Source organism: Melopsittacus undulatus, chromosome 5 (assembly GCF_012275295.1).
Source record: "Melopsittacus undulatus isolate bMelUnd1 chromosome 5, bMelUnd1.mat.Z, whole genome shotgun sequence".
Classification (NCBI taxonomy): Eukaryota; Metazoa; Chordata; class Aves; order Psittaciformes; family Psittaculidae; genus Melopsittacus; species Melopsittacus undulatus.
Genome location: NC_047531.1, coordinates 83906289 through 84050467, shown reverse-complemented (window position 1 = coordinate 84050467; position 144179 = coordinate 83906289).

Sequence of the window (144179 nt, the reverse complement as noted above, 5' to 3'; positions counted from 1 at the left end):
AAAACCTTCATCAAAAATAGGAATCAGAATCAGGATAGCAACTCATGTAGTTTTTTTCTTAGGCGCAGATAAAGAATTAACTGTCTTTGGGCTAAATGCTCAGCTGCTTCAAATCTGTGTAGAATCATTAATTCCTTCTAAACTCAGTTAATTTACACCTCGCTGAAAGACTGGTTCTCATCTATAAGTGTCCCAGTGTTGAAACCTTGACAGTAACTAGTCAAAAAGAACTGGAATGAAACTTTGACGCTTTAAATTGAGAGGGGATTTTCTCATTACCACCAGATAAGCCCTTACCTTACCCCAGAACAACCAGCTATTCAATGCAAAAACAGGCGCTGCTGTGTATCTCTGTTCCTGTCCTCAAACTGTACCCCCTTAGAACAGCCAGCATTCCCCACTCCAACTCATTTTATCTTGAAAAGGTAAATAGAAACTGCCAGCTCCTCACAAGGTGTTTTGAGTGTCTTATTAAGCTGATACAAACTGGAATCAGTGAGCTACAGATGCATGGAGCATTTTCACATGGTCCAGACCATAAGAACATTAACCATTATTACTCTAGCACCTTAATAGTCAAGGATGTGGGTTTCCTTGCAATTTCAAATATATAGAGTAGGAAAGATTATATGGAAGTGAGTATTATCTACATGATATCTACCAGTCTGAATAGTGTGATGTTTTCTAATGGTTGAATTCATTTCACTGGCATCTTCTGGGGTAAAATTGCTTCTAAAGAAAATATATTTTCAGTTGGGTACGCCTGGGATCACTGTTACACTGATGGAGATCCAGAATTGTGTTGCTGAAGTTGATGGAGTTATTGCAAAGTTATGCTGTAGTGGGGATTAGTCTGTGGTCTTGTATGTTGAAACATCTGAGTTCATATAAATCTAGTGTTTTCCATTTGATGCAAAATACACTGATAAAGGTATTGCTGGTAATGAAGGAGTTAAAAATACAGCCCTAAAAGGGCTGAGCTCCAACCCAGGCAGTTTCTGTATTTAAAGCTTCCTTTTTTCAGTGTCTCTGCACCTTCAAGTGTTTTTGTTGGGCTTTTATGTTTTTTGCTTTCACAATTCAATCTTTTGCATAATGGGACAGACACAAAGCCGGGGTTGGAAATCCCCCCCCAGCCTGTTGCAATATTTATAAAGCGGTGCTTCTTTAACCATGCTGCAAGATGGGCTTAGTAAAACAAAAGGCATTATAATTTATTGTTGCAAGATTATTGATTCAATAAATTAACAATAATTTCCATGGAGGGTAAGAGCCCTGGCACTATAAAAGTTTATTTATCTGTGCTTTAACCAGCATTGATTAGAGTATTCAAATTGTCCCAGTGCTATATAATTGCTCTTTATAGGTGGAATGCCCTCTGCTGTGCAGGAGACAGTAAAATAAACATTCAGCCAGAAGTGACAATGGCTCTTTTAAAAGCCAGGGTTTAGTTTTTTTAAGAGGGAAGAAAGAGTTTGTGTAATGCTTTAAAAACACAGCCAGCTTTGGCCAAACTACCTTGTAGCATTGCAAGGACAGGCAAGCAAGAGGTTGCTACTGCTATTGTTCTGAGAGGCACAAGACATAAATACGGTAGTTATATCTTTATATTTGACTATATCCAAAGGAGAAAGCCATTTTCTGCTGTTGTTTTAAAGTGCCATTCAGTGTTGCACTGAAGTGCCAGGTGGAGATTTTTGTTGCACATGCTTTTCCTTTGCTCCCTTTTGTTTCTGAAGTGCCCACTGAACCTGTTGAAGGTAACTATGCAGCTATTGTAGATATGTTAATAATTCAAGCAGAACAAGCCGTACTTCCAGATTCACATTCACCAGGCAGGGTTGCTCAAAAAGGAACATTTTGCCACAGTGGAGAACAATAGGTGATTTAGTTCACAAGCAATTCTGTTCCCCTTATATAGAATACTTAGGACGGATATATTTTTCTAGACATAGAGTTATGATAGGTCTGATATATATGATAACACTGCTGCTTGTTTTACAACTCTTCATGTAAAAGATGAACAGTATATTTTCTCTCCTTTGGTTTTAGTAAAACATCCAGCTGCTAGAAATGCCACTTAGAACCATGAGTTCGCAATAATTAAAACAAATTACGCATGTTAGTAACCCAAGGTGGATGATTAATGCAGGCTTTAAATGATTATTTGTGTTAAATTGTTTCTCCAAATGCAATTCAGGAATTTGAAGTTGTCAGATTAACTGCTGTATTTACTGGTCTGTTTGATTAGGTGAGCATAGTTTTATATTCCCTCTTGGAGACCTAAATAGCAACCATTTCCTACCAAAACAGCACACAAAACAAAGGCTCCATTCAGAGGCCTATTCAAAGTGGGCAAGGCTCTATAGCCCTTTGTATCCTGAAACAACATGGTTACTGAAGTGCCTCTAAAAGGTACAACAAATTTTTGGAAGAAAATAATAATAATGGCTATTATAATAGTAGTTGGAATATTATATTTTTATTTAAAAGTAAATACATTTCATCGTTAATTAATAGATTAATTTAGTTACTGAACTTAAAGACATCTCTCAGAGACCTTTATGATTAGTCCTGCAAAATAGGGTTTAATGGATGCTGTTTAAAGGATGGCTAATATTCATTTGAAACTGTAATCCATACTGTCAGAGTTTATCCACTCAGTACTCTTTCCATGAGCATCCATGAAGCTGAATTTTAATAAGCATCCATAGGAAATGAACTCCAGGCTTGGGTCTGTGAATTCTTAACCAAAGTGGATTTTAGTTTCTCCTTCTTTGGGCCTTTTTCACCAGAAACTTGGTCATCTGAGCCAGTCGGGGAATGGAAATAGTGACTTGTCTTCTTTCTCTTTTTCCAGTCAATAAGTGCATAGTAAGACAGCTTGAACTTGGATCCATTAACATTTAGATATCAATATCAAGACAAATAAAGCGTTTGCACTAGATTTTGATGAAAATATTACAGTGCCTATGTCTAGATTAGATACTAAGCCTTTTTCTCTTGGTTTGGTGAGCTTTTTATATATGCACTATTCAAGAGCAGCTAGCTAGCAGCTTTGCTGGGACAGTGGAAAAACACTGAGGAATAATAAATACTATTAATAACCACTTGGTTTTTCTGGGCAAAACCAACCTGATTGCCACATCATTCCTGAGAAGGGAGGGAAACTGGAGGACACAACAGCCTTCATCTTCTCTTGATGCAATTTCTTTCATTCCTGCTGAAGAGTGACTTATGTGCGGAATGACTACAAACAGCAGCAGGGGTGGGAGGGCTCTGGCTTTCAGAATCTCATGCTCATCATCAGTAGTGTGGCTGGAAGGAAGCCAGCTGTATATGGAAAGTCTTTGGTAGGGGCACACTTACATGTAGTCCCACTGTAAGAACTGGAAGGTCTAAACTTAGGCTCAGTGCTGGCTTTGCACTGTGCAGAGAGGACAGAGACTGGGTTTTTGGAAAGGGGACACGATTTCATAGAGCAGGAAGTTTCTGAGTAAGATATTGCTGGAAGCTGAGAGTAGCTTTGAGAATGGTCACTTTTTTGCTCTATTTTTAAACTCTTTCCCAGGCATCCACTTAATGGCCACAGTTGGAGACAGGATAGTAAACCAGATGGTCTCAGACCTACTGCAGGTGGTTTTGTTCATATCTTCATGGGATTACCCTTTCTAGAGAAATGTGGTCCCTTTGTTACTCCTGTGGACATAGGTGGAGTAAAGCAACATGCAACATGAGATTTAGAGAGGTTCTGAAAATATGTATCTTCACAATTAGTTCTTTTGCTGGTTTGAGAGAGTCAAACATATGGGATGAATGCCAGTGAAATTCAGAGAGATTGTTAAGGTTTTCCATCTCAGGAAGCTATGAAGTCTTCAGTAACACTGAATCCAAAGCATCCGTGGTGAGAAGGCTTGGCTATTGCTTTTTCCTCATCCTCATGGAGACATACATGATGCTTTGCCTGGTTAGAAGGGAAAATGTACCCTGGGAAGTTTCTGTGGTTCTGAGCTCTGAATTGCTAAAACCATATTAAAGCAGCAGGCTACTAGAAAATATAATGAAGGTGTTCTCCACTACGAGGACTCATGCTCCTTCTCCATAGATATATGAGTTATAGAGATCTTCAGGTAGTGCCTCTGCAGTCTTCCTTCTAGGATACCAGGTGAAGTGTGATGGATGACTGTCAGAAATGGACATACTATTTCCCAACCTGCCTCCCAGCCATTAGCAATAAAGGGAACAGATTCTGGCTGTATCATTGCATCAGGAGTGAGACAAGGGTGGTATAACTAGGGGTAGCTGTAACAACTGGCAAACTGCTTGTTGGAGAACATCCACAGGGTTCTCAAAGATGTCCTGGACACTGTAGGAAATGAGGTATTCAAAGGTACTGAAATCAGTAATATGATTTGACACAATGCTGCTGTAACCGTCTTGAGGACTAGGTGGTTAATTGCAAAGATATAAGCAAAAGGAGGAGCTGCCTTAATCAAGCAGGAATGTTAGGGCATTGGGGAAACAAACAGGAAATCTATTCATTAGATTTATTAAATTTCAATTAGGAATTTATAGCTCACAAGGGTTCATATTCCTAACGAAGAGATGAGTATATTTCAGCAAGTGATGAACTATTTCTCATCCTTTTATGCAGTGCTCAGGGGAAGCCACTTGTACCAGCCACATAACAGAAAACCTGGGAAACTGGTCTGTGGTTTTAGTTTGAATGAAATATGGATCATGGGGAACTGCTCTGGTAATAACTTCTGTTACTTACATTTAAAGTAAAGTCCTTCAGTTCATGTGTTGCTAGAAGTTTTGGGCTGAGAAGCAGAACATCAGTTTCCAGGAGAGCCTGCCTGTGTCCTGGGTTTGGCCTGTTGGGTGCTCTGAGGGCCCAGATGCTTGCTATACACTCATTCACTCTGATTTGGCTTGTGAAGTCTGCCTGAGATTGTCTATAAAGATGATTCTCACCCCCTTTTTTTTCACTTAGCAGTTTACTGATTAGTACATTTGTTTCACCTACCTTCTGACTGCCAGTAAAAATGTCCTTTTCCTTGACTACATGTAAAACACGGTCCATGAGTGGGGACCAGGTCCTAACTCTCCTCTTTGTTAAGGAACCACTCTGTTGCAAAGCTTCACCTTACTGAGAATGCTTTTTTTCTACTAAAGCAAAACAAATCCATTCACACTGAAGGCACTTAAATAATTCCTGAAGGCTGTTCCACAAGAGCAGCCGCCTAAGAGTAAAGCACTCAAATACAGTGTTCGAAGACTGGCGGAATGAGTCTGAAAATACGAAGCAGAAGTTGCGCAGCCAATGTACATTACAGTATTTTAATTGTATTAGCTGGGTTTTATTTCATATTGAAGCATTCAAAGATGACATAAGGACTCTGACTGAAAATGCAAACTCTAAAGAGACATGTATTATATGATGGAGTTTTCCAGTGGACATTTGTTGTTTCACACTACCACGTATCTCTGACAGGACTAAATGCCACAAAAGGTGTCAGTCTCTAGGTCACAGATGACACGTGTCTTTTCAGTATAAGAGCTTGAGCCTGAATGCTCAGTGAGACCCGATGAAATTAGTCGCTCAGCTTCTGCTGCTGAGCACCATCATATTTTGGAAGCTAATTGCCTTTGAAAATCCCATCACAAGGCAACATCAAAGAGCAATGACTGAACATCGTATTACTGTGAAATAAGAGAATATATAGTGAAGAGGTTTTTGTTGGGTTTTGTTTTTTTTTCCAGACTGCATTAGTGGTAGAAAACATAAGGAAAAGTGGAGACTACCAGAGGTAACCTCAAAATATCTGTGGCTAAAATACTCAAAACCTTTTTGTTTCAACAAAGTTCAGATTCTTTTTAAGGAAAAAGAATCTTTTTTCTTACAAAAAAGATTTTAATGGCTATTAAAATGGGGGGTAGCAAAAAATAAGTTTGTTTTAACAGAAAAAGTCTCAACAGAAACCTTTTGGCTAGCTAAAGATGTAAAATTGTGTTGAAGCAGGGACGGAGTTGTTTCTATCATTAAAACAGAAGACGTGATATCTTTCACTGAGGAGATATTGGCACTGTTTGCTAGAAGAGAATACCTGGATATTATGCCCCTTGCTAAAGATCATAAGTTAAGGCAGTTTATTTGTCCCTTTCACTGTGTTAGTGACAGGGCCTCAATGAGCCCTGCCCAGACTCCCTGCCCTCCACCCATAGCCCAAGACCCCATTTCAACCCCCAGATCCATCACTTGCTGCCCCAGCAATGCTGCAGCACAGCCAGTCTCTAGCTTCAAACAGCTCTGCTGGGCCTGGTCATGTGTCCATACCACACTTGAAAATGCTATTGCTCATTGCTACGTATAGCACACAAATAACTCAGCTACCAGTGCACAGGCTGCTTTTTGTAGGGCTTATACTTAAGAAATAGATTAATGAGAATATATATATTTGCATTATATTTACTTTTCTTCCACTGCCTACGTTGGGAGAGTTTTTTCCCCCTCAATTTTCCTGGGATCAAAGGCAGGTCAGTATTGAACATTTTGAGATCTTTTCCAGTATTGTTGTAAGTTGAAAGCATTTGATACAGCAATCACAAAGGGTTTGTTTTAACTGAAGTGTTACAAGAGTGTTGCCTCTAACATGGATCTTACTGACATAAAAAACCCTTTAACTATCAGTATGGATTGTCTGGCTTCTTGTGGAAAAGAGGGGGGATCTGATATAGTTCACACACCTGATCTGTTGCTAACCCTGCAGCAATCAAGTACTATCTTTCAGGATGGCTATTCTCACTTAAGCTTCCATAGCTTTAGAGGTGAGTAGGCAAGTTGAGCTAATTCTGTAGCAAATGTATAGCATGAGATGGTTAACTTCACTGAACTGTCTTCTGCACAGTGTGCTGAATTATAGCTCATGTTGCATGAATCCAGGTTTATATACATCTACTTAAAATTCTAGAGTTAAGAAGACCCCTCTGCACAGAACTATATTAGAGTTTGTGAGGAACACAGAAGTACCCACAATAAAGAAATGGTGTCTTTAGTTGGTGACTGTATGCCAAAAAGGGCAGAGTTTGCATGGCTACTGGAATTCTTGTAGATAACTATAATCAATGATGGTTGACTGGATTAACATTCTGCCTTGCCCTCTACTGATTTGTTACTCATGACCAAAAATGGTTTGCAATCGTGGAGTGCTTGCCCTATGTAAAGTCCTGGAGCTCAGAAGCATTAGATTCACTGGTAACAACTGAAACAGTTAGTTAATAAGTCTGTGAGATCTGGCATTGGCATCCTTTAGTTCACAGCAGTCAGTAATATATAGACTCTGTGTGTATACACGCCAAAGCTTAATTTGCAATCCTATTTAGAGTGGAAAAAAATGCCACACTTTAAAAAAGAGGGGAAAAAAAAGTGCAAACAGGGTTCTTTTCACAGTGGACAGAGAATACTGTTAAACAGAGGAAGCACAATATCCCTTTTCATAGCAAGAGATCAAATGTCTGCAGAAGAGTTTAATTTATACTTCTTCATGTGCCAGAGCTGTGTCTGAGACATTGCAGCATTTCAGAACTTTCAATCAGGTCATAGTTTCCAGCACAGATGACTTCATCCCTTTTAAAATAGAACAAATAGAATAAATGGAATTCCACATAATCATGGTAGGAGTTTGGATTATAGGAAATTAAAACACATATTTAAAAGCAGAGGTCTGCGTGGTAAATAATCATGACACAGAGCTTGGAAAGTAGTGCTTGGTCTCTTCTTGGTAGTTAATAGGTAATGAAGGTCGTTGGCTCTTTAGCATGGGGGTATGGGTTTATCCTAGAGGAGGATGATGAGGGTGGTGGTGGACAATGTGCAGTGTCACACGTAATGAAATTGCTACTTTTCCAGAAGTAATATTAAAGTAACGCCATTTGATTCACATGCAGCCTAGACGAACGCTGGCCTATGTGACTCAGCCATGGGCTTTATAGTCTGTTCACTGCCATGCAGGTTTGATTGCTTTCCCCAGTTAGGTCCTCTGTTCCCTAGCTGCTGCAGAACATTCCACATCTCCCAGCCACAGCTCTGCGTTGGCAGTTGGAGAAAAGGTGTTGATGAATTCGGTCTCCAATTTCTGCATGTCTGAAGAAAACCCTTGTAAAATACCAGCATATATTATACCGATATCCCCCAAACAGAGAAGTAGCTCACTGCAACCTGGAATGCTTTGAACTAGTACTGTAAGACAAGTGTTTGCAGTATTTATTACACCAGCAGAAACTGAAACTACAAACATGTTGTTCCTTAATTATAGTATTTGCCCAACACTACCCTCATTGTGATCCATTTTTGGCATTGAAAAAAAGATGTATCAGTAACTTATTTGTGACATTACAAGATTCCAACTCACATCAGAGCTATTTCATTTAGCAATATATAAGTATGCAGAGAAGACAGCCCTTGCCCCCAGAGGACCATTTTGTCTACATAAGTGAATGAGAGAGATTACATGTGTTACCTCAAGTCGCAGAAGAATTCAGTAGCAAGGCTGGGAACTGGACTCAGTTTTCCTGAGTAACAATCGTGTGTCATTAAAGATAAGTTCACTCAGGTCATGTGTGTTTTATGTATGTGTATATATGCGTGACTACAATCACATTAGGCTAGTTTGACATGCAGGCTGGACTGTGAGTCTGTAACTTGCATATTTGTATCCTTTTTTTGCATCATGTCTAACTATGGTAAAGATTACACTGACAGACGAATTCTGTTTGCGAAGGTTTCTGTTTAAAAGCAAGTAAAACTCTGGAAGAGAAGGCAAATTCATCACTGGTGAGTTGGCTGAATCCAGTCACATGCTGTATAATTTAACTTATCCTTAGGAATTCATGCCTCCATTGGGTCTGCCTACCAGATAAGCTACACCGAGATGAAAGTGAGTTGCATCAGATTCTGGTGCCCAGAGCACACAGTTCAGGCTCTGTTTCTCCTTTGTTCAACTGGATACCATATAAGAAACAGCATTCTCTCTCTCAGAAACAGAAGTTAATCAAGGGGGAGAGATACAGGTAACAGTTTTATGCATGGCACTCTGCTAATATTTCTGAACACTTCCAAAGCATACGTCAAAGATACTTGCGTTGGCTTGGCTTCTTTAAACGTTTAACCTGGAATGCTTTCATCGCAGAAAACAGAACTCTCTTGCTTGATTTTGGTAAATGCAATTTCCTACTGACATCAAAGATTATAGCAACTGCAAGGCAGTAGTCTGCCTTTGTAGTTCCAAAAACTTTTAATGTATTCTTGTAGGTGTAACCATGTGTCATAAATACACCCGCCAACAAGAGATAAACCCTAACTTGAAAACAACTGTTAATCGATTACTGCATAAAAACTGACAAACTCAAAGTGAATAATGCTAAAAGGTGTTAATTTGTGTATTTCTGTAGGCTTGCAATAGCAAGATTAATTCTATATGGGCTTTAGGATGTGTAACATAAACTGTGGGCCATGTGCCTCACTTATATGAATCACTATCATTGCACTGAAAGCTCTGCTGCACATCAGCTGACTCTGAACACATGTTGATCAACATCAGTTTTTGTTTGGTTCCATTTACCTAGAGAGGAAGGAAAAATAATGTAGTGAGGATTTGATAGACTATTGCTCAAGTCTGAAATATCTTTCCTCTTCTGAATGAATGTTAATGCTACTCACTGGTGCAAACTGGGTATGAAAATATGTTCCATGCTTGCACTGAGCTCTTGACCCCCAAGCCTTGTGGATCCTGGCAACGATACCAGGAGATTATATGATCCATAGCAAAATGATTCTGGGCAGGCAGCAGACAGTAGCCAGCACTGGCAATCAAGAGGGGCAGCACTGGCAGCTCTAAGCATTGTCCTCACTTGCTAAATGGCTCCTCTTTCCATGCAAAAATGCAGGCACACACAAAAACACTTCTTTTCAGAGCTAGGCAGATTTTTCTTGCAATGAAACTTCTTACCAGCTCTGTATATTTATCTCCAGAAGAAACAAATTCACAAATCTGTCAAAAAAAACAAAAAAAAAGGAAAATTTGAATTTCAAAAAGAAATGTTTTGACTTTTTTATTCGAAGTTCTGGGCTTTGTTATCTTAAATTTGACTTACATTTGTAATCTAAAAAATAATTATCTCAACAAAATGAAAGAAGGGCTCGTTCAGGTAGAATAGGATTAGAAGGAATACTGGAATGTAAAATTTGAGGGAAAAATGGTGTTTGGTTTGGTCAGCAAAGTAAAAGATCACTTCTGTCATAAACTTCACTGCTTGTTTTCCTTTGCTTCATCTTGCTCCATATGATTTTGCAATGTGTACAGGAACATTTATTGAGGAACAAATTCAGATGAAAGGCCATTATTTATTGAGATAGACTGGCTCTTGTGTTCTGGAAGACAGGTAAATCATATCTTTGCCTTTGTAGCAGAATTGATTTAGTGAAAGGCAAAGGAGGGAACAAATAAGGGAAAGTAAGAACCAAGTTGTATGTATATATGTACATGTATGTGTATTTTTTTAGTATTTCAAGCTAGAATCAGGAAATCTTCAGCCTGCTTTTGGATTATACTTTCAAAGCTTTATGTAGCTCTTTGCATTGAGTTGGTAGAGAAGCAGAGAAGGTAGAGTTATCATCATAGATCATGATAACCATTGAAGTTAATGCTGGGTATGTAATTTAGCATGCTATAAATGTCAGCTAACCCAAGATTCCCCACTCACTTCTTGGTGCTGTGAAGAGATAATGAAATCAAACAAGTTTAAATATCCTTAAACAACCTTTTGTCCTACAGCATCGTGAGTGAGCCAAGCCTTGGCAGTTCCAGGACTGCAGAGCTCTCATGGATGGTGCTGTGAGGCTGATGGCAGGCTGTGCTGGAAAAGGGTGGCTTCACTGACACGTGCTGGGCTTGGTCCTACAGGACCTCCATAGGGGGGCTGCAGGAAACCCAGCATTGCCACTGCAATTGGCTCACCTTACAATGAGAGAGAGGGAGAAGCTACCCTGGGCATGGAGTAACTTACTCAGCCTTGCTGACTTCCCACTGGCTCAGTTTCATGGAGTGCAGTAGGACTTGGAGCCATCAGGGAAGCATTTTGAGAAACTGTTGTATTTTTAACTTGGTCAGGTTCTGCTGGGTGCAAATAGTTGTACTGCTTTAATTTTAGCCCTGGTAAGGGTTTAGAGTGGTTGGCATTTAGATTAGTGATGTACGGAAAAGTGGAGGTTGGGCATGGAAAGTCTCTGCCTCAGGCACTTCCAACACTATCTATGCTGCTTCAGCCTGCTCTGTGTAGATGGGGACATAAAAAGCACCTCCATTCCAAAGCATTTGTGCATCTGTAAAGGTTGTGGCCATTTCTGGAGTGGGAAAGAACTACTTATTTTGCAGCTGCTATTATTCCACAGTGACACTAAGGTAGCTATCATGGCATGCGCATAGTGCCTGAACCTTGTCTAATTAGTTGGCTTCTCAGAACAAAACCAAACCAAGTACCCCAGCCCCACTCATCCTGCCCTTCTCATTTTGATATTATTTGCCTGGTTTTCAACCCTGCTGATGATGGTATTTTCTTCTCAGCAGGGCCTAAAGTTGTCATAGGAGGGAAAAAAGGCTCCTACTGCAACCTCAAGGTGCACTGCAAATTAAACTGTTGTAACCCAGGGCCTGTTTGGTCCCATTGAACTGAATTTCTCTTTGTCTATACTGACACCAGCAAGAGCAGGACTCAGTGTTGCAAACAGTAAATCTACTTCTCCCAAATTGATGTAAAAGGCAAGGTATGCACAATGCGGCTGAGTTAATTGTGCAGAGAAACATGGGGCCAGATGCACAGTGATTATTGATTGAACTGAAGCCAGAGACTCAGCCCCTTAACTTTTCAAATCTGACTCCCTGATGTTGCCTCTCCCTCTGTCGCACTGCATTAACTCACAGCGTAGCTGGAACGTTCCACAGTTACTGACAAAAAAGGATCTGTGTGGGAAGGTGAAGGAGGATGGTGGGGGCGACAGGCAATTCATGGGGAGGAAAAAAAAGGAGCTGGAAAAACCAAGAAATAGAAAGAACATAAGGGGGGATTGCATCTTTCTCTATATTTGAGTGGGATACTCTTGGCATTTCTGCCACTATGAAGTACTGTGTGAAGTTATATATTGGCTCACCTCTTATTCAAATAATTTAAGATGGCATTGCAGAGCAGTCAAGTGTTTTGTTATCCTGTCCCTAACTATATGTTGCTCCATCAAAAACCAGTAGTGAAATAAGGTCCATTTAACTTCCTTGCACTGTTGTCTGAAGGTCCTGAAGTATTATGGAATGTGAATGGCATAGTTTTTTCATTTAGCATCAGCAAATGTGGTCATTCAAAAATCCTTTGGCCAGTTTGCCTCAGACTTTGCTTTTTCAACAGGAGCTATAAAAACTGAAGGAAACTGCATTTGAACTTCCTAATTCTGGCCATTAAAAACCAGGCTTTTGTAACTTACAGCAAAACTGATTTCCATCCTATTCTCACAGTGTAAAATGTCTAAGCAGAATTTTCCTTAAACATTCTATAATATATTACCTTCCATTGAGACCATGATGCAAAATTTACTTCATAAACCTCACAATGACAAGAGATTAGAGTGAATCTCAGGGTACTTAACTACAGTGCCTGCTCTTCTTCCTCTAACACACATATGTGCACACTCATACACTACTACAACGCAAAAATCACCATTTGCCAACTGACAGGGCAAGTAATTGCATTTATTTCCCATTTAAAGTGATTCATCAGTGGTCTATCAGACTCTGCTTTGTAGTAAATAATGGCTGGTGAACAGAGATCTGATTTCTTAAGTTATGAGTGTATGTGCACCACAGAGGTTGTGTGCAGTTGCATCTGTGGTATGAATTTGGAAGCTGTTGGTGTGCATACACAATACACCCACAGATATAGCCAGGAAGAGGGATAGTTCCAAGAGTGTATGTGTCAGGAGGGAATGCCTTCAGAGAGGACTGTTTTGACATCCACTGTGGATTTGCATAATAGGTGGCCATTGAGAGTGGAAGGGCAGCTGTGAAGACTGCACTGCAATACTGCCCTGCCTCTGTGGTATCTGGTTCCTTGGTTACAAAGGGGGAGTATAAGGAGTAAAGGGGAGAAGAAATGTTTCAGGTTTGCTGCTGAACATGTAGAAAAACCTGGTATTTAGATGGCGGCAGCCTGCTATGCATATCTGCACTGTGACCCTTCTGACTAAGATAAAAATCTAAGCTATATCACAAGGAGCCTGTGTACCAAAACAGATGTGAACAGTTTTGAAAGAGACAGTATTGCAAGTGAGGTATCCAGGGCATGGTATTCTCTATCATCTGGCTGAACAAGTTAAGAGCATTTTCAGCTAAGAGTATTTTCCTGCTGCAAAGAGATGGGAGGATACTGCTGCATCAGACCAGCAATAGTGCCGGTCAGTGGAACAGAGGCCCTCCGCTTTCTTTTGACATTTCCCATCTCATTCTCTACTTAACACAGGCTCTGATGCTGTACGACAGCACCTGAGAACATGGGCCAGCCACGCTCCATTGTGCCAATCTCCTCTGAGCCGCTAGCAGCCAAGGCAGCCATGGCTCCAGCAGAGCTTGCCAACCACAGGCAGCACCGGCTGGCTGCGGGGCATCCGTGCCTGCCAGGGGCAACCTCTTTGAAGTGCAGCCACTCTTCCCGGCCCCGTTCCTTCCCTTCTGCTAGGTGCTAACACAAACATCTCCCCTTCCAAAAGAGTTTCATTATTTATTGGAGGCTGCCTTTCAGCCAGCTGAGTCCCAGACTTCAGTAGCTTTGCAGGAGCCAAACAACTGGATATATGTCTCCAAAGATATCATAAAAACCTGGGCAAAACGGCTGTTGAATGTGCACACGGATCACCTTATGAAAGTAATCTCTTGTGAGTGTCAGAGCGCTGTGTGCCAAGGGAAACAGTGAGGGAGCCCTCTCGGGAAAGAGGTGCTGACAGTGACAGCTATTAGTACACTGATTACAATGGAAACATTTGTATATTAATTGCAAAGCACTCAGACTTTACCCACTCCCTGGATTGCCTTTTTTTTAATAAAAAAGAAAAAAACCCAATGAAAAAAGGTGGAGGAGGGAGAGTTTTATTATTGCTGATCAGGGAGTATTACTTGCATCTCTCGCGGCATATGTTCATACGCCTGTGGGCTCACACACACAGCGTTCCCATTTCAAAGCTGAACAGCTCTCTTAGCTATTTTTCTTTTGCCTTCTTCAGGACTTCAAGGAGTGAGTAGGATGTAATCGCAGAGAGAGGAGGCTTGGTTCAGTGCCAGGCACTACTGACTTACCATGTTGTCCCTGAATAAGTCACCTCACCTCTCTTCTCCTTCATCTTGCCACCTATAAAAAAGAGAGTGTGATATTTTCCTTCCTTTGTTTAATTCACTAGCGGTGCCTTAAAAATTCATAGACTGAAAGCCTTCACATCACTATTTTTTTATTCTTTAATTAAAACCTAATTGACCTCAGGGCATTGTAGAAACCTCCAGAAACATGCAGTTTGAGTCCTACGTGGTTGCTGTAGCCTCATCGCTTTAAATAACTTCCACTGTTTTAAATGCTAGCCTGCCTGTTGCAGGGGATGGAAGAAGGCAGTCCTGACCTAGCAAGGCTCATGAGTGGGGCAATACTTACACAGGCCTTTGCAGAGCACAAGGGGGGAAATCTTGCTTCTCTGAGGGCTATGGGAAAGAGATACCACCCTAAGTAACAAGAAATGGACATCTTCCCACATCAAGGATTAAATTTGTACCATGTTATAAAAGAATCCAAGTTTCAGGGAGTAGGTGAGGGGAAAACCATACATACCACTGTCACCTGACCCAGCTTTTTGCTTGTTGTCTGTCTTATACTTTTTTATGTGTCTGTATTTATATCATAGAAGCTTAAAAATTAGCAATGGAGAAGGAAACCTGGGTCTCCTAAATTGTTCTTGTGCACTGTGAAGTTGCCTCCTACAACTTATCTCCTGTTTTATGTATCAGCACATAGGGCAGAAAGGGGCAGAGGGGTGATCAAAATAAGGGCAATTGCCCACCCCACAGACCCTCAGTTGACATTTCTCCTGTAAGCCCTTCTTTCAGGTGGCAGCTGGGATCTGATTCTGTGGCTCCTGCTAATTTGAATATAAGCCATTTTTGTATGCAAAGGATTGCTGACACCAGCAAGTTTCACTGTAATGATTACTATGGAAACGTTTATCTATAAATATAAAATTCTTTAAAGCTTAGCCTTTTATCTTTATAGAAAAAGGCCTGTTTATGTCACTTCTAAGCTTCCAGCTTTAATGTAGACATGAGCTGTTCTCATGCCAAACAAGATAACCCCAGTGTTAGAACTGCGTGTGCTTTGAAACATGGGAATTTGAGTTAAAACTATTATTTTTTTAATACAATATTAATAGCTGAATGGAAAATGTTTTAAAATGCCTTTCTAAGCCAAAAGCTCATGTTCACTTGCAGTCTTCTTTTCTACAGGTCTTATTGTAATGTTGCTTGGATGGAATAGCTGCTTTCAGCTGCCAGTCGGTCCTTAAACTCTGTGTGTGTGCACATGCACCTGTGTATGTGTGTGTGTATATGTGTGGTGGTGAGGCTTGTGGAAGCAAAGCAAGAAGGGAGAAGTTATTTACTCATTAACCTTTTTCCTTTGGAATGTTTCTAGATTTTGCTTTCCAAAGCCTATGTAAAAATACGGTTTCTAAGTTTAGGCCCCCAAAAGATGGTTTTGTTGCGATAAAAAAGAGCCATGATTTTAAGTTAATAAGATTAAGGCTTTTGATGCTTAAAAAACTACAATGAAAAGGATGTATTAAGACTGATGAGGAGTACTCTTTTTTCCTTGCCTTTCTAAGAATTTTAAACATTTTGCCTTAATTTCAACTTTTACACTTGAGAAATATCTCTATTAACATGCACCAATACATAATACCACAAACACCCACATTTGCAGATACTCTAAAAGCTACTCTATTAAAGTTATTCTCAAATAACATCGAATCATGGGGGTTAAGTAACATGCATTTAGGGTCAGAACTTAAAGAATTCCAAACTGTTTGCAGGATCAGGTCCCCGTTGACTTTGGGAACAGAATTCATGACCTATGCAGAGGAAAATCATAGCTGATGATGATCAGAAGGTTAATTCGTTATTCATTTCCAGGGAGCAATTGATAGCAGCAACCTTGTCTACAAGGGCAGAATTCATATATATGTATTAAACTTTCTCTTTGTGTAGGTTTTGATTATTAATACTGATGATTTTTTTCCTTCCACTTTTGGGTGGAATAAGAAAATGGACAATTAAATGTTTCATTTAAAATTCAGCACTAGCCTGATGAGCTTAATCTAAGAAGTTCAGTTCAAGGATGGAGGGGGCTTTAAGTTGCCTTTTGTTCTTCCAAATTTATAGGCAGAATAAAAAGATCCTTGACATAATTTAGACACTGGAGAGAGTAATTTTTTACATTAAAATGTCCTTCCTGGATTTTTCTAGGGCCTGTGGCCCCATCCGTAGCTCTTACCACAAGGGTGTTTGAGAGACAATCTGATGTTGCAGGACTGAAGAGGCTGCCAACAGTGAGACATGGTCTCATCTTTCTGTTTGATTCTCCCTTTGTTCATTTCCCTTCCTCTTTATTTCTCATTAGTGGACTGTTATTAAAGTTCCCTGAAATCTTAAATGGAAGTGCAGCTGCAGTACAGACAAACCATCCCAGACTTCACTGGTCTGCACCTAGGTTCTGCCTACCCTCACTCTGCTCTTTCAAGTTCACTTACCATTTCATGCTCAGAGAATAGAGGCAGTCAGAGGAGTCAATTGGACACTGCTAGTAATTGAACAGATTGCCTGGAAATAAAGGATCTAAGAGCCAGTGTTAAACCTTTAAATAGGACATACAGTAAAAGCACAACAATATATTGTGGCTCCTATAGGGATGAGGGAAATTCAAATAGTAAAGATCTCATATTGGATACTCCCAAATTTAGAAACTTACTTGAACCCTATCCCAGTAATTCAGACTTGTTAGATGTTTAAAATTAGTCTGTACATTTCATAGGAAAGGCTGTGGGGTATTTCAGCACTTTCATTTGTGCTCCTGGCAGGAGCATGAGTATTAGTATAAAAACATAAAAATGACCATGAAAGTAACTTTTAAAACAGTAGCAGATTTTTATTCTTTTTCAAATCCTACAGAAAAGATTAGAGTTGTGGGAAAAGATTTAGCTTAAATTCTATTCAGTCCTAATTGGCTTGCCCACCCTTGATGTATTAAATCATACATTGTTTATGTCTTTATCACGTCTTTATTTCTTGTCCCATTTCAGGGTTCAGATCATGATCATCAATCCTCACCACAAAACATCTCTTTTCCTAGAGTGTCATATTCTAAACATAGCAGTGGTTAAACTGGGAGGACTAACCAAACTGGTAGGGGCTTAAATGGTAGGAACTTACCAAGATAACTGGTACCTGGAAGAAGGAGCCTACATGAAGTTCCCTGAAGTAAAGACAGGAAGGGACTTGCATCTATGGCATTCTGCTCAGCCTAGTGCTGTGGAATATTCCTCCATTCTCCTTCTCACAAGTTATGCTCTCTGTGGTACTCCAGTAGCACCATAACTTGAACCAATGTGGCAGGGTCTTTGCAATGTGAATTGTTTTATACTGGACGTCTCTATGGCATCTGGGGTGATGGGGCAGACCTCCAGTAGCCAGTGGAGAAATGCATGGTGTGTGGCAGAACTGTAGCAGGAAAATCAGCATTTTTTGCTTTGTCAGAATCAGTTTGAGCTTGCAAGCATTCACTGTGACCCACATAAACACCCTTAATTTGTTTGGCCTGAGGACTGGTTAGCATTTTGGGACATCAAGTAGATTATAGTAATCTCTACTACCTGAGATACACTGGTGCAAGCAGGATGCATTGTCCTTCCTTCAGAAGATAAAGACTCTGTAACTGTGAAGAAAAGTCCAATGGATGTTGCCTTTCCTGGCAGAAATATGTAATATTGCAAGGCAATAGTATTGCAAGAGGTTAAAGTGCAAGGCAGACCTGCCCTGTTTCATCACACTGGGATATTCTTGGTTTGCATTCTGAGAAGGTTCATGTGTTTTCTGTGCACCCTGGAGATGTTCACCGCACCTTTCTGGCACAGCTGTAAATGTTATGTGGAACATGAAACATGCAGAACATGTCCCTGCCCATGGCAGGGGGGTTGGAACCAGATGTTCTCAAGGTCCTTTGCGACCCTAACTTTTCTATGATTCTAACAAGGCATACATGTGTTACATATATACCTACATACATATGAATATTAGGCATGAAGGTCTGGTGGAGAAATAGGTCACAGCTCAACCACTCATTTTAGTCTACAGCTTCTTTGCTGGGTGATATTGCTGTTGAATGGTAGCAAGCATCAGCTTTTCTGATGTGTATGAAGCTGGAGGCTTTAAGCATTCTTAGTCAAGTATACTATGTAAGTGATGATTTAGCTGAGGAGTTAACCCATCAGGACAGCCAGTTTTAACAGCCAAGAGGTAGAAAGTGCTCTTTCCAAATTAAACACGTTGTTGTGTTTCTTTGGGTTCTGTTTTCATATAGTTTGTGATGGAATTACCTGTTTCCAGCCACAAATGGATAAACACAAGTATACATTTACTCTTCTAGCTCTGGGGAAAAAGATGGCTAGCAGGCTGACTTGGAGGGGCCCAATGTACCTGGAATAATATGAAACACCTTTTTTGTGTGTATTAGTTTACATACTGTGCTCAGGAAACAGAGTACAGAAACTTCCTGAAAACTCCAGGAACAATAGCTATTGTTGGTTGTTGATACGGCATGAGCTCATATCCAGGATACCAAGAAAGGAACTCCTGACTACAATAAATACTATATTTCTTAACTCCCAGTGTGAAAAAAATGTATTTATTGTTTTTCCAAAGCAAGATGGAGAAATAGGGCTTTAAAAAGGCAGGGTTTGCATGGCAGGACAAAGGGTCTGGTTTTTTATTTCTTTTTCTTTTTCCCCTTTTATAAATTAAATTAAGGAATTTCTTATGGAAAATAGAAAAAGAGAAGTTTTATAGTTGGGTTCCCAACAGTCCGTGTTGAAATCTCTTTTGAATTTGACTTCATTATATGAAAATGATAAGATTCATGTGACAGGTCTGTAAAGCAACTCTTTCTTTTCTTGCCTACATCTGCAGTGGGGGTGGGAAACTGTTCATTACACAGAGCTCAAAGCTCTTGGTCAAAGTTAGACATGAATATGTCTCTCTGCATTTTACAATCTTGATTAGAGTGGAGGAGCTTCTTTAATGCTACAGTCTGTCTGTCCTCTAGGAGCACAGCTTTATGTTGTTTGAAAAGAAACTTGCAGAACCCTGGCTGTTCTATCTCAAACTGACACTTACACTAGATTTAGTGGATACTCATGACTAAATTGTACACTACAAAAGGAAAGGCCTTGAAGGGAGCTTAATCTTTAAATGGTATGCACCAATTAAAGCACAGGAGTGGGAGTTAGGGGGCTCTGCAGCATTTCTGATACTGTGGCACCAGTCACGTCACGTATAGAGGAAAAGGCTCCTATCTGTCCTGTGGATCCTCCACCTTCTGGGAGTGTTAACTCTTCTCATTCCTTTAATGCTTCCCAAGAGAGACATCTGGAGTACTTTGGTGAAGCAAAACTTCATCACATACATCATTTTGTGGAAACATGAGCCTCTGAAAAGCTTTGTTCGGGTGGCTTTTGTGTTCAGAGGGAGTGCTTGGTGGAGGTCTGGACTGTGTAACACTGAAGCTGAATCCCCATTCGCTATTCAGTTGTTTGGAACAGAAACTCGTACCTCTGTATTCCAAGTCTTGCCATGAGCACCCAGCTAATGCCTGTGAGGTAGACTTCCCTGGAAAATGGAGTTATCTTTCCTTGTGCCTAAGACAAAAGGATTGGACACTCAAAAGTATCATCATGTCTCCTGCCCGGAAGTCTAATTTTTAACTATACAAATGGTTATTTCAGATGTTTTGTGAGTTAATGTTGCACTACAGGTGTCTTGTAAGAGCAAGTATTAAGCTTTGTAGTAACAACACTTACATGAAATAGTACATTATTGAAAGATAAACTCAGCCAATATTAAAAAGCCAATAAATTCTAAGCACTGATGTCCAGCAGCGGGGGATTTTCTAATGCTATCTACAGTCTGACACACCAGTTTCCTGTAGAATTATATGTGTTATTAGTTACTGCACTATAGAGGTGCAACAGAAATAAAAATGCAGTGTTACAGACTCCAATCTAGAGGTGAAAAATGAAGAGTAACCTTTGATGGGTCACTCTTTCTTTATATCTTTTAGTCACTTGTCCCACTAAACTCAATTCTCAGACTATCAAAGTCTTTAGCAAACTTCTTCAGTAAATAATTTTTGGCTAGAGACAACTCAGAATATTTTCTTTTAATATGTGCACTTTGCATGTGCTTCAAAGAGAACATGGCATTCTTCTGGTTCCCTGGTTGCAAGGCTTTAAAAATAAACTCAGCGCAACATTGCAAATGAGATAAGATGCATGCTTTGACATTTACTTTTGTTTCTCCAAATTTTAATGAGAAATTTAAATAACTTACTACGAAACATGCCTAAAAAATGGTAAAGCTGCACTCTGTGAGGCTTCAATGTAAAAAAGGGTCCGTTTCAAGCTGGTCTCTGCAAATAGGCCAGTTCTTGCTCAACCTGGGGTTTCTGACACACTTAGACCTGGCTGCTGATTTTTGAGGTGAAAAGCAAGGAATTTTGTTTTGTGGTTTTTGGACTATCTTGTCTAAAGAGCACATAGGAAAAGATGGAAAAGGAAACTTAAATCCCTGCAGGATAAAGTTCTGTAACTGCTTCATAGCTTTTAGGTCTCAAGGCTGTTATCTTGCAGGGACATTGGGCACGTGCTCTGTACCCCATTCAAAGCCCCCTGCACACACAATGTGGCTGACCTCCACTCTGTCATTAGCAAGGTCAAATCTCACTCATACAAGCCTCATGAAAATTTGGTCCCAAACAAACCCCACCCAACACTCTCCATGTAAAAATTAATGCATATATGGTTAAAGCCATTTACCATAAGGAACATCCTCTCCAAACCTCTCCAAGTGTGCTGGCAGAGATGCATAAACCCTATAATCTATCATGTTCTGACATCTGAAAGACAAGCATTTTAAAATTATCTTGGGTTGAAAGTGAGTGTTATCATATTTAAAGAATGATAATAATTTTCTTCTATTAGTTAATCAGTAGTTCCCTGTGGGATTTTATTCTGGGAAATTAGGACCAGTTTGCCTTTAGGTGCTTAAAAGTCACACCACATAGTGCTGAAATGATGAAGACTTGACACCTAGTCTTATAGCATCCTTCAACCAGTTATACCACGGTATATCATCTCACCATCATACACATAACTGATGTATAGTGGTGAGAAATACTGTCTAGCTCAAAATAAATAAAAGGCATCTCATTTGACAGAATTAAATTAAATTAAATTAAATTAAATTAAATTAAATAATCTTTAAGTATGTGGGTGCTTTGCTTCTATTTGAGAAACCTTTTCTGAATGTTCATACACCAAGGCAGCCAACTGGACAGCTTAGTCAGGATAAATCTGAGCAAGCAGAGAAGCAGGTTTAGGACTAATTTTGTAGGACTATTTTTATTACCTTGGAAAAATACAGGGATGTCAGTTTAGCAAGTTGCAGCTTTGACTAGAAGGTTATATACTGTACACTTTCCACTGTATAATCTAGCTACAGAAGCTGCTGAAAAGGTTACCTTTTAAATGTCCAGGTGCAACCTTGCCAGATTAGAATGACAGCACATTCTTTCCTAATAAGCCTTGTTCTCATACCTTCTGATGTTTCGGTATCTCCTCTGATTGTTTTACAATGAATAATAGATGTTGCTGTACCAAAAGTACTGAAAATACTTAATCCACACATGCCATCTTTTTCCTGTTGATTCTGTTGCCAGTTCTGTATCAATGTTTATAGACATTCTTCTTGCCCTTCTCCTGCTTAGATTACCTTTAAAGAAGCATGGGAAGTGGAGTTCAAATCATAGAATCATAGGATCATAGAATAGTTAGGATTGGTTAAACTTCATGAGGTTGGCATCAGCCCACCTCACAAGTGTGTTAAGGTCCCTCTGGATGGCATTCCTTCCCTCCAGTGTATCAACCAAACCACACAGCTTGGTGTCATCAGCAAACTTGCTGAGGGTGCACTCAATCCCACTGTCCATGTCAGCGACAAAGATATTAAACCAGACCAGTCCCAGCCACTCAAGACCTGGCTGTTGTGAGATGGCACTGAAACAAATAGCTTACAGATTTCATTTTCTTATTAAGCACTTCTGCTAGTACAAAGAATATCACAAGAACTGGGGCTAAAAAGGAAGGACTCCAGTCACCATGCTTCTCTGCAGTGGACAATCAACACCTGGGGCTGTGACTCACTCTCCTCAGTATTAAGAGGAAGGTGTTGTGAAGTGCATTATAAGAAGCTTTTCTCCTCTTCTGATGTACCAAAAAATACCTTTTGTTACAAGCACAACAGTAATGAGAAATGGTATTTATCCATTCTGTGTTTGGAAGCCTTAAAATGTTACCCTCATGATCTAGCAACTGTCACACCAGGGGAAAAAAAGAATTATTGCCTTTACCCTCACCCTTTACCTATGTTTTTGTAAGTTTAAACAAGGAGGTTGGAAATTGGTTCATGCTAATCCTGTAGCAGAAGTAGCAATCTAGGCTTGTGTAATTTCATAACGTTCAGAGGGAAAAGGATAGGAAAGAAATGCATAAAAAGCTAAGTGATGTTTGGTCTTCTGGGTTCTGGTCCAAAGACAGGGCTTAAGGAGTTTTAGTCAGTCGTAAATGGTGCTGTGATGTTAAAATACAAATATAGAGGTTATCCGGAGTTCCTGGTCCCCCTTCACCCTTACATCTATATTAGCACTTGCAGAAAAATGGCTGCATAAAGTCCTTTGTGTTTGTTCCTCTCTGTCTTGTATGATTATGGGCCATATACCACAGCTGTCATGTGAAGGAGCTAGAACCAGTCCCTCTGATTCTGAAGAGCTGCCTTTTTAGGTATGTGCTTAGGATGTATGTTAGAGAAACATGCTTGGTTTTCTAGAGGTCGTTTTGAGAAGTATTCTAAGTGTTCTGGAGTAGTTAAAATATTCCCCTCTACTCACAGGTGGATAGACCGTTTTAAATTCACTTTCTCTTTTGGTCATCTGGTTCCTTTATTCTTGTGACTACCAACACTCTTTCAATAGACCTTGGATCTCTACTTGAATGAGCAGTTTTTATGCAAACATAATTAGGCTTTTCAGTCTATCTGAAGGAAAATGTATCTGTGCTATATTGCAGAACTTGGAAGAGGTTTTGTTTCACCTTACTTTCTTTTTTCAATAAATACAATTGTTAGGTCAGGAAGAATCCCTCTGGTCAACCTGATGTACGCCAGAATAATTCAGTTGCTATGGTTATGAGCTTCAGCCTATGTACAGGCAGAAAGCATATAGTAGGAAGATAAGCATCAACATAAGACATCTCTGTTACACAGTTTACAAGAGCATCATCATTGCGATGGCATAATCATGATGGAATTGCAGGACATTGCAGAAAGTATTCAGAGAGCAGATAATAAGACAACATGTAATCCAAAACTTCTTTGTCACGGTCAATGTAGATAAGGAAATGGAAAACTGATACTAGAGAGGAGGTTTCTTCCAGTTTGTTCTGTTTCTTTTTAGTGTCTAACATTCAGAATCATTACTGAAAGCAATGCAATGGCTTAGCTTTCATCAAAGCATTGCAATTCCTCCACAAGGCTGTTGTAGACAATCCATCCAGCAAGGCAGGGTGGATCCACAGGGCTTCTTAGAGGACACTGTAGCCAGATCCATTTGTGGCAGCTGCCCTTCTCTGAGCTGTCCCCCCAAAACTGTATGATCTTGCTAGGACTGACCTATCCAGTATCCTCTAGTACTCTTTGCTTTTAGCTTTACAGTTGCAAGCAACTTTGAAAGAAATTGTATTTTTGACTTACAGAGAGGAGGGTTTATATTGCTGTGCCATGTGGATTGGTTTTCCTTTTTTTTAATGCCAAGCATTTGGAAGCTTTCCAGTATTTCCAATATTTGCACTCTCTGCATCCCTCTCTACTGCTGCTATTTGGAGCTGCTGAGTTTAAATCCATTAAATTATAACCCATTTTCTCAGAGAGTAATTGACTACATTTCAGCAATTAGGGGCTCTTTAGACATGTGAGACCAAGTCTCCAGTGTTATCAATGACTTTTGAATTATGTGAAAAAAAATGCAACAATTTGATGTATGTCCCTCTCATCAGCTTTGTTCCCACCTGTAGTTCTGCATTCATATGCCACAACAGACATGACCATGGTCTATAAGGTAGCTTTCTAAAATACCATCTAGAATAGGAAAGATCCAAACTAAAGTGCCTGGATTTAATCATATAGAGGAAGGATAAAGAAATCCAGAACTCTTCAAATCCCTGTTGACCACTCAAATTCAGAAGCTACTGGCTCTTTATTCAGAAGCTACAGCTGAGTTTATTTCTGACTTCCAGAAGGAAGTTGGGATTTGGAATTAGTTGAGGACTTTCAAGCTTGTCAAGTGAAGAGGCAGATCCTGTATTCTCTGTGACTTTGCTGTGATATTTAGTTAGGAATTGTGCCTGTTGAACAGATAATCTCCAGCCTTCATTTCCACTTTATATGGTATGGTAGACACCTCTTACAAACCAGGGATTAGACAAGAACAGGGTGGACAATAAAGCATTAATTAAGAGAAGAAGCTCCTTGGTATCTCTTGGTAGATTCTGGCAGGACAGATGGAGGAAGGCAACTGGTTTTTGTAACTGTGGATCATGGCTTAGCTGCATTGTTGAGCACCCAGGAGTTTGTCAAGACCCTTCTTTTCTCAAATGCAACTTGCCCAAATGCAAGTCAAGATATTCAGTAGAGAAATAAAGCACTAACTCATAGGCAGAAACCAGTCTACACTATTTCCTTTATAGTGCTTTGAACTAGCAGCATGTTGAAGCAACGATCTCAAGTCTGGTGAATATGCATGTCCCTGTGAGTGGCTTGTGTGCTGGGTGTGAGACAAAGTCAGCTGTTATAGAGGCAGAAGGATGTTTAAGAAGACTGTAGAATAAAGACTTAAAGGGCAATATCTGGCTTTTTTGCATCCAGCTGGTGTTTTTGTCCATTAAGCTACAAGTGGCTCAGGGAGGGCTGCTCCTTTTAGGATGAACAGTTGGGAGGGGGTAAAAGGTTTCCAGCCTGCATTGATCAGGAGGAAGTAAGGTGAGCATGAGGAGCGGCAGCTTCAGATTGATGTGCACAGGGCAAAGAGATTGCTGTAGAGAGCAGGGTGTAAAGCCCACAGCCAGGTCTATGGTGATAGGAATGAGTGGTTCCTAGGCACCGGAGAGGACTGTAGTACCTGTGTAGTTTGCTGCAAAGCAGAGCCATTAATTTGTTTGAATCCATGCTTAGAAGCAATGACCTACTTGCAAGAATGTAGCTAACAGGGGAAGACTTGGGTATAAACCTTTTTATTTCTGCTCTGCTTTACCTACCCTCATTTGAGTTTTCTCCATTTAGAGCCAGCTAATTAGTTTATAATCTAATTAAATTTGGATTTATATATTTTTTTAGATTGGTCACCTTTAGGGAACTCACTATAAGGAAAAGCTCTGGGAAAATATAGTTTAAAGCTCTGACTGATGAAGAATCCCATCAGACTTTCCCCTGCCTCATACAGGGGAGACCCAACCTGCATGGCTTGCTGCCAGTTAACATTTGATAACGGTGCAGCCCCATCCCTACCCCCATTAAGATAAGGGAAGGTACTGATGGAGGTCAGAAGCTTCAAGCCATGCTCCTGTTTCTACCCCAAGCACACATGGTGGCTCCTGCAGTAAGGTCTGCAGCTCACTTTCATTGTTCTCATGGGTGGAACACTTTCTGTCACTAAACTGAAGAATAAGTCTTGTCTTTTCTGATACACGATTGTTCCATATAATGCCATTAAAGAACTAAATATAACCTTCAGATGAGTTGGTACTTATGAAAGAATAACCAAATCACCTGCAATACAGCTGGGCATAGGGGTGCCTGGCTGACATCTTAGAAAATGAAAAGGGGATTTTTTGGGAACATTTCCTATTAACTCATGCTGCTTCCAGTTGGTCCTGGAATTCCTGTGGATATTACTGGGAGTCAGTCATCTAATTATGAAGGGTCTTCAGTGACCCATTTGATTCTCTTACACAATGATGGTTAGAGTCACAAGAGCACATAAGAGCATTATTTTTAATTCTCCCTCCATAAAAACTTACTGCTGTCCACCCACCTTTTAGAAGGGACCATCTCATATTAAACAAAGACATTCATACAGGTCCTTTTGTTGGGCTTGCTGTTATCTATTTCTTTCTGAAGTAAACTCAAGGTTAGAACTGATTGCAGACATTAAAGTGGTGATTTCTTACAATAACTAGTATCCACGCAAGAAAAATGTCATTTCCATCTGCTTTTGAAAAATCCTGGCCTTCAGATTTTATTGTGAAGCTTATACTAGGTCATCCAATTAATAGATTGATCTATATTTATTTAATTCTCTTGCTACAGGTTAATTCTGACCTCTGGAACTCAGCAGAGGCATAAAGCACAAAATAATGCTGCATCAGATTAAAGAGACTATTACAACATAAGTTGAAAAACCAAAACTTAAGGGCAAAGGTGGCAGGGAAGAAGGCAGAGTATGTAATTTCTGGTGACAATATTCATGGCATCTCACCGTAAGTGCATTCAAATACATTTCTAGCAACTAACAGTTGCTTCTTTTGGATTGGAGGGATTAGCAGTAACAGGAGGTAGGACTTTAAGGTGAAAATATATTAGTCTGCTTTAAAAGAGCATGGCTTCTATAATCTTTTTTCCAAGGCTTGCATCTTCACTGCTCTGTACTGTGTTTGCATCAATATAGCAATTTGTATTTGCACCTTGTAGAAATGCAATTTAGCAACTGCTACCACATTATTTAGATAACTAAATACGTATGTAAGTTTTGTTGTTGATCGGTTGTTTTTTAAAGAGGCATGTACAGTTCTTCAGCATGTTTCCTGTCTAGTCCAGAAATAATACTCTAGATCTTAGGCTGATACCTTACTGAGAGGAACCACCTGCCTTTGCTTAGTTGGGTATGCGGACTAGCTTGTGTTGGAGCTCATATGGGCACCACAGGGTTTAGTGCTGTAGCCGTTCAGAGAGCATTAGCATTTTGAAAGGTTTAACCAACAAAAGCACACTTGTGGCTTGGAGAATACAGAGAAAATGTTTAAATTCATGTAATGATTTGGATCTTCATGACTGCTTGAGTCACCCTTGCAACCTTGTCTCCAGACAGTGCCATAGGCTTAACTCACCTGCCAAGAAGTGTGAGTGTTTCTTCGAGTCTCTGCAACATGCATCTGTGTGCAACTTCGATAGCTTTTACAAGGCACAAAATTACTGTTCAGCATAACTCCCTTCAGCTACTTTTAAGTCAAGTGAAGTAAGAGTATTTCTCAGCAGGTTGGAATCCCAAATGCCACTTCTCTTTCTGTCTTTGGAGTCTCTTTGTATCTTTGTATGCGTATATTTCATGTAGGTTCAAGCTGAGACATTTAGGGGTTAAGGAAAAGGGAGTCTGGAAAGTCATAAAACATTCCTGATAAATATTCACCAGGATGGTAAATTCCTTGAAAGTCTTGTTGGTTTTGTTTTGTTTTTTAAGAAATAGCACATGAAGTGCTAAATCCATATGAAGAACTTAATGTATGATAAGAAAAGGAGACAAACACATTTACCTTGAGATTGTGTTGGTATTCTTAGTATATAAAGCCTCACTTTAGCATATCCATTACTATATTTCTATGTTTCTGAGAAGGTAATGATATGCTGATATAATGGGCATTGCACTAATATGGAATCATCACTCCTATTATGATGAAGGGTGGGGAAGCTATGTATGGTGAAATAAGCCTTGTAGGAACTTGTGTCTCTGGAGTGGAGCTCCTGTTGCATTTCTCAGCAGCAAGGGCTGACTCACAAAGCAAGACAGTCGGTGGTGGAGAGGGCTCCCACTGTGCTGTGCTGCTCCTGACTTTCAAAAGGGCACCCTACAGAGCATTGTGAATGAATGCTTGCCCTGACCAGGAGCAGGTACATCCTTGATCTAAACGGTGCATAGGTTTTGCCATGTGGTATGGGACTCTGTGCTATGCCAACTAGTGCTAAAAGCCTCAGTACCTCTGTGATGAGTACACACCTCAAGTACTTGGGTATTTCTATATATGTCTGCTTTGGCAGAAACTTGGGTCTAAGCCTTATCTACCTTCTGGGTCCAAGCTGTTTGATGTGTAAAAGCTCACACCTCCTTTTCTTGCCTTATCTTTCTCATGTTAGCAGGTTCCATGTTTCTGATAAATAGTCCGCTGTGGTTTTTTTTTTCCACTCCTGTGGATATATAATAGCCACATATAATCCACAGGATATAGAAAATATAAGAGTGGCTAGTCCCATTTATCTCAGTTCTGTGTGTGCATTGGTGCCCTGAGGAGTGCTGCTTTGGTCTGGATCACCTGTGCTCCCACAATAAGTTAGCAAGACTGGCTTCTTCTCTGGTCCAGTGGTATTGGTTCACAGCCCTGAAAGACCGATTAGCTCAAAGGATGACTGTTACTTTTTCAGTCCAAATCTGCCTTCCAGTGATGCAGAAAGGACATTCTGCTCTGAATCTGTTAGTTAGACCATGAAACTTGCTGTTTATTTTCCCATTTTCAGTCCCAGGACTGAATGCTTCTTCCAAGGGACAGGATCAAATGGTTCGGTCTGGGTTCTCCAGACTCTAGACATGCTCTTTTGCAGTGGTTGTGAGCATAGTGCAGGTAAAGTACTTCTCAGGAGAACTTCAGATGACTTAGCATTCTTGCATGTCCCCAGCAAATGCCTTCTCATTTGGAATGATCAAGGTCATGAGAGACGAATTTGTTGTTCTTTGTTCAGGTGTACTGGCTTTGCCTCTTTATCCCTGCCTTAAAAGGAGTCTCATTATCTCATTATGCATGCTCTATTCTGGTTCACATTTCAGATTCTGCTTACTTCCCTACAGTTCCTTAGGTTTTGTTTTCATTTTTTCTGAAGTCATATTATCACCTTGTGTTAACTGATTAACTCAGAAAACGGCTGGATGAATAATTCATTATGTATGATTTAATCAAAGAATTTACGTTTTCTTTTGTTTCATAAAATGCCTGCAAGTATATCTCAGCTTTTTGTTTTTGCAAAGTTATTTTGCCAAATAATTGCAGTAAATATTCCTTTGTACTGAAAGTAAAGCATTCTGTGTGACATGGGTGTCTAATACCACTATAATGCCAGTAGAGGCAAAGGGGGAAGTGGTTATGGGTTGGTTTGGTTGGGTTTTCTGAGCCTCAGCCCCATAATTTTTGACCACATCTCTCTTGAACAGTCAGAGGAGAGATAGGTCTGCTTTGAAAGTAAGTAGACAGCCAGGTTGCTTTCTGTCTGTGTCTAAACATTTAGGCAGATGACCCTGTGCTAATTGCGCTTCAGTTTCTTCTTTAGAGCTAAAAGAACTAGAAACATGACATTGTACACTTTTTCAGTATTTACCTTCCTATATTCTAATGCTCTGAAAGTCAGGTTATTAGGTATGCACCTAATAATGGGTATGGAGCAGCACAGACAGCTTCTCCCCAAGGATACAGTCCTATTACCTGTTTTATCCTGTCATGGGTCTCTTACATTTTGTCTAACAAAGTTAGAGCAGGAAGTGGCATGTGTTATTTTCAATGTTTCAATCACTCTTTGAAACCCACAGACAACTACTTCAGTTGGTAGAAGTAGATTCAAAATGGCAGAGGCTTATTTAGTGGAGGAGAGATTTACTAGCTGTGCAGAAAAGGCCTGGAATCTGGGGGCAGTAGATGGGCTCTGAGCACTCCTTTCTCTGTAAATGGCTACACTGATAAGAACACTCTGGTATCTGGCAGTGCCTGTTAACTGCAGAGCAAAGCATCTTTACCAACAATTTCTCACTGCAGATTTTAGTTCTTACAGGCACTTTTTAACTATTATTATTTTAAAATAGATAAATACATATTTATAGAAATTATTCTTTTTTCCTTTTTGTGTTTCACATATGTAAATGTGTGTGTTTTAGTTTCATAACCATTCCTAAGGAGACAGAGAGAAGATTTGCCCTCTTAAAATAATGGCAAAGATAACAAATCAGATGGTAGTGGGGGGAAGAAACAGCCTTGAGGAGACTGTTTATGAAGGCTTTCATTCCAGCATGTACCTTGGACATAGCTCAAGTGAGGGAGAATCTGCTATGCCAAATCTAAACTTGGCCCTGGTAAAGGCAGATAAGGACCTGTGCCTAATGCAAGCCATGGGAAGAATCATATTTGGAGACAGGCACAGCTGATGGAATCAAAGATAGTGATAACCTGTGGATCAGACTATGCATCTTTCTGACAAGCATCAGCTGTTCATTCCCAGCCTCTGGGTGACTCCTTTATACCAGATGCAGTATTTCAAAAAACAATTGCTAGTGATGTGGATTAAAGGGGAAAAAATGTAAACTGGAAGAGATCCAAGTTCCTGCTGTGCATGGGTGTCCCATGGGTCAGATGAGAGAGACTGTTTCCCAGGAATCACAGGCCAGATGACATTTGCAGTAAATGTGAAGGCAAAGGCTATTACAAATGGAATTGTCCGGATAGGGGGAAGCCACACAAGAGGAATTAAAACTTGCTAATGCAGTAAGGTCACCATTAGCAACAATTAGTATCCCCAGTGTGGGCAGCTGCCCCTAAGGTGATGCTATTATGTGTCTGGAGACATCAACTGATAAAAGGTTACAGTGGACAAAGGACCCAAATTTGGTGATCCCTGGAAATGGTAAGTGTGGAGGACAAGTAGTTTTTTGACTGCAGGAGTGAAATAGGTGGCCACTGCTCATCAGCTACTGCATACAGCAGGGGAAATCCAGCTGTTTATCAGATCATGGCTACTGCACAGCTACATGCTGTTTCAAGCTGGATGAAGCAGAAGTAGAAGCAAATGGTATTACTTACTGTGAGGTGCAGTCAGTGGGAAAATTGGATATCTAGAAAAGGAGTTTCAAAGCCTCTCACAAGAGAAAGAAGATGTCAACAGCTTCAGGTAGGACTTGCTAGAAGCTTCTACTGATGGCAGCTAACAGAAATACATACAGACAGTTGCTTTTACATTTTACCAGGAACAAGGTTTTTGTAAGGTTGTGTCAAATAAGGGAGTGCTCAGACAGCTTTCATGTCATGTTCCTCTGGTACCAGTGAGAGCCCAGGTGTCTACCCTGATTTGCAGGTGGGTTTCACAGCCTCAGATGTGCTCTGTGCTTCTGCATCTGTACTGCCAGCAACACCTGTTTAGTGAGTTCAGCAAAAGCCTGAGTGTATTTCTGTACTTCAGAAAATACATTTACAAGTATATAGTCCATCAGGATTTGCTCTTTCTCCCACTCTCTCCCTCCTGCTCAAACTGACATTCATCTGCCTGTGGCCTTCCCTCCAAATAACTTCTGAGAAGTGTCAGTTCCATGCAAGTCAGTGCAGGGGCAGGGGCAAGAGTCTCCTACTGCCATCTATGAAGGCATATGACAGAGCTGAGGATTGGATCTCAGACCTGAGGGCTCCTTTCTAGAAGGGTGAGGGGAAAAAATACAGTATAAAAAGCAGGAGAATGGTAAGGAAATATGTGTCATGCAAGAGGAGGAGAAAGGACAACAATGACCTGGAGAAAAGGATTTAGAGTATTTGTTCCTTTCTTTTGGGACATGTAAAAACAGGACCTTACATCACAGAGTTTCAGTCATTGGGGAGAGCAAACACTCTGCAAGGAATTGATCAGCTCCTGCAGGTTTCTCCAGCTCATAGTGTAAACTCATCTGTACAGAAGTGTGTATGGTCAGATTTCACTTCTGGCATAAACCCTTGTGGATTTAAGCTCCACCTCAGCCCCAGACAAGCACAGCTCCTACAGTAATGGCATAGGCATAAGACCTCTGTTGCCAGACTTACTCAGAAGTCAGGAATCCTTTCTCTCAGTGTTCAGTCTGGAAGGACAGTAAGCAAGTTGAAGGATGACAGATTCAAAATGATACAAGAAGGTTAACAGGTTACTTGCTTTTTATCCCAAATATTATGAGCAAATCTACGGCATCTTTTCAAATATATTAATAAGGAAAAGAAGAAAGGCTGGGCTTAAAGTCCCAGAGCCAACTAACAGGAGTCATTGCTGTGGGGATAACTGTGAGCCCTGAATTTTAATGGGTTTGAAAAAGAGAAGTGGGCATTTTTAAAGGGATGGGAAGACAAAAAGATTTAAAACAGAACCTTAGAGAGTTCACTCAGCATTGTGAAGGTGAAATCTAAGCACAAATGGACAGAAACAGGTAGATGTTTCTTTTGTCGCCAAACCCTCCTGTAGTTGTCCACAAGGGTTGCCTAGCCCTTTCCTCTGAAGCTTTAAAGTGAGACTGCTGTCAAATACAGCATAAGTACTGCTGTAAGCTCTGTATGAACCTAAAAACCCAGCAAAAATGGCTCAATGCTTGAAAATAGCAGCTTGTAGTGTGAGCATCAAGAAAAAAGAAGAAAAGATCCCAGACATGAAGGGTAAGTAGTGGTAGATGTTTAAAGTAAACTGGTTTTATCCAAAGGGTCTGCTTAGGGCGACCATTAGAAGGATTAGGTCTTTTCTTCTCCATCAGAGCTCATTCTCAGCTTGTACATCAGTCTGCTGTCAACTAAGACTAAAATTGTTGGTCTGAGTCAACTGAATCCACTTTGAAGTGGGAAATGAGGGCTTGCTGTTTGAAGGAATAGTCCCTAGACTCTAGCATCTTAACCCAGTATAATTTAAAGTAATAAGTGCACTATGCTTTAAGAGAGGGATTAGTAAGAACCAGGTAAAGACATAACCTGGGGCATCAAGTGTTTCATGTCAGAACTATGACAAGGCAAAGGAAAAGCTGTAAACTTCCAGCATGTGAGGGTGTGTGTGTACATGTGTATGTATATACATATGTATAAGTGAATTGAAGTGTAGGCACCCTCTGAAGATGCTGGGCCAAGTAACCCCATGAAGTACTAGGTTCGAAGCCATATAATACAAATTCTTTTCTTTCGTTTTGTTTTCTTAGCATAGAAATAGCTGGTTTGAAACCTGCATGTAGTTTTATGTCCGCAAGAGTATTAGTGAGAAGTTTTGATAAGAAATCATCAACTTCCCTCTTCTAAATCCAAATACTAATTTCAACCTTGCTGTAAGCCTACAATATTAAGGCTATCATAGCCATGGCAACTGAAAGCAACATTATAATGGGATATATATCCACTGCACAAGATTGTTGGGTTTGTTTTGTTTGGGCAATAGGCAAGAACTTCATTTCAGCAGCCATTATATACAGGTAAAAAGAACTTCCAGTTCTTCAAACCTTTGAGCTATTTTGCCATATATGCTCTGCTATCACTTAATATTTTGTATATCTGTATAATTAATTTCAGGGCAGGAGGGTTTGTTAATCCACAGACACAAATGAAAACACAAACTAAAACTTCAGCATGGATTTTACAATGGCCCATTTACATTTCAGGATTAAAGCCATAATAAAAACTTTTGTGTAGTTATAATTGGGCTGATTTATTTATTTATTTATTTTTAAATAAGGAGATACAGATCTATGTAAATAGCCACAAAAAGATATTGTGTTAAAGAAAAGAGCACTTCAAATGAGCTGCTTAAAGTCACCTTCTATGCTTTGCATGATAATTGTAATGCAAAATAATAAACAGCACAGGGCACCAAGCACAGCGCTTCAAGGATGATATTGTGCTATCTCTATAAAGATATAATTAGGCATTTAAAAAACAACCAATATCACTTTAAAACCTTCCAATTAAAATTACTTTAAAAAGAAAGAAAGAAGAAAAAAAATGAGGGAACCTTGTGCAAGGTAAGATTATTGAAATAAGCTTCTGTTCACTTGATTTTCCTGAGGGTATATGTCCATAATGATCTGTCTGACTCCAAAGTATCTGAGCACACAGTGAAATTAATTGCTGAGGACACTGAAGTTCACCATAGTTCTGTGGGCCACGGGTTATGTTTCAGACTTGGATGTAGCTTTACCTCTTTGTGGGTATATATGAAGGTTAGTTTTACCTGGAAAAGATGCTGCTGTGCCTACATTGTCATGTAGCATAGAGGAAAACTTATATTAGCAAAACAGCTTATTACTTGGATTGCCTATTCCAGTTTTCAGAGAGAAACTGTGAGAAAGAAAACTGTATCAATACAAGTATCTTTATGCAGGTGTAATTGTATCTATGCTAATGAGATTGCTCTACCAGAAAAAGCTCTAAAACACTGCACCTTAATTCAGTACTACTCTGTCAGCAAAAATGTTTATTCTACAATATAATACTTATGTATGTTCATAAATGATGATGAAAGGGCTAACATAGTCAGACATCATTAGCATGGACAGAAGCTACAGGGAGGTGTCAGAAATTGGCTCCATATGCCCATGATTTACAGCAATTGTCCTCCTGGAACCAGTAATTATCTAGCAATTGATTATTAAAACATCCTTTAGCAAATTATTTACATAAATTGCACCAGAAGTTGTTCAGATGAGAGCTTTATGTCAATAAATAAGTATTTTAATACAGACTACTGAAAAAGAATTTTCACCAAGTCTTGAAATGTTGCCTTTAGTGACAGAAATGTGTTCAGGTAGTTCATATATATAACAAGAAAGATAATGTGGGTCTGTTTCACCTGAAGGAATCACTCATATCCAGCTGCCTTGCGGATGTAGTTGCAGAGGGCAACAGCTGCAGTGGAGAAGGTGCCAGTGGGTTGCAGTGCTCAGCTCTGCACCTTGCACTCCATGCTGCGTGCTGAACCCAGCATCCTCCAGGCACAAATAGGTACTCTTGCAGAGCACCTTCCCCTAGAATGGGATAACTCATGAACTGATCTAGGTTCTGTCCCACAGGCAGCTTGTGTGGTGGTTGGGTGTAAACCACAGTGTCACCTCAAGCCTCCATTGTAGAGAGAAGAAGTATTCCTCTGTACTTCTGGACATTGTGGGGATGAAGGCACTGAGGGTCTCCTGCAGTGACGTAGCATGAATTCCAGTGGCAATTTTAACAGAAGACTATGTGCTACTGGTGAGATAATCTAAACCAGAAAGCTTTGCAGTGCTCAGTCTACCATAGCCATTTGCAAAGGGCTTAGATAGAAGTGAAATAGTATCTGTGAGCTTTGCATGGGTTCTTGTTTCTATGACTCTTTGCAGGGGAGGGAGTATTCATCTTTTTATATCTGCACAGCCATATTTTTGGTGCAAAAATTCAAAGAGGATTCTTGTGATGATCTACACTATGCTGAACAAAAGCTTGTAAAGTACATAGTGGTATTAGGTGGTATAAAAGGACATATTATCTCCTGCCTGTGTGCTTGGACTGTTGTGGCTACAACTACATCATAGCTGTACTACTGTACTGTACTACAGCTGCACTACAACTACATCATAGGGAGAAGTGGTGGCATTTGAATTAACTCCATAAGGGCTCAGAGTAGTGCTCAGCTAAGCTACTACAGGTATTTTCTTTACCTTGGGCATGCTCAGAACCACAATGTGTTCTGTGTAGCTACTCATTGCTCTTTTCAAATAGCTCAGTAGTTTTTTCTCATGATAATATTGTGACACCTGATTTTGTATCATTGTTGTAGGAGGAAGAGTTAAGGTAACCCTCAGAAATTCAAATATGCTTAAGCCATTTTGACACAACTCGTAAAAATTAAAAAGCTGATTGCACTTTTAATAGCAATCTTGTCAGTAATATTCAAAGTGATAACTCTTTAGTATTCGAAAGGCACAGATTACCTTAAGTGACTGAGACTTCAAAGAATCTATAATTAAAATCAGTAAAATGTACTGTACATTTTTAAAATCCTGAACTCTATTTCAGAGATTATTTTCTTTATATAGTACCTAAGAGCATATTCAGATATATTGATACCACTATTGTCTCATTTAGTGGTCATTCCTGCTGAAGACTACCCTCGGCATCTGTAGGCTGAATCCTGTGTGTGGGATGATATGCTATTGTGCTGTCCCAGTAGGCACGTTGACAAAGAAACGTATCTCAGTCACAATACTGTCCCATTCTCCTCTTTCAATACAGACAAAGACATAAAAAAGGTGCAGTTTACTCCTCCCATGCTTCACCTGGCAAGCATGGTATGAGAAAATTCCTTGTAGTCTCCATTCATGTGCAAAGGCACAAAAGGAGAGAACAAAATCTGCATTTTCCACTGGAACCCATACAATATCTGGGTAGGCAGTGCAGCTAGACAGGGATTTGGGGAATTGTTCTCCTGCTTGGGACCGAATGACAGACTGTTCTTGAGAGCAGGGTTTTCTGGTGTCATTATACTGAGCTATCACTGACACACCTGGAGATGCCTGTGGATGAAAGGCACTTCATTAGCTAAAATTTGTGCCCTTCAGAAGGATTTACGAGCTGTTTGTACAACAGTGTAAATTTAACAGTGCTGGTAATAAGCTTTTTGTGATCACTGTGAGCTATATATGCAGAAGAACCAAGGATTAAGCTTTCATTAAAGGTTTTGAGGTTTGGAAAATCGAAAGAGGCAAGGTGTTGGCCTTCTTCAGTTATCTGTGACCCTCTTCTTTCTTCTCACCCTCCACAATCTCTCTGAAGGAGATACTACCATCGTGAGATCCTTAGGTGTGTCATAACAAACTTCACCTGCTCAGCTGACTTAAATACCTCTAACTTACCTACATGTTCTGGAACCCTTTCTTCCTTGATCTGATCTTTAATCTTATTCTACTATTGATTTTGTGGGTGCATCTTGTTGTAGCTAATGCTTTGCATGAAGATGGGAGCAAGAAAAGAAAGCGAATGTGCCAACTTTTGTCACCCACTATTTGTTCTCTTCCCCCATTAAATAATGGAATTAATCTCTTCTTTGCCTTTCTTATTATTTTTACAGATAGTAATTTTTTGTTTTCTAATTTGAAAAAACCAAAACAACCTGATTTTCAGACCCCATCATCATCTGTTCTCAGGGAGCTTTTGGAAGCCCCCCTTTAGTATGGCTTTGAATGTGAAAGGTCTGAAAGCAAAACAGGTTATCTTGAAAACTGTTATCACTGGGTTGTTTGAAATATAGATTAGACTAGAGATAAAATAGTTTTGTTGGCCTGCTAGGCATTTATTTGGAGAATGAAGTCTTCCTTTCTCCTGAGTATTAAAGTCCAGAACTGGAACCAGCAGGTCTGTTAGAAATGAGTAGAGGAGTACAGCTGAATTGTCTCTTTTTCCTTCTTTCATTATGAGCAATGGGAAGATAATTCATTGTTGCTAGAATTGTTAGCTGGAGGTAGAAGGGAAGACTATGTAAAGAGAGCAGTAAGAAAAACGATTTGGATTTAAGTATTCATGTTTTGGGGGCTATTCAATGATATTAGGAATAAATTACCAGCTAAGGACACACTTGATTGATTCTGTCTGAATTTGTTTTATAATATTTTCACATAATTTCATTTATTCTTCCTTTAACATCCATTAGAGGAAAAGAGAAAAAAAATACAGCATATGAAAAGAACACGGGGAAGTTTTTAATATAATGTTAATAATAGTTGATATTTAATTGAGATTGTATCTTTAATCTTTTCTTCTTTTCCCCTGCCAGTGTTTCATCTCTATTCTTATTATCTTGTTTTCAGTACAGAATTATCACCCACTGGTTTTCAATTACAGCGATGCCCATATTGATTCTCCCCTTGATTTTAACTCGAAGCTGAAAAATTACTCACTTAAGCCAATAAAAGTAGATGATGTGGTTAGTTTTGGGTTCCTTTTTAAAAATAATACATGAATAAAGGAGAATGATAAGCTTATAATGATTCTGAGTTACAACGAACTGGTATGGAAATGCATTTTAAATCATTAGAACTCAGAACACTGTTATAAATTTATATTTATTGCTTCACATTGAGGTAAGTGGTCCCTAAGGACACAAAACCTACGTCAATAATTCAAAGCTGTATTTCTCTGCTTGTACTGGGGCGCTGAGACCAACTGGCAGATAATGGATTCTGTCTATGCTTCTCTTAGCTTAAAAAAAACCCCAGGGTGTCTGTATGCAAAGTGCCTATTGGGAATGGTACATGGTCCATGCTAGCTCCCAGTCTGTGGCCAGGAATTGTCTGGGAGAGTGCCAGCTGGCATGGGCCAAAATCACCACTCTTTTGGTTTAATAGCAGAGATGATCACATTCTCAGTCTTGGGAAAGTTCCCAGGCACTGCTGAATTTACTAACACAGATGTAGCCAGAGAACATTGTCCTATCTAGAAGTTGCATTGTTTCTCTAAACACTTCCATGTATACCTGTCTTCTTAACATACAAATAGTCCCATGATGCAGTGATAAAAAATCCAAGCCTAAAACCAAGATTTGGTGTAAGGTTTGACCTCACATATAGGCAAATGTCAAGAGTTTCCATGGTATGGTTTTAGTGGCCATGTACAATTACATATCAGTTTTTATAGGTGCTTAGAAAGTATAATCCAAATTAATTCAGGAGCAGAAGTTGAATGGAAGCTTTCCTGAGTGGTAGATTGAAGGATTTGATTCTGCACCCACTGATATTAATGGAAAACCCTCTTACTAGTTTCTGTTGGAGCAGAATGAGAGCTATATATAGGGAAAAATCACTCAAACCCGTGAATTTCACAGACACAATCCAAAATATAGATAGCAAAGGGTCAAAGTTATCTAGCCACAAAACTTGAGACCTTTCAGATCCTTCATCTTAAGTGTCACAAGTCATCTTAAGTATTTTTGACAGAATGAGTGATTTGTATGGGAGTTCACACAGATACACATGTTAAAGGATTTGTAGGTATGTCTGTGGGTAGGATTTCTCCACAGGAGGAAGGAAAGGTGGTATATCTAACTTCAGGAAGATGTTGAATATCTACAGAAGAAAATTGTGTTAACTGCCTGCAGCCATAGTGATCTGGGTTTGGTGTTCCCAGCTGTATCCAAAACCTATAATTTACAGTATAAAACCCAATGGTTATTAATCTGACCAGGAAACACTGAGAAGCCAAGTCATGTACGCTTTTACACTGTCACTTAGATTGCTATAAGTAATTTCACCTTTCTATGAGTGTGTCCACTATTCTTGCCCATCTTTTATTGTGAAGCTCACTTTTAAACCCAAGGCTACTAATGTGCAATGACATTAATACTTAAGCCAGGATTTTCAGCCACGTTCTTGTAGTTCTGGAAACTCCAGAAGACCACTCACCAAAGAGGCCTTTTTGGAGGCCAGTGTCATCATGAAGCTTTTGGTGCCATCCAGCCTCTAGGAATCTGTCCTGCCTTAGTGTCTGGTTGTCCTCTCTCTGCTTCAGACAGACACAGTCCAGCTTTCTCATGAGCCCAGGTGTGTTTGTCCCATTTCAACATCCCTCTCTCATGCTTAAAACAAAATATTTGCTTTAACAAACGTGAAGTTTTCCCTAGACTTGGCAATGTACATGGTTCTTTTTGCATATCTAATTTCTTCGCTTTTTATGCACTGTAGCAGAATTCCCCTCTTTGGAAGTGTTCCAGAAAGCACCTGTACACACTTGCTCATTTGTGAAATGCCGATACAGTAGGTTGTAATTTGCCAGTCCATTTCTTCTCTGAGAGTAAATTAATTGAGTTGGTAGCAGCAGAATTTACAGCTTTATACAGGCTACATATACATCCTATGGTATATTTTACCATTACAGTGGGGTAAATGAGTCATAACTGATTATAGAGCAATTCCTGTCTATATAGTGATAGGGAATGAAGACTTCTCTCTATTCTTTCTGGGACACCTGTCCTGCAATTAAAGTAACTTAAAGAGTTGCCCATCTCCCCTCCCTTTTCTTTTGCACTTGATGTGACAGAGTCTTAGGGCTGGGACCTTTAAAGTGTTTGCAACAATGCAAAAGACACAATTCTTTTGGAGTGTGGCTCACTGTTGCATGACATTGATTTACTGACTTGTCTGTTTGGGGCAGATATGGCTTTGGACTCGCTGAATGCTCCTGTGCACTGTAGATACTCTAGTTTTCATCCTTCATCTGTCAGTTCTTTACATGGAATTTGTTTTTCTTTCTTTAGGGTTAGGCCAGTAAGTCTGTGGCTCTTTCTGGACCTGCACAGAGACTCTTCTACTACAGCCACTCCTCCCTCCCTCACCCCCAGCATACTAAAACATTTGTTTAGAATATAGTACCCTCTATACCATCAAAAACTTGTTGTAGTTTCCTGTGAAACACCTCAGGTGCCAAACACAACCCCAGTGCAGCCTGTGGAAATGGAGTCTCCCAAAGGCGATGCTGAGTGTGCATAAAAGTGGGCTGTTTTTCCAAGACACCTGCCAGAACCTTGCTGACATTTTCAGGATAGGAAAATATTTGGCACTCGACAGCTGTTCAGAAACTTTTTCCCTTGCAGGTAGCAGAAAATGTTCCCTTTTTGGAACATATTTATATAATTCTTTTTGGGCCTATATGTATGTGAAAGGCTTCATTTTTCCCTGTGATCTTCAGGGAATTTACCTCCTCAGTTCTTCCTATTTGCTCTGTCATTCCTCACAGTGAACAAATCCAGCTCTTCATTTTAGTCTCTGTCTTTCCCAGCAATCTGAGTTGCAGGATGGTTAGCTGCTTTTACTCTGTCTTCCAACAAGTCACCTTAGAAGCTTGATTCTAGCACCTATTTATTAGTTTTAGGTTCCTCTAATAAGTGTACCTTGTTGAATGCTTAGTGTGTTTGCTTTTAACACCTCTTCTAGCTTATTCACCCATAAAACTCATGGGGTTAAGATTGTACCTGCAAGGACCAAGATTTACTGCTTTCTACTTTTCTGCCAGTTGGCGTTACCAGATGATGTGCAATTGGCTTGTGTCCCTGTATTCAGGGTAAAATTACCAACCATCTCATTTGCTTGTAGATCACAGTTTTATCAAAGGGTAAGCTCATATTTTAACTATTGCTTATATAAAGAATTCGTAAGAACTAGTGGTCCTGTGTTTGTCATCTTTATGTCCTGTACTGTTTGCTGGCGTTGGCAAAGAAGCAGTCAAGTCCAGTGCAATTGCAAATGCCAGGCAGTGTCTCAACTTGTGGTGGTAGCTCTGAAGTGTTTAGTTTCATGTTGCATTGTCCTTCCCCATCCCTCACCTTGCTTTCCTTGTTCTTTTAAATCCCAGCTAAGAGCCTTACACACCTTTCTACCCACATATCTTTCCTTTTGTATTCTAGATTTTCCATAAAGTCTACTCAATAAATCATATAAATATTATCCATGAGACTATGTTGTTGATGGCTGGATCATCTTCTATAAACCGTGCTATAAACCTTGTTCCACATGCTGCAAAATCTAATTGTTCTGTTATGGTTTTCTTTGTTTCAAGGGGTTTTAATTGTATCTCTGAAGTGAGTTGAAGTTTTTTATTGTATTATTCATCAAAATAGGACTCAGATGGTGAACAGGGCAATGCACATTTCTGGTACCAGTTTCAACCTACTGTTCTCAGGAAAGGAGCAAATAACTGTATCATGATAGGTTGTTTTTTTTTAAGGGTTCAGTCATTTGTCCAGAAAACACAAACTGGAAATCAAGTCTGTAATGAAGCCGATATAAACATCAGGCAATGTGACATTTCCCACTAAAGAGGGAGCTGGAAAATGGACACTCAGATGGGTTATTCATAAAGGAATCCCTTCCTTATGGGCTAGATTAGTGATAGGCTGTGATTTAAATAAGTGAAACCAATCCTTTGCTCCTCAAAGTTTTAAATTATTAGTATTTTATTTTACAAACTGCCCTTTTCCTTTTGTTGGGGGGATAGTAGAGGGGGAAAAAGCTGCCCCTTTAAACTGGGGCAGGGCGGATAGTGGGGGAGCAAGAATTCCTGAATAAAGGTTTCTTTTAATATATTCACTAAAGATTCCTGGCAGGTAAAACTCATTTAAAGGAAACACATTTTTTTTCATGATCCTCTAAATTCCCATCTGTACTCAGACAGTTGTATTTACACTGTTACATTCTTCAGGAGCAAAAATCCTCTGATGTGAAACGCTGAAGGAGTTGTGCATGAATGTTACTGAAAATGTCTGTGTGCAGAGTATTTCTTGAGAATGACATTGGTGTTCACCATGACAGCCTCGTGTAATCAAACTCCCAAGGTACCATATGTACTGATCTAATAAGTTGTTGCAACCCTAGCTAAGGAGACAGGGCTCTTTTCATTAAGTTGTAACAGCTCTTGGTTTTAATTCAGAAGGTCCTCAGCTTGTTCCCTCATCTGTCAAGCTCATGGTAGCTAAGATAACTGTGCTAAAGATATTTTATATCAGGGATACTTACACCAAAAATAAAACAAGCAAGGAGGGGAACTGACAGCAAAAGAGATGTCCTGTAAGCGCAATCAATAAAAATGGTTTGAAATTGTTTAGGTGGTTTAAACAACCACCAGAACCAAAGCAAGCTAAACGCCTAACTCAAACCCTATCTCCCCCCCTTCTGTTTGCTGGTACTTTTATACTTAGGGTATCTCACAGACATCTTTTCCAGATTCTGGGAGAGTTCAAACAATTCTGTATTTGTCAGTTTAAGCCTGTATTTACTGGCCATTCATCTCAGACCTAACAAACCTTTTCTGTTCATCTTTGCCATGGCCGGGATTTAGCAACATTTTTAGGCATTGATCTCAATGCTGCAGTAGAGTTTCCCTCTTCAAAGTCTCCAATCACCTTCACAGGCAAAAAAACATCGATGTCATATTTGGTGTCTTGGTGGCACGGAGCAGTAAACTCTCGTTATGATGTTAACAGCATTAGCATTACAACAGAGCAATCCACTTACAGCAGTTAATTTTGTGTTATTTTCTACAAGACATTGAAATTGTGCTGGAATAGAAAATACACATAACAGTTTTCTAGGCATGGATTTTGACTCCTGGGATGGTATCAAACACAGGTTGTCAAGATTTCAAACGCCATGTATTGTCAGTATCTTTGTGTTGCAGTTCCTGAAATACCAGAAAGTAAGTTGTCACTGTTTATAGTACCCGCAGAGCATAAGAGAGTGACTTTGCCATCCTTCAATTGAAATTGTGAGCATATGAGAAAATATTCCTTCCAGGATCCTTAGTAGATTAAAACATTAAGTTTTCTTTGGGGGAGATTTAGAGCAGTGTGGGGAATCCCTGGACTTCAAACACATAAAATAGGGTTTCTGCAAATGAATGAAGGGTTAAAATGCACATGACAATTTGGTAGTGGAGGGTGGATAGCACAACAGTACCTCATAGGAAGCATCAAAATACTTGAAGACATGAAGCCTGCTGCATTCCAAAGCAAATGCAGGAACCACACTGGTGATGGGCTGTCTTTGCAAAGCTTTCTGTGTAGACATACAGAAGTAATGTAGTACAAGGGTTCGCAATCACAGATCTAGTGAATCTCTGCAATAAATTCCCAGCAAGGAACAAAGGAGAGAGCCATGATACATAGACTGCCTTGCGGTCCTTGAGTCAAGTTAGGTATTTGCTTATTTACGAGCACTGACAAGAAACCACGTGTTGTCTTGACTCCTCTTTGGGTAGCTGGGAAACATATCCCTCACATGCAACAGCAGCCACTCTCATTGAGAGCTAATTTGCCTGGCATGGAATTCCAGAGACTGTAATTACAGATAATGTAACTCAATTTTCCTGTCAGGAATCTGCTATTTGTAGTACCAGCAGAACCAGAGTGTGTCACATCCCTGCCACACTCCAGCCAAAGCAGAAGCAGCTGTCAGGGTTGCCAAGCCTACTGGGGTAAGAGGGATGCAGAGGAAGTATTTTTGTGTGTTATTTGGTGATCAGCAAGCCTACAGGATCATCCTGAGCCACACCATGCATTAATACAGTGGTGCACAAATGCTATAACTCAGTTGAGATAGGAAAGTGCTTAATCTGTACAATAAGACCATAAAACCAAAACCAAATAGGTCTCCTTAAATGAAAAACTCTGTTATGCTCAGTATGGTGTGTCCTGTACAGCAACACAGCAAGAGGACTTATTTGAATAAGGATGGACACAGTTTATATTCAGTGAGGCTCTCAGAATCCAAGCTATACACAAACTGAAAATCAAAGCTGTTTACATTTAAGGGTGTTGTATTTGTTCTAATCCATGCATTTAGCAAACTCAGTCTCTGCCTTTTTCCTCTATTTGCAGTAAAATATTGCCTTCTTACCATTAGGGTCCACAGGAAAAGACACAGTATGAAATTCTGGGGAGGTGACTAAACACTGAAGCTTACAAGTAAAATGTCAGCATTAAAACAAGTGGAAATGACAATAGGATTTCTGTTTTAAAAGCTAGCATCAAGACACCTGCTGTTAGTGAATAACAGGTATCGAAGGTTTTTTCACCAAACAAAGGTCATCCTTTATCTGCAGCTGACTTTGTATTTGTGAAGGTAAAATCGACTTGACTCAGTCAAGGCTGGCTTTTTTTTTCCATTCTATGCATGAAGGAATTTAACTTACATGTGAAAATGAAGGATATTTACTCAAGTTCCAGAAATCCAATGGCTATCTGTGACTCCTTTTTAGCTTGATTCAGGTTACAACTTGTCACTGGATCTGCCTCTGACTACCCCTCGTGCTTATACACTTTGACTGTCCATCCTACAGTCATTTAAAGCAAAGACATCTTCATCTGCAGTCACCTGGAAAGAGAATCTTCACTCTCCTACTCCAGTATTACAGTGATTTTGTTCTGAACAGAGATAAAAATCAGCTTAGAGGAACATGGGAGTTATGTTTCAATGCACGCAGATGCAGTGGCTCTGAAATAGCACTAATAATGCTATGACAAGTACCTTGTAATTTCTGGAGATGTCACAGTTCATTTGATGTCTTTCATATGCCATGTACTGGTAAGACAGAAAGAAGCAGTGCCCAAGATGTAGAAACTGTTGCGTGCTGGTGGGGTGGAAACTGGGACATCTAGTTCTTTTTCTGTGCATCTCTGGGACAAGTCTTGCTCAGTTTTCTTTGTCACCTGCCTATAAGACCACATAAGCTGCTATTAGGACCCCTGAAGACATCTCTTCCCCATGCTGAACCAGCCAGGCTCCCTCAGCCTCTCCTTGCAGTGCAGATGCTGCAATATCTGACTGTCATGGTTGCCCTCTGCTAATTCTCTCCAGTGTGCTGGTATACAGAACTAGATGTCACACTCCAGGTGTTCCACAAATACCAAGCAGAACGGCATAACACTGCCTTTGACCTGCCAGCTGCAGTCTTACTAATGCAGCTCATGATGAAGTTAACCTGTGTTGTCAATTGATTTACTTTGCTCTCCTACTGGACTGTGATGCATGTAAGGGCAATGTGGATAGATACAAGGTTTATGAAGGCATTAATAAAGTTGTGAACACCATATCTCTTCCAGCAAATTGACCATTGTGCAAGACTTTGAGGATAAAAACAGCGAAAAAGGGGAAGTGATATAAACAGAAAAGAATGAGTGAGGACCAAAAAGAGCTCCTAGGGCAACCACGGAAAGGCAACAACAGCCTCTTGTTCCCAAATATATCCAGACAGGGATCTGAATGTTTCTAGAGATGTTCGACCTGTGTATTATGGGTTTGCAAAAATACCTGTGGGATCCTAGTTGGTGTTGGTTGGGTTCTTTTTTGCTTTTAATTTCCTGCCTCAAACCCACATGCGACTTGTCCATAATGACAGGTTTATATTCCTAATCTGTGAATTCAAACAATTCATTTTCACTAAGTATATATCAAGTGTAGAATAGGTCAGACACGCTTTGGCCACTGGCCATGCACATTAATGGTCTAGGATAACTAATTGCCCAGCAATCCTAGCAGCTCAGTGTCTCAAAGACTGCATTACATTGTAGTCTCCTCCTTAAATGAGGCGAATAGGGATTGCAGCTTTTACTAGCAGGACAGATTAAAGCTAGTCCTCCGGCTAAGAGAACACTTCAGACTGTATAGTGATGTGGTTTTACATGCTGGTGTTTACCTCATTTTAAAAGTTTTCATTTTGCCAAGAAGATGCCATAAGTAGAGTTATATACAAAGGTTATATAGAAAAGGCAAGCTTATTCACAGTGACATCATACTATAAAACTGAATCTCACTGGGGTTTTTATTTTTTCCTCTTTAGCAACGTCTGTCTCTATTTTGAAGTATTTATGTAATGGAATTAATGGCATAAGTAAAATAATTAGGTAAGATATTAGTAGACATATTTAATGCTTTAGTTTGAGCAGGGCTTTTAGGAAAATGTTCATATTTTAAGATCTGTGTCACTTGGAAGAAAGAACTGGGATGGAGAATAAATGTGTGGTGAATATATAGCAGAACTGAGTTAAATGTGAGGGCTTCTCAATGGAGTGAAGTAGGGAAAACTTTACAATCTTTAGTCACACCTGCTTATCTTTAAAAATTGAAAGTGCAAGTGCATTGTAGCCACATTGTATTTACTTTTAAGGACAGTCTTCCAGTAGAAGCTTACTTTGTATTGTGGTGCTGCTTGGTGTCAGTGATCTTAGCTCTGCCTTTGAGATTGGGTGAAGAAAACAAGAAAAGTTGTCCACTGAAACGATGAAGGCTCTAGTAAATACTGCTGTGTGCAACAGGAGAGAGGGCTCAACCACATGCTGTGGTGGTGCCTGGGAGGGGAGGTTGGTGTCATGCAGAGTCCTAATGCAGCAGTATGGTCAAGTTGTTTTGCCAGCCTCTCCCTTGGGGGTCTTTGTGCCCCAGTTCAAGCACTTGCCATATCATTCCTCAGGGAAACCCTGGAAGCCATACAGTTCACTTGCTATTTCTGCATTTCTGTCTGCCTATAGGGTTGGTGGTGGTAGTGGTCCCTATTCTTTCTGCTGCATTACTCCACCCATATCTCATTTGCTTTTTATGCTTTTTATGCTTTTTCCAGATGACAAAGTGGCTGTTGTACCCACTAGCCTTCCTCTAGCTCAACAGTAGCAGCATATAAATATGCTTGTGCCAGCAAGTGCTCCTTCTCCATTATTAGAGCAGCCAAAGAGATACAACTTTTCTGTGCCATGATGGGGTTAGAAAAATCAAGCTTATTCATCCTTTAGGTGTAGTTGATCCTTTCTTAAGTTGACGGACTGGGTTTTGCTTCATACATACCACTGGGACAGTAAACCCGTGGGGAGAGAAATCTGTTGGGTTTTACAAAGGCCAGACCGAAAGAGGTTGCTTTAGGAGTGCTCATACATGCATGTGTGTGTGCAGCATGACATAGCTGGCAAATCATTTCTGAAGAGACTGTTACAGAAAAGGCCTTTTGCTGGTGTATATAGTGAAAGAGACTATGCTACCATATATGAAAACATCATGTAAGTGCTGGGATGAGGCAGGAATCCCACTGTGTTGCAAGGGATGTGTTAGCTTTAAGGGACAAAGATTTAAAGGGTGCATAAAATGGCCAGCTAAATGTTACCCTATTGCTGGAGCTTGCTGGTTCTTGTGTATAGACACAATGAATGAAGAAATTCCACTTACAAATCTGTGGACTACCAATATGTTTATTTAAAAATACATAAGATTGCATGACATTCAGTCTCTGCAAGCATGGTCAGGGGAAAAATAACATGAAATGCACTCTCAGCACCAATTTTTCATGGCTACATGTAAAACAATTACATGCAGATGCCATAGTAAGTACTACATGATGTGAAGTCAGTGTTGCAGTGCAGAACTGTGGCTCTGTTCTTCAGGATTCGTTTGCTTTTATTTAAAGCAATGCAGAAGAACAGGAATTCATGGGATTATTGCAGGACAGAATATTTTCCGAAGTGCTTGTCAACAGCTCTCAACATTGGAGCTTGCAAAAAGAGCTGGCAGAGTACTCACAGGAGTCCACTTCAGCCTGAACCACTGAACCAGTTCACATTCTTTCTAAGCAATCCAGTTCATGACAAGAGCTTTAAAAAAAGAATAAATCTGAAGGCTAACAATTACACTGAACCTGAAGAATTGTCACTTTTAGAGGCATTACAAAGGATATACCATGTATTCAAACATGTGACTGTGTGTCTCTCAAGAGGAATGCATTCGTGACTGTATGGTATCTTTGCAGACAAGAACAGAACTGTAATTCAGACACTGGAAGAAAAAGTTGCATTCATCTTCTGCAATGCCTTATTTTGGACATTGGCATCTGAAATCTGCTTTTTTGTGACTATTTTTCTCCAAGTTTAGACCTCTACTTTAAAATTTTACTGCTCATTAACAGTAAAACCTTTTAGCATTTAATTTTTTTTCCCCAATTTAATTTTACTTAAGTCATTTGGGAGAAAAAGATGCAGAGGTAAATAGGGATTCTGCAAACACTAACAGAGTAGTGCATCTGTGCTTGAACCTACTCACCAGCATTCCCTGTCCTAGGAGAGGTGGTAGATATTAAGGCACCATATCCACTATTTCAAGGACTTGGGCACATTATACAGCACATCTGAAAAAAGGCAGTGTTGTTATTTGCATTGTACAGAACAAAGGAGTGTTTCAGAGTATTCCACTGATGATTAAAGCGGGTAAAATGGATTCCACTCCCCACACTGTCACTAATTTTCTCAGTGTCCTCACACAAGTTTCATCTTGCTAGCTGTTAAGCACATGCTTTCTGGATGACCAAACTCACTTCAGTGAGAATACTCTAATACGTACAATTATTATATATTCAATACATGCAAGTGTTTTCAGAAAGAAGACCTTCAGTTTTGCATGCCTTATTTCCCATATCCTTAACATGAGGAGGATATATTTATTAATTTTGTGAGGACATATTATTGTTTGAGATGTCAAAGGGAAGGTTTTAGGAAGTAAGATGAATACAGACATAGCAGAGATGCCAGTACACATAGTGTAAGTGCAGCTGAAATGAAAATCTACCCTTTTCAGGGCTGTAATATACCCAGTTGCCTAGAACTTTATCTAAATGTTTCATCATCAAATGATCTTAAGCTCAGAAACAAAAGAGTGCTTTAAATAAGACTGCCTGCTAGAAGAAAAAGGACATCAAAAGAAAAATATTTATACAACTTGGGATTACAGGCTTTTAAGGTATTTAGTTCAGCATTTACTTAAAAGGTAGCCCATCCTTAAGCATATCTGTAGGTAAAAATGAATTATTTAGTGTGACGCTTTGGTATCATTCAGAATTCTTATTTGATATAATTCTCAGTGTTTGTTAGGTGGATACACAGCTGTGACGGCTATAGCTGATTCTTACAGGGACATCCTCTGCCACATAAAATAGGTACAAGCTGAAGGTAAAATAAATACAGGCTCATTCCACCTTAGTTATATTTGGGGTTTGGTTGGTTGGTTGGCTTTTATTGTGGTGGGTTTTTGTTTTGGGGGGAGCGTGTGGGATTTTTTCTCAGTGGCTTATAAATCCTGTGAGGTGTCAGCCTAACAATCCTTATTGAATATGGTTATGGATAACAGTGCAGTATGATGGAAGCAAGGAGGGCAGAAGTTTTGTTTGGAAATGGGTACTACTGTAAACTGTTTTGTTGGTTTAAAGTTCTGGGATTTTGGTTATTACTTTGCTTACCTTTCCCCATAGTCCTGTACATTAGTGATACTACAGTGAAAGAAAACCCTCCAAAACTCTCTCAAGACATTTTTAGATACAATAACCTATGCCAGCATATTTGTTGGTTTACCACAAAAAAGGTATATAAAATTCTAAAGCAATGGAGATGAAGCTTTACACATACACTAAAAAGTCAAATGTCTGTCCATAAATATGAGAGTTTTTCTTTAGTCCTAGGATTTCTTTTATTTGTAGCACTATTTGCTCTATGTCATGAGATCCAGAATGAAATCATTACATTTACCTTGTCTTGCCCAGAAGGGACCCATTGGACAGGTATAATTTGGTCACTTGGGCTCACTGCTAACTTTTCATTGAAACTGGTGTGAGTTAACGCCTAAGTGCTTTTGAGCATCTGGGCCTTATCTAGTCTAGATGACTAACACAAATGCAAGAAACCCTGTATCTTGCTACTGCTTTAACTCTTTTGGTCTCAGAAAATAGTTTGTTTAGATCTATTTTACTGTGAAAACAGTAAATTTTATTGTGCATGAACACCCCACACCCTTCACAAAGAAGAACTCCCAATCTCTGATACCACTCCATGGCAAGAAAACAAAGGCTTGAGCAATGTTCTATTTCCTGAGGCACTAAAACATCTCCCTGCAGGTGTGATTTTCTGCTACTTAATCCTTTTTATTTTATAATGAAGACAAAAGAAACTTCAATTTACATACTATGTACTATATTGTGGCAAATTATCCCTTATCAGTGGGCCCTTTGAAGGTCTCTGAAATGAGTGCTGCATTAGGATGAGCTCCATCCTGTACTTGAAGGGTTTGGGAAGTTTCTTCCTTCTTGATACCCCATGACAGTTTTCAAAGTAATCTTGTCTGTGTAACCTTCAGCCATACTGTTAAAATGCACCTGAAAATCCCAGCTCTTTTGAAACAATAATTTGGGTTTATTTATAGGATTGATTCTCTTTAACTTATCAACCCCAAATGGGTACCTCATAGTTGGTTATTGCTCTTGGCCGTGCATAAAATCTACAAGAATAAATGGAAAAAGGTGAATCCCTACCATTTTTATGTACATAGTCTTGAGGTCTGGCACTTGCTCATTTACATCATTACCTGTCTGAAGGCAGGCAGGTTTCTGGATGAGGTATAATGAATATCCTGGCAGTTGTACTACTGTGTCATGCAGCAGGCACAGCAGCTCCAAATTCTGCTGTTTGCCAGCTAGGACTTCCTTCTAGATAGGGTAACCAGTCCTGACTATAGACCTGCAGGTTAAGGGGTCAGTAGGCCAGTCCTGTGGAGGTGGGCTGTTTAGGGCAAAAGAAATGAAATCAGTCACAGATACCTCTTCTTCAGCATACAGTTCATAGAGATTAAATGCTCTGTGTTACCGCTATAGATAGGGTGGGATTTGAGGCATGTCACAGCATAGAGCCAGGAGCAGCTGCTGTTGTTTTTAGTAGCAATTCCAGAGCAAACTAAATTCGAAACCCCTTATGTTAAGGGTGTCTTTATGAATTTCATCCTTATGAAATTATGAGCTACATAGATAAGACAATGGGTGAGAAGAATGTCTATGAACAAATGAAATGCATGAACTGAATAAAATGTATTTCAAAAATTCAATATATAAAAAGAATATAGGTTATATAATTATATGATTTTACATATATAAGGAATGTATGAGCAGAAATTGTGCTTTGCCTAGAGCATGTGGAAAATCAGTGGCAGAGCTACAAATTGTACAATACCTCATGTGTAAGGTGGAAGATCATTCTGTGACTGCAGCAAAAAGCTGAAGGAAGGTTTATTCCTATATTAACTTTACTTTTTCAGGCAGCATTGCCCTTCTAAAGATATCCCTTCAAAAGATGGACCTTTTAAAACTGTCTGTAGATCTGGACTCCCTAAGATTAACTGGGGGCACACATTTCAAAGGGAGCTGGTGTTCATGGGGAATTCTCTGCCAGCCCCCCAGATCTCAGCTGCAGAAGTAAAGGATAAGTAGTAAAGGAGTTTAAATTTCCTCAAGCTGCCTTCTGTTGTGCTGCAGCTTTGATCTGCCTGGATTACCTTGAGAGGTGGGAAAAGTAGTGAATTTTCCACTTTCAGCTGAGGCTTCCCCTTTCTCTAGGGGCTGCTGAGTTACTGCCCACTACTGACTAGGTGAGCTGAGTGCAATACCAGAACTTGCACTGTCTTGGCAGGGAGTGATTGCACATCCTGCCAGATAAGGGAGGTAACTGGTGATTTCCATTGGTTTCAGTGTAGCTGCCAGCCATGTACAGTCAGCAAGGTGAACTTTCTTCTCTGGTCAGCCCATGATGCCATCTTTACCTTGTCTTTTCTCATGTTCCCCTCTGTGGTCCTCAGGGAACATACTTTAAGCATTCTTATAATTGTTTTTCTCTCTCCAGCTCCAGATTAAAACCATTCTTTGTGGTAATGCCTACAAAAAGACTTGACTGTGCTTAAGTGACTTCTGCTATGCATATGAAGTGTGATATGTTGTCCTACCGTGTTCTTTTACTCCTTCAGCTTTTACCTTTGGAGTTATATTTAGGCTTTCTGTTTTAATATTAATTAGACAACAACCTTTTGTTCTGCTGCTGTAGCACCTCAAACGATGGATTCTCAGCCATGGCCAAGGCTCCTTCTTCAGCAATACAAATATTTGGCAACAGCATACAGTGTGTGTTTGTTTTTAAACAACCATCACATGGAAGCTCTCATGTCCTTGCACTGTTGTCAGCTGTTGCAAAGGACAGAATAGCAGATGGTAAAATGGACTAGAAAAAATGGCTAAACGTGACTTGAGCTTTAGTTCTGCACTAGGAGTAAAGGGGACCTGAAATAATGCTGTCCTCACCATCAGGCTCCATCTTTTATTGCAAACCCTTTGCACTGCTATCCTGGTTATGTGCATACTCAGCACTCGATGAAGCTGGTCCTTGTGTTGTGGCTGGCTGACTGGCCTGCCTGGCAGAGCCTGTCCTAAAGGAAGAGGTGGAGCATGATAGCCAGGGTGCATGTCAGCTGGTGGCACCTTGCTCTTAAAGGTGCCTTGCTTTAAAGGCTTAACTGCAGTGTACTGTTGTCATGGTTTAAGCCCAGCTATAACTCAGAACCACACAATCTCTCTCTCACTCTCCCCCTTCCTTCCCTCCCAGTCCCAGAGGGATGGGGAGGAGAATGGAAAGAATGTAACTCCCATGGGCTGAGATAAGAACAGTCCAGTAACTAAGGTATAACACAAACCACTACTGCTACCACCAATAATAATAGTGATAAGGGAAATAACAAGGGAAGAGAATACAACCGCTCACCACCCTCTGACCGATACCCAGCCCAACGCAAGCAGTGATCTAGCCTTTCTGGGTAACTGCCCCCAGTTTATATACTGGGCATGACATGCTGTGATATGGAATATCTCTTAGGTTAGTTTGGGACAGGTTTCCTGTCTCTGTTTCCTCCTGGCTTCCCTTCCTCCCTGGCAGAGCCTGAGACTCAGAAAGTCCTTGGTCAGACTAAACATTACTGAGCAGCAACTAAAAGCATTGGTGTTATCAGTGCTGTTCCCAGGCTGAAAGTCAAAACCACAGCACTGCACCAGCTACTAAGAAGGAGAAAAATGACTGCTACTGCTGAACCCAGGACAACTGTGACATCCTTTCAGGTACCATGTGCTAGTATCATATACCATGTGTCTACAGACCATCATATAGCTCAGATGGATATTGTAGACTTCCCCATACAGCGAAAACTAAAACCCGAGATACGCTTTTTATTTCCTCTATGGCAGGAAGCAAAGGAGACCTCTGTTGTGCAAATGCTCTGAGCCAAGCCATTCAGATGGTCATGACTATCCTTGAACTGATATAGGTATTAGTGGTAACCTTCAGAACTTACAATATGCCTTAGCTTAGTATGTGCTCAGATGAGGGACAGTTCTGAATCAGCTTTGAGATTATTTTATTTGTAAAAAGGCCAAGTACAGCTTCACCACTGGAACCATGCCACGTTACAAGGAACCAGCCAGGCCTGCCACTATGCTAAGCCTCTTCTGGCCTTCTGAGCTCTGTTCCCAAGACACAAAAGGCAGATAAAATAGCATCATGGCAATTTCTAACAAATGCAATGAGTCAGTTCCTGTTAATGATGAGACCCCTGTGAGTCAGATCATTAGCACTGATTTCCATTTTCATTGCTCTTGCTGCTGTTGTTTTTTTTGGTGTTTTGTTGTTGTTTTTTAAGAAAGGATATTTTCATTTTACTACTGCTTTTTAAGCTGTTTTCCTACAGAAATAAGTCTTAGGTGGTGATGATCTCTGTTTGCCCATCCTTCTGTCTCAGGAAATGCTGTGGCCATCAAGCAGAATTGCTAGAAAGATAGCAATTTCAGAGTTGCTAAGTCCCTGTAATTCTAATGAAAATAGATGTCTGGATAAAAGAAAAAGACCCTGTTAGTGCTGTGGTAAGAGAGGTGCCACACGAGCAACTTACTCTATGAGCCGCCAGAGAATCCACACCTCTAGATGGCAGGAAAAGCTTTGGTGTTTGCATCTTATTAGGCCTCAAACAGAGGTGCATTTATTAGAAACTAAAAATAATCTTCACTGCTGCTCCCAGGAAAACTGATTCTCAATTGTATAAAATCCATCCTATAGAACAAGTGTCTGTATCTTGCTCTCTAGATTCATATGCTCCCTTCTCTCCATGCGCATTAAGATTTAAGGTACTCATCAGTGGGAAATATGTATAATCTCCCACAGGACTGCAGTCTCTCCTTCAGTCCTAACATATTAAAACTAGACTTCTTAAACATTCATATTAATTAGTCTGTAAGGAGCCATTATCAAAATATGGTGTGAATACATAATTATGAGGGTGTGTTGTCTGGCAGAAAAATGAGGGTCTGATCCTGCCTCTTCCAGAGTAAACGGCAGCTTCACCACTCATTTTCATACAAGAAGTAGTAAGCCCTAAGGCAGCAGAAATGGGAGACAATTTTCCCCTTCCTGCCTCACTGGAAGCACTGTCTCACCCTTGCTGAGAAAGCACTTCACCCTCCTGGGAGGGGAGATAGAAAGAAGAACATTCCTCAGCTATTATCAATATTCATGTACAGCTGCAATTCACAGGCCTTATTCCCTGATGAAATGTGCCATTAGCTTCAGCAGGGCTCGACCCGCAGAGAGTGGGACAGACCCCTGTTAGCAGCAGTCAGGCATGCCCGACCATCCTCATGGTGCATCTACTGTCCCGCTCCAGGAGAGGACAGCCGGGCTCTTCTCCCTGCCTTTCTAACCTACCTGGTCCTGGGGCTATGAGAAAATGCTGGCAAACCATCCTGCTGTGACAATGCTTTAACATAGGCTGGAGACTTCAAACACTTGCAAAAGTTCAAACTCCATCATTTCACTGGGCTTAGAACTAGGTAAAGCCCTTGTTTGCCCCAGAAAAGTGCAGTGCCAGAGCCTACAAGATACAGCAAGCTATGTGTTAATTTTCTAATACCAAGCCTGCAGCTCATCTCAGATTAGGAGCTCTTGTTTGTCGTTGTTATTGTTGGTTGGTTAGGTTTTGTTTGTTTTGCCTTAAATAAAAAATAGCATGGTTTAGGAAAGGCAGAATGGGACTGGAAAACTAGAAAAGGATCTTAGATCTTGTTTTTCTGCCACTCGTTTGCAGTCTTGGGAGAACATGAGGGTATTATTTCTCCAGCCCCAATTACTGTCTTGTTTATAATCTGGTGGAAGAGCTTTCCCTGCTGTTTCCCATCCCAAGTTTCCTTTCTTCTTGGCTTAGCCATATGCAAAAGCAGTGTTTTTTTGCTAGCATTAGAACATTTCACTTCTCCTAGCCAGCATTTCTTTCATGCAGTTCCTGTTTCTCCCATTCACTGCATCAGAGTTGCACTGCATTGGGAAGCACAAGGGTAGAATGTGGGTTTGTTCCCATCTGTCACCTCGCTGTCCTCTCCACCTGAGTACTGGGGTAGGGGCAACTGTCCTGAATCCTCAATGTGCCTAAAGTCTGAGACACAACTGTCCTGGGAATGATGCACTGGGAATACATCTGCAAAGGGATTGCATGACACACTGTGCTGGTATAACTGGATAGGCATGCATTAGAAACATCATGAGATTTTGAGTCTTGAAGCTTTACTGAGTCTTATTGCAAGACAGGCAGACTTAGAGGGGGAAATGTAACCCTGACAGTGGCAGTATGGACTTCCCCTTAGCAGCTTGTAACAAGTTCTCACCCCAGTCAACATCAATGACCCTGGTGGTGGTTGGACACTGAAAGCTGTGTTGAAATCCCTTCTTTGTTTTTACCAAGCATATAAATAATGGTGAAAGTCAACTACTGTTCTGAGCAAACTGGATGCATAACAGGAGTTTCAAAAGGGCAGACATTCGGTGCACAGCAGAGAGTTCTACAGGTCCCTTCTAGGTGTGTAACTGTTATCTCTTTTGCACCTAGTTTCCTCTACAAATCTGGCCTTTGGTCACAAATCACTTGAAATGAACTGTTATGTTTGAGCAAGTGTAGAGGAAGACAGAACTTATACGAAGATAGCAGCCTCTTAACACTTGAATATCACACTTTTTTGTTAGATTTCCCCTCCCCCTTTTGAGCACTGTTGGCTTTTAGGAGAACAAAAAGTTGAAATACGTCAGGAGCTGAAAGAAAAGCTTATTCTCATCCTGTTTAAACTCTATATATCCTTGGGATTTCAGAAGTGTCCTGAGACTCCCGGTGCCAAAAGCTTGAATTTGGTTGAGATCTACTAGTCAGAAACAAATTCCCAAACCTTGGGTATTTTCACCAACTTTTACCTCTTTCTAAACAACATTCTTTCTATAAAATTAAACCACTGACAGAATCTGCAAAATGAACATTTGGTAATAGGGTTTAGTGAAGTCAGGACTGCATGTCAATGATGTGTGCAATAACACGCTTTAACCAGGGACCTTTAGCACAGAATTTGACTATGGCAGTGATTGTTTAACTAGAAAATGCCATCAAAACTGCAAGTAAAGCAGGCTGCTATACTGACTGTACCTAGCCACTAGAGAGAGACATTATCCCATGCAGTAAACTGAGATGTTTCATTTGCTGTCGTGGTTTAACCCCAGCTGGTCACTAAGCACCACACAGCTGCTTGCACACTACCCCCAGGTGGGATGTGGAGAGAATTGGAAGAGTAAAAGTAAGAAAGCTTTTGGGTTGGGATAAAGACAGTGTAATAGGTAAAGCAAAAGCAATAGGTCAGCAAAGCAAAATAAGGGATTCATTCACAACTTTCCCATTCACCACTTCAGCAGTCAGCTGTTCAGCCATCTCAAGCAAAGCAGGGCTCCATCATGTGTAACAGTTACTTGGGAATACAACCATCATCACTCCGAACGTTCTGCCCTTCCTTCTTTCTCCAGCTTATACTGCTGAGCATGATATTAAACAATATGGGATTTCCCTTTGGTCAGCTTTCCTAGCTGTGTCCCCTCACCTCTTGTGTGCCCCAGTCCTACTCACTGGTAGTGTGATGTAAGAGGCAGAAAAGGCCTTGATTCTGTGTAAGCACTGCTCAGCAGTGACTAAAGCATCTCTGTGTTATTAACACTCTCCAGCACAAATGCAAAACACAGCCCATATTAGCTCCTATGAAGAAAATTAACTCCATCCCAGCCAAAACCAGCACACTTGTGAACGTCCAAGGACCTATCCTCTTGAGCAAAGTAAACTGTTCATCTAGCAGATGATAGAACCCACTCACTGACTAAGCTTGGGAAGGCTGTAGCCATGAGCATATTACATGCTGAGTGTACAAGGCCATTCCAAAATGCTGTAATGATGACATAGGGAAGGTGTTCAATCAAATCAGTGCATCTGTGATTAGACATAGGAAGAAGCAAGTTAGCTATTGTGCTTTGACGGAGCAGGGCAGATACCAGTCAAGCTTGTGTAGCTTTTTTCTTGCAGCGTGATGCTCAGGCATGCACAGACTTCCTGGGTTTTATGGACAGATCAAGAGCCAGTTCTTATAAAACATGCACTGAGCTGCACAAACCTATATACTTCTGTACATGTTTGTTGCTGAACCTTCAGCACCAGAGGTTCTCTATGGTATTTGTTGAAAATAAGTAATGCTGACATTGTTTAGGCCAAGTATATTATAATCCCTGTTTGCTCTGAAGTGCTCCTTTACAACTGTTACCTGCCCCCTTTCAGATGTAAGGAGGGCAGCTGGTGACTGGCTAAGTACAGTGCCTTTTGCATTTGTACACCTGCTTTTTCAGTGTTGATAGCAAGCCTTGTGTGACCACAGGATTTGTAACCAGAATGTGAGAGTGCTGAAGTATGCTGTGCTGTCAGTGCTGATCTCAGAAGCTGTGCTAGTGCCTGAGCAGTTAATGTGGGCTGCCCAGTCCTGAGACTAACAGGTGCTCATCTGATCGGAAAGGAGAACTGGGCAGACTAGAAACTGTCATGAGTTGATAGCGGAAATGTCCATAAAACTAATGCTACATTCAAGCTTATAAATGTGTGGTGAGGACTTGGATAATGCCCGGAGGTCAAAAGCTGCACTTCTATTTGTAAAGCCTGCCAAAACATTCAAGCTTCCAAGCACAGAAAAACCTAGTTAAAGTAACAGCAGTGGGAAATGTAGGAAGTCTGATTGTGTTAAAAATGCATCTGGATACAAAACTGGCTTGTCCTGTGAATAAGCAGGATAGTGCCTGAAGTGTCAGTGGGGATGGGCATTTAACCTGGGTGATTTAGGAAGTTATACCATTCTCCTTTTTACTAACAGGTAAACAGGAGATAACAACCTTTTGCTTTATGACTTTGAATTAACTATTTTATATTGGTTCTGAGTTACAAAATATATCAGTATCTTTGTACCTGCGTTTACTCTCAGTTTCTCAAGATAGAGTAGAATCTTGCATGTGAAAATCCCAGTGAATTTCACAGGCTGCTTTGAAAACCTCACTAGTAGCACTTTAATGCTCTGAAGGTACAGGTTCAGCTGTATGCAAACATGCAAAGAGAAGTCTCAGCCATGGGTTTCCAGTTGGACTTAACTGGGTGCAGGTTGAAAGTGAGCATTCATTTCTTGTCTTGCAAATTAGCAAACACTCAGCTGGGGGGAGTCCTCAATCATAATGCAAATAGTAATAGGGTAGAGTCCCCTTTTCTTTTTATATAACAGCACACCCTTTAGTGCATCCTCGGAATTAATCAGGTTTAGGGATTGATTACTGGAAGGCACCAAAATCTGCTGCGACATTAAAATGAAACCTCTTAAAAACCCCTTTTTGAGAAGCTAACCGAACGTGGGCTGCAGGCAGGGGTATTTCCTGGCCAGCTGTGTTGATTCCGAGAAGCTTTACTCGAATCTGGCAAGACACTTTCTAGCATCTTACAACTGTTTCACACTTCCACTTTTACCACTTTTTCTGAACACTGGAAAATTACCTGTAAACATGAACCTTTCAATGAAAAGAATGTGTGTGGTACATGCAGGATTGTGCAAACAGCACTTCAGAAGTCTGTAAATCAACAGAGTTTTGAGGTTATACACTGAGTGAAGAATATAGAATTATATACACACGACTACCACCCTGATGGCTGATATTAATCTTTAGAAATGAGAAAACAGTTTTTAAGAGTGTAAAGGGAAAGGCTACTCTCAGTCTCCATGAGAAGAAAGAACAGACAAGAACAGGTCGCTCTGCTCCTCCTGTCTAAACAATTGTCCAGCTCCAAGGCAACACAGCATATTGCTATTTGCATTTGCAGTATGGATCCATCATCCCACCCTAAAATGCGACAAGTCCATACTGCTCTGCAGAGGGGATAGGAGGAGGTTCAGGAACTTCCTGGACACTTGAGCTCAGCTGTGACTGGGCTTCAGTTTTCTCCTGCAAGGAACCTGCTGTGACAGACTTGTGCCATTCCCCATCTACCATCTAAATCTAACTTCATTTGAGCTGTGCATAGGTAAAACATGATTAAACTGACTTTGCAGAGTGTGGTTTGTTAAAGCTTTTCTTTCACCATTACAATTTTGCCTAATAGGAAAGAATATGTTATCATGCTCTCACCCACATACAAACGACCTCTTTTGGAGGTTCAGAGACCTCCAAAGGTGGTGCAGTGTGCCTGTAAAGTTATTGACTGTTTTAATTTGAATATGGAGGTGACAGTGTTGAAGGAGTGCTGTCCTTGCAGGACAAGAAACCTGAGCAGGACAAGGAGCACAGAGCTAAGATGCCATTTCATAGTGTGCTCAGGCCAGTTTTCATCTGCATGCAAAAGTGGGGACCCTGGGAACCCAGGTAGCCAGTTCTGTGTGCTTACACACTCGTGCTGTGCATATATACTTAATACCTTTCCTTTGCTGCTGAGTATACACTTCACCTTTGAGGAACTCTGAGGGTAAGTATTTTCATTAGTTTGAAGATGGGGAAACTGAGATGAGAGAAAGCCAATGGCTTGTATAAAGACGGAAGTCCTGGCCAGCTCAGGACTGTGAGGCCCATAGTTTTGTGTTCGCACCATACAACCACAGCACTGTGCAACAGTAACATGTTTCAGTTCATTCCCATTTGCAGGGAAGAATGTGACCATTCAAATAACTAAATAGACCCCTTATCTGGAGTGGGAATGCATCCCATTAAAACATATGTTGTAAGAAATAAAGGCAGGCTAAGTATGTACCTGTCTTCTTTCTCTCTCTTTTCCCCTGTTAATCACATTGTTTCAGCATCCACATTCTAAAGGACTTTGTAACTGAAGTGGCTGTTTATTAAAAGGAAACTTCTTAGGGTGGCTCAGCTTAATTGTGTTCTTGTTGGACTAAAACAGGATGCTTGGCCCAAACCTTATTTCCTTCATTTCACTCTGTTCTATTACAAGCACTTTCCTGCATCCTGCAGTAAAATATGCGTTAACACTGCACCTTTATGAGCAGGGGGCATTTGAAGGCATCACAGGGTTTATATTTATCAATCACAGAGGCAAGGGGGATGCCCGTGTCTTACTGTGATCAATTCCTTAGAGCCGCTTTTCACTTTTCCCACTAGAGGGGGTTAAATGCTCTAGTTCAGAACGCTATAACAGCCCAAGATAAGATGGAGCTGCTCCTTGTCCACCTATATTTTTATCTGATACAGTTAACTCACACATACAATAATGAGCTGACAGTACCAGGACTTGAGGCCTTAATAACCGTTACAAAAATCATTAATTACCAGGAAATTAGAGAGGTGTCTGTTAAGTGCTTATATTTCAACCTTCTGTCCACAAACAAGGAATCCAGCCGCTTGCCTGAATCACAGCTAACTTCCCACACATTGGGTATAAGCTATATCTTGTTTATTTCTGCATACATTACTCTCAGTAAATGATTAGATTTGTCACCCATGACCCAGTATGCTGTTTGCAATTATTTCTTATATTAAATTAATCACTACATATTTACTTTGAGAAATTATGTATGATATCTCGATGCACGCATGTGTATAAGTGTATGTGAGCACATGAACCTTGCTGATTGCCTTTCCTCTTTTATGGCAAATTAGAAATAACGGGCATTAAAGCTGGCTGAGTTATACCAGTGGGGAAACTAGCACAGAGGGAGAGGGAAAATTGCCATACAAACTTCTTTCTTTTGTACTTTAAGCATTTCCACTTATTTATTGAATTCTAAATATAAGGACAGTGTAGTCTTCATTTGCAAATATATGAACAGTTGTGGCTCTAAGATTTAAGGCTGCTGGTGTGGACTGTACTCGGCCTCGCTTTTTCCACCTCCCACCTCTTGTGTTGTGCCTGCATGGGATATCTCCATGCATATGGACTCTCACTGCTCTCACTCTTTGGCACTTTGTGTAGCAGTAATACTACCCAGAGAACGACTTTGCAGAATCAGCTCATTGTGAATTACGGGGTAAAATATATCACCTGGCTTCTGACTTTTCCTGGGTGATGTAAAGCCTCTTCTTTATACAATAATTAACTTGTAGTAGCTCTTTCTCTAGGAAAACTAAAGTATGTTATGTACTGAAACAGGATTTCAGTCAGTTTGGGCTCCTGTAATGTTGTGTTTTTTATACAAAGCTTTCCATGTTTAGTTTTCATCTAATCTTTAGGATTCTTCATTTTCTCAGGTTTCCATTCTCTATCAAGTTCTGGTTTTCAGTTCTTCCTCTGTCTTCTCCAAACGTGATTTCTTCTCAGCAGAATTCACTCCCAACAACTTCCAGATCTGAGCTGAATCTACAGATCCATTGTGTTTGAGTGGGTTCAAAACGAGACAGAAATATTCGCTTTTAATCTGTTATATTTCTGAGGTGCTAATTACTTTGCCACCTCTTATTTGCCACCCAGTTCAAACTGGCAACCCAAATGCTAAGAGAAAGTCTTTTAATAATCTTTTAAGAAAATTAGATGGAGTAACTTCTTTCTGCAATGAGTAACTTGCTTCAGGAAAGGAATAACCAGGACTCAGTTATGATAATGTGGATTTAAAATCATAAATGCTCGAGCTTGAAAGAAACCAGAATCATACCCATTAAAAGACAAGGTTTAAGCATCCTTGTAGGTTTCACTACTTTTGTCTGTAAATATACAGTGTTCTATATCCACATACAAAGGGTGTATACATACGAAGTAAAAGTATGTGTAAGTACAAAAGTCCTTTCTTGACTGTTTGTCTCTTGCTTAACTAATAGCAGTAATGAATTCAGGGACACTGGGGTTTATATCATCTCACCAGATGATCATCTCAGTTACACCCTGTTGCAAAGCAACAAGGCAGAGATGGGGGGAGAGAGATACTGCTTTGAAAGGAATAGCCTCGTACCTTCACAGAGTGACTGTGTGTGTGAACTCTTACTGACACACAAATGAGCTGTGTTTCTTGAAGTATTACATTGTTTTGTCTTCTGGACTGCTTGGAGTTCTTCCAAGTGCAACTAACAAAGGCTTGAGGAAAGGATTCAAAACATCATGGGGGAAAAATATATCTTTGCTAAAGATGGGAATGGAGTTTTGGTCTGTTGCCAGGTACACAGGGGAGGGTGCACTGAGCTCATGCGGACAGGCATCCAGCTGCCCCCACTGATGCCAGGCAGTGAACCCACCGCTGCTCTTGCTATATGGGGAGCCCTGGTGAGGAAGAGGAGGGAAGGGGGCATCCCTCCTGGGAAATGCTTCTGTGTGAACCAGGCAAGACTTAATCTTAGTTGTTTTCTTGGTTGCTTGCTTGCCTCCCTCTCCACTATTCCCAACTTAGAATATGGTTCATCGCTAATGAAAGAACCATTGGTCCAATTAAACAGTAGCAAACTGTATGGATTATAGACAGACAGATGAATGTACTACATAGAAATCATTTTCTCTCTTTATAAAGCAGAACCTGTAGCAGTGAACCGGCTTGCCTTCAAGAAACAAAACCAACACAATCAACCTGCTAGCCATAGAGTTGTAGCCAGGTTTGTTAATCAATTCAATATCAAGCTCAAAATCTGTAAGACTTTGCTTTCTCTTTTGGACTCAACAGAGGCTGCTGTGGGTAGTGCTAGTGGTAGGTTTCATTGTGCCAATTGAAATAGTCAGTGTCTGTTCACACACGGAAACATAGTTTCATGGCGAATGGTTTTACCAGTACCTGAACCTAAAAGCCCCATAGCTTCACTTGTATGCAGCATTCAGCTGGTTCTGTCAAAAAGAGTATGCTAAAGTAAATGACCACATGACTATGTGTATACTTACTTATTTTGTCACCCTGAAACTTATGAATCTTTCATTAAAAAAGAAATAGCCAAACAGCTTAACTTTGGCCCTCAGTCTGCAGTGCAAGGGTTTGGCCTATGGATTCAGTTTATAGTGGGTATGACATATCTATGTATGTGGAAGACACTGTCCATGCTGTCTAGAAGCCTCCCAAGTTGCACGAAACATGTGGGAAGGTTTATTAGCTATAGATACATAGATACAGTGTGTGGGACTCCAGCTGTCACCCTGCCAGGTAACCCCATCACTAGCTGTGGAAGTACAGCTCTTAAAAACATCAACAGCACCTTCCTACAGAGGCATCTCTGGAGAACTCCTTTTAAGATTAACATTACCAGTGGCTAGCAGCATACCTGAGGAAGGCCCAGTTAGCACCTTTTAGCTGTTTTGCCTGTGTGATCACAGATCCCATTGAACACAGTTGCCAAGCGGATAATCACTTTCAGCCAGTGACATTTTTCATGAATGCTATAGTTTGAGTGGAGCATATTTTTTGATCTGCTATCCTCCCCTCCCCTATCTGTCAAAAGTTGGTTATAACCAATTGGCACCCGTACAACACGTCTTCTAACTAGCCAAGGATCTCTAAAATAGCTTCACCTACTTCTGTTCTCATGTTTCAGAGAAGGGATTATGAAGCGAGAGGAGCTGACATGCCTCTCACTCCAGGTCACACAGGAAGCAGTGACAGAGATGCAGCTGGAACTGTGGTTACCATCCTACCTTGGGTTTTCCTCTGTGCCCACCTTAAGCATTTTTCCTCCTCCCATTCCTGTCTGACATCCTTTACTAGAAATTTGCTAATCTCAGGATTATGCAAGGGAGCATATTTTCAGTCATAGGATGCTCACATGCTTCACAGACTGGGGGGAGCTTGAGCTCTCTATTGCACACTCATTGCCTGACACACACATGCATGCATACACTAGCACTGGCTGGGCATTGATCATCAGGGAACTGATTATGCCAAGAGGGGTGAAGATGTGAGCTTGTAAATGACAGTAACAAGCAGGATCACCCGCCTACCACCTCTGTGGAATAAATCTGTCCAAAAACAGTCATTCCTTTTGCTACAAAAATAACGTTCATCTATGTGCATTCTTCTGTGATGAGCTGTGTCACCACAGAAATGGTAATCCTGACACTTATCAGTGAGCTGCTTCTTAGGAAAACAGCGGCGAGTAGGGTAAACAGGTTGTAGAGGAAGGTAACATGAGAGTAGGATGGTGATTAGTTTTCAGTGCCATTACAACTATTCAACAACTAAATAGATTTTGACTGTGAAACATAGAAAGCTGAAACAGGAAAAGGTAGATTTTCCAGCTCCTGAGTACTTCAAGAGATGCAAACTGTTCCCAAGTAAAACACTGTTACCTGCTATAAACCAAATACTAAGTATTTAATTATCCTGAATGTTACAAGCCTTTCAAAACCCAAAAAGGCCAGGAGCATCCTAACTACCATAAGCAGTGTGAAAGCTCACTCCTTAATGACTGATGCTGTTCAGGGCTCCCGGCAGTTTTCCTTGGTGCCTCTTCCTCTTGTACCATGCCTGTTGATCAAAATTCAGTCTCTGTTTCCTTTTGGCTCCTAGTTTATCTCATAGTCATTTTTGGGTTTGAAAATCTCCTTTCTCAAAAGGAAAACTTTATAAGCTGCTTGAAGGTCTTTACTATTAAAGTATCAGTATGAATCTAAGAGAAGAATATTCCAGATACAAACAGCTGGTAGCTGGGTGAGGACTTCAGGAATATTATAGTTGGAGAGCCCTTGCTGTGAACTCTTGGATATGCTCTTTGTCTGCAAGCCTGGCTTCTAATCCCTGCTCTGGGTTTACAAATACCAGCCCTGCTTCTGGCTTTGAGGATGAATATAATAGAGTTTTATTGTGGATTTTGCCTGAACAAAAGTCCATACCAGAGACCACCTGAGTTTTCCAAACTTTTCCATTTGTTTTGAGGTCAGTTAGAAGATAAAATACAAACAACCCACCCTCCACTAATGCAGAACTCCCTTATTGTTCTGACAAGAGTTCTGTGTATGGCTTTTTTATATGCCTAAAATATCCATTTCTGCAGTTTCCAGAGAGCCACTTGACTTTTTGTTTCTATCTTCATTTCATCCCTATGACCTGACATCTTCTCTTCTGGGCCTTCTTTCCTGCTTTGACTGCTCTGCACAGTGTCCTGCAGCTGGTGCCAGCTAAGCCTCTGTTATCCCTGCCCAGGAACACTCACTGCTCGGGGGCTCACCCCGTATTTCAGCAGATGCTGCACCAGTCCTGTGCTCAACACTACATCAGGCCCTGGGCTCTTCACCTACAGCAGCAGATCACACTCAATCAGGTGATTCGACTACATGATCATAAAGGAAAATAAGCCCATTTAAACCAGTCCAAAACAAAAGCTGTTTTTACTGGTGCAATTTCAGGTTTATCTTCACATAATCATTTCTCAGAAATAGATCTTTGGTTTACCCATCTCTTTACTTTGTTTTATCTGGAGAGAAGTAGTTCTATCAGAGGCAAAAAAAACCCCATATCCAAAACCAAAGGTAAAAAATACTTCCTGAACGACCTTTATTTTTTGGCAAAAGATTTGCAATCAAGTCTTATCTGTCAGAGTGACTAAGAGTGAATGGATGGTGGGACACATGCTCTCCTTGAAAGCTTTCATGTGCTGCGCCGTGATCTGGGGAAGCCAGATCACCAGTCATATGGCATGTGTTTAAAAGTATTTTTGACATGAAACTCTTACAAAATAGGATACAAACCAGTAGCATCAGAGGAGCCTTTGTCACTGTACGCACATGCATTTTCTCTGTGGGTTTATTTCTTTTTGGTGGCTGAAACTGAGCTCCGGAAAAGCTATTTAGGGACACATGTAAGTGCATTGACTTTCAGTCAGCAGGTATGTGACAGTTAGAATCGATGTCTTTAGCATGTGCACTACAAGTTTTGCTCTTCTGCATAGAGAAGGTTTTGGGTTTTTCAGATGCTCAAATCAACATGTTGAAATGTGTTAGGAATATCTGTGCCTTTGACTGGTGGTGAGCTGCAACCTCATTCTCACTGAGGTTCAGCGCATGAGACCTCTGAGACATTTAGACAGCTTTGTGTGCTTATATGTTTTTGCTGCTTCCTGTTGCTGATATCTGGTACCTCCTATAGCTAGGTGATATTTGCACATTGTATATAATTATTGTTTATGTAATATTAAGTTACATTTCTGACTTAAATGGATAACTATACAAAGCTGTAAAGTTCCACAAAATAGCTCTGCAGTATAAAATATGATGTAAATTAGGGCACAGTTACAATGTGCTTCTGATGTTGTGGACTATTCTCTTATACCACAGAAACATGTGAAAATAGTGAGAAAGTAGTGTTTGGGTTTGGTTTTGGTTTGTTTGTTGTGCCGTGTTGTGTGTGCGTTCCCCTGCCATGCCATTTATGATTCCTAATGCCATGTCTTGCATCCTGTTCCACAACAAGAGTCAGATACTCTTGTTTAACCATTAAGGAACAATCTGATTACAAAGGAGGGCAGTTCTGAGTAGCTACATTAAGAAAATAAAAGAGAAAACCCAGGTCTCCTCTCCTGGATGCAATCTGACTGCCAGAGTAGTTCCCACAGTACTACAGAGACAGCTAGGTTCATTTTGGAACATCCAGCTGTGAGGTGACACACTTAATGCACCAGTGATCTGATCCAGTATAGAAAATCTTTGGGGCCTGATTCTCCAGTGCCTCTCACCTTGTGCAGTCATTTGTAGTGAGCAGCCTGAATGCCTACACACTGTAAAAGCAGAATATAGAATATTCTGCCCTGCTTATCCTTCACTGCATACCTGTAACCACACAAGCAGGTGTATGAGGTGAAACTGGCTTTAAGTTTCCAAGAGGATTTTATTTATCTGGCATTGTAAGACTTGTGTTTTCTTTAAAGGTGAAATATAAAGATGTGTGACCTTCTAGGCAGCGATTTTATGAGCATTACTATAGGATGCGTCCACAGAAATAGAATGTGCACACACTGAGAAATGTGCAGGTCTAATAGTCAAAACACAGATTAGGAAATGTGCTAAACCTGAGCCTTTCTTCAGGAATTCAGATCTCGCTTGTTTAAACTGTTGTTTCCTAACCCAGCAATCATTTCAGAAAAGGAACTCCAACGCCAATTTTAAATCAATGATTGCTCTGTTACAAACACAAAATGACACCTCATTGCATTGCAACCTCCTCTCCTTTTTGTTTTTATGATAGTAATTTGGGGATATTAGGAGCTGTGTTACTCCACAAAAGACGGTAGCGCAAGAAAACACTTTACATGAAGAATGCTGTGGCAAACATTGTATACGCTGCATGCTTCTTCAAACAAAGAACACAAATTAAGGAACAGTGTCTTTGACTGGGGATTTGGCCACTTCTTTACTTAATTCTTGTTTGATTTTATTATGTTGGTTTGTTGTTCTTGAGGGTACTATTTGCTGTGTACGTACTGGATAACAAACATACAGCAGCTGTGCTACATTTTAAACAGGGTCACAATTTGTTTCTGATTTAGTTTAATATTAATTATTGCACCTAAAGATACATTTAAACCCCCTCTATCTAGTGGCACAGAGGTTGGTTATTTTCAACATTCGAGGCTTTTGGCAATAATGGGAAATGGAGTCATTTTTTCTGTCCTTTTACAGCATTGTTTTATTTTGTCTTCATTTAAGGAGCGCTGTAGAGATACCAATCTTACTAAAACAGTATATACAAATCCCTGTTCCTGTGCTACTGATAAGACACTAAGTGCTCGGTCTTGCAAAATTGTACTCACAGGAACTGGCCTCTCTCTTTTCAGCAGTCACAGATGATTTTTCTTACCTCCCTTTTTCAGTCAGTCACCACTGTTAACAAATGGGGCTAGTTTAAGAACACTCAGACACCTGCTTTTGCAAAGCTCTGTGCCACCTGAGATGCCACAACCTCTCCCATTCCTAGAGTACCCAATACACCTGATCGCTTTGAAAACCTTCTTGCTGTCCTTGCTTGAATTTAATATGCAGGCTGTGCAGAATGCTGCATACATGGGCTACTTGGGGGTCTGAAGTACCACACTTGTGCTGTCCTAATGGTCTGCCCTGACTAATTAGTCCTAAGTGACCCCTGCTGAGCCATGCAAGACACTTTCTTAGTGGTATCCATATGTAAGTCAGCATCACCACATGGTTTCTCATCTGCAACTGCTTCTTCCACCTCCAGTGGAGGCTCCATGAAAAACACTATTAATTAACCTGGTGGTGTGGTAAACAGCCAAGAAAGAAAGGGGACGGCCAGAACATACGCACGAGACCACCAGCTGTGATCCTTGACTGGCTCCCTTGCTTTTGGTAGCCATGTAAGTGAACCTAGAGTTTGGGTGTCTTGCTGCCTTAGGCTACATTAATCCTCTCTTTCTGTGTTATGACATGTAAACTCTGGTCTTGGAATGCTGTCACTTAAGGAAATCTGATATCAAGAAAGGCATGTTCTTCTGTTAAAATGCAGTTGGGGGAAGCATAAAGTATTTTAATGGCTTTTGTGGCACCATGGAGTCTCAGGTAGGCTGAAAAGTTGGATTTGGAATAAATGATAGTACATATTTATTCATCTGCTGGAATCTGTGGGAAGTTTTACGTAACATTCAGCATGGACTAAGGCTGAAATGAAAACTGGAACTTCGCAATTGGATTTGTACCTAGGAAAGAAGCACGAAATGAAGTGTTGGAGGGTCTATGTCCATCTTGGGGAAGGGTTGAGGGATGGGATTCAGATGTGAGCTCGTTCTAAAAGAGACTGAGGAGGATCTGCCCTAATTTGTAGCTTTGTAATCCCTGCACTTGGGCCCACCTAACTGTTTGACAAGTGAAAATATTGTGTTAATGAAGTTCCAGCCTGCTTCTTAAATCCATCCTTGTGACTGTCTTTATTAATCTCTGTGTCCTGGTAGATTATGATTATTTTTATATATGTGAGTAATCTATTTGAAATCTAAGAGTTACTGATGGTAGCATGATAGATGAGTTTTACATGGGCCTTCAATCCGTTACTGGAACTGAAAGCTGTTTACAGATCCTAGTAATACTTAGTTTTTGCTTAGCATGGACAACTAAAAACAAGCATCTTTTTCAACTGTCTTCCTTTATTTTTCATCATTCCACATGTCTGCAATAGTTCAAATGACAGAACACCAAATCAACATTTAATTTAATCAGCATTTCCTCTTTCTTTCAGATTTTGTACCCACCTTCTACTAAAAATAACTATATTCCTTATTTAGTTAATAGGGCATAAACGTGGGATCCAAACTGCATTTAAGACTAGCAGTTACTCTGCTGAAACACAACTCATCGTTTAGTTTGAGGAACCAGTTAAACTGGATAGAGACCCATATCCAGGGACATGTTTTATGTTTTGTAGGAAGTTATTTTGGATGTCTTTTTGAAATATCATACCTGGGATTTTCTCTTGCCTCTGGGGGAAAGGAGACAGGACCTGCATAGAAGCAGATTGCTTCAATTTAAGTAGCAGAGGCTTTTCCTGCTAACAGAAACCAGAGCAAGTATCACCCTGATTTTATTATGGAGAAGCAGATAAGCCATGCTGAATGTAGAAGACAAGAGCGATACTTTGGCTGATTAGGACCCCACAAGGGTGTTCTTGTGCTGATGCACTCTGATACAAAAACAGATGTTTGTGAGTTCCTAAGTGGTTTCTTCATTTTGTTATGGCTTTAAGGTTATCACAGTACCTCCTTAATTGGATTACTTTAGCACAAAGGTAATATTGGTTTATAGGGCTTAGGCTTTGTTCTTCAATGCTGTAATTTATACCTCTAAAAGGTAGCAATAAAACACTTCCATATGAGAAAGGCAGGATTTTACACCAGCTCCTGTTGCAATGTGGTACAACACTGGAGCAGTAGTGAAGGGATGAAGCCAGGGAGAGCCACAGATCAGCCCTGTGCAAGCAAACAGATCTACTTGTGTGTTTTTATCTTATGGAGTCATGCTTAAAATGGTGATTGCTGAACCTGTGGTACAAGGGCTGGGGTCAGTTCAGTGGAAGTGGACTTGTGTATAAACCACTTTCACTAAGCATGCTGCTCACTCTAAAGGGGAGGTGATACCTGTTGTTTAAACACAGTCCCGTTCCATGAAGACTGGAAGAGAACCAGGCTCAAGCCATGCCTGGATGAGGCTTTGAGCAACCTGGTCCAGTGGAAAGGGGTTGGAACTAGATGATTTATAAGGTCCTTTCCAACCTAAACCATTCTATGATTCACTGGTACTGGGAAACTGAAAGTTAGCCAAAGCTTTGCAAACTTCTGGTTTAAAATGGGCAGCAGTTTTTTGCACAGGAGACTTTCATTGGGTAAATCGTGCCAAAAATTTCCTTTTGTCCTTTCTTTAGTTGTTCACGGTGGAAAAGTGGCTTGAATCTGTGCTGCCAGCTGTGTCCAGCCTGTGTATACTAACATTTAACATCCTGTGCTCTCAAATATGCAGGGCTAAATAAGGGCATGTCTTTAGTTTTGACTCAAAAGCATCTGGTTGACTGAAACTTCTGAAATGAGCAAATGTAGAAATGGTAACATCCTTTATATAAAGATATATATCTCGAAAGGTAGAATGAATTCTCAGCAACAAATAGTAGAAATCAAGTTATTATTGGCCTTTACAATTATTGTTTTAAAGTGTTTGGAAACAGAATTATAGAGTTCTTAAGGGATGATATATTGCCATTATTTAAGAGAAACTCAAATGCAGCCAGTACCAGTCCAATGGGGCTTTTTTTTCACCCTTGTAATTCTCTTTCCCACTGAACACCTTAATCCTATTGTAGTAGTAGAAAAATACAGCTCCTGTGGAGAGCATAATACAATCTCACACCATTGTGCTTTTGATCTTCAATAAAACGCACCCACATTTGGCTTTTTCTCTTCACTCCAGATTAGTTTCGGACCCAACCACTGTAATTCCTTTCTTGTGTTGAACTGCAAGGAACTTCATGATTGTAAAAGTTGGCATAAAGCAAGAAGTGAAGGGGGGGGGGGGGCTGGAGGGAATGGAACAATTGGGTGGGAATTGTATCAGCAGAAAAGAGATCTGAAAGTTGTGGGGAGGGGACACATTCCCCTATCAGCCTGTCTGGCTGTAGGTCCTGAGGCTTGAGATTACTTGAGCGTGAGTGGAGCTCCATGCCCAATGTATTTCCTTACCTGTGCTAGCACTGGGGCTGCCAGCCGTGAGACTGGAGGGTTGCATGAGCAGGCATCGACTTGTGACTTTGGTGATTGTTGTGAGATCTTGGACAGAATTTGGTGACTGGGGCAGTGCAGGGTAGAACTCTTGCCATTCAGCATGTGGACATCTTTCTCAATGTCTGAATTTGATCCAGATGAGGCAGGTTTGAGTGGTTTGGGGTATTTTGGGGGTACAACTGAGCCATGGGGCACTAGCCATCTGGCCTGCTTAGCTCACCACAAGTCTGAAAGCCACACTGCCCCCCTGGAACCACAAGCTCATGCTGTGTCAGAAATGCTGCTGCAGAGCTTGGTACTCCCATTCCTTTCCCAGTCTGGCTTCTTCTCCCAGCTGGGAGCACAGACACTTTGCACCTCTCCATCACTGTCCATTCTCCTGCCAGGCAGCCGTGCCTTCGCTCTGCGCTGCTCCCATCCCACCCACAGGATGCCAGTGGGAGTTCCTGCCACAGAGGCAGGGAGGAAGCCAAGCAAGAAACACTCCTCCACCTCTTTGGTGTTTTTCCCTTTTCCCATCAGGGTTACCACCCTCTCTCCCCACTCCTACGGAGAGGGCTAAAGTCTCACTGACTCAGCAATTGTGAGTATTATCTGTGCTCTTAATGGTTTGCATCTTTTGGCATCAAAGGGTAACATTTCTTAGGGACGCACACACACTGAAAAGATCATATACAATAATACATCCAAGCAGAAAAAAACCCGGTTGTAATGCTCATGAATTCCAGATGATGACTTTTTAAATCCCCGAGAAGGCAGTGAAATTGTTTGATTGTTCTTGTTAATTATTGGACTTGTCCCAGTATCAAATATTTGTAGAAGATAAGGCTTCCCTCGTGGAGATGAATAATAACCCAACTTGCTCTTCTTTGCACCGTTTGGCTCAGTGCTTTCCCACTCTCAGGCGCGCACCCCGCCTAAGCCGGCTGCACCGCTCCACACGTGTACGAACCTCTCCATTCAAAAGACCCCGTTAAGTAAACAAGAGAGAGAAACCTCTTACTTGCAGAGCGTGACTTTATTAGCAGCAGCACCCGTGGGTCCCCCCTAGCCTGTCCCCGGGCTGCGGCGGCCGCTTTCGCCGTGTCTTCCCCCCCGGCGCCCGGGCACGGCGGTGCTCGCTCTCGGTCAGCTGTATGAAGTACGGGCAGAGCAAAGGGCTGCCGAGAGGAGCTCACAATCCACCCTCCCCCGACCCCAACCCCACACACGTACCCCAACCCGTCCGCGGAGCCCCGTGACCCACCAACCGGGTCCCCGCGGGGCCAGCCCGGGACACGACTGCGCTCAGCCGAGCGAGGAGCGGCGGGGGGTGCTGGCGAGGATGATGATGAGGAGGTAACGGGGGGTCCAGGGCAGAGTGGGGCTGCGGGGCCAGGCACAACGCTTGCTCCCCGCTCACACTGCGGGTGCTGCCCGGCCCGTACGCCCCGAGGACCGGTCTCAGGCCGCTGGGGTAACCCTGCTGGTGGGACGGCACCGGAGGCGAGGGCCGCGGGGCTGGCCGCGATCCCCAAACCCACCGCGGCTTTTTGGGGCCGTGCCTGCTCACCGACCCCGGGGAGGGCGAGCGGGGATCCCAAACTTCGGCTTCCCCATGGTGCGCCCGGCCGGGAGCCACCGGAATGAGGAGAGGGGTGGCTGAAGGGTGCGGCGGGCGGCGAGTGTGCGCGGTGGCACCGGTGTGAGAGGGGCTGCCGGTGCGGGAGGTGCGAGCACAAACACGGACACGCAACTCTCGGATGTTTACTCCTAGTGGAGAGCGGGACGGGAGGAAAACGGGAGCGGCGGCCCCGGGACCCGCAGCAGTCCCGCTCGGTGAAGAAGTTCCCTTGCGGGGACAAGAGGCGGAAAGGGCTCCGTGCCCCCCTCCGCCTTCCCGTACAACCGGAGAACAGCCGCCCCCTTTTCCCCCCACCCGAGGGACGCTGAGGATGACGATGGTGGCGGCGATGGCTGTTGGGGCGGGCGCGTCACTTACCGTTGTCCGCCCCGGTCCGCAGCCGGCGGCAGGAGCTCGGGACTGCTCCGAGGAGGCTCCCAGCGCAGCCCCCTCCCCGCGGCCGCCACCTCGCCTTCCTCCTCCTCCGCCTCCTGCTCCTGCCGGGGTGCCGGCGGCGGCCAGGCGCGGCGAGCCTCTCCTCCCCCATTGTTCCCGGTCTCCCTCTCCCTCTCGTGTTTTTTCTTTGCCTTTTGTTATTTGCACTCGCATTGTGTTGTTTGTCTCTGAAGCCGCCTCATGACCACTAAAGGGATTTCACCTCGTCCTTGAGAGACAGAGAGAAGGGGGAAGGGGGGGAAGGAGGGGAGAAGAGAAAGGAAGAGATCACCAAACACCCGTCTCCCGGTCCCTCCCCGCACCTCTGCCTCTCCCCACCCCGCCAGTGTCTCATTTAGCACCCCGCGCCCGGAGGAGACATTGCACTCAGCGGGTAGGTGCCCGTCCGCCGCCGGTCTAACTTTCGCCGGCGGGCGCTCAGCGCCCCGCGGGGCTCCCCGGGCTGCGGCGGGGGGATAGCGGGCGAGCCCCGGCGAGGGGCAGCGCGGAGGGGAGGCTCCCGGTGGCGAGGCCGGGTCGGTGGCGAGGCCGGCTGTCAGCGTGGCCGGCTTCCTCTCGGTGCTCGCACACCTCCCGAAGTTTGGCACAACTTGTCACGCCCCCCCCCTTCCTCCTCCTCCTCCTCCTCCTGCTGCTGGGGCTGGGGGCGGGCCGGCCGCGGTGCCCACGCCTGTGTGGTGGCTGCCGGGCCACGGGCATGGCTCAGCCCTCGGGATCCCGGCGGAGCCGGCGGACAGGAAGCTTTAAATTATTGTAATTGCCTCTCCGTGCGTGCGTGCGTGAGTGCCGAGCGGCGGCCGCCGTCCGCGCCGCTCTAGGGCAGGCGAGCCGCGGGGCGCGGGGGGCACCGGGGAACGGGGGGCACCGGGACGGGGCTGTGCACATGTTTGGACGAGGAGTGTGCCCGGAGGCCGAGGGTGACTCGGTGCAAGGGCGCTGCAGGTTCGGTTCACCCCTTTCGGCTGCTTTCCCCTCAAGAAGATGGGTCGGGGATAAACGATGTACCGGTCAGGGTGGGGAGCGCGGCCGCGCTCGTCCCCGCCGTCCTCCGGTCGAGCTGGCCCAGGCACCGGTGGTGGGAGCTGGCTGTGCCTTCGCTGAAAAGTTAAGGGACTTTATTCCAACCCGCCTGCGATCCTAGAATAACCGGAGCCCCTTGCCGGGAGGAACGTGATCGGCTTTTCCCTAGGGATGGCATGCTGCCTCAGCCCTGTACTTTGGTCAAGGGTAGAACCAATAGCAGGCTGTGGGATTTTGGGTAATAAGTGTGGGAATCTGCGAGAGGAGTAGGTCTAAGAGTGATTTGTTTTCTTACTGCTCATGAATAATGGCCTCTAGCTTTATTTATTTATTAATTTAAACCAGCAGGCCAACGAAATAGGCACGTGGGAGATTTGTAGGCGTTCAACATCGCGATCATCAGCAACAGCAACAATACAGCAGGGGCGTCCAGGAGGAGGGTGTCTGAGCACAACTATTTACTTTGAGACACCAGTCTCGCACGCTGGTGCAGGTAGCTTTTGTTATCGTTAATGCTACCGTTATCGTTAATGCTATCGTTAAGGCTAATGCTACCGCTTAAGGCTCGTAAAGGGAAAGCCAGCACCATCCTAAAATTAGAGAAGTTTTTCGTATTCTTTCTTCATTTGTTAATAGAGCTGCACATTGCTCCATCTCTGTCACATAATAGAATACGAACATTAGTCCAAACTAAAAAAGGTTGGATTCCAGCTGTAGGACTGCAAGATAATGTGTCCTGGCTTTTCCCAGTTTAAATACAGCTAGCTATCTGCAGCTTTGCTGAAGTGAGCCACTCAGATTAAAAAGCATCTTCATATAAATGAGGAGCTAGTACAAAGTTCTTCACAGAGTTTAGCACCTGAAACTTACCTGAGAACAGCTACTTTTGTCTGCTGCTATTTTTATATCCCCTTAATCCTTCCCAGCACTAGAAAATACACTATTGCCTCAGAAACAAATTCTTCATCCTGCAAAATGCACTATTTACAATATTAAACTGGGGCTGCAAGGGGAGGTTTTTATTTCATTTTAGTTTTAATTCAGGTGTATTATCTTGCCAGGTTACAGCCAGCTGTAGTTTTCAAGGTTTCTCCAGTTGAAGAGGCTGGCAAGGGTCTGCTGCATTTTGCAACTGGATAGCATGTCTGTTCTGACATGACCAGAACATGAAAACCCAATAAGCACATAGCCATTATGCCTGGAAATGCGGCAGCAGAGCTTTCTGGTTGAACTTAAACTGTTTCAGTTGAGAGTTACACTGTAAGGAGTACAAGACTTGAAAGATGCAAGTCTCTTATGTAAACAGATGGACATTTGTGATGTATTGACTGTTTTGAGTTAATTCAGTTAACATGTGGGTGCACATGTATTTAATTTAGTATAAGTTTTTGTAAGCGATGGCAGCTAATACATGCTTTTCAGAGAGAAAATAAAAGCCTGTGAATTTTGTCTGTATGTGCTGGAGCTCCAGCTGTAGAAGTGCTTAGGGACTGGGATCATCCTGATCTTGTAGTACCAGGTGAGACCTAACAGACAGCTTACATTTACTTCAGAATGCAGGTAGCTTGCTAATGATTTTTGATATGATAAGGTACCCTTCTGAGGTCTCTGTGCTGAGAAAACACAAACATGCTTAAACATACATCGTGCTGCACTTTTATCGTATGTGCTGCTTGCCAAAACCAGTTAGGTTGAGCAATATCATTAAACTGTCAGATGTATTGTTTACAATGGGATAATTCCTCCATGTTCAGGGTGAAGAAACAGCAGTTTTCTGTTACTCATAGTAAAGACGTACCATTGCGTTCCAAGAAGGTTTGCAAGTGGCGTAGCTAACTATCGCTGCATAAAGCATGGGAGGAGATTGAGACTTCTTGGCATCTCTGACAGTGCTGGTGTAATGCAACGTGTGTGCAGGAGCTTTGTTTCTGCCTGCAGTTCATACTTACCCTGATATAAAACACTCTGATGTTGGCATATGGATACACCAAAAAACAGAGTGTTTGTTGAAAAATAAGAATTCGGCATTTAGGAGAAAGTAAATGAACAGTCCTTCTAAAAATACAACAGTATGCTAAAATATTGCCAAAGCACTGCTCTGACGCTGTTGTAAGCTGTCATTTTTTTTTTGACCATTATAAATAGATTAGTATTATTATAAGGATTTTTTTCCTATTAGCAAAGAAGGTTTTTTCCTGTTTTCTACATCAGAATACTTGCGTGTTCCCTGAACAGGCAGAGCTGTGCTCGCACTGAAGGCAGCAGGAGTGTTGCTGGGGAGGAAGTGGGCAGCTGGGCCTTACACCTTGAGAATGGCCCTTGGAAAGCCTAAAAGCCTCCTGTACTATAAACCTGGAGGGTTTTTATAATGTTTTATTTATTTTTTCCCATTTCTTAAAGTGTTAGAGTTGGTCCAGTTAATAACTTCTGATGTATTATGTAGTTAGGATCAGATCAAATTTGGTTTAGACAGTGGATTGAAGCCTGAAACAAGAATGAGCTCCTCTTTTGTGGCACTGAAGTGTTGGGGGCTCATGGGAGTCTTCCTCCTATTTCATGGTGTGCTTAGACCCAATTAGGAGAATTCCTTTCAAACTCACAACCAAACTGTGAATTTCAAGCCATTTCTGTTTCTCTTTGTGAAATTTAGTGACAGATAAAAACATTCAGGTCAAGATCAAAGAGTTAGATTTGCATCCTACTGCTAGTCATGTTTCAGTAACACCTTCTTTGGGCATTGTGTGGAGGCTACAGGTAAAGTGGATTTCCCATGCCTTGTGTACTGTTAAAGCAGCTCAAGCCCAAGTGCTTCTTGCTCCACGGATGGGCATCTTAGATAAGTGTAAGATGATTACTCTTGCAGTATGTTTTGTCATGTCTCTGGCCTCTTCAGGCACATGGTGAACACACAGGCACAGGCACTTATACAGTACATTCTGCATACTTGAAACGTGTTGTCTGAACAAGTGTTTTTGTTGCTTACAGAACACACATGCTTTCTAGGTGCACACGTTTCTAGGTGAGGAGAGTATACACTTCATGACAGCTTGAGGAGGGTCTCCTCTAATATTTAACACCTTTACTTTCTGTCTTCTCCAGTCTCTCCCTTTTCCTTTGAGCTGCAAGCGTAGACTGAAACTCAGATAATACATAAGAGGATTCTTTAATATTGGCTATTTTCAGAGGCACAAAGGACAATTACTTTCTCCTCCTACTAACCTCCTGCTGGCTTACTAGCTGCTTGGGAGGCTAGTGATTTTAAGAATGCCACTTTACCCAGTGCATCAAATACAGAGCAAATCTTTGCTCACCAAGATCCCAGTTCCTACACCCCATGGTAACACCAAAAATTGAACTTGAGTGGCCCAGAGCGCCAGTTCCTACTGTGAAGACTCATACAAGCATCAGCACTTTTTAGAGTTAAATTTGATTCATTGGCCCTGAGCAGTGCTGACAATTGCCAGCTAAAAGACCCTTCAGTGAATTGTCCTTTAACAGAAGTCTTTATCTTATTTTTTTCCTTTCCCCCATTTCCTGTTGTTCTTTTAAATAAAAAGAAATCCTGGTGACAAAGCTAAAGTGTATTCTGTGATTATTGTTTAAAGAAAAAGATTTACCTATCTTTCAAGGAAATGAATTGCCTGAAAATTGCAGGTCAGAGTTAGTTTATAAGGACAGTATTCTTCACTGCTGCAATAATCTTCTCAAAGAAAAAATAAAGCACTAAGTTACACATTTATGTACAAGTATTTGATCCTTTGAATGGTCGTAGTTAAAATACATGGGAGGGTCTGCACTGTATTAACACTGTACTAGTGTGATAAAGGACACTGAACACTTAAACCTGTCTTTTTTGTTTGTGAGCATGTCCTGAGAGAAACTGAGCAGGCTCAGCTGGCCACTGCAATTTGATGACATTTCATGCCTTCTGCAAGGAGTATAGGTTTACAGAGCATCTTTTACAGAGCATCACCTAAATAAAACCATGTCACATAGAGCAGTGATTTCCACTGTAGTCTCCTGGTCCCTGGCAGTGTGGTCTGGGTTTTACTTGAAATTAATGTTAAAAAGTCTTGGGAAAGCTGACAAAGTCTTGTTCAGTAGGGTTAGATTGCTACATAAGGTTTGCATGCATAGCATTTGCCTTTGCTAGTCAAAGCCTGGGGGGATGTTTATGGTACCCAGGAGTACTAGTAAAACTGTATTTAAGGTCCTGCTCTTAGTGGCAGTGATGTTAATGTATTTAATTTAAAAACAGATTTTCAGCGCTGGCTTTTGGCTTAGGCAGGGTAAAAGGCAGGCTAGGACAGCAAAGAACTTGTGGGATAGGGTGAAGCTGCCTGCTTACAGCTGGGCAATAAGGGCTCCTCCTGACAAAACTGTGTTAAGCTTGCTCTGATGAGAAGCATTGAGCTGACTCTGAAACAGGTGTAAATATGGCTTGCAGTATCTTCAGTTAGTATAGGGGGTAAGTGAATACAACAGGTTTAAATTTGATTCAAGTGCCATACTGTGTTTTGTAGCAGGCTGTCTAAAGACACATTTAATTAAACTGGTTCAATTCCTAAACTAGGATTATGGAGTCTATCTTTTACACTGCTATAAAATCCTTGTTGTATCAGAGTAATGAAAAGGGCTGGGGGACACAGCTGCAATCCTCAGCTAACCAATTAACTATTTAATAAGGATCTCAAAGTTAATTTTACAGTCAATTTTTAACAAAAGAAAGCAAAATACCTGTTATGTGGCTAAGTCAGTTTCTCTGCCCAGCTAATGGAAGAGTTGCTTTTCTTAGGTGGGAACACCATTTCAGTGTCACAACCGACCTTCTAGTGGGAGATTAGTCCTAATGAACCGGGTTTATACTGAGAAAAAATGATGAAAGCATTAGAGAAGTAGAAAACTAGTAGTTTTTGAGTGATTTCGGAGCAGACTGAATTGAAGGTAGATAGTGACTACTGCATGAAAGAATTGTTTACAAACACAAAGGAAATACTTATTCTGTAACAGTGATTCATCCAGAAATCACATGCTGGTGGAGCCTTTCCTTCTCCACTGATTCTGGAAGGAGCCTGGGGATACTGAGGCTCCCAGGGAAAGGCAGCTGCTGTGGCTCTTTGTGTGCTGTCCTTACATGAGCATCCGATAACATGTAACTGTGTTGCCACTGAAATGAGATTGTTCCTTATGCTGTGGCATTAAAGATCATGCTTCTCATGCTAGAATATAGGCAAATGCATAAATAATAACAAGAAATGTAATATATGTGTCAATTACACTTTGTTTAATAACAAATTGAATGCATCTGCTATGAACTGTATTCAATATATAAGAAGTAATATAAGAATATAAGAAGTACATTCAGTCACAGAAAAGTGAACGTGTTAATGCAATATACTGCTTTACAAATTCAAATCTGGAAGAAGAGCCTGTTTAGTAGGAGACACTGTGCTCTGTGCTGTGCTTCAGATTGATTTTATATTTGTAATTGTATGCAGGCAGCCGCCAGAAGCAGGACAGTGTGATTCTGAGAAAGCTAAATGATCTGTTCTGATTCCTGGGAATGCGAGTTTGTTTAGCAGCACCATGGTGCATTAAGTGCATTGTGGTTGAGATTAACAAATGTAGGACAGTTAATTAGCTCCGGCTTCCAAGTCATGCATAGATTACTTGGTCAGTACATGCACACATAGGGTGAGCTTTTTAGTCCTCGCTGAAACTTGTTGCTGAGATCGGTTTTGTGCCTCCTGCCAATAGAAAAGAGCCGGAACAGAAATACTGAAGTACTTGTCAATTCTGTAAAACAGTTTCCAATTGAAACCTGAAATTATATATAATGAGGCATTCCTATCAACAGGGTTGCCCTAGGTAAGTAGCAGTCTGCATGGGATGATGAAAGTTTTGCGACTGTTGAGGGATAATATTAATTCTCATGAGAGATTACAAATGAGTAAATGCTGATGAATAGGGGTAAATATATATGCAAGATTTTAGTACTTCTGAAAGGCAATTGACAGTTCTGGAAATTGAAGGCCTCTCTTTGCCAGGAAAGTGCTGTAGAGGAAAGCATCACTGTAAAAATACATGTGGTGCATCCCCAGCGTGACCTGGGGTATATTCTGCAGGTAGCACCTCTGCTCAGTAAAACACTTGTGGATGTGATTCTCCAAGCACATATGTGCTACATTACTACCACATTTAAAATGTGTGCTCGGGAACTTTACATGGATGGTTACCTCCTTCCCCAGTCAGAAAATGCATTAGACCAATATTGTGCTTTATGTAAGACTTTATCTTTGAATGATCATGGTATCTGTGTTTTTATGAGGAGTAACAGGGGGGAGGAAAGCAAGACCAGAGTCTTGCACCTTCTACTATATGTCCCGCTGTTCTTTTAATAACTCATGCATTGTGTTGGTACAGAAAGTGGCTCCTAGTGAGAAGTAACAAACTGAAATGGGGTAGAAAATGGAGAAGACAGGAGATTCTAATCCTTAAAGGCACACTGGAGGTAAGGGTGTGGGTACAGCAGCGTGAATAGCAGCAGCAGTTATATACCCAAGCACCTCTGCATTGCACACAAATATAGCATGAAGAAGTAGCAGTAAGAAGCTACTTGGAAGAAAAACACAGTTGTACAATAGGGTAAAGTGTTAAGAATGCAAGATTTTTCCTCTTGCTTTGATTAGTTTTAAATCCTGTGGTTTTATGTTTGAGGAAAAGCAAAATATTTACTTGTAGAATTATACAGATTTTTATGATTATTTTTATCTCAACACTGTATGTTTTGCTTCTTTGTAGCCTAAAGTACTTAGAAATGTTTCTGTCATCATTGTCCAGTTGCAAATAGCTCAGAATATGGCATATGAGTTGTGGAGGTGTGGTTTATGGCCTGAGTAAGAACAGTATTTTGAGTATAGACTTGATTTCAGGAATGTGGCTTACTTAATTTAAGTTCAGCAAAAATGTGTTTGCACAAGTGCAGCATTCAGTTTGAAAGGTGAGATTTCAAGGCAGCCAATGTCCCATTTTTGAAGGTAATGCACCGTGTTGACCTTCAGGGTGATTCAGGTGTCTAAGTCACTGTAATTAAACGGAAAAATAGAAAAAAACCTATTTTTCTAAGTTGCTGCACTGTTAAACATTGTGTGCTTTGAAGGCCTGCAGGGACTGTGATGAGTGTAAGAGGTGTCTTCCAGAAGCTCCAGAAACGGCAGGATTTATGTGGATTCCTGTTTAAAGAATGGTAGCGAGGGCATTTTAAGTGGTGAACAGTAGCAGAAATTGGCTTCTCTAAGTCTTTGTATAGTTTTTCTTTTCTTTCTTAGCAGCAGGGATGTTGGTGAGGTTGGAGCTCAGGAGGCCACCTCCATGTGCAGGGCTCACCCTGGTAGCAGATCAGGTCAGCCATGGGTTTTTTTCCAGTTGAGGCTTGAAAACCTTTGTGAATGGAGGCACCAAAACCTATCTGTGCATCTTTTGGTTTCTTTTAGTGTGTTGTCTTTCTCTGATTATATTTCAGTTTGTGTTACGTTGCTGGTGAATACATCTGTGTTCATTTTATGGTGCTTTCTGGTCTTTTTTTCCTGACTTGATGTAGTAGATCAATCATATGAGTATATATAGGATCTTTGTTTATAGTTTACATGAAAAGGATGGCTTTAACCTAGTGGAACTGATCTTTCGTGACTCCCTTTGTTAACAGAGAGAGGATAGATCCTGCAGAAAGTATTTCAGAGAAAGAACTACTTTACTATTGACTGTAATATCTCACAAGGCTAAAGTTGCCCATGTGAGAGCAGAGCTTAAGACACAGGAGGTAAGCCCTATGGGCCTGGTTTTGTACCCACTGCCGTCAGGGCAGACCACTGTTTGGTGTAGTCTGTTGATGCTAAAGCCCTGAGCTGGTGACCCTTTGGAAGCTATAGCTGAAATGTGCATCCAGATGGGATTTCCAAAACTGCAGAGAGAAATTCAGCCGTCAGTATTCACTGGTGTTTGATGGGCTTGGGAACACAGCTGTTTCCAAACTCAGCTGTTAAAAAACCCCCGAAAAGCCCTTTCAAAATATGACTGAAACACCGAGAGTTTTGCTATTAGTTTCCTTTATTTAGTGGGACAAGATTTTGCTCTTTTTTTGCTGTTCAGAAAATGTGGAGTCTTTTCAGTGTCTTAATAGGTTTTGGTTCAGCCCCTTGTACAGTTTCCCATGTAGAGCTTTTGTTTGTTTGTTACAGCTCCAGCTTTGGAGAGCAAGGAGTGGGGTGTTTCTGTGGAGCTGTGGACTTCTTTTATTGACTCAAACACACAGTTTAAAGAAAATGGGGATGTGTGTGTGTGGGCAAATGAAAGTATATTGTTTTTTATAAAGTGTCACCTGCAACGTGCTTTTAAATAAACCCCTATATAACCATGTATGGCTTTTTTCACTTGAAAGACACTATCTCCTTCTTCTAAACATTTGCACAGCAAAGCAATGCATTATTGCATTTTCATAAATAATTGAAAAGCAACTTAAAAGAAAGTAGGCCAAGAGAAGGAAAAAAAAAGTAAGTGTTGGTTTCAAATTTGAGAAAAGAAAAATATGTTTCCTTCTTGATAGCAAGTCAGTTAAATGTTATTAAATCCCATTCTCCCATTCTCCCACCCCTACATGACCAAAGACAAATGTGACAATTGACAGTTTCATTCCAAAGAAGGAGAAATGGGTGAAAATGTTTTGCAACACTGAGTCTGGTTTGCTTTGTTTCTTCTTTGTTTTAAATCCCCCTCCCCACGTTGTAGGAAAGGAATTGTGACCCCTTATCAGTTTGCAAGTGACTGAGGAGCAAGTCTCTGGAGGTCTGTGTGTTGGCTTTTCAGCGCTGTTCTCCGTGCTGGGCTGTAATAATGCAAGCTATTTTAGAACTGTGCATACGTTAGTGTTCTGGCGCAGCATGATACAATAATGTGTGAAAAAGCATAAGATCACACCTTGGTGAAACTTGCAGATTTCCTGCATAATCCGACAGTGAGCTCTTGTCAGGTTTTGACTATATGTAAAGTGAGAATAAAGTTTCCAGAAGCAAAGCGCAAGCCTTGGATGCATTTTGAATGGCTGTGGAGGGATTTTGGCCTTGACGTGGTTACAAATGCGCCTGACTCTAAGCGCTTTAGTCCCACTGTAGCCAGTGGGCCTTTTTCAGCACTTACCATTTGGCAAAGGCTTTAAGCCCTTTGCCTGATTGAAGCTCTATTTTTGCAAGTGTTGAGAAGGATGAAAGAGCCACTGTAAATAATTCCTTGAACAACAATCATTAATATAAACAGTTTTCATACATCATACAGTGTAGTGTATCTGGTGACTGCACCAGGTGTCATGTGTGGGAATGGTTTGTGGCCATGGGTGTCTTCACCAGGGTACTGGCACATTGGTACTGTGCTAGTGTGGCTGAGAGAAGAAGGGCAAGGTGGGAGTGATAATGTATTCAGCTGTAGACGTTCTCACAACAAGATGTGGGCCAGGGCTTTTATTCCAGCATGGGCTCTGTGTGGTCTCTGGCCATCTATTAGTGCTATACCAGAAGTTATAGGCACACTGTAGGAAGTGCTGGGTGAGGTTCTTGTGTCCTAACAAGGCAGGTCCTAATAGTCCTTCCTGGCCTGGAGATGAAGAGGTCAGTGACTGCTGGTATTAATGTGTTGCTTAATGTGCTTTAAGATTAGACCTACTCAAAAAATAGACCCCAGTGAGGGGAAGCTTCACATAACTGATCTGTTCCCTGGAGGAAAAGATGTCAGCATGTGCATTCTTTCCTTCTTTCCTCCCAGATTTACTCCATCTCCTTTCATTTCCTATAACCAGTGTGGCTGTATTTTAAGTTACTGCCCACCCTTTCCAAAATGTGTGATACATTTGTTAAGGATTTGGAATTTGGGATACTTTGATGTAACTTCATGTAGGCTTTATAGAAAAACCTGACGTGTATGTTTAGTTTCTAAACACCTTCTGTGCTTGATTTATCCTCACAGGTTGTCAAGGTAGTCAGATGACCTGAAACTGAGGAAGTGAGAGGGAGCTCAGCTGGCAAAAGTCTGACATTGAGTCTGACTGTGGCTCAGATTTGTTTTGCAGAGCTGAGCCCAGGCTGTGTAGGCAGTGAAGAAAGCCTTCTTCACCTTCACCATTGTATCCAAAAAGCTCTGAGCAGCATCATTTGTTTGCAGGTGATGAATAACCTAGTTAGCTCGTATTGTTTCAATCCAGTGGCAGTTCTCCCATTTTGAGAAGGCACGGTGGTAATTTGTAATAGCATATTTATATTCGGGCTCAAAGGTGGAGGTGCTTTGATGGCTCTATGGTAGGTTTTCTCAGCCAAAGAAACCACACAGTCAACCATCTCCCATGGACCAAAGTTACCTCTTTACATTAGATATTACTGTTTAATATGGCTCAGCAGGTTGGCTCCTAGTGAAGCAGGCTCACAACTTTTAACCTAGCTGGATATTTTCAAGGTCCCATGGCAATTCTGAGAGCAAGTACTGATAGGACAATGGGGGATGAATTTAAACCGAAAGAGACTTAGATTTAAACTAGATATATGAAGGAACTTTACTGTGAGGGTGGGTGAGGCACTGAAACAGGCTTCCCCGAGGAGCTGTGGCTGCCCCATCCCTGCAAGTGCTCAAGGCCAGGTTGGACACAGGGGCTTGGAGCAACTTGGTCTTGTGGAAGGGGGGCAAGAGGGTTGTAACTAGATGATCTTTAAGGTCCCTTCCAACCCAAGCCGTTGTATGCTTGTAGGAATTATAATCACCAGAGGCATGCAGATCTTGTTGTCACAGAATATTCTTTCCCTTTGGTTGCCCTGAGCAGTGTCTCTTAGGCCCTGTCTGTCCTGAGATGTTTCCTGTGTAAGTTGAAGGAGGGCTTTGTGGGCAGAAGACAGAATCATTTTGTTGACACAGAAAAGTGTGCGTCATTGTTTGTGTTATTACTGTTTTACATTTCTTGTATTTGTAAGAACAGCATATTGATGACTGCGTGTTAAAACTCTGTCTTTTAGTGGCTCGTTTTCCTTCCGAAAAAGGAAGAAAGCTACATTCTTTCTAAGAAAAACACAGAATTATGTTGGAACAAGTACTAGTGCTGTGTTCATACATGATCAGATTCAGGAAGATTAGGGCACTGTGTATAAATTGCCTTCGTGTTCGTTAGGTTAGCAGCTGTCAAATAAGTGATTACAGACATTGGCATAGCTTTTCTTTCCATAATCGCTGTGAAACAGGGATGGAAATGTAACAGATGCCATTTAATATGGACCAGCACCTAGGTTCTGTTGCTGGGTCTGGCTCTTTATTGCCTCGTGGCCAGAGTTTCTTAGCATCTTTTTTGATTTAATTCCTCACTAGTTATAAATGGAGATAATAGTATTCCCTCACTTTACAGGAGATTTCCGAGGCTGTTTGTTAAATCATTTGAGATCCTTTGATGAAAGATACTAAGTACATGCAAAAGCAGTAATGATAAGATTAAATAGAATAATTCTATTGAGACCGAGGGAAATTATTGCTCCTAGATGAGTTTTGCTTTGCTGGATAGTGTTAACCTTCCACAGGAAATAATTTGGTCTGAGACTGTGTTGGGATTCATTTCCTGGGATTTTTGTATTTGCTAACTGACAAGGCTTTTTGATACCAGGCACTATGCTTGAAGTCCTGTTGAAGAGCAAATGAAATGTTGTGATGCTATTTTTTGCAGCATAGGAGTCTATGGTGACTCATTTGGTGTTCATAATGCCTGCGATAGATTAAAAAAGCAAATCAGTTACTCCCAGTGAGATGGATGCACTCTGCCAGACCCTATTTGAGACTTATTTGCTGCACTCTTAAGACCAAAGTACACATCTTCCCCCTACCCCCCTGCAAGAATCCAGCTTATCATGAAATGTTTATCAGAACCATATAAACATTTCTCGACGGCTGAATTTTGAAGGGAAATTCTTTTGGTCTAACATATGTATTGCAAGCAAAACCCTTCACAGATTTAAAGAAGAAATAATTAGCTTGGTTACAGCCCTACTGATTACCAAGCATGCCAGCATCTGGCAAGGGTACGGCGCTCTGGGAATTCACTGCTTGAAGCCGTGGAACAAAGTGTTCTGGTCCGACCCCAGGCAGCGAGTCCAGGACTTGAACTGGAATCTTCAGGAGCAGAGAAGTCTTAAGTGTCTGGAAAATTGGCCTGTTGAGTCACCACACAGGCACTAAAACAAAACTAATTTTAAGCAGGTCAGAGTTCAGTGATTCCCTCTGGAATCCATTTTTTTTTGCCCTTGAAAAAAAAGAAAAGTCTCATGTTTTAAGTGAAAAGGGTCAAAGTTGATGCACTGCTACGGTTTTTGAATGCTTTCCCTTAAGAACAGCCACCCAGGCTAGGATTAACATGAAGGGCTGCTAGGCTGGCACTTCAGTGTCTGGGTTAAAGATATTTTAAAGCACTAAATGCAGTCAGAACAGAGAGAGAGATCCCTGGGAGCCTTCCTATTCAAAAATGTGCGAGCTCAGGGCAGCAACTGCAACGTAATTTAGGGCAGTGTATGCTTCATAGCTTTGGAGAATATTGCCTCTTGTTAATGTTACACTGGAGGACAGTGGGATAGTAGTGATTTTAGAAAGGTGGTATTCCTGTTTGTTTTACATTGGGAACTTCAGAATAAATAAAAAGAAGCATCAATTGAGGGAAAAATGTAACTGCTGAAACTCAGCAATGAATCCACTTCTGAGCAGGCTATAGGAACGACAGGGGAAAGTGGGTATAGAAACACTTGCATGGGAATGCAGCTGCCAAAGGAACTTAGCAGACAAAGGCAAAATCAGGTACGTACTTTAAAAAGCATGTGGGCAAACTTTTGTCTGAGAGCCCAGCGAGGAGCCTACTCACATTAAATTTACAGCATGTTTGGGGGGATCAGATGACAAAAGGCTTGTATTGCTTTTCCATCGCTGAAGAAGTGGGACTGTCTGTGAGCAGGAATGATTCAAATAGCTGTTAAAATAAAAATGCTTGCAAGAGTGAAGGAGTTTTATCGTTCCCATTCCTTTATTTAAGATTATTTCTTTCATTTTCCCTTTGGATCTTGCAAAGTTCCCTTTACATTCGCAAGTGAAAAGGACAGGGTCTAGGCTACCTGGGGAAGCTTGAATCTGAACTCTGTGTCAGGCATTGTGAGCTTGGTGTCTCTGTTTATCTCTTAGGAAATAGTCATGCTTGCACAACAGGGCAAATGCAATGTGCAGATGTCAGAACTGCTGAAACAAAGAGGGCTGTCTAGGAAAAACAATGCCAAACCTAATGGCTAGAGTGGAGAAATAACAGCTAGGACTTATGGCTTTTCTTCCCTATCCCTGTGCATGGCTGTTAGTGAATCTATAGGCCAAACGGAAAGCTCTGCATTCCTGGCAGTGAGTTGTAGCTCATGCAAAGTATACTGTTGATAGGGGTTTGGGGGAATGGTTGCTCACATGTGGGTGCAAAGATTTATGCTCTGGTCATTGGTGCTCTGGTCAGAATGCCAAAAATAGTCTGTGAAATAACACCTGTTCCATGGGACTTCCCCATTGATGTGTAGTAGTTGCTAAGTATGTGGCTTTTTTGAGTGAAGGAGTTCTAAAGCTTAAATTTATTAGGAGAACAGCAGTCTGCCTTGCTACTACATAAAGTTATTGAAATGCTTCTCCTTCGTATTGCCCCAGGTATATAATAAGGAGGGATTTGAATGGGAGGATGTGTGAGGCTCTGAGATCCAATTTGTCTTCCAAGTTACGGCAAGGCTCCATTTTTCTCAGGCTTAACAAGTAGTGACCAGAGTTTACTAAAGTATTTATTTAAATTTAGGAAAAACTTACTAACATGCAGTTGCTTTTGCATTTAAGATCACAGTTTATAGCCCTTTGAAGTCTGCATGTTTGAAGGAAAAAAGTAAGCTGAACTTGAATTAAATTGTGTAGGCAGATAACAGATTGAATTTGTGGTATGGCTCGTTTTGCTAAGGAAATAAGGGAAGCAATGAGTAATGCTGGGCCAACTTGTATCACAACAGGAGGTGGTGTACCTTTAGTGCAAGGTGGTGTGGTTCACCAAATCTGAATTATTCTCAGTATTCCAATTCTGAAGTTCTAACTTCAGGGATCATGGTAGTTCTGAAGAAAAAGAGTTCGTGTATGATTTGTATAACTTTATGATTAATAATTGTAAAGCTGGGATAAATCACACAGATTTCCAGCCCTGATACTTTAGTTTGCAGTGTTTTAGTGTCTGCTATGTGACCCAGTGGAAACTTGACAATAAGGAAGAATTTCAGGGAGCTAGGAGGCCGCCTGTGTTTTGGGTAGCTCCCGAATATAGTACTGATTCTTTCTGTTTGATCTCTGCATTAGTAATTCCACAGTTGTCCTCGTATCCAGCCTCTTTTAAATCTCTTGGCGTAAAAGGGTTGCAGCATATGCATGCTGTGCTGATCCTTTTTGTTTAACTGGCGATGCTTTTGCACTCAAACTAGCTATCAGGATATGATGGGTCAACAGGATCGTTCTCTGTACCATGGAGCACACCTGAAATATCTGCTTAGGTAGCGCCTGTGATTTCTCAGCAAATATTCAACCCAGTGGGAGGCTGCAGGACTCACCTCCATCTCCCAAGTGTTAACAGTAACCTATAATAATAATCCCGTTGCACAAAAATGCTTCTTTTTATGCATTACCTATTTCCAGAGGCCTAATTTTGGTTTTGTATCAAAATGGATATCACAAACACTTGAGCTTCCTGCTGAGAATGAAAGTGCTACCAAGAGACTTCGTTCTCTGTTATTCTCATGGTGTCCGGGAGGGGTGAGGAGGCAAGGAAACAATTGCTGATATCTGTAGGACTAAATATAAATAGTAGCAAGATGGGTTGCAAAGGTAAAATACTTTGACAGTATTGGTTTGTGAAAGCCTGGCCTTTGCTCTTGGTTAGAATACATATGTGTGTGTGTGTGAGTATATACGTTTTTGTACATGGGGCAAGCTTACATGTCAACAAGACAAAAAAGAAACAATCCCAAAGAGTTGTGTTTATATTGTAACTGTGCAAAAAATTCACCTGTCATTAAAAGAATATTGTCATGGGCTAAAATGAGATTGTGTGTTCATGCTTAAACACACAGGCAGCTACACTGAAAGGTCCTTGCACTCTCTGTGTGTTTCTTGCCAGTTCTGCTGTAGATCCAGTTGAACTGTTTTTATCAGTTGCTTTCCTCAGTGATCTGTTTGTTGAATGTTTTCACATACAAAAAATCATGTTTGGATTTTTTGTTGTTGTTGTACAAAGTAGGAACAAGGAAAGCAAAAGCTGGATTTCATTTTCTTCTTGTCTTTTTTGAGATCAGATATGCCTACTGAACCATCAGCTTATTTCTTCCTCCCTGATACTGCTTTTCCATTGGAAGCGTATGTGGGAGGAGAAGGAAGATTTTAACACAACCTAAAAAATACTTGTGTTTCTGTATTTCCTGGCAGTTGCTATTTTCCCCTGCTCTTTAGCGTGAAATTTGGTTATATCAGGTTTGTCCCAGACCTGTCTTCCTCTTTCTGCCCATGCAGATGGCTTCAGCTCTTGCCTCGTGGCTTGCCTCCTGTATGGCCTGTAGGCACATGCCCCCTTCTCTCCCCAACCTCTCCTTTGGGTGGGAGAGCAGTTTCTGTTGGGGAAGCTGTTATCTTCGCTTGGTCTCTGGAATGAAGGAGCTCCCAGGGTTCCCTGTTGCTCTAGTCTGGCAGGTTCAGGTGCTGAAAGGAGGATGGGGTGAAAAGTGCTCACTCAGATGGTCTGCCAGCTCCAGTGGGTTTAAACACAATGTTTTACACCTGAGTTCTAATGGGCACAGCGGTTGGGTCTGGTGAGGAGAGGGCTGGAGTCCTACCTATGTCTGATGCAGGTCTTCCTCATCAGACTGAGCTGGTCAGTAGGTCATCTGTGTTGGATGCACGGTGAGTGTGGTGGTGATGGGGTGTGTGTATGCGTACTGCCTTATATGCAGTGGGAATAGAGAGAGCAGAGCCAGCTCGGGTCTGGTAGGATTTATCCTATTGGTTTCAGCCCTGCACATGTAGGGTTGTATTGGCTTGGGCCTGCAGTTGCCTGGCTGAGCCTTAAAGTGGTCCTTAAGCAGACTGTCATTCACCATCCCAAGTGTAGTGGATGAGTGTAGAGCAGAGAGCATGAAGAGCACAAGCTGCAGCCCTGCTGTCCAGCTGAAGTGCTCTGGCGTGCTGGGTAAGTCTCTTGACCTTTTGTTCCTCAGTTTTGTCGTGTTTAAGGACGTACAGGCCTAGCATCACACATGGGTATTGCAAGAATTAATTAATTGCCATTTGCACGGGTTTGAAGGCTTATAACCCTAAATAAACAAGAACTTAATCACTTATTTTTCTTCATATTTATGCTATAGGAAAAATCCAGTCATTTATTTCCAAGCGCGTGACACACAAAAACTCTCTTCACACTTCTAAGTGGAGCTGGGGCTTGATGCCAATGCTTTTTTTCCCTAGTGAATATGGTATACTTGTACCCTCAGATAGAATGGTACAACCTTACAGTTTCACTCAGGAGGTGGAAGGTTTTTTCTTACTGTGTTTTTGTACTTATAAGCTGTAAATACCAGGAACTCCACTTTGGTCAGATTCTTTGTCCTCATGACTGCCCCCATTGCCAACACCCTTTAGTGTGTGAACTTACTTCTTTGGAGTAGCTCTGACTAGCTAGTAAACTATATGTCTTTTTTTTTTCCATATGTTCTGCCATCTCCATATGCATTAATTATTGCGCTTAAAGGATCTGGGGATTAGGGAAAGAGAATGGAGACAAAATATAATAGGGATGCTCGTCACTTCTTGTCCTCTTTCTTCTGCATGTGGAGAAGGCCTTTATTATATTATTTGGGAAAGAGGAGTAACTGGTATCCCACACCTGATGCAGCCCTACAGAAATGCCATACAGTGCCCTGGTTTAATGTGGGACATTTAGGCACGATGGGGTGAAGGAAGCAGGAGTTCGTGACGGTGTCTGCGTTTGTCGTCATTAGGGAGTTAAATCAGACCTAAGGGTTTTTTCTTTTGTGTTTTAATTTCCTTTGTTTTAAGAAAGTATTTTTTTAAATGGAGTGGGGGGAGGAGAGTAATATGCCACTGACATGCCTTGGGATCTGAGGCTCCTGTGGACCCCATAGGATGTCAATGGACTCATTAAGATTTAGCCAAGTTTTATGCATTATTCATAATATACATTCACAGCATGCACCCTAAAGACTGTCTCCTGTGAATGCTTAGTCAGAATCATTTGCATTCTGTATTATGGATCCATAATATAGAACACATTTAGCTACATTTTGTGTATTATCATTTACACATATTTCCAGCCTTTACTGTTCTGGTTTACGCAGCAAATGTGTTTAAACAATAGCATGCAGTTGTGTTTTGTTGTTCCATAAAAACTAATGCATAATAAGGACCCCTGATGAAAATTAATTATTGCATAAGAGCAGTGGGCAGGATTTTACCTCTTTCTGGCTCCAGTGACATCTTAAATTTACTTTTCTAACATGTTTAAGAAGTGTTTTACATTCTGGGCTGATAGTTTGTATATCTTTTGTTTCAAATCCACACAATCATTTTTGATGTGGAAGGTTGGCAGGTGATGAAACATCAAATTGAAGCTGAGATGCTTAATAATCATAGGAGTTGTTTGCTGTGAGTTTAATCCTACAAACATTATTTCTGCTGTACATGACAAGACAAATAGACAACAAAACACCACATCAGGAAATTAATTCTCTTTCTGTCATCTGAAGCATTGAAGCTCTTCTGTTTTCTCTTTTCCTAAGCTGCCATTCCATCATGGTGATTGGTCTGATCTCAGCTTTGCCACTGATCCACAGAGTGCCCAGATGTGTTCATTAGCACACCTCTGCCTTAGTTTCTCCGAAGGAGATGGTGGTCCTTAAAATCCTCTATGGTAGCTGTGTACTTCATATTTACTCCTTCAGCACCCCATGTCTGCTAATAGAGAACATTCCCATGGGAAATTTTGCTCTTATGAGAAAATGGGATTTCTTTAGGGCCAAATTGCAGGAGAGTGAAGTCAGGAAGGAATGTGAATTATCTTCCTTGTGCTGAGTCTGTTAAGGAGTAACTTTTATGAAGTGTCTTCCAATTTGGGGACCATAAAAATGCTTCTAGTTGTCAGTCCCTGTGCATAAAAATACCAGACAGGCAGAATCCAGGATCTTGTGGCATCTTCTGCAAGATCCATTTCCTCTGGGGAGCAGTCACCGTATATCGTAAGGAAGATGTAGGGAATGTCTTTCCCTGCAATGCCTTTCATCCATTTCCTTGTTCAAGGAAGCACTACAAGGCTGTACAGGTTATTAAAACCTGTTCATATGGTGATCTCCTTGTTTCAGGAGCTTGGTTCACGATGGGCAACAGTAGTTCTTGAGCCTAAATATACACAATATGCACGAAGGATATCAAGTGACCGACTATGTCTGTTTTTCCAAATGTAATGGTTGATTGATATTAAAATACTTAAAAGGTCTTGATATCATAGAATTATACCACTTAAGACTGAAATGTTTATTCTCATCATAGGGTTAACGCAGGAGAATGTTTTGGCAAATACAGTCTTGAGGCAAATAGTATAAAATGAGTTCAGAATCCCAGAGATTATTTATATTTACTTTTTCTCACTAGTTCTTCAAGGTTACCTTTAGGCAGCACTCATACCTACGTGCCTTGAAGATACAGTAGGGAGTTAGGAAGGACCTTGCTGTGGCAAAGTGGAAACATGCTATCCTTTGGTCCTAAACTGCTTGTCAGGCTCTCAGTAGAGTATCATCTAAACTGTAAGTATTTTGTTGTCTTTCTGTACAAAACTATGATCAGTTTTTCAGGAGAAGTTTTCAGAAGTGAACTGAGAATTGTAAATTGCTAAACACATATAGTTTGCAACATACCATTGCTATTAACTTTCTACTTCCATAGCAATGACGCTTAAATCTGATGTATGGAAGCATCTTGTTCTTTTCTATAAGATGTAGTGCAGTGGAGTCCTCATCCATGTGGAGTGTAGCCATAGTCTGTGCAGAGTGTAGTAATATTAAGTAAGATAATCATTGTAGAGGGAGTATTGGCTTTGAGAGCAAACATTATTGGATGTATCACATGGTGGCTTTATGTCATCCCTTTCAGATTCATGATATAAGCTTAACTTCAGAGATTTTATTCCCATGAGTAACTATTTACATCTGAGCAAATGCAAAATCATTTCCACTTTTGATACTCTGGAAGCTGCTTCTGGAAGAGTGAGTAGAATGTGCCCATTAGTCCATCCCAGTTCAGACACCAGTACTGTGTACAGGACACCTAGATCTCCTGGATCTCTTCTATCATCTGCATAGAAGTTCTGCTCCATCTGTTTTTCTTTTTCAGCATTCTAAATTCATGTTGTAAAATGTGCAGTAGTGCATTGAACATGGGTTTTGTCAGTGTTATTATGCTTATTATGTGGAAAATAAAGAACTTGTTTCCTACTGTTTAACAAAATTTCTAAGAAATTCCTAGCAGTTTAGTATTTTCAATAAATCTTTCTAAATGATTTTAAACAGGCTTCCTTCAATGATCAGCTGTTTAAATAGGAACTAGGGTACGTAGAAAATGAGGCTGGGCTCACAAGGGATGGTAAGAGAAGGAGTGTTCTTTTGCTGTACTAAACTCTGTACCTCCATGATAGTATCTGCCTAAAAAAGTACCTCTATAGCAGGTTTCAATTCAAGTCTCCTCAGGTACTGTGTTACTGTTATTGATGATTATACTATAGAAGCAGTGGTTTGAAGGTATAGGTTTTAAAGGGTTTTGCTGGATTGCCTACTGTATTGCTTTTCCATTTTATAGAGGGAAAGGTTATTGGTTTTTACTTCTGACTCAGTTCATCAGAGGAAAGACAGACTTTTCAGTTAGCTGATACTGTTCCAAGCTTTGTTCTCTTTGTGTCTTCTCTGTCCTTTGTCTAAAATCATCTGCATAGTATTTCTGTCCATCCACAGTGTTAAAAAGTCTACTGTCAGAACCCTTATGCATTGTGAGGTTTTAAAAGTAATAGATTCTGATTTCCTTTTTATTAGCCTTGATTCTCAGCCTTTATAGTTCAGGGTCCTTAACTTTGCAACAGTAAAATTCAGAGCTTTAGAAAAAGAAGCTGAGATTTTCATGTGATCACAGTCATTGAGGCTTTAAGGAAAGCACTGGGTATTCCAAGACAATAGGAGTTGTTCATGGGTGTTTGCAACCCTGGAACTTGCTGGAATACCTGATTAAAAGGGGCCACAAAGACTCAAGTTTTATATTCCTCCCACACAGAAGATCTTTCACCTTGTGGTGCTTCATGGGGTGCATGATGTCCAAAGGAAAACAGTGAGACTGTGCTTCTCATATCCCCATTCTTCATACAGTATATCTGGGAGCAGAGGGATGCTGAGAACTATGAGCTGCATTTAGTGAAGATAACACCACCAAATCATTCTTTCTGCTTAGGTAAAATTATCAGAAGAATAATTCCCCCCAAATGTACCTGAAGGAGAGGTGCAAATTTGCACCAATTTCTGAACTAGTCATTGCTCAGCTGCTTTGACAGACACTGAAGACCTGTGCCTTTGAGATGAGTATTGCCCGTCAGTGCTCTAAATCTGGCCCCTTCTGCTGCTCTTTGCTTCATTGTTTGTACCATCAGGAGGGCAGGCAGCAAACCCTTCTCTCCTACTTCTGTGTCTCCCTCATTACAGGAGCCACAGAAATCAGCCGTCTTCAGCCAACAGAACTCTTCACCTCCCAGCACGGACAAGGCATCATCTATATATTGGGTCTTGTTACCTATCTAAAATACTCAGGTCTCTGATAAAAGTCTTTTCAGAAATACTTTTCTCTGCTCTTTCTCTATAACATTTTCTGTATGAAAATAAGTTTCTCCTAGGAATAACACCAGAATTACTCCCACCCCTTTTCTGGTGGTTTCTAGTAAAGCTTGAAGTCACGTTCGGGCTTGCTGTCCTTGCCAGGCTGTTCCTTCACCTCTGTTGCATCTCATCCTCAGCCCAATTAACAAGATTTACAGTAGCCTCCCTGCTATTTGTTTGGAGATTAAAAACTTAAACTTGCTTTTCACCATTTCCTGACTTCTGCAACAGTGGCACTGCTCTGATCTTACTGGTTTGTCTTAGCACTGAGACCATTTTGTACTGATGGATGAAAAAGCAAAGGCAAGAGTTTAGAGCTACATTAATTCATGTTCCTGATATTATAATGCTAAATCTCAATGATAACTATTGGTGTACTACTACTGATTAAAACGTACAAGAAAGAGTCCTGTTTTGAAGATCAAACTGTTTTACAGAGTAGAGGGGATGAGAGCTCTGTTGAAAAGCATAAAAGCTGAGGTAGGTATGTCCATTTTAGATGTGTGCCATGTGTGCCGAGGGTGACTTGGTTCACACAGAATATTTGCAGTCATGTCAAAAATAGAACTCATAACTTGCATGCTTGTGCTTCCTCAGTCCAAATCCTTCCAGAACAAATCTCCACATTACTTAAAAAGAACATAACTGAAATGTGGGCGCTGGAGTTTGCATTGACTGCCTGGTGATTGAGAGTGAGGACAAGGAGGAAGGCAAGGGATGAAAACTGGGAGAGTATCTTTGGAGGCTTATGCAGATGCTACAAGTCCTGTACCTGCCCTGCTGTAGTAGTTTGGCCTTCATGGGTGTCTCCTAGAAGTACTGGATTAATACAAGTGTTTCAAAACTAGTGCTAGTACAGTGATATTGTATTTACTCCAGTTCACTACACTAGGGATTATATGTAGTAAATAAACTGCAGACAATGGCAGTCTTGGTTGCAGCTGGCTTGTTTCCTAAATATTAATACTAATACTGCTCTGAAAAAGTAAAACAATTTAAAAGAATGGGTTGGGAAATCTGTACAGGTGTAAAAGTTAAGCATATGGCAGAATGGAGATTGCCAATGAAGATGACAGATGATTAACATTCATTAAAACTTCCAATTAACACCTTGGAAAATTCCATAAAATAATACTGCATGTGAATAATGTGTGATCTCTCCAAGCATTCTTCTACCTGTTTTTAAGGGAAGGGAAGAGAGAGAGAGAAGAGGGGAAGTCCATTCCAAACGTACTTATTATAAAGACTTTTTTAGCCCTTGGTTTGTTTTGGAGTTCAGTGGTCTAGTGATGAATAAATCAAGTTGGAGCTGTCAGTATGAGAAAAGATTTGGCCTGGGTAAAACTTAAGTCCTTTATGTTCCCAAAGAGAAGTAAGATTTTCTTATCCATATTTTTATTGTGAGCATGAGAGAGAACCCGTGAGAAACTTGAGAGCAGCGTGAAAGATTTCCTGATCAGTTAGCTAGTTATAGAGATCAGTATGTGACAGTAGTTGCAGTCCTGCCTGTGTCATTTGGCATTGCCCTCAGCTGTAGCAGGATCTCTCCACATTATAGAGAACTCTATGGCTGTGCCTGTTCTTGTTGGTGCATACACATGGAGTAAGGGAAGAAGGCTTGTCTCATCTAAGTAAGTTTTATCACAGTAAATTAAAAAGTCAAGATCTTTCCTTCTTAAAAAGCTATTTCGTAGGTGTAGCGTGTGTGGCTATATGTTCTTATGTTTTCACACTATTAGTGTCTTAGAGCTACCACTTGTTTGAGGTAGCTGAGGACTCATGAAAAGAATGGGATGGTTAGTAAAAAAATACTATGAAATAGCTTTGTTTCTAAGGCTCTCTGCCTTTCAGGTTGTGGGAAAGGATAAATAAGAACTCATTTATCTAAAATACCAGTTAAAATGTTCAGTATTTACTTGGGCCACTATTTTATACATGTGGGTAAGAACTATTTTTCCTCTTTTAAACTTGGCTATCACTGTGTTCCTCTTACCACCACCTGTAATTATTGACTAGACTTTGCCATATCAAGACTGTGGTTCCTTCCCCACCCTACTGCATCTGTAATCCAGCATGGGTGGCCCTGGCATCAGCTTTGTGGGTTGGCATAGGCCCATTATGCTGAGGGCTAATGCCCTCTGCATTGAACTAGTCCACTCTGTATTGCAGAGCTCTTGGCCTGTATATTTTCTTGGTCCTTGTGGTGTCCCTGGAAGGATTTTGTAGCACATTTTGATTTCTGGCAATTCGAAATCCCAGAAATACTGAGCAAATAACCTGGCAGAGTGGTGGTGGTGGCTGACTTTTCTATAACGTACCATTAGGTTGTCTGTTTCATGCTCTGGGTTGTTGGTTTGTGGGTGTTACAGGATGAGAGCCCTGCAAGAAAGGTTGAAGGAGCCAAATGTCACATTACACATAGACTTGCATAGCATTCAAGCTGGGTTGAATTCTCCTGTCAGTCTATTTCCCCTTAGAGGATCCTCACAGTTTGTTCCTGAAGAGAGCCAGGGAGAAAACTAGTGTGGATGATCAGAGCAGCTCAGTACAGGTGTAAATAGTACAGGAGTAAACTAGGAAGTGAACTAAATCAACTATGTGCACACACCCACCATTCCAGTTGATGGCTGGGATGGAGAGACAACATCGATTTAAGCGTACTTGCAAAGGGCCTTGACCTCTCCATTTGGTCCTGGGGACCCCCTCCCTGAAACAGCATGTAGATGATGGGGTGCAGTTTAATGGAGCTATGATTAGAAGCAACAAGAGGGAGGAGAAAAATCTGTCAGTCTGCTGTCTTTTTGCATTTGACTGCTCTTGGATTGCTGTTTTCAACAGTGATCCACAGTGGCATCTCTTGGCTTCCAGGAAGGCAATGGGAATTTTATAGCTGACGTCAATGGGAGCAGAATGAGACTGATGTTAAGTGCTTTTTTTATAACCCTGTCCCTAGTGTACAGTCAGTTTCATTGTTTTGCCTGATATTTTAGTGGGTGTTACATAGATCAAGAAGGAGAAAATAGTACTTAAGAAGGACATGTTGTGATTGTGAAACCACAAAACTGTCAGAGAGGCTCTTGGGGGGCAGCTGTGGGGCTTGGGACAGCTGTTAATATAACAGATTTGACTGGATTTTTGTATGACACTACTACTTTGACCACCTTTCCTTCCCAAAAGACATCATCAGTAAAGTCCCCCTCTCTGACATAAAAAGGTCTAGAGCAGTTCTACTGAAGGGTTCATGAGTTACTGCAAATGAGAAGAGTTTGGCCTTTTGGATTCCAGTTTGTGTGGTTCACCTGAAGCCTGACACCACTAATATGTTAATGCATTTGGCATGGGATGTAGACAGAATATGTATGTTCATTTTGACAGGCTGATCTGTGGTGAGACCTTTGTGTGTGGTGACACACTGTGGTGTCTACTCTCCCTTGATCCGTGTCTGACATTCACTAACGTGAATGGCCAGTACATGTGTGTGTAGAAGGGCTATTCAGACCTGAGACTTGCTTATCCTAGTACTGAAGCTAATCTTTTTCACTCTGCTAAGGTCAAGGTTGAAAGATGACTCCAAAGAGCGAAGAAAGGGAAGACAGGTTTGAAAATGGGAGAATACAAACATATGCTGCTCTAAACACTGATTTGATATCTCTTCCTCTCTTGCCATCCTTTTTGCTTTCACTGTCACAGTATTGATTGAAATATATGGTAAAAAGAATTTGTCTAACAGTGCTGATTGTAGATTAGGCAATAGGTGGTGGATTTAGATTTGGAGAACTCATATGCAGGCAGATGCCTGAGGATGGGGTCAGAAGTTACTGCTGCAAACTTTGCCTGGCTGACAGTACGTATTCTTGTGTGCTGCAATAGAGTGGTGTTCTCATGGTATGTGGGGAAAAAACTGTGGTCTGTGGGACAAAAAACTGATTAGGCTGATCAGCCTGTGCCCCATCTCCAGGGGATTGCTTTTTAGGTCAATCAAGAGAAATCTGTGTGGAATGTAATGGCATTTGTTGAGCAATCAAAAACTTACCCTTGAGCCTACAGACTGTTCTTGTGGTATTTAAGAGGGAGGGGAAAAAGAAAAGGGTAACCTGTGTTGTTTTTTACTCTCTCTTTAACCAAGGAATAAGGGACGTTTGACATTGGCAGGAGTCTCTCATATCGTAGTTATGTTACTGTTTTTAACTGAGTTGGTTTAAAAAATCATGTGAGTCTTAGTATAGGTAAGTTAGTTAGTAAGTCTATTTTTCAGTAGTCATGTGCCATCATGCATAGTACAGTATTGTTTTTAATTGTAATTGCAGTATAACGTATGGGAAGAAGCTAAGCTTTGCACTGAAATAATTGATGTCATTGATCTGTGTTCTGTATATTTCCTTGGGTTTTATTCTTTCATCAGTACTAGCCAAAATAAACTCTCCTTGCCTCAGTTTCTTCTTCTAGTAGAAAGAAATGATAAGGTTTCCATGTGTAGGTTTACTATTTTTTATCTACTCTGAACACCTTACATGAAAAGAGCACTAAAACTATGATTAAGTGCAGTAAATTTGTAAGAGTGGACTCTTTAAGATATCATTTAAGTGTGTAAGATGAGATGACTTCCTGCTCCAGAATTCACTTAATCATACATATGAACTCCTGACAGAAGAAGAGTGGCAGAAGCCTGAATGCTGTACTGCGAACACAGTAGTAATTCCAAATCTCTGCAGCCCCTCAGATGAGTGTTTCTGTCTACGTCTGGTGGGTTTTCTTCGAAGTGAAATATGTGTTCATTAAAACCCAAGCTGTGCAAGTTGTTCTGCAAGAGGAGGACCTTTACTGGTGCTCTCATAGCAGGATGGAAGTCGATGAGGCTTTGCATGCAGCCGTCTACACATATGTCTGGCAGGACTTTGGCCTAAGTTCTTTGGCTCGTGATCTGAGCAGAAGGAGCTCACCCTTCAGTTGTGAAGAGGCTTTTTTCCCCTGCTGTTGTGTATATAAAGCCTGAGATGGTCTTTGAAAATCATTTTGGTATTTCTTTTGTTTGGGGCGTACCATGTCATAGCATCTGAGTTCAGCACAGCATTGGCTTTCAGTGCTGGAAAGCTCAAGCTCTCATAAGGATTTAAAACTGTCTGCTAGTATTTAATCAGTTCATAGACTGTATGTGCTTGAATAGTAAGCACTCCTGAAGAGCTTGCACCTTTAAAAAGAAGTGAAGTACAGTGATATTACAGAGTGTAGAGAGGTTTAAAATTATTGGAGCACTTATTTATTTCTATAATTGCTTCAGTTTGAAGGGAACTAGGCAAAATACCAAGCTGGAAATGAGATGCATTAATCGAAAACTTCATCAGTCAGAAAGCAGGATTTAAACCAAAATGCCCAATTAAAACAAAAACACACACTGAAAACAGAACTACAGCCTTAAAGTCATAGGGCTCATAATCTTCTGGATTGGCTGTTGACTTCAGAGCATATTAGAATAGCTTCACACAGTCATTTACACTGAAAACAGCAGAGGAGCTAAGGTGGATTCTGAGGTGTGTTTAAAAAGGAAAGCAGTGCACGGGGAAACCCTGGCTCCTTGCAATGCACCACAGTGGATAATAATCAAATGTGAGAATAGATCAGCTAAAGGTTAATGCCTTTTTATAGTAAGCTGTCAATAAGATAAAATATTTAACACCACTGTGGATACCTTATGGTGGGTAAAGAGCTATTTGGTACTATGTAATTATATTTCATAATGATTTAATGAGACTAATTTAAAAAGTTGTATCACTTGAAAGGCACCACACAAACCAAAGGAAAAATGAGGCACATTGCTGCAGATCAAGGCTCTTTTTAATTTCTCAAGTCAATAAGTTTACTATGAAGAGTCAAATTTGGCTAAGATATAATCTGTTTTTCTGGTCTAACTTAAGTTTAGCATAAACATTGATTACTAAACAAGGGAGAATTCAAAAGAATTGATTTTTGAAAGAGATTGGTACACTAAATGTGCATATTATACATCACTGGAACTTGGTAGGTCCTAACAAGTCTCAACCACATATGGTTTTGGTATACCACATGGCAGATTTTCATATACCATGTTTCTCTGGGGTTTTGGCACTGATAAAGTCAAGCCGAGGTAGACACCCTACTTTCAGTATGTAAGTACTCATCTTTGAATATGTCGGACAGCTCATGGACTGGGACTTTCTTATGGAATTGCATATCATTCTGAACCATGTTTACCCTTTCTTTGCCCTCATGTGGAAAGTTTTATGGCCCTGTACTTTGGTAGAGTGTGGACAACTGCTGTGATTTCCTGTTTTACTTTGCACCACATAGATGGTAGAGATACACAGAGACATAGCAAATACCTGGGGGAAGGCACTTGGTGCTCACTGTGCTCTGTGTGGTCCCTGAGAATGATGTGCTGGTCACCACTGGGTTGCTGTGAAGGTGGCATCACTTGCATTTTGTCTGTGATCCCTGTGGTGCAGCTGGCTTCACAATAACTCTGGCAACAACAATTTCCTTGTCTCACATCACCACCTGCGTAGCTGCAGGATTGCATGCCAATTGTTCCTAAACTGCGTGTGAAGAAAGGTCATGGGGAAGGTAAGCTGCTGCTGATCTGTTTGTCATATGTTTGGGCCAGAATATGTCACCAGTGGGTAAGTGGTGTTCAAATTCACTTTTAGTAAATCATGGGTGGAGAAAAGCAATGCACTTCCTTTTTGTTTAAAGTAATACTTTCAAAGGTCTGTACTCCTTTTGTTAGGACAGGAAAATGCTGTGTTTTGTATGTGGCCTCATTGACAGGACTGGGCTGGACCCACAGCCCTTTCCAAAATGCAAAAGCCTTTGTGGGAAGGAAACATGCATCCAAGTCCTTGTATTTCTTAGCTGGGGAACAATAATCTGACCTGCATTAAAAGTACCGTTACTTGCCTTGAATGCAAAGTAATGTCTGCCTCAGATTTTAGTATCAGTAAAAAAGTATTTGTAACCACAGCCTCCACACTTGTCTCATAAGGAGGTGCCAGGGGGTGCCCAGTGTTGGCTGTGCTGGCAGCAAGAGCAGTGGGGCTGAAAGCAAGCAGCACGTGTGGGACTCATATCAGAACAGCAGATGAATGGGATATTTCTTGGTTGATAAAACTAAGTATTTACTTAAGAGATGATGACAGATACTTACAATTTTGTAGCATTTCTTCAAAGCAAGGAATGCAGGATCAGATATTTAAATGAACTTGAGCATTACTCCAGTCAGGGCTGGAAAAACTTCCCTAGACCATAGCTGACATTATGCATGAGTTTCTGTTGCACAGATTTTGATGTATCAGCCTCCTCACCTAACCATCCCAAACCTCATTGTGTCTTCTTCTGTTGTGTTCCCTTCTGGTGCCACATATACCCGATGTTTTCCTCATTCTGATCTTGCAGCTGAGGTCTAGCCTACTACAGGTAGTATGCAGTTATTGACCTGAACTAATACTCTCAGAAACTATTTTTACTATTTTAATGTATTGGGGCTTTTTTTGCAGAAATGTGCACAATAAATATTAATAATTTCAAAATCTGAGGTACTTAATTACTACTTCATATGACCCAATTGCATGCCAGGATTTTACTTCTGATAGTCTGCTTTCATTCTTTTCATCCCCCCTCTTGCTGATGGTAATAGAATCATCCTCAGGAGCACAGATATCCTGCAAGTTGCTATGCTGGAAGTTAATTCTTTAAATAGTCACAGGTTTGGGTTTTTTCCCCCTTTCTCACCTGCACTTAATCCTATCTTCAGTGCAGAATGAAAAGGAGAAGTGAGAGGAACAGCAGTGGTGGTTAGCTACATTGCAATTCCACTGCATTTTGATTAGCCTCAGGCTCAGGTTGCTTGGGTTTGTAATCCACTCATCAAGGTGGATACAAACTCAGATAAATGAAACCCTAACTGTGTTTTTTGAAGGGATTTTGCTCTCATTTTGTGCTGGAAACCAAATTCACCCTATTAAGCAGCAGTGATTGGAGAGGGGAGAATAGAAGCTGCTCCCTTTTGAAAGTGTGTGCATATTTTTAATGTTTATTCTGGTAGTATTGAAAGGAATTGTTGTCCAGTATACTTATTTAAGCAATAAAGATTATTCTTTTTCGCTTCTCAGTGCATATTACTTGCTTCTGAGAGCTGCAAAGCTGACTCGGGTGATCCCTTATTGTCCCTCCTGTGTTATGTCTCTCGAACAGATCTGTGAATACCTGTGAATGTTTCCTAAGATTATGCCTCTTCTGGGAATAGGTATTTTGCCGGAAATACAATAGTGAGTCACAAACATTTCAGTCAATAATCCTCTGTTCCCTGCTTTAGCATGTACAGTGCATTCTGTTTCTTTGTTTTAATAATCCTTTTTTCTGTTGCCTTCTTGATGCTCATAGAACCACAGAATATTTTAGGGACCTGTGGAGAGCATATGACTCAACCCCACACTAAAACCAAGGCCAGCTTTGAAGCTAGAACCTACTTTAAAGTTAAGTCAGGTTGTTTGGGACACCAATCATGCCAAACACTGCTGAGGATTAGGCACTGAACAGGCGGAAGTATGGTTGTACAGATTCTCTCCATGTGAACTCCAACACGCAGACCTCAGATGGGCACCCTAAGAGAGAGCCCCTCATTTGCCAGAGACACTTTGGGATGCTCCCTCTCTGCAAGGGCTCAAGGGCTGAGGGTTTCCTACAGCTGGTCTCACATGTGCTCTGGGGCTGATGGTGAGTGGTACCAGGCGTTGCAGTAGTGATTTCATGGAGTAAAGACTCCACAGCTGAAATACAAGGTCTGACTTGTAGGAGGAGTCTTTATTTTGAATGCAAGTATGAATGTTTTCATCCACATATGCATTAATCGTTTTGAGTCCTGCCAAGCTCTTTTAGCTACTTTCTCAAGTTAATTATATGTTGCAGAGTGCCTGGATATTTTTATATGTCTTGAAAAAATCTTTTAATTTTAAATATATTGTATGTCATTTAGCTGTGTGTCTTGTGGTAAGGAAAGGAGTAAATATGAGTAAATGATCTCTGCACCATTTACCATTTCGCATTAATGCCCTCTATGAACCGCAGAGTATTTCTTCCTGGATGTCATATAAATGTATCCCACGCTTCTGAGTACAGGAGTAAGAGGAAAGCGAATCTTTCCAATTTGTCCATTTTAAGCCATACTAATCAGAACTTGCACCACTGGCAAACACTGGTTTTGAAATGGGAAGTTCTGCCAATTCTTTTATTTCAGCAAGGTACAGTCTTGTTACAGGAGTCCTTTTTCCAGCCTTTTCAAGGGATGCTGAATGACTGTGGACTACTTCAAAGTGCCTGTGAATGCTAGCTGGGAAAAGCGAGTGGTTCTCAGTAGCCTTGAGTTTGTTGTCCAGGGGGCTGAGTTTCTGCTGGGAAGTTGTAAGGTTTCTACAAAGTAGTGAACATATTTTGCTAACTACTAACCAGTCTTAGAATCAATGGAGTAAAAGTGGAATACTCAAACTGTACTTGTATAACCACTTGTGGGTGTTCATTCTGTCTCCAATGGCACAAGTATAGTTGGATCCAGTATGGACGGGTATTTTGTGATAGAACTGTGAGACTCTGCCACAGGAGGTTATGGATGGTCTAAAGTATAACTGTGTTAGAAAGCAGTCAGACAAGTAGATGGATGAAAAGTCCAAAGGGGCAGTTGAATACAAAGATGTAGGTAAAACCTCAAGGTGCTGTCTTGGGGTACTTGGGAAGTCTGTAAGCTATAAATTGCAAGGAGTTGGGAAGAATTACTCTATATCTGACTCTCTTCTACAGTCTCTCCCTGGGTATGTGGTCCTGATAACTGCCAGAGAAGTGAGTTGATGGGGTTTTTTTGTGGTTTCATATGGCTCTTTGGACAACCCCTTGAAGTTCTTTTAAACTCTGTTTTGTGTGATTGTGAGTACTGGGGTGTGCAGCTGCTGTTGTCTGTGGTATTTGCTTCCTGGAGTTGAAATAGCTTTGAACTACTTGATGACTTGTACTGACATTCAAAAAACAAAACCAATATGCTAAATGTCATTGTTGCATTTTATTATTAGACATATTTGCAGAACCAGCTGTCATTGTAAAGCAAATTGAGATCTTGATTGCTTAAGTTAGAGCTAAAGACTATCCTACATCAGGCTGCTTACTGTTGCACTGCAGTATGTGGGATATGAGTACCATTCCTTAGAGATCTTAACAAAAAGTGAGGTGAGACTTTATGAGACTCTCCTCCTGCATAAAACTGATCCACAAAAATGACTGTGCAGCATGGAAATACTGATAAGGGATTAATGATTGTGCGTTTGGATGTCATTTGTAAGCAACAGGAGAAGAAAAGCTAAACTAAGTGTTTTCATAAGTTCTCCTTTATGATCCCCATTTTAAAATAACTCTTACAGTATTTCTTAGGAATTAAGGGTCCAGATTTTGCAGTTAGGTCTCTGTGCTTTTACAGGGCTGAAATCAGCAGGGCTCCACAGCAGCACAGGGGTTCGTCCACTAGGATCCAGCTGCAAGCCTGGAAGCAGACTTTGTGTGTTGGTCTTTGTTGCTCTGGACTGGAGCCAGAGTTTTGTCTCTCCTTAAGGGCAGGTTTGTGCTGTGAAGGGTCTTTTCTGGTTCTGGACTGTATGCTGATGTAGTAGGCTTTAAACATGTACTGCACATTATATTAGTATCCCTAACTTATGGTCAGCACTTTTACTGTTCCTCTTGAAGTCTGGTCATACTCATACTAAAGCTTATTCTCAGACTGAAGTTAGTGACAAAGCCCTGTGAGCAAGGCTTGGTTTTAAGGGGCATCATTGGGGTTGTGCATGTCTGTGTGCTTTTTTATGGGCTGTAGGATTTGCATAGCCTTGTTTTGTTTAATCTTGTAGACTAGTTATGGGCTTACATTCTTTTTCAACGTCTGTCTGGTTTGTTTTCTCAAAGTGATGGGCAGGCCTTTCCCAAACGACTCTGATCCTCTAATTGATCTGGCTTTGGAGGTCCCATTGAATTCAATAGATGTTCTGAGCATGGAACAATCACAGGATCAGGACAATGTCTATTTAAGTTCAGTCAAGTCATATAAAAGTGTCTTTTTTCCCTCCCTTCCAGCAGAAAATTGATTTCATGCTTTTCAATCTCCCAGCATATTTATTAAACCATTATTTATTCATTTAGTTACTTTATTATTTAATTTAATGCCAAAATGTGGCTTTGGTCTTTAGAGGAAGAGTGTGAAATATTTTGATCTCCTTCCTCCCCCTCATTCTTGCCTCTTTTTTAAGGCACAACACTACTGTGCACCTTGGAACAACAGTGGCTAACAGCCATTAACAATAGGAGTGAGCATAATGGCAGGGGTAGCAAAGACATGAAGAATTTTGAAAAGCCATATTCAGTGTTGGGAAGGTAATAAAAGGTCAGAACTAAGCTCAATAGAAAAGCCATTATGAAGGGAACGGGCAGAATTCTGGTTTTATGTTGATGTCAAGGTTTTGATTTGTTTTCTTTCCATTCTGACAGATTTTATTTAGTTTAATTCAGATTATTATTATTACTAGCTTTACCTCATGCAGTTTTACTAGGTGTGATTTTAACAGTGCACAACTGTAAATGGCTATGTTTTAGAGACTTCTTTCTCTTTCCCTTTTTTATTTGGAACGTTCAGTATAATGAATTCTCAACCAAGAATTATTATATAGTATTATTTACTCAGAGTGAGGCTGTGCTAGCAAAATACAGGCCGAGTAGCCCCATACTTGTTAACTCTGCTAACTGCTGTAGGACTGCTTACAAAGGAGGCTGGGTGCTATTGCATCTACTATTCCTTGTGCTGTCCCAAAGTCCTTGCCATTAATTGAATTCCGCTGTATCTGCAGTCAGTGTTGAAATCTCCAGTGACTTCCATGCCAGCAGAACTAAATCAGCTGTGACTGCTTTTGATGGCATCATCCTAGGATTTACTTTCTTACCCCTAATTAATTAAAAAAGACACTCTGCCCACATTAGTTATGGCAAAAGTATGTTTTGAAAATAAGACTGATAAAATATGTAAGTCTAAAAGAGATATACAATGGGTATTGATAATGGATTCTATCCTCATTTCCTATTGCTTTTGAGCTAAGAAAACAACTCTGTATGATGGGATGCTCATGTAAAACACTTACATGTGTTCATAATTCAAAAATTTACAGTAACAAAGTCCTCCTCTTCCCTTTTCATTTCCCTGTATGTTAAAGCAGCAAAGTTGCTGCTGCTTAAAATCAGCATCCTTCAAATAAATCCTTCTTCCAGATATATCATTGGTGGTTCAGCAGCTGCTCAGTGAGTATGTCCAGATAGCCAGCAATTCAGTCTATTTCAAACTTAAATAATGTGTAGTGACTACATGTGGGGAGAGCCTGCATAGCTCACATTTATTTCCTCTCCATTGCATTTCATCTATTTTCATCATTTTCATTTCTCCCAACCATGTCTGATAATAAGATCCCACTGCAGATAGTGCTGGAAGTCTGGAAGGTCCATAGAAATGTCCTCCCAGAGCTCTTAGGAGACAGATTAGACATCCATTTCAGCAGAGAAATGGTCTGAACCCTGGACCAGTCCCTCTGAATGGTTTTATGCAGACATCTTTCTTTTTTTAGAGCAGTTATCAGAGGGTGTTTCTGGTCTTGTTTTGTAATAGGGATGGTGATTTAAAAGTGCTCATGATTTCTCTCTCCTGCCATGGAATTAAAATACTAAAGCTCTCATTTACCTCAGAGGCAGATGAACTTTACCACAGGCTGAATGCCTCGAAATCCTCAACCTAGAAGTGTAATGATGAGTGTATATAATGATTGTGTAATATAATGATTGTGAATAATGATTGTGTAATATCAGTGTTCAGAAATGTGAACACCAAATGCATTCAGGCTCTCCTTCAGGTCCAGAGGTTGGAATTTCAAGCAATAGTAATTGAAAACCTTGTTTACATTTTGAATGAAGTTTATCATTTTCCTCTTGCCATTTTTTAATTCAAAATGTTTAGACTGAATTGTTTCTTAGAATTTGTTTTGTCACTGGGAAAATGAAATGTTTTCAATATTTAAATCTAACGGAAGGCTGCCTTATCCTTTTTCTTTCCTTTTTTAAGCTCTCCAAACATGTGCTTTTCAGATTCCTTCTTAGCTGTTTGCATTTCCCCTATGCCCTTTCTGGTTGACTTTGTTAGCATGGTACATTCCTTTTATGGAGTTCTATGGTTTTCATTTTTTCTCCTTCAGTGGATTCTTCAGATGGGATACTTGGCTGCCTACATCTGTCTCACTCTGGGTACCAATGTCTACTGTCATCTCTTTCATGGGAAACTGGGTTTGTGTCCTTCTTCCCTTAGGGAGTCAACATGGAGAAACCAGCTACAAAGTTATCCCTTGCTTTAATCGGGGCTGCTGATGAAAGTGTGCAGGAGGAGACTTCTTTATATGTTAATGTTCTTGATGGTTCTGGGCATTTGTTTGAGTTTCTCAGCTGAGTGGTGGTGTATTGAGTTTTTGGGATTCTACACTTGCCACATGCTTCAGGCTCTCAAAATTCATATCAGATGGAATTGCCTTTCACCAGTCTTTCTGCAGAGGGCTCTGTGTGGATCATACTGCTGTTCAGTGCAGACAAAGTGCATGGGATCTGTGCTTTCCCTGTTTTTGCAGGCAGCTTTGAGTTTATGGTCCCTCTGTGGTCTTTAACCAGCACACTGATCCCAGCTGGAAGAGTTTACTTGCTGTTCACAGCATGTTCCGGAAGAAGTATTCTTTGCACATACATGATAGATCTTCATAGGGATCATGTATTTCCTAATAAGATAACAAATGATTGACTTCATACTCGTAGTGTTTTTCCCCTCTTCCTTTCTTCAGTCCATCCTCCTTCCATGTCTTTTTTCCTTTCATTGCCACCATGTGTCACCTACATACTCTAGCCATTGCTGTCTATAATGTGTTTTTTCAGAGCAATTAAGTTGTTATTGAGAGTAGGATAAAAAACAATAAACAAATTCCAAGCATGTGGCCACTTGCTTGGTCAGGTTTGAATGTAGTCCTACCAATACCATCAAAGAGCAGGTCCCACAAATAACACAACAGCAGAGTCTACTTTGCCACAGGGAAACCCTCGCAAGCAAAGCCAATCTATGTGAAATATCCTCGATGGCTGTTTCTGTGTTTTAGATTAAATTAATAGACCAAGGTCAGGAACCTAATTCTGTGTTGCAAACATTTTTCGTGGCAACGTGGGTTATGAATCATTCTTTCTAATCCAGTCGTGAGCATTTTGCATTTTCAATACAGCATGATTCACTACAGTGTACATAGAAGCCAAAACATAGATGAAATCATAGAGCTGTCACTGAAAGCTAGAGTTACTTCTTTAGTTTACCATTATGGTTCCCTCCACCCTCCCCGAGATTATTCTATTTTCAGTCTCTGTCTCTCTCTCTTACAGGTTTAATTTAAGTAAATTGTTATTCTGCTCTGCCTACTTCAGGCATTACAGGGAAACTTGGCTTGGGTTTTTAATACATTGAAATGACTGATTCTTAATCTAATGGCAATTTGTTTAACTTTATGTCCAGTTTAGAGCTTTGAACTTCTTGTAAAACACCGTATAAAGTACTGGGTGTTCTTGTATTTCCTAATTCTGTCTGGCATTTACAACAATTCTTTCACTATCTGTGAGGGTATGCTCCTAGCTCTGCCAAGATGGGCTTAGAGTCTGATCCACTCCATTGCTATGAATAGGAGTCCGTCCATGGACTTTAGTGGGAGTTGATTCAGTCTCTTTATTGCTTCACCTTTACAAACTGAATTCCAGTCTATTCTCCATGGTAAAAATCTTGGCAGTATTGAAGTGAATGGGATATTTACTGTGGAATTCAAAGGAGCCAGGATTTCAGCTGAATATTTAATATCTCACAGTTTAAAATAACCTATTTTCAGCTCTTTGAGTTGACTTGGACATCCTGCTTTGAAACAGACACAGGAGATTAAGGTAAAATGAAAATTCCATACTGAAGCTCAATTAAGGGCAGAGTTACTATTAGATACTTGCTATTAACCACAGCTGTGTGGGAGAGAACTTACCAAAGTCTGTAATTTGCCCATTCAAGGAAATTCTGCGACATGTCTGAGTCAAGGGGATGCCACCCAAGTGGTAACTCTGACTTTAAATCTTGTGTGTCAGTACTTGCTTTTGGCTAACTAAAGTGCATATACTCACTGCAAAAAGAAAACAAACAGTGTGTTGGGGGGGGTGGGAGGGGGTGGAGGTAGAGGTAGTGGTAAACATAATTGTAGGTTTATTTATTTATATGCATTTTATGTGGCAATATTTCATACATTTGTGAGCCAAGCAATGAACCATGAAAAGTCTGATGAAGTCTTTGCTTGTAGAGGCATTGTGGGGGCCTTGGGACATTTTCCATCTGCAAGCAGAGTACTTCTCTTGTAACAAGTGAAAAATCAAAGCAAGAGTCACAGCTCTTTAGGACTTGATGCAGATATGATATGCTGCTTAAATCTCCCACTCTCAACCATAGGGTTGGAGCAGCTGCAGTGTCTTTCATTGGGGTTGGAGTGGCTGCAGTGTCTGTTCTAGCTGTTGATGCAGCTACTGTGCTTGGGGCTTGAGTCGCTGTGTTATCTATTCCTTTGCCATCAGATCCAGAGATATCTTTTTCCTGCTCCTTGCAGAGCAATGCTCTGTAGGCGTAGGCCAAGCCTTTGCCCTTATGATTCCACACAGCCTGCCACTCATGACTGCCCATCCTTGGGGAAAACCTCTTGGTGATCCTCTTAGATCATTATTTAACCTTACACAAGACCCAATACCAACCCTGCTTAACTTTTGAGGGTGTTCTCGAGGTGGTATTGCCGTTGGTAAAACACATGCAATATTTGTGGTAACATGCTGATCCCCAGCAAAAGCAGCAGGCAGATCTCAAGGGTATCCAAAGGACATCCAAAACCTTTAGAATTCTCAAATTCTTCTGTAAATAGCCTGGTGGGGGAGTGGGGTGTGAGGGAGAATGTCTCCTTCATAGGTTCATCCCCCAAGGAGAAAAAAAAGGTGTAATTGCTAAACAATTCCATTATATGCCTCCCATAGTATAGAGGTGATGGTATTTACGTTGGGAACGTAAGCCAGACCAGTTTCATGACCAATGATTCTACTGTATTACAAGTCATTACCATGAAGTCCAGCAAAACAATAACCTTAGCCTAGGTCCCAAAGTCGACAAATACTAAAATAGCAAATACTGCCTGCAAGTAAGGTATGATATGCTGAAACTCTGAGATCAAGTGCAACAACTCTGAGAGCAAATAAATCAATATTATGATGATTTGCTACTATTCTGAAACAATGAATGCTTATCACAAATACAATCAGACACACTCTGATCAGATCTGTCATTATCTCACCCCTTCGTGCCCCACGTTGGGTGACAAAAGCCTATAGCACCCAGGATTCCCAGGTGGTCTCCTATCCAAATACTAACCGAGTTACCAGCTGGGCTTAAACGGTTTGTTTTATAGGGATTTTTGTTGCTGTTGTTTTAAATTTGTATGGCTAGTATTAAATATAGCTGGATTTCCCATCATCTTCCAAGAGGATGTATGACATAGCCAGGTAACTAGTTTGCTCTTGGACCCTTACATTAAGGAAAATAAATATTGGATTTGGTAGGAGCCATAGTCTTAACTGTTAATATAGTTCATGCATTGAATATAGAAATTCACTCATAAGATCTATGTGTAAAAATATGCATTAAAATATATGCCTGTGCATATTTTTATTTATTACATTACGCATGTGAAAGTCTCCTCTTAGCATTTCAGCAAGGCCAAGGTTGCTCTATATTTCATAACATTTTAATTTTTAATTTTTTAAAATCCCTTTCACAATTACCCAGTAACTAAACTCTTAAACTGTTTCTGTCTGCCCCAAGGGTTTTTTCTCTTGCTCTATGTGTTGAAGGGAAATCTGAGCCTAAGAACACTAAAGAGGAAAAACATGTCTCATCTACTTGTCACGGCATCTATACTTTGCCATTTTTTTGCCACCCAAATGTGACAGGGCAGCACATAAATGTGTGAAGTCTGTCACAAATGGCAGCCAGAGCTGGGAATTCAGGAAAATGAGCTTTGCCTTTTTGAGGCTTTTGCATTTAAATCCTGCAAAGTGCTGAGTGCCTTCTGAAAGGTTATGTTAAGCCTGCTCAGCGTTAGTTCATGGAAGGTGTTCACCTTGTGGGATTCAGCCTGGAAAAGGCGTATCTTCTCCATGGAACCCTGTGGGGGATGTGTGGGGTAGGAGAGCATAACATGTTGCCTATATTCTCATGCGTCTCATGTATGTGAGGTATTGTACGTCAGAAATCACAGGTATGGCTCAAAAGTGTGGGAATGATGGCTGTGGAGACAGAAAGTCTCTCTTCACCCACAAAAGAGTGACAGCAACACAGGCAGCAGTGGTGCAGCTTCAGCCAGTGCAGCAGGATTGTCTCCTTGGAAGTGAAATGGTGTTCACAGTTCCACAATGCGTGTATTGTAGTTCCTTCTTCTAAAGTACTATTTAGTGTCTTTTTGGGTCCTGCATCTTCAGGAGCTCACAATATGCCCAGACTAAATAAACTTGAGGATAATGTGACAACACCAAGCAGGAGATTGAGGCCACCACATTGATCTTACACCTAAGAGAGAGCATCTGCATACTAGTGAAGATGGGCTGTGTTTTGAACTGTCACATCAGGCTCCAGGTGTTTGGCCAGTCTGCAACCATTCAGAACCTTGAACTTCATATTTAAATCCATACATATATATCTGTCTGCCTCTCTGTCTGCCATGCATGCATGTATTCTTTTACTTCATCAGCAGCACCTTAACTGATCCTCCCTCTGTTACAGCCAGACCTTTCTGACAGAAGCAGATGTGATCCAAAGTCTCTGTTTAGGCAAGGAAACATCATCTTCCTATGTTTTTGAAACAATAACTGACCATGTCATCATGTCCTACCTTGTATTGCGCATGGCAGCCTGTGCTCCTTTTCTTCTGGGATGTGAGGGTAGGTCTCATACCATACCCTCCCTTTTCTCTCCCTCACAAACGGGAGGTTGGATGGCAGTTTGGGAACAGGAACATCAGCAAGCTGCTTGTCTTGGGTGTCTGGCAGGATGGGCAGAGCAAGGGATGCACAGCACAAGGTGTGGAGTGAGCATGTTAACTTTGCAGTCTGTGCTGTCTTCTGTGCTGAGGTATTTCATGTGGAAGGCAGTGGGGTTAGGAGGAGAAGGGAGGGGGAGAGAGTGGAATGCAGACATCACCACTATCCTCAGTAAGAGATTTAGATCTCTGTGTTGGCATAAAAAGGTCATTTTGGGCCTGAGGGTTTTGACATTGTTCCTTTAAGTTAGACCCACAACATAAACTATTTTCAACACTTGCCATGAAGAACAAATGACCTTTAGTAACTTGCCCAGAAGACAAATGGTACGTTAACACAATAAATATACTTTGCTAGTATTGTGTTTCTCGCTTTAATTTTCAATTAGAAATACTACCTTTACCTCTCCCTTTTACACAAAGGGCTGCACTTTCAGGCTTTGATTTTGTAACAGAGATTTCTTTGCCCTCCATGGGATTGGTAATATTAATTTATAATTACTGTCTATACAATAGATTTCCTTCTGTTTAGAGACAGCATTTTCTACTCATCTGCTCAAATTGGGTTGGGTGGAGGATATCTGTGAGGGAGGGAGGGGAGAGTTAACCACATCACCAGACATGTCTGCTGCAAGAACAGAGGAAAGGGATTTAAAGGGACAAACAGGAGCTGGACCTGGTAAGTATAGCTTTTGTTTGAATGAGCTTTGGAAGCAGATAGAGCAAGAAATGAAACTGGAAATGAAAGCTTAAATGATTTGCATTCACCTCAGTAGATGTGTGAGTTATGGACACTGGCATGTTGGCTGTTCAGGGGAACGAAAGGCTAGCATTGTGCTCATTTTTATTTAAGTTGAGGTTTCCAGGCTGGGTTGTCATGAAGCCAGCTGCCAAAGCACAAACTCATTGAAGGACCTGAAAGTGCATCACTGGTTGCATGACTGTGGGAACACTGGCGTTTCTGATGGGGATGCTCAGGTTGTGGCTCAGATAGCTGAGTAACATGGGTGCAAAGAAGGCTACAGTGTGCTGATGTGGGACACCTGAGGAAGGAGAGGAGGAAAATGAATGATGAGTAGGGATATACCAGCAGTCCTCCATGTGGTGCTGTGTTTTCCCTAAAAGGGTGGAGAAAGTAGGTGGGCATCAGAAGATATTTCCAGAGAGCTGGGTAGAGTTTTGTCAAGGGGATGTTGGTAAAGATGTCACTGTCCCACAGGCCAAAAATGCCAGGAAGAAGGAAGAAGATGTTGTTGGTGGGGACATAGCAGATCAAAGGATGGCACAGTGGCAAGGAAATATTTAGAAGAAGGAGAGTAATTTGTCATCCATGGGAGTCACAGATGTTCCCTTAACATTAATAGTGTTTGGAAGGTAGGAAGATCTAATGCATAATGCAGAGGCTCATTTGGCATTCCTTAAATGTTGGTTAATTATTTCTAGGGCTGATACAGTGCTCTTCATCCCAGAGGGATCTAGAACACTTTACACAAAAGTAGACTTTTCAGTTTGCTGATTGGTGTGAGGTTTACAGCTATTTTACATCAAATAAAAACATTTTGGAGAAGGGTTTTTTGAAGGGGTAAGGACTTTGGTTTGAGCTGAACAGAAGTTATTTTACAGAATCAGAAAATGAGAGCTTTCTTTTGTGTTTAGGATCATAAATCCTTCAGAACCTTACTGAGGGTGGGTTTTAATAGGTAATTTTTAGACAAGGCACCTGGAAATGAAGAATTGAAATTGTTTAAGTTGAAGTAGCCCTTTTACATCCCCAGAAATGTTTGTTTCTTCTTTTGCATCAGGCTGCCCACTGAGTCTGACCTTATTTTATACATTAAATTAGTCACCCGCATTTTTTTTCTTATCAGCTATAAGAGTCTCAATATTTTTTTTCCCTAGCTATACAGTTATGCCCTTTTATGATCATTGAAGTGGGACCTAAATAGAGCTAGAGAAGTGTGCTTCTCCAAGGCAGTTTTATTAGGGAAAAGCTGAGCTGGGGAGAAGGAGCTTGAAGTGGAAGGAAGCAATGGATGAATGAACTGAAAATGAGGGAAAACTGAAAAGAGTTGGACAATGCGAGTGATGGTGACAGTTACTCCCAAGAGTAAAATTAGGCGTGAGGAAATGAGGATTAGGGATATGAAGATGAAAAAGAGAGTGAAGAGGGGAAAAAAAAGTGCTTACTAAAAAGGCAAAAATAGGATGCTCCACCTTTATTTTAGTGAATGCTTTAATTCTCCATTTTCCTGAGAAATGACGTATATTTCTAAATCTGAGAAGGAGGATAGGATGGCTATTTTTAGGAATTACTAATGTTTCTGGCTGCTTGCAATTCTGTAGTCAACCAAAAAAAGAGAAAAATATAACAACATAAAAGTTCTTGGAACTTAAGAAAGTACTTTTAAAACACAGGATCTTGGTAATACCTAAACTTTCAGGTCAGTGTACTTCTAAAGGGACAGCATCAATTCCGTTACTTACTTAAATTCCATGTCAACGTTGCAGGTGTAATCTTGCAAACACTTACAGGCCATAGGCATTTTTTTCCCCCTTTTAATGGAAACTGAGACTTCTATGGAATCAGGTGCCTCCAGAAACTAAGGACTCAAGGAAAAGACTCAGTCTTGCTAGACTTGGGATAAGGAATCACAAAAGTTGATGTGCTTTGTGATGCTGGTCTGTAGCCCCAGAGGGAAATCACCCTTGAGAGTTAGAGTGATTCTTCTTCAGACATTATAACCGTGTGTTCCTGGTGATCAGCTTGTGTTTAGTAGACAAGACTACTGGAAACTAAAAATTCCTTCTGGCAATTCCTCAATCTCACTTTTTCTTTTTTCTTTTGTTTAAATTTCACTCAAAATTAATCTGTTAAAGTGAGGTACTCATCTTACTGGCCCCTGCAGAACCCCTGGGGCAGGGTTTGCTCATCTCTGTCCTTTGATTCTTTATCCTTTTATAAGACAACACTGGGAGCCTGGAGGAGATGTTTGACTAGCAGCAACAGTCAAACACTCACAATGTGAGAAGGGGGAAGCAAAAAACCAACCCAAAAGACCTGGGTCAGCAGTACAGATGGGGAAATGACACCAGCATGGCGGTGAGACTGAGGATTTCTGCTTCGCTGGTAATTTCTGACTTTCTTTTCACATGGGTTTTAGATGTGGATTTTCAAATGAGCTCTTTGAGGTGGGGACAAGGCTATGCAAATGTATTTACAAGAAAAAATGATGAGGCAAAACGAAAATGATCCATACTCTCACTCCCCATCACCCTCCCCATCTCTTTCCCACCATGGTGTTTATATATAGAGAGGGACATGATTATTGGTTAGTATGTCCAAGGGCCAACTGCATCCATGCTATGGAGAAGGTGTACTGCAGTTACCTGAGCAGGGGACACCATTTCAGTCTCTGACTAGCACCCCACTACCACATTATGTCAGTGCTACTAGGTTGGTCTGTTGTTTTCTTTTATGACATACTGAGTCACAATCCTCATCCCGTATCGACGATGTCAACGTGTATTTCGTTACTTAATGAAACTGGAATTGACATCAAGTATTTCATGGTTATTCTGTGGTTCTGTTCTTGCTTGGACAACACAAGGGATAAAAAGGGTTGTAAACCTGTTCACAGTCTCTGAGTCATGAGTTCTTGTTCTTAGGAATTGCTTTTTATACAGCACATTTGAATGTCTTCATTAAATTCAGCTTTCCATCTCTGTAATTTCAGTTCAAAATCTGAAATTGTTGAATTTCTTATAGGTCACTGCTGAATTATTTTAAGCCCTCAATTTTGTATGATAATGTTGGGTAGCGATAACTGAGTAAAACAGTCTTAATCTTGTTTTATGAAAAGTTGATGGAAGTTTTAAGCAGAGCTAAACCCTTGCATATTAAATGAAGAAATGGTGTGTGCAAGTATAATAGAAATTTTGTTTTTAAGTAGCCATTACCCAAATGGAATTAAGATACTTGTTCATTAAATATTTCAAATTCCTTTGAAATTGAAATAACTTCATTTTTTCTCCAAATTTGTGAATTTATTCTCCTATCTGATTCTCCTTAATCTGTTCTTTATTGTGTGGTCTGTTTGTGTTGATGGCTTCTTTAGCTGTAATTCTTTCCTTTCACTTGATTTTCTACCTAGAGAAGTTGGCTGGTATGGCTCTTCAGCCCTGCTAGGCAAAAAGTCAGCATTGCCAGTGTTGCTGGAAGAGTAATACACACAGGAACTGGGCTGCTCTCATTCAGGTGAAGAGGAGTCTCAAACATGAGCTGGTGCTGTGAGCTAACAGCAGCATTGCCTGCAAAAGCATTTTCCCCCACTAAAACCTTATTAACAGCTGTGTAACTTCATCAGTGGGAGTAATGGTAGGAGGAGGCCTCTGTAAATAAAGCACAGGTGGCTGTGGAGGGACTTATCGCAAGGACATCTGAACCTGTTCTGATCAAAGATACATATATATATTTATATATAGATATATATGTATGTGATCCTATAATTTCTACCAGTGAGGGAATAGAACTGGTTTTTATAATAGTGGGAAATGACAGGAAAAATGAATTAGTGCCACATGAGGAAGCAGTGGCTTCCTTTCCTCTCTATGTGTCTCTGTAGACCTCTTTTTGCCTTGATTTCCCAGGTGGTGAGATCAGCATATTCCTTATAGAGGTGCAGGATAAGGCTCACAGGTAGTTGATATTTTTGAACTTGAAACCTCCAAAAATTATGAAAGTAGTAAGGATGTTTGCTATTCCCCATGTAGCACAAGGTTGAAATATTGAGTGGCTAAAGCTCTCTCAAGCAGCCAGCCTCAAGGCCCAGTTTGACTGCAGAGGAAATCTATTACTCATTTCCTGCCTTTACTTAAAATAAAGAACACCCTGCTGCCCAGTACCGTGTCTAGGAAGACACATCATCACTAATAAAAGTGACTGAAGGGGATTCCCCTGAATGTTTGATGCTTTTCTGCTGCACAGTTCCGGCAGTCCCAGAATAGCTGTGCAGAATCTGCACTGAAACGGGAAGTTGAAGGGTATGCTCACACGTGCCTCTGCTCTGCTTTGGCCTTACTGGAAATGCATGTCCTTGTTTCAAGAACTAACTGAAGGGGCATGGTAGGAGAAGGCTGGTGAACTTTAATCCAGAAAAAGGTGTCATTAAGGAAAGGAAGAGAAACTGCCTCATTTTAAAGAATAACGTTAGAGGAAGGCACTGAAATGACTTGGGTACAAATTAACTGTAACTTCTTGTCCCTGAACACACCCTTGTTCTCCAACATACTGAAAGCCTATGTGTAGTTGTTATTGCATCGCAGTTCTGGATAAGGCTGTGACATCTTGCTGGTGGGGTTAGGAGACCAGTCCAGCACACTTGCTTGTAGCGCTATAGAGGCTTATACATATAGAGCTTGCAGAAATGAGATACTGATTTGAAGATGGTTGGATGAATAAAACCATGTTTGTTATTCTGCAGAGGTGAGCAATGGATGAGTGGGACATCTGGAATGGATCTATGTAGCTTTAACTATATCAATGCAGATAAGTTGGTACAGTTTCTATATGCTGACAAGATAGGAACTTTGTCAACATGTGCTAACTGCATTACGAATTGAAGGCGTTCAGCTCTCCTTGCATGGTACTTACAGTTCTTGAGTTTGGCTGCTTTTGAACATACTTGGCATCTGCAGTGAGGGTAGCTTGAAAAGCAATGTTTTCATGTATGGAGATTTCAGCATCCCAAGTAGGTGGATATGTACAATAGGACCTCTTAAGCATAGAGAGGACTTAAAAATCTCTGCCTTGTTTGAGTACTCGTTTAGACCTCTACAACAACTCTGTTTAAAATATGGATGCTGAGCATAAGAAACTCTGGGCCCAATGTAAACTTTTGCAGTTATCTCAACTTTGGTTTTGAGTTATTAGAACTTTGCTGTGGGGATTACATGTCAGATAAATTCAGTGCTGATGATGGAGATCAGGAACATGCCTTCTAATAGGTCTCCACTGAACATAAGCAGCTGCTGAAAGAAACTAAATACACCAATTACCTGGTGTAAGTGGAAAACCTGTAAAATTAATTCAAAACTTGCAGTATGAGCCAAAATGGTGTTATTTCTATGTGTTCATGTTAATTCACAGACAACAGGCCACCACGCTAGTAAATTCTGAGGAGTATGTTAGCTTTACTGTTACATAATTTTCTAATAATTGAAATAAAAAAGGCAGACCCATAGCTATCATAAATCATATTAATTCCACAGACTTCAGTGAAGCTCTAGTGCCATTCAGTAACTGCATATCCTATGCCCTATGGTGATCTATGGTTTGTGTTCAAAGAGAAACATGATGATCCTAGACTTACACAGCATCTACAAACTGCAGCAGTACTTGGTCATACATGTGAGGATCTAGTGCTGTACTCTCCAATTATCTCAATTTAACACCATTGGAAAGAATCCCCAAGTGTCTCCCCAAAGCAGCACTACTCCAAGCAGGAGGAAGGTGGTTTTGCAGAGGAACAGCTATCACATCAGGTCACTGGGCAGATACATACTGTATGCCTCTCCCTGCATTCTCCAGTGCTGGGTGGAGAGGGTATGCACAGACCAAAGCCCCAGCTTCTGTTGGTGAAGATGGGGCTTTGCTAGGGGACCATTTTTCTGGCTGCAGGTTCACAGACCTTGTGCCAGGTTCACAGAACATAGCTCAATGCTTCAAAGGTGGGAGATAGGGGCTAGTGATAGCGGAGCATAAGGAGGAAGCCAGTTGCACATCTTGTCTTCACCACATAAAGCTTAATATTTTTGTGTCCTGTGGGCTAAAGTATCCTCACATGAGGATACCACAACATCTGTTTTCTGTACCTGATTTGCACTGCAGGTTGCTTTCTTTTTGACCTTGAGTGAGTCGTAAGAGGCTACCATCCCATTTGGCATAACTATGAAAGTAATCAATAAATACAGGAAATTAATAAATATGGGGAGAAAGAGGAGCTAGAAGAAAGATCTTTAGCTCTTTATTAGCATTTTTACTGAGAAGAGGAAAAAGCTGCTCTTTGTACAAACCACACATTTTAATACTGCTTACAATAAACGGTGCTTGAGAGTGTAGAGGGTCTGAGGTAGCTGGCATGTGTCAGTAATTCCAGAGCTGAGACTGGATGTTCCCACTCAGAATAATACATCCACACACACACACATATATATATGTGTGTATATATATATATTTTCATATAGATGGCACAGCACTACATATGATGCTTTGTGAGGAGCACAAGCAGCATAAACCTAGCACCTTCCTTTTGGTTTTTGTATCACAGAAGCAACAAAAACATGACTAAAATGTGAGTTTTGCACTATTTATACTTGGGAGTCTCTCTCTTCTGGGGAGGAATGCTTTCTTGGGTGGTTTCAAGACTCAGTGTGTTTTCAGAAGAGCTGACTTTGTATCTCTGATAATGAATAGTGCATAAGGTTGAATTCTGCCCTCAGCTGTGCAGGCACATCTGCCATTGACTTAAGTGGGAGCTGCATGTACATATTCAAGGGCAGAACATGGATTAGAATTTTTGGGTGTATGTAGATGCTGTTCAAGGCTAAGCAGAGACCATGTAGAGTGGCTTAGCACAAAGCCATATATGACGGACTATGTTTTATCTTCCTTAGCATGCTTACTTGTAAAGCCTCTTGTGCTTTTTAGAGATGAGGACATAGAGTCTCTTCAATTAGTTCGTGATTCTTTTTTAATTATATCTGATGTGTTAATTTCTTGCTGTGAACTGTGCTGTAACAGTGTTGTGTGCTGTTGATCAGCTCCTGGATTCCTCTCTACAAGTGGCTGCATTTTCAGTGATAAGGCGCTATGAAAATTGTGTAGGCTGGAATATATAATTCTAATCAATGTTTTTGTTAGGTTAAAATACTTCATCTTTTTTAATATGAGCATGGGATGAGATCAGGAGAAAGAGGAGTATGTGCAATTTCACTATTTTATATTAGAGATGTTTCCATGGGACCAGAAGCACATTAAGGAAACAACGCTTACGTGGCATGCCATCAAAAGGTATGCACCTTTTTATTGCTTTATGTACACTGAAAGTGTGGAAACTAAACTAACGTCTGCTCTGATGAGTGACTTTGCATGCTGCCAAGTCCTACTATGTTACATGCCTAAGTTCTGTTGAAGGAGAGAGCTTGAGACCTGTGGAGGGATCTTTCCTGAGGCCTTGGAGATTGTGCTGAAGTGCTTTTAAAATGAATTTTCAATGTGCTTATTTAAGTGCTGTTCGGGTGAGCTTTAGAGCACTGTGATTAAGCCTATTTTAATAAAACTTCAAAATGCAAATCACCTACTGAAGCTACTGAGCATCTCATTGGAGAATGTGCAAGAAACCTGCTTGTATATAGCATGTATATGTACACGTATATAGCATGTATATGTATATACATGTACATGAGTGAGTATATATACACATATATAGATGCACACACTGATGGAGACATTATTTTGGCATGTGTAATATTACTGGAGTTATCCTGTGCGAGGCAGAGATCCTGCATATCTGTGAAAGCTATTTGTGTTGCATGATGGTGTGGTCTAAGTATGTGAATCTTCTAAGATGTTCATGTTTCAGTTTTTTTAATCCATATGAAGAGTTTCTGAAGTGCCAAAATGTTTAGGAATTCTAATCCAAATTGTACGAGTAAGAGGGATAAGTATTCTTCATTTAAGAAAAGATTATATAGTCACAATGAACAAAAAAAACTCCAAAGCTTAATCTTGTTACTCTTCACAAAAACCAGTTTTGCTTCCAAAGTATTTCCTGCAGACACCTGTGGTGCTTGCCCTGCCACCTAGAAGAGGCCATAAGGATGTATTCCTGACAAAAAGCACTTCCTTGGATATGCTCTTTGATTTTTTGGTTGTTTTGTGTGTGTGTGTATGTGTTTTCCTTCAGAAAAGAATGGCCTGCAGGGGAAATTCTGTTCTCAGATTCTTTTTTTCTCACTTGGCCCAATGATGGGAGCAAAAATTCCATACTGGATTTGACTTATTGGAAGCTGCATCTCCAGAAAAGCAGGAGATCAATCAGGGTGTATACTTAAGTAATTCACACTGCTGGAGAGAACTGTAAAGGGGAAAGGACACTATGAGCAAAAGTGGCTGTAGTGATGCTTTTTTGTAGCAAGCTTAATTGGAGAGGAACCACTGGAGGGGAATCTATTTAGTGTCTTACTAGTAATTCCGAACAGTAAAGGCTAAGGAGAAACTGTTAGTGGTTAAACTATGTACTGAGTTTGGGCTTGATTTTTTCTGAATCCAGCTATCAGAAATAGCATGTGTTTTCCCTTTACATGCTGCATGTGAGCTTATGAATGAGGTTTTGATCGGACAGTGCTCCTCAGTGTAAGATACCATCTTCATCTTCAAAGGGGTTCACTTTTGAATTGCTCCATCCTAAAACAGCCTGCTCACTAAGCAATAGTTGTGAGCTGAAATATAACTCCAGTAGATGACTTACAGTGAAATTTCCTCTTCCATAACTTGCTTATCTGAATGTCATGGTTTGCAAATGAAACCTGCTGCTCCTGTCGCTGATCCTGCCACTGTTGTCATGAAAGGGTTTAGTATGTACACTTGAAGCTCTCTGCTTCTTTTCTTTTGTCCTATGCCAAAAGCTCGTGTTCAGTGGAAAATACAGCCTGAATGGTGTAACTGAAGCAAACATGTTTATGATAGCAAATACCACCAGTACAGTAATGTAAACTTCCACTAATGCAAGTGGTGATGCAGTCCTGCAATATTTGTATTAGTAAGAAGATAATCAGAGCTATGAAAAAATCCCCCTTGGCTGGATCCATGTGTGATCACAATCACAGGATCACCGTGTGGTGCTTGCACAGTCAAACAATGATAACTTACCTTTTTTATTCATCTGGGAAGAGTTGTACTCTTTTGTAAAGCTGTAACTAGAGACAGTGCATGGCTTGGCTTTATGCTGTACTATTACTCAGGTATTTTCCCATAATGAATTCTGAATACAGGATATGCAAGCTGGCTAGGTGGCTATTCCTCATTCACTTGTCTCTCAACACTAACAAATCACATGTTGTAGATCATCATGGTTCAGAAAGTATTCAGCTGTAGTTTGATATGAAAGTAAGTTTTCCTTGTGACAAAAATCAGTGCACTAATTTAGTTTTATTCTACTTCTTGAAACTGTATTCTGATTGATGTGTCACCCAGATGGATTTATTCAAACACAGTATGAAAATGGCCATTACAGAAACAGGCACAGTGTCCTCAGTCATGATGTAAAACCTGACAGAGATAACACCATAGTGTAATGTAACTTCATAAAATCACATTTACTATTATTCATTCAGTAAAGTCCTCTTATTTAGGTATTAGAATGAAAACGTTGTTTACTACTTTTAGGTTTGGATGAAAACGAAACCAAATGTTTTTCCTGATGGAAAACATTAAATATGAAGGATTCAGTGATACTCCATAGCACTTCCAAATTGTAGCATACAAAATTGCTGCGAAGTTCCAAATCACCACCACATTTGTGATTGTCTCTAGTTTGTTTTACTCTTGTCCTACTTGTGATTATATTCCTGGTTATTGTCATACTTCTTAGTATGGTAAATTATGTATTTGTCTTTAACAAGAATTCCTAGCACGTAGTTACAGGGAAATGTGCTACTTACTTGAGACTTCAATTGTAAATTCTTCAAATGAAAATACTTCTGGTTTTGTTTTGGTTTTTAATTGTTTTTAATGCCTGGATTTGCCACACTTCTGTCAGAAATTAGTATTGAGGAATTCATTTGTTCTGATGGGTTATTTATATGTTTCCTTTGGAAGAAGCATGGTAGTTAACAAGGGTAGTTGGATCTTTGGAGGTAAACTGTGTCATTGTGCTGTATAAAATTGCTGCTGAAAGCCTCATTACCAATGCGTAGTAGTTAGTTAGAATTTAACATCTGATTTTAATGCAAAGTTGCTTCTCACATCTAGAAGAGAAAAGTTGGACACACACACACACATAAAGGAGAGAATGTGTAAGGCTGTGTGCTTATTTTGTGTTTATTTTATGGGCTTCAGTTATGTTTGCTAAAATAGCCGTTTTAGGTCAGATGAAGTACTATTTTGTTGTGCAGAGCTAAAACTTGATGGATTTTTTCCTTTATTTCCACCTCATGGGACTTAGCAAGAGGAATTAAAGTGAAATTTGAATGTTATTAGGTTCTTGATTCAAAAGTCAAATAGCCACTTTGAAAATGAAGAGCTATGGTTGTAATTTTAGCTGTTTAACAGTTTTCATACAGACCAGGAGGAAACCAAATTATTGTTTCCTTGTGTGGGTAATCTTTGGGTATGAAAAGCGTAACAGATTTTACCAAGAGTGGTACTGAAGTAACTACTGCCTTTAACATTCGGTGTATAACCTGTTGATACATAAATATGGTCTGAATTTGAAAGTGTTGCTTTGGCTCTAGTGGGCTGATAAACCAGCTGCACATACGTATCACTCATTGCTCTCCAATATGGTGGCTGATGTGCCGCTAGCAGTAGGATAATCCTAATACTCAGCTTGTTTTCTGACTTACTTTCCTTTTTGTGTCTTACTTCACCTACAGTGTAATTGTTTTAGGTATATCTTGACAACCTTGGTTTGTGCTTCCTGGAAAAAAAGCTTTCTGCCTGTCCTTTTTCAGACAGCACCACCACTGCTGTCCTATGACTCTATGGGATTTTAACGTTTGAAAACCAACAACATGGCCTCATCTAAATCGAATTAGCCCAGCTGTAGTCTGTTCTGGCTGCTGATCTGAAAGCTGAAGTCATTCAGTCTGAGATTCCCAGCCAGCAGTACAATACTTTGCACTGTTTCAGTAGTGCTGAAATTCCACTACAGTATAAACTGATGCTTGTTTTTGATAGGGAATATGTCTGATGTTCCAAGTTAACAAAATATTTGAAGGCCAGGGAGATTGCTCTTGTAATGAAGTTCTTCTCTGATGTTATCATTAAAGCTGGCTTGAAATGTTCTGTTTAAAACTGGTTTGGGGAAGCCGAGTTCTGAGAAATCTATGTAGGTTAATTTTTACTTTGCAGTTTCAGCTGGAAGCAGAAAAATCACTGTATGTGAATGCTTCTGGGTTGCCTTATGGGAATCTTAAGTCAGCTGCACCCTGCAGATCAGTGTGTTCAGTGCCCCGGCTTTCCTGTGCATCCCAGAGCACCCAGCATCACTCCCGTAGTCCCAGCAAAAAGAGGGACTGTGAACATTTGAGAAGATGTGACCTGTGCTATCAGCTCGGTGCCACTTTTCCCACTGTAGTATCTAAATTTCTTGCAGCAGCACATGCATTAATGTGGCTAATACCTGTTACAGTCTTCCTTTTCCCTCTTTGTGCTTCATCTGAGAGAAATGGTGTGCGCAGTACAAGTCACAGATCCTTTTTGAGTGGGGCTTCTTTTGTTGTTTTAAACCCACAAACTGTGGTGCATAGCATTAGGAAAAGTAAGCAGAAGTTCATCCATCAGATGCAATGGGAAATGATGAGGTTTTTCACAGACCCATATTCCGATGAGAGTTGCTGCCACATTTTTGACCAGCTCATGCAAAACTCTGCCTCCTGCTGTAGTATTACCATGATGGCATGAAAGCCTGCAGTGCCTAAGTGGAGCAATTCACTGTGATTTTGGAACTTTAAATGATATTTTGAATATGCTGAAAACATGCAGTCTGTGCAGTGTCTTGAAAGTAAGGATCTTGTTCTTATATCTGAAGAACCGTGGAAGCCCATGCAGATGAATCGGGACATGCTGTTACACAGGAGTTTGTGATGCCAAGGAATTATGCTGCAAGTTGCTGTACCAGAGGGCTTCTTATTGAGAGGGGTGTGGGGATGTTGCACACTTGAAGTGCAGGAAGGCATTTTTGAATGGTGATATTCTTTCTTTGTATCCTGAAGCATATTACTTGGGGAGGAGGGATGGGTTATGAATTTCATTAGTGGAGAAAAAGGCAAGGGAACTTTTTCACATAACTAGAATGTTTTTCCTTCACTGCCTTAGTCTGCAATGTTACATGTTTTAATGCTGTTAAAAAGCAACTTTGAAGCTATGTCTGAAAAGTGATAAATGGAGCTTGTCTGACGAAAGTAGCCAGCATTGACGCAACTCCAAACCCCATTGTCTTCACTGCAACTCCAGGCTGCGTTTCAGGCTCACTGAAGTTAGCCAGAAACTCGATTGTGTCCCTGTATGTGCCCTGCATGTTACTCATCAGGACTTTTCAGGGACCTGAATGGTCTTTCTGTGTATCTGAGGAGTTCAGGGCTGTCTAACCCCTCTTCTGGTGTCAGGGTTAAGTGCAGGTATGGAGATCAGAAAGCCTTTCTCTTGTTTTCCTTACTTCCTTTTCTACAACATGTTACTTTCTTGTCAGGTTCTGTTTAGAGATGCTAACCAGGCTGTGACACCTGAAGATTTCACAAACTGGGATGCCACTGGGCCCTGCAGAAGATGAGACTCCTTGCAAGCAGGTGCTCAGAAGATGGGAAAACTCAAGAACATAGGGATCTAAAGTACACCATTCTCCTGCTGGAAGGAGCTGTGGCCCTGCCTTTCCACCTTTGGAAACCATCCCTCCTCTTGCTTTGCTGTCTCCCTGCTGTCAATCCAGAGAGTGTCTCAAACTTCATTTGCGCTCATTTCACACAGAGTTTGCTTATCAGTCTGAAAGGCGACTGTCTGATCTTTCCCTTTGCATGCTTTCACTTTTAAGATCTTCCCTTTCTTATGTAAAAAAGGCAATTAGAGTCGTATCTGTTTATTTTAAACAAAATGGCTGTTAATTAGCGTGATCAAAAACCCTGCCATTGTAGACTATGGGTTTCACTTTGTAGTTGCACTAAATTGCGTACAGTTTGGTGCCAGCTGACATGATAGCAACACAAAGTCTAGCTTTTTTTTCAACTTAATGAACAAACAGATTTATGAGGCTTTGTTATCTTCTGGTTTAGATCTGTAGGTTCTGAATGCATTATTTAGAGTTCTTGCTTCTTAATGACTAATGTCATGTTGTTACTTATTAAGAGTGCTTTAACTTCCTGAAGAAGTTTCCCTCTCTTTTGTATCCCCTTGTTTCCATTTTCCTTCTTTTTTTTTCTGATGGCTTAATTAAACAGTACATCTGTGCTACACAAAACAGTTGAGATGCACTTCTCTAGTCGTGTTCAGATGCTTCAGTACTAACTGTAATGCTGTGAGGGCACTGGATATTCTCTCATCCCTTCAAATCAGAATAAGGGCAGTTCCTTGATTTTTGCCTTGCCTCCATCACTGTCCAGTGTTCATTCATAATGTCTGGAGAAGAAAGACACAACAATCCATCAGTCTTGCTTTGTTTTGAAAAGACAAAATTGAGATTATTGGTGGTAAAACTGTGATAACTTGACCCCCATCCATCTTAACTCATGTGTTAGACCTGACATCTTCTTGTGAATGATAGCATGTCCTAAATTAAAACATTTTAAAAAATAAAAGACATTTTAACTAAGAAGTGAAAATTCTGGGTGCTTTCTTTTTATTCCTGTAGCTTATTTGTGGAGAAAGGGTGTTCATTTCAAAGATGTCAAAGGTCTGTTTTTTTTATTCAGTGTAGTAACTTCTAATTGTCAATGAGACAGTGACTACAACTACAAAAGTTGAGTTGAACATTGATGAGGTCACCTACTCTTGTCACTACTTGAGAGCTGGGAACTACAGTGTAGTTTCCAGAATTTACATTCCTTTGAATGCAGATATCCCCCATCACTGAAGTTTCCACTGCATCCTAAGCAAGCCATTTTGATGTTAACTTCTTCTGTATGCTGATACAAGGCCTAATTGACCCAATATTTCTCAAAATAGCTGATTATTCAGGTATGTCATTATTTCTCTGCCTTTTTATCTGTTGGTCATTATTGAAGGATTCAAGTGAAATACTTATTTGCATAGAGAAAATCAAAATTGAAGTCAAGTCATGAGCAAAGTCAGTGAGCTGGCATAAATTTGATTAAAAGAAGGGGTCATCAGACCGTTTTACAGGGTTTGCTTTCATTTAAAGCTTTTCATTGAATGTAATTCTTGGTTATAATTCTCTAAGTACATGTTTAAATACATAAGACAATTAGTACTTTTTCACATGCCTATATTTCAGTACTAAACCATACACTATTTCATATAGAAATATTGAAGTAAATATACTTGCTATTGTGGGAGATTAAGGTAATAATAATATTCTCTTATAATAAACAGTCTGTGCAGACTCAAGGCAAGGAAAAAACCAAACCAACTAACAATAAGACTAGAGAAAGGGAATGGGAAAACAAACGTTAGCAGTTTTCTTATAGATTCACATTTTTGTAACTGTTGCACTTGCAATTTGAAAGTTAAAGAAATGTGAAATTTTCAGGGGAGAAGCATCTTTAGAAAGTTTTGGGGTGTTTTTTTAATGTTTTACATTAAAATGTATTACATGCATTGAAATCAAATGAGGGGTTCCGTTTCTGCTTTAACACCATCAAATAAAAAAGAAGCATCAGGTAAAAGAAATTTTCAGCTGCTAATTTGTCTTTATACATCAGTTAGAGCTTTTTAGGGCTAATGGTTAAAATGGGAAATTTTCAGTCTTATCAAGAGGTCTTCTCTGGTGAAAATGTTCAATACAGGTGAAACAGCAATTTACAGTGTACATATTTGCAATATCTTTTAGAAGATCGTTTTTGGGGTTTTTTTCAGTAGTGAAGAGAAGAATAAGGAATGGCGTATGGTTAAACAAAGCAAGAAATTGTAGGAAGAATGGAAGTTAAGGACTGTGGTCCATTTCATCTTTAATTCAAGAGCAAGGAATTGATCAATGAAAAATCAAGAAATTTGATAAAATAGGCTTACTAGGCATTACCTGCAACTAACTTGTAGATCTTATTCATAAAGATAATTGAGTTTCATGAAAAGGAAAGTTAACAAATCAAGCTTTTAGATTAATTACTGAAGACTGAAGATAACTGAGATGTGCTATCTGGCCCTTTAGTTTCTCCTTTATGCCTCAGAACATGAACTGCTTGGCCAGGAAATGTTTTACAAAGGGAAGTCTCTTATGGCAAGTTATTTTGCAATTGTTCAGTTCCAGGAATTTTGTAGCTTTGATGAAATCACTGATATTAGGAGTTGTTCTTTGTATTGGCTCACTGGAATATTCTATTATTGTTTAGAGGTATAAACATTTATGCGAGTGCTATTTTTCATGTGCTAGTTAATTTACATATATTTTATGTTTAATTAACATATATAATATTTTTTTCTGTAGATGTAATAGAAATGGGGCTTTGATCCATCCGAGTCCTTCAGCAGATGCTTAACCTTAAGCACATAAATAATCCCATTGTTTTCAGTGTCTTTAATCTGTGCTCTTAAGTGCTTTGTTGGATTGCGGCCTAGTATAATTATATGTTTGCAATAACAGTTGCTTATTAAAAGCAGTTGCTAGATCTCAAAAATAATAGAAATAACATGAAAAGATATATATCAAACAGTATTGCAAAAATACATCAAAAATGGTTTAGAATCCTTATTTGCTTGTCCTTGCCCATCGTGTTGCAGATTCTGCTTTTTGAAACTCCTTTAATTTATGAGGTCAAGACTAAGGTGTAATAAGTAAGATGCTGCAGCTATTTATGGAAAAATTCAGAAAACTTTTATAAAGTGTTATTTTTTATAATAGCAAAGGTGAGATTTTGTTGGGTGGTTTTCTTACTTATGATTCTAAAGCGTTTAGAAGGACAGTCACTAGCTGTTAGCTCCTACAGGACTTTGCTTTTCTCTTTAGTAAGGACAAGTGAATAAAACAGTGTTCATATCTTAGAAATACTGGTCTGTCTTGCCAGTGTTTCATCTCTTTGTGTAGTTAGTCCCTTTTACACTTCCTTTCTCTTCTTGTTCCTGGGTCTGTTCTGTAATGTTCCATACCGTGTCAAGCCCACTCTATTTCTTTTAACCCAAAGCAAAGATTAAAGACCTAAGGGTTGAATATTGTATTATACTGTTATAAAATATTCTGGTGGGATGTGAGTGATGTTGTTCACCTGACTGCCACCCCAGCTCTATTTCACAGATCCTTGCTATGAGAGTGACTAGATTTCTAGATTATAAATCCTCTGAAATTGAGGGTTGATATTAACAGAGGCACATGAGGTTTCGATTGACAAGTTCAAGAAACCACTTACATGGGTAAAACACTTGTCTTATCATCCAGTGCTTGTGCTTGCAGCTCTGTACTGGTATCTTCCCTCTCCATACATTAATTTTCTACTTCCCTGACCGACCTGGTACTCTGAAATATTTTTCTTTTATATTTATTTTCCCATAGAAGCTCAAGAAAGACCAAAATAGTGGTAATTTAAAGGCAATTTTCCTTGGCCTTTTGTGTTTCGGAGTCAAAGCTTATGTATATTTTACAATGAACTGTCCCTTCAACTCTTCCAGCACAAGCATCGTGCCTGGACTGCCAGCTGAATTTTTTTAGCACATTTTTAACTAATGGGAGCATGAGTGAATGAGCACAAGCATACAGTGGCATTTAAAGGGTAAAAGAAATGTGAAATGATCTGTATATATCACTGTTGTGTGTGATAAAAAGGAGGGCATGGCTATCGTAAGTTAGAATATCCAGCAGTATTTATTGAATATAATATTTATCCAAATAAATTCAGAGCAAATTTATTTCCTTACGTATCATGGAAGTTCTCCTATGGATGCAATGGGGCATATGCATGCTCTTGAGTTTTTCCTTTGCAGAGGAGCGTGTAGGCTGATGTGCTGCTCTGTGATTTCATGTACGTATTGTAGGATGCGTCACACAGCTCCCGATTAGATGGTCTTGTCTGAAGATGCTGTGTATAACTGTGAATTAGTGCTGCTTGGAAAAGGTGAAAATATAGGATAAGATCGCAAGGAAACCAAAATCCCTTCTGGTTGAAGTGGCAGAGTCATCTCCTCCCCCACCCACTTGGGAAGTAACGATTTCCCCCCAGAAATTAGTTCATTAGTGTGTATTGCTATTCATGCAGGAAGGTGTGTGATGTCCTGCAGCTGTACGTATTTGAGTAGAAAATGTCACCTCATATCAGATTTGCAATACTCCCAGCCTGCGCTGGCCCAGGGCATATAATCTCTTGAGATCTTCTATAATGCACAGTGACTGCATCACTACAGCTGAATCAAAACTTCACTGTATTCAAGGAGAGGATAATGGTTGCCACCTTATGCAGCTCAGATAAGTGACAAGTTTGGGGAAGGTCACAGCTCAATATGTAAAGTCTTCCACATCTCACAAGAAAAATCCCATATCCTGCTTGGCACCTCCCCCCCATTTCTTTGCTTACACAGGTGGAAATGCTGAAATGAAATAGGCACTTGGCAGAGTGAGTGTGCGCATGGGGCTGTTGTATTTTGATGTGGTTCTTAAATTGCCCTTCATTGTCAGAAGCTGTTAGGCTGAGGAATGGAATATGCTCCATGAGTGGCAGTAGGAATTGATTATTATCTCCACAGGGGCACACAGAAGTGGGGTGTTTGCCAATGTGTTGGTAGGCGCTGACACAGGGGCGAGGACTGTGACGTTGGAGTGCATAGAGAGTGAAATGTGTCAATGTCGTCCCCTTTCCCAATAGCCCCTCTGCACAGGGACTGCCATGGATAGGCTGGGGGGAAGCTGACTGGGAGCTTTTTTACTGGGGCTCCCACCCTGCTTCAGTGCCATTGCAATGGGAGCCTTGGGGTTGTACAGGGAAAGGGCTGCACACACAAAGGTAGGAGCATCCCTCATGTTTTTGGCAGGTTTCACCGTCCCTTCACCATCCCAAGTCCTCTATCAAAGCAGCCTTTCCCCCCCTCGGAGAAGGCAGAAGCATGAGGGAGGTACATGCTAAAGCTGGGTGGGATGATCAGAGCCATGGCCAGTCTGCACTAGAAATTGCTCTCAGACATGGTTAAACGTATTTGCAGTGATACGAGGAAGTTTTTACAGTCACCAGCCCTTCAGTTGAAGGAAGACTGAAAAATGTAGCACACTATGCTCTAATCCACTTAATATGGTCTCTGTCCATAGCTACCCTCTTGCTGTCTTACAGTAAAGCTGTTCAGTTTCTCCATGTCCAAGCAGATAAGGAAGATTAAATACACCACTGTGCTGTGTAGTTTGTGGCAGAACTTCTATTCTGTTACATAGACTATAAGATGTGCTTTGTTTTATTTTCTCCCTTTCCCTTTTGAAAGGTACAAAGTACAGTGACAAGAACTATCATATTCAATTGGACATGCTTTCTGCAGATTTGTTAAGGATTTACTCTACACATTTGTAGCATTTAGTTGCCATGGCAATGACCTCGGTGCAAAAGGGAACAGCCTTTAGGTTGGACCTCAGATTTTCCTTTCATTTCCATTTAATTTGATTTGACTGCGAAATGTCACTTCCATTGCATTGATTAAGCTTCATTGTGGCCACTAGCTCTGTTAAAAAGGTTAAAGGGCAGGCCAGTGGCTGTCATTTTTGTTCCCCCACCCTTTTCTGATATCAATACAGATAGGGTTTTTTTTCAGAGGAAGAATAAGGTTTTACCCCATGGTGTTCTGCACTGAGAGCAAAACTGATGCAGCAACAGTTAGAAGCTGTGCAACCTGCAGCTTCCTCATACAGTTTCGTAGCGCTTAAAGTAATAGGAATTTGTTTCTCTTTTTCCTCCTGACATATACTCCCCCCAGATAAATAGAAGTGAATGTACCCTCCAACATTAGCAACCCTGCTGGAAGAGGGCAGTCGTCTCTTGTTCCACATCTCTGTTATCCCCAGGGTGTATAATAACTGCTTCTGTGGGGCTGTGAGCTGGGTGCAGAATGTTCCCCTGTGGGCAGGCTCTTTTTACCTCGTTTGGTACTTGCTGATTATGCAACAAGTGTAACATGGAGAATGGCAGCGCACTGGATTGGAAGGCACCAATGGACCAAGCCAAAGCAAGGATCACTTAGGCAGTTTTATTAATGGCAAACAAAAGCACGATTGTGGCATTCTTCAGTATTAGTCAAAAGCATTCTACCTTTGAAAGTGATACTATCCATCTGTGGAATACAAAGGTGCAAAAACTGTCCTTTATACGGAAAGTCTTCCCCCTCTCTGTGCCCTAAAACCTCTGCTTTGTACTGTGGGGCTGTTAAGGACTTAGGTAAATTAGGTCTGTTCATTTAGGTATTGCAGAACTTAGGATGCCTCTTTTGTCTACATCTCTGTAGTAGCAGGCACAGAAGCCTTATCAGCAAGCTGGCTTTTTGCTATGAACCAGGTTTTTTGCCACATGCTTCACCATCGCCTAAAATATCATATTGAAATTTGCATATTGCAGATAACTGAAGTTAAGTTTTCTCCTGTGTAATTTGGTCAAAACTTAAGGTAAGAGTCTCATAATTACTTTTTTTCCCCCTTTTTTTTTAATATAGCAGATGCTCATTTTGAAAACATTAAGGAACTTTCTTTTGATCTTACCAGTGCTGAGAATAATTCTGTCATTGGGTTTCTGTTTGTTTAGTTGGATGGAAATTAAAAATACGAATAAACCAAAAATATTAAAACAGCTTGATGTGAAGGGAAGGATAAAAGGAAGGCTCATTAAAGCAGGCGTGTGAGTATGAGCAAGTGGGTTAGTGAAGCAGAGGCCTGGAAAGGTTAAGGGAGAGAAAATGTTTGTCCAGTTACAGGGTAAACAATACAAGGAAGAACTGTAAACTCAAAGAACTGCATACAGCTTGGGAGGCTTTGCAGCTGAAATAGCCCTGGTTTTCATTCCTGACTGAACTGGGCTTCAAATTAAGTCTCTTTCTTTTTGGAAAGGTGGCCTGTGAAGAAAACTCCAGTTCTGGAGCCTGTATATTGGCAGGTGTGGAGATGGAACTCTCACATATATGAGAAAAGGGATTGTATTTCTATTTCTTATTTCTGCTCTTTCTTCATGGCATGCAGCATCTAATATCAGGGAGATTCCCTGATAGAGACATCTTCCCATCGCTCGTGGTCAAGGCCAGCTGTGGAAGGGTGCAGATGCCTGGTGAGGCATGCCTTTCACTGTGCAGTTCACAGGTGGAGAGGGCTTCAACTGAGGAAAGGGCAAAGGGGAAAAGCATTTTCTCATGTGTCTCTGTATATAATAGAGGAGTGGTACTGCTTGACATGGCAGCCTGGAAGCTCTGGGCTTCATTTGTAATTGAGGTAGAAGAGCGAGCCACCCGGCTGTGAGTTTTAGCTGCCTTACCTATGTTTTATATTGCTGGTGGGCTGACTGCTAGAGGGAAGACATAGCCTTCATGGTGGTTTCGTCACCCTCCTGCCCTTCCTGAGAGCACCATCTACGCTGGCTCCCTTTTCTGTTTGCTCCAGAAAGTTAAATGAATAGCTGGGGAGAGAGAGAAGGAAAGGAGTGAGAGAAGGAAGCAACTTCCTCCATCAAACAGTAAGATAATAATATATCTTAAAGCTGGAATAACTCAGGGCTGTCCAGCTGGTGGCCTGTGGGATGGTTCTGTCTGACCTTACTTTTCTACTGTGGCTTTGCCTTGAGGCTGGGGATGAAGAGCAAAGTTGGATGTGAAATCCAGCAGCTGTTGAATACTTTTGCTTAGCCATGCAAATTGTCCCTCTGCCCACAAAGGGCGAAGAGGAGTTTGGCATTACTTGAGCCTGGACATTGGCCTGTGGAGGTGCCCCAAAAATCAGGATCCTGCTAACAGCTTTGGAAGTATTCTATTGTCCTGGCCTGAGTTTGTAAACCCAAATGTTAGCTCTCAGTTTTGTGTGTCTGTGTGTGCTTCTGACAAGGTATTACTATCACTTTTTCTGCTTTTCATTGTTTGGAAAGGACACCAGGTTCAGAGGAAGGTGATCAATTCTTGTAAACAGCATAATGTTAGTATTCTCTGAGTATAAATGCAGACACTGTTGACTTCCAAACAAGGTGAGTTCTTCTGCAGTAATGTTTCAAAAGCTCCAAAACTCAAAATTCCATAAACTCTGAGTCTTTATTTGGAGATAAAGGAAGTGTGGGATAAAGCATCAGATTAAGAGAAAAGAGTTGACTCCTCTGTGCACTTTAGGTTTCAGTTCTTTAATATGAATCATGGTATTTGGCTTCCTGGGCAAAAGCAATATGAGAACCTTAGAGGTTTGTGAATGATCGATGTTGGTATTGCTAAATTTGTTGTGATTTATGAAGTGGTTCTTTTTAGGAAAATAGTGTTTACAACTAAATATTGAATTCTGTGCTTGTTCTTCTTGGCAGTTCTGCCATGTGGTAGGAATACCAGCTTTCTGAACCCTCAGCCACACTCTGTGACAGAGACAGAAGAACAACAAATGTTTCTTTCAGATGTCTCCTGTGTCATCCTCTCAGTTATAAACACTGTATGAAAAAACTGAAGCAGGTGCAAAAAGTTAAAAGCCAAATTCTGAAAATCCCATATAACACAGCATCCCAAATCTTTGTTAAAAAAGTGAGACAAAACAGATTTATTTGGGTAATTCCTTAGGGGGTTTTTGGGTTTTTTTGTGTGCAAAATCAGTTGTCCCTTCTGCCACCAAAAGCTTCTATGCGGCTCAATTGAGATGCTCCTCCATGAAGGCACTGCTTTACCTCCGAGGCAGGTATGGAGGGGCTCACCACCTAGCACAGAACAGTTCTTATCTCCCTTGGATGCTGCTGAGGACAGAGTTGAATTGACATCTTTTTCTACCTCAAACCTATGTCATTTTGAGCATTACATTACACCATCAGTGAAAGACACTACCTCACTGAGGGAAACCAATCTTGCCCTGTTTAGTCAGTGAAGGGAGACGCTGTTTAATTCCTTAGCACAAAATGAGCAGGATTCAGCAGCTCCAGCTCCGACACTTTTTTTCCTGTTCTCAGCAGGAGCCGAGTGTTGGCGTTTCTCCCACAGCATCATTCCTTGTTGTTTTCTCCCAAGCAAAAACAACAAAAAAGGAAGATTAAAAGGAAGAAGTAGACAGATTTGAAAGAGGATCGTTAGCTCCAAGGTCTGATGGGACCTCCTTGAAAGTGTTCACAACCATGTGTCCCCCATGCCAAAGTCATGCTGTAGTTTGCAAAACCTTTTATAATCTCCAACATATAAACAGTCTTTATCTTTCCCTTTTTCTGTTTGCTGGTTAACAGAAACAGTTCATAGTAGATTTTGTCTATTTATCTCTCCTTTTTAGAATTCAGTAATTCATGACGTTCATGTGATCATGACACGATATACTATTAATATAACTGGTTTGTCTTATTCTCCAAGTGTCTGTATGGAGGCATAGAAGGAGAGGAGTCTTCCCTAGTTTTACCAATTTGAATATCAAGCCCAGTTCACAAAAATTTCCAGAATAGGTGAGAGTTATAAATACAACTGAATGTGTTACTGTTTTGGGGGAAAGCTGTGGAACTCAGTTTTTTCTTCCAGCTCAACCCCAGAATAGACACATGCTGTTAGTTTTTCACTTTGAGTTTTTAGATTCCAGCAGACCTCAAACTTAGCAAAAAGATAAGAAGAATTTTATGAACTGAGGAGTTTCATGCAGATATGAATCAGCACTGATATCTTGGCTACCATCATCATGTGAGTATGCTGTCATTGCAGCATATATGATAAATTCTGGAATCTTAAACTGAACACACTTGTCCACTGGGCCTGTGAGGCAAAGCAGGGAAAAGAAAATCTTTCAAATGCCAGAAATAGTATTTTTGGGGAAAAAATGTTTTACCTGCCATTTCTTAATTCAGTCTGTAAGCTCCATTCAGATTTTGAGATGCAGGAGGACTTACTGGGGTTTTTGGGCACCTGGCCAATATAAATATTAAAAATAAGAGGAAATCATAGAGTTGGTTTCTTATTGTTAATAGCATAATACATCTTTTGTTGGGCTTCCTCTCTGCAGGACTCTCCCTGCTGCAGTAGGGCTGTTTACCTCTGTCTTCTCTTATAAACATAGTTCCAAAGGCCCTGTTCTGCAGAGCTGCTTTCACAAACTATAATAAAGGCTTCAAATTCTTGCAGAGAATTGGACAGATTTGATTGACCAAGTAAACTAAATTCCCAGCAACAACAGAAAAAATAATTCAAGCATTCAGAGCGATGAGATTTAGGGGAGTTTTTAGTGTTAGTCTAAAAAATGAGTCGTTAATATCTGCAGGCTTAGAGTCCTTGTTTCTAAAGAACCCTCTTTCACTTTGCCCCCATTTTGAAGCACTTATTTTCCTCTTTGCTTGCAAACATCTTAAAGAGATCTCAAGTCTTTGTACTTGAGATTGCTTTTGTTCAGAGTTGTCCAGTGTTTTCTCCCCTTTCATGTTGTTTTTTGCACTGTTTGCTTTGCTGTGTATGAACATGCAGCCTAGGCTGTGTGCACTTTGCAGGGTTTAATGTAAAATTCTAGTGGGTGAAATTATGCATATCTCCTCCTGTTTTGCCTTTTATTTTTACTATGCGAAGGAACCAGCAAAAGGTTGCTGTTACAAAACATATAAATAAACCAGAGTGGTAGGTTTCATAATCAGTTTAACAGGTTTTATCGTAGTTGATAGATAATATTGCAGGTTTGCATGTGAAAACAAAGGGAAAGTAAAAACCAAATTATATTTATCATCAATTTTGTTAATTACAAGAAACTAGTTCACAAATACACAGGAGTACTATCTTCAGCGAATCCTTTGTCTTCTTGTTTGTTTAATAAATTAGATGGATGTACCAAAGAGCATGCTGCTGGGGCAACATTAATTTTATTATAGAATAAAAAGTAGAACTATTAGTCTCCGTTTCTGGCATGTTTGTAAGCTATCTGACCTATTTTCTTCTTCCCCCCCCCCCCTTCACAGTGCTTACCAAATTCCCTGTTCCTATGCCTAACGTAAAACTGTCTTACAATTAAACCAGCTGATAGTCAGCCCTGGAGACATTACCCAGTATGCTGGCAAATAGATAAGATATATTGTTTTACATATTTGTGCAACAGGGAGAGACAGCTTCATCACTTTAAGCAAGGGAATAATCCGTTTACACTAGAGGAATAGGCTTACTTGGTTTTCTTCCCTTCAGTTGTGGAGATCATTTCAGGGAGCAATATTTACCTCATATTTTCCAATATGGATGGTTAGTCTTAAATTGATTACATTTTAAGAGCAGAGTAAGCTAGGAGACTACAGTTCCCAGAATCCTCAAGGGGTGTATAATGCCTAATGCAGACTTTAAAAATTGAAGCACTTTGTATGTTATTAGTTTTTTGCTACTGCTTGTAGTAGGAGTTTGGGATATCTAGGCTGTTTATAAATGGCATTCCTTGCAAAAGAACCTCCAAAAACCCCAAACCAACTAGAAAAGACATACTACTTAGTATTGTCTTGTCATTGAAGATGAAAAACAGGCCTTAAAGGTGGAAAAAAATGTTTAACTAACAGTATAGTCATTCCAGGTCTTCAAAGATCATGTCCCTGATAGAAGAAAATCTGTCTTGAGTGAAAAATCTTAGACACATCAGAAGTCATGAGTCTTACTCTCTCTGAGCAACTATACTGCTTTCTGTTTTGGGCAGTTAGTGATGATTTTCATGTTTTGGTGCATTGAAAGAGATACAGGTTATTTAAGGTTTTCTGCTTGAAAATAAAACCTATCAAGTAATACAGCACTTAATATGACGCAACTTAGAATTTCTGGTATGACCTTGACCTGTTATTTTCAGTGAGGGGTGTGTGTGCAGGCAAGGGCATGGTCAGACTAGTTTGGAAATCAATAAACTAAGTTAATGTGTCCTAGCACTGCAGGTGGACACCACATCATGTTAAGATGACCAGGGTGGATTCCAGCTGAAGAGCTCAAGGTGCAACTAAATGTCTCTGCTCACCCCTTGAATTGCACAGGCTGTGTATGGTCTTCAACTTGGCCTAACTGTGCTCTTGGCCTGAGAAAAAGCAATGTCAGTAGCCAAGTCAGAAACGCAGCCCCATGTGGCATAATACCTAGTTCAATGCCTTAACCAGTAGACTGTGCTGTTTCCTCACTTCAGTCGTCATCAGACCCATTTCCCTTGTTTTGTCCAGAGTTTTGAGTCTTTTGTCACACATTAGCAAGGCCAGTGTGAAATTTTGGGATACTGAGGAATGCAGGCTCTCAGGGATGATTATGTTTTACTATTGGATACAATTATAATAATATTTTCCCATGTCCTCTATAATTTTCCTGTTGAAAGCACATTGTAGACTTCATCTTATTAATAGTCAATAATGCACTTAAAGTAGATTTTTAATGGTAGCGGAGGGAGCTGCCACTTGAGAAACCTCACAATGTGCTGAGATCCTGAAATACAGCATTGTCTCCTCTCCACCATCCCTTTGGTTCATACATTCTTTCAAGATGTGCCAAAACAAGTCTTAAGTCTCTATCTCCAAGATACTGTATTGTAGTGTGTGTTTCAGCCTAGCTAAGCTATCTGGGATGTTGGTTTTCTTATTACAGTGCAATGTACTATTATTGTTCATGCACAATAATAGCAGAAATACTGATTTTTCATTTGTATTTTTTGAGCATTGTCTATACCCCAGAGGTAGATAAAGAGTTTAGGAAGAAAGGTTATATTTAAAAGAAATGGATATCAGTGCTATGAGATTATACCCATGACAGATGGTTGTAACTAAAGTTTCATCTTGGTGCTGAAAAGCTGAATGAAACAGTATTCAGATTTTGAAGTAATGTTGGCTTCATTTCAATGGGACTTTTGCCTGAGTAAGAACAGACTAAAAACTCACTAATGACTCTAATTTTTTTATTTATTTTTTTTTTGTGTCAGCTTTGAGTAGATTTTAAAAATTGAATTTTCTTCTTTCTTATTTTGGATTGATAAAATTCCAACAGAAAACAAGGGGGGTTGGTTTGTTGCTTGTTTATTTGAGGAAATGTGTGCAACATTATGCCTTTGTTCACTGGTATGACAACATTGTTTTATGCACACTGAAAAGCAAAACATCTTACTGGGAATCACTAAAGAGTTGTTACAGCTATTTCTTTTGGTTGTGAACCTCAAAATTTCTTGAGGTTCAGCCTGAACACTTATGTAAAGAAGTTCAGATGCTAACTTTAAGCAAATCCAAATATCTGGAGGCTGGCAAATCTCTACAAGAACATATTTCCCCTTGACTTGTCTAATACAATGAGTTCAGCGAGGCTATACCCTGGGGCGTTTTGGCCCACCATGTGGTGTGTATGCTTTAAGTGCTTACACTCAGCTATGAGGGTATATTTAATTTAATCTTGAGAAACTAAACTGAGGGACTTCACAAATGAAAGCATCAGGAAGACAAGGTTAATTCTGGCCGTTGTTTGTGGGAGTATGGTGCCTTCAAATACCAACACTTCTTTTTTTCAGTGGTGGCATTTGGAAGAATAAATGAAGTGTGACTCCCGGCATCTCTTTAGTTGCCCTGAAAATGGAATGTCAAACAGCATATAATCATCTTCCTTGTTTAAAGAAAGAGGAGCAAGTGAGAGACCTAGTTTTCTGTTTGTGTCAGTTTTTGGATGTCTTAATATTCTATCTTGTCTAATTTCCCAGAGACTGATAATAGAGTTACTGTCAAATTAGAGGTTGCAGACATTTTAACCTATGTCACAAAAAACTCCTACGTTACTTATTATTACCATGAATATAATCCAAATAAAAATGTAGTTTTTAATGCTGTTATGCTGAAGGTTGCATTCCAAGCATATAATTTTATTCATTATTAATATTAAAAATATTCAGCCTGACATTAGCCTGCTCGCTTCCCCCTCGCTGCAAAAAAAGAGGCTAAATTTGATGTGGAGCAAACGTGTCGCTGCTTGGTCTGGGTAACAGAAGTTTGGCCTCAACCCCCTGCACTGTCAGGACTGAGTAGGCATTGCTCTGCATTGCAAATTGCAGTTCTTGAGTTTAATTGATGTAGCAGAGAGTCTATTTTCATACGGGAGAACCTGATGTAAGCATCTTCTAAGAGGGAGCAGGGATGAGCTGGGAGAGTAAATTAAATGAAGTATATGCGACCCACATTGGGAATTTACTATAAGAGGAGCCCCGTATGCAGCACTAGGTTTATAGCTGATATATAGCGTAGCATCATGCTAAGATGACTCTTTCCCTTTAGCACTGAAGGAGCTGCTGTTGAAGCACACTGAACTAGAGTGGTGCAAAGGCTAAAGTTTCTTTAAAATGAGAAAGCCCCAGCCCTCTTCATTGTAAGTAGAGCTGTGGCAAGTCTGACCTACACTTTGGTCAAGTTTTATTCATTTACATGAATTCAAAGAAATTTAGATCTGCTGTAAAACGGTCCTACTTTCATGCTTATAACAAATGAGTAATGAATAAAAGTATCTAGTTATTATGTATTTTTGTTTCAAAGTATAAATTCCCTGGGATTTCTACACCAAAGTCTGTAGTGCCCAGTGTCCACAAAGATGCAAATCCAAGACTGTGTTTTCTTGGTTTTGGTTTAAATCAGGTGAGTGTCACATGCTTTGGTTTTGTAATGAGAGTTTTTTGTACTGTCCTAATTAATACAGTGTGCCTGTCCTGGACCTTTGAAGTAAGTGGGAGTTCTGCCACCAATTTAAATAGGAGAAGGATTTGAGCCAATTTGAACAGAAGTTTTCACTTATCTTAGTGCCTAATCTTCTTTTTAAAGGGATGTGGGAGTATCAGCACCTCCTACGTAACGCTCAGCAGCATGCAGAAGTAGACTAGTCTGGTCACTTATGGAGGCCCATTTAAAACCAGTAGGATTACTCAGGTGAGTGACAAGGCTTTGAGAACAGATTTTAGGGAAGCTAATTCAGAGCGCAAAATGACATTTAACCTATCTGTGAATATTACCACTTGAAGCAGGCCACAAAATCGTTTAGAAATGGTAAGATAAAAAAACCCCAACCTATGTTTTTCTTGCTTTTGAGATGTCTGGGTTCACACTTTCAAAGGTGGGTTTTTTTCCAGATCATCAGAGCTAGTAGCTCCATTTCTTTGTTAAATTGGAGCTGATATTGTCCAATAAGAAAAGCAGATCTTTAGAAGAAACGCCTGTTATGAATCTCATGATAAAATCACAATATATGACAACCCTAGGCCTGTGTAAATATGTATGTATCTTTGTAGTGCTTCATCCCTGGAGAAACATGTTTGTCTAGACCTCTTTTACCATCTCCCTGTGATGCAATGTATAGCTCCAGAGTGGCTGACCAAGTATGGCTGATTTATCAGGAAACTGGCAGCCTCTGATGGTTGTCTTAGGATGGTATTGCAAAAACTAAGGGGAATTTACTGTCAGGTTTTTGCACTTCACTGTAATACTTCAAATATCTGTAAATTGAAGAAGGTGTAAAGCTGATGTTCCTTTCATACCATGTTTCTTTTTCTTCAGTGAGTGCAGAAGGAGCCCATAAATAATGACTTCCTCTAGTCTGCCCCATGGTCTTTTTAGATTAACCTGGGTTTTTTTCTCAAACTGCCAGTAAATGATGTGCTAGAGTTTGTGCACTACATGCACATCTCTTCAGTGTCTGTACAACGTTCACCTAACTAAAGCCTTGCAGTCAGCAGCATTAAACACTTGGTATATTGTATTA